The sequence below is a fragment of the Bombina bombina genome, chromosome 1, assembly GCF_027579735.1.
Source record: "Bombina bombina isolate aBomBom1 chromosome 1, aBomBom1.pri, whole genome shotgun sequence".
In the NCBI taxonomy this organism is placed as follows: Eukaryota; Metazoa; Chordata; class Amphibia; order Anura; family Bombinatoridae; genus Bombina; species Bombina bombina.
The window spans coordinates 642959007-643103185 of NC_069499.1; the positions used below are offsets into that span (position 1 = coordinate 642959007).

A 144179-nucleotide genomic window follows, 5' to 3' on the forward strand; every position below is an offset into this window, starting at 1 on the left:
GGGGGGGTATTGTATGTTTTTTTTACAGGCAAAAGAGCTGAATTCTTTGGGGCATGCCCCGCAAAGGGCTCTTTTCAGGGCTGGTAAGGTAAAAGAGCTTTTCTATTTTAATTTTAGAATAGGGTAGGGCATTTTTTAATTTTGGGGGTCTTTGTTATTTTATTAGGGGGCTTAGAGTAGGTGTAATTAGTTTAAAATTGTAATATTTTTCTAATGTTTGTAAATATTTTTTTATTTTTTGTAACTTAGTTCTTTTTTATTTTTTGTACTTTAGTTAGTTTATTTCATTGTATTTATTTGTAGGTATTGTATTTAATTTATTTATTGATAGTGTAGTGTTAGGTTTAATTGTAGATAATTGTAGGTAGTTTATTTAATTTATTTATTGATAGTGTAGTGTTAGGTTTAATTGTAACTTAGGTTAGGATTTATTTTACAGGTAATTTTGTAATTATTTTAACTAGCTTTAAATAGGAATAATTTATTTAATAAGAGTTAATTTATTTCGTTAGATTTAAATTATATTTATTTTAGGGGGGTGTTAGGGTTAGGGTTAGAATTAGCTTTAGGGGTTAAAAAATTTATTAGAGTAGCGGTGAGGTCTGGTCGGCAGATTAGGGGTTAATGCTTGAAGTTAGGTGGCGGCGATGTTAGGGAGGGAAGATTAGGGGTTAATACTATTTATTATAGGGTTATTGAGGCGGGAGTGAGGCGGATTAGGGGTTAATACATTTATTATAGTAGCGGTGAGGTCCGGTCGGCAGATTAGGGGCTAATAAGTGTAGGTAGGTGGAGGCGACATTGGGGCCGGCAGATTAGGGGTTAATAAATATTATGTAGGTGTCGGCGGTATTAGGGGCAGCAGATTAGGGGTACATAGGGATAACGTAGGTGGCAGCGGTGTGCGGTCGGCAGATTAGGGGTTAAAATTTTTTAATAGAGTGGGGGCAATGTGGGGGGACCTCGGTTTAGGGGTACATAGGTAGTTTATGGGTGTTAGTGTACTTTAGAGCACAGTAGTTAAGAGCTTTATGAACCAGCGTTAGCCCAGAAAGCTCTTAACTCCTGACTTTTTTCTGCGGCTGGAGTTTTGTCGTTAGATTTCTAACGCTCACTTCAGCCACGACTCAAAATACCAGCGTTAGGAAGATCCCATTGAAAAGATAGGATACGCAATTGACGTAAGGGGATCTGCGGTATGGAAAAGTCGCGGCTGCAAAGTGAGCGTTAGACTCTTTAATGACTGACTCTAAATACCAGCGGGCGGTAAAAACCAGTGTTAGGAGCCTCTAACGCTGGTTTTGACGGCTACCGCCAAACTCTAAATCTAGCCGTTAGTTTGCAGATGTGACTTCTAAGTCTAAACTTTTGTCTTTACCTTACAAGAGTAAGATTTTATTTGGTCCTGGTCTGACTGAGATTATTTCCGAAATTATGGGTGGAAAGGGATCTTTCTTACCGCAGGACAAGAAGAATAGACCTAAGGGTCACCAGAGTTCTAATTTTCGTTCCATTCATATCTTCAAAGGACAGAGGTCTTCTCCCTCGTCTTCCAAGCCAGAGCAATCCAAAACCTCATGGAGGTCCAGTCAACCTTGGAACAAGGGAAATCAAACCAAGAAACCTTCTACTGAGTCCAAATCGGCATGAAGGAGCAGCCCCCATTTCTGTTTTGGATCAAGTGGGGGGCAGGCTGTTTCTTTTTCGACAGGCTTTAATCTGCGATGTTCCGGATCCTTGGGCCTTGGAGATAGTATCTCAGGGATACAGAAAAATCTTTAATTTTGTCCCCCCCAGGGGCAGATATCTGCTGTCAAGATTATCTGCAAATCATGTAAAAAGAGAGGGCCTTCTTAAACTGCATAAGGGACCTATCTTCCCTGGGAGTGATTGCTCCAGTTCTTGTAGAGGAACGGGGTCAAGGATTCTATTCAAATCTGTTTGTAGTTCCAAAAAAGAGGGAACTTTTCAGCCAATTCTAGACCTCAAGTGTCTCAACAAATTTCTCAAGGTTCCATCCTTCAAGATGGAAACTATTTGTTCCATCCTTCCTTTGGTTCGGGAAGGTCAATTCATGACTATCATAGACCTGAAGGATGCGTATCTACATATTCCCATTCACAGGGAACATCACCTATTACTTCAGTTTACATTTCTAGACAAACATTTCCAGTTTGTGGCTCTTCCTTTTGGCCTTTCCATGGCCCCTCAAATCTTTACGAAGGTCCTGGGGCCCTGCTGGCGGTGGTCAGATCTCAAGGTGAACGCAAAGCTTCCAAAGTACGGTTCAAGGTCAAGAGATCCTCAAGCCATTCTGATAGATGCTCTGGCAGTGCCTTGGAACCTCAGTCTAGCGTACCTCTTCCCACCGTTTGCTCTCCTTCCTCGAGTCATTGCTCGCATCAAATAGGAGAGGGCGTCGGTAATTCTATTAGCTCCTGCCTGGCCTCGCAAGATCTGGTTTGTGGAACTGGTGAAGGAGAGACCTTCTACTTCAGGGTCCTTTCCTACACCCAAATCTAGCTTCTCTGAAGCTGACTTCCTGGAGATTGAACGCCTAGTCTTGGCTAGGCATGGGTTTTCTGAGAAAGTCATTGATACTAGGCTTCAAGCTTGTATTAGTTACTTTAATTCCTGAGATATCTGTACATTCCCTAATTTTAAGTGCTAGGGGTTCTATGCATAAGGCGAACAACAGTGGGGAGAGGGGGCATCCTTGTCTTGTTCCATTTCGGATTGGTATTGATTTAGAGTTATATCCTGCTAGTCTAATATATGCTTCAGGAGTTGAGTACAGTAATGATATAGCGTTTAAGAATTCTCCTCGTATTCCTACTTTAGTCAATAAGGCGGTCATGTAGCTCCAGTTTACTCTATCGAATGCCTTCTCTGCATCCAACGAAAGGAGCAGAGAAGGCACTCCATGTACTGCAGCATAATTTATTAAATTGATGACTTTACGGGTATTGTCTGGCGCTTCCCTGGATTTAATGAAACCGACTTGATCTGAATGTATCAATTTAGTTAGGGGATCGTTTAGTCTATTTGCCAGGATTTTCTTGAACAGTTGTATGTCTTGGTTTATAAGGGAGATGGGCCTATAATTTTGGCATAACTGCTTATTTTTCCCCGGTTTAGGGATAACTGATATTCTGGCCAGGAGCATTTCTTTTGGGATTTCACTTCCTTTCATTATAGAATTAAAGATAGTGACTAATTGTGGGGTTGTTTAGCATTGTAACGTCAGATTGAGACAATTGAGGCATTGTACTGTCTGCTAGGAACTTATTTAGTGTTTCAGCCGCTTCTTGATTCACTTTGGGAGTCGGGAGATTATAGAGTGCATTATAATAGTCAGCAAAGGAGTTTGCAATTTCTAGGGGGTCATTTGTTACCTTTCCTGTCGGTGTATGTATCTGTGGTACCGCTGTAGCTCTAATGATTTCCTTTAATTTGTTTGCTAACATTCTATCCGGTTTGTTGGAGTGGATAAAATAGTGTATATCTAGTAGTTTTATGTATTTGTTAGCTTCATCTGAGAGGAGATTGTCTAGTTCTTTGTTTTTCTCTTTCAGTTGTTTGTTATTAGCATTGCTTGGGTGTGCTATCACTTCCCTTTTCAGGTTTGAAATGTCTGTTCTCAGTTTTCCTATATGTGATTGGTGGAGTCTATGCTGCCTTGCTGATTCAGTCATCAGGTAACCTCTAACGAAAGCCTTGAGTGCTCCCCATTGGTGTAATGGGTTAAGTGTAGATCCATTATTTGCTGCTATAAAGTGGGTAAGTTCATCTAATAATTTTTGTTTAACAAGTGGGTCCCCAATTATTTTAGGGTTAAATGCCCATGCTTTGGTTCTATTATGATTTGTTATCCCCTGTAGTGTGATCTCAACTATAGAGTGATCTGACCATGTGCAATTATGTATTTTCACCTGCATGAGTAATGGAACCAGAATCTGGCTCAATAAAATGTAGTCGATTCTCGAATGAGAGTCGTGAACTGGTGAGTAATATGTGTACTCTCTCACACCTTTGTTTAAGGTCCTCCACCCATCAATAAAATTGTGATCAAGCAGGAAATCACCCAGGATTTTATGTTTAGGTTCTCTTTTCTGTTGCGTACGGGTTATATGTTGGGATCTGTCTATTAGATTATCTAATGTGAGATTAAAATCTCCTCCCACAATTATTTTATATTTATTCCACATGGTTAGTAGTTTGCTAACTTTAGTTAGGAATTGAGCTTGGTGGTCGTTTGGGGCATAGATACAGGGAGTGCAGAATTATTAGGCAAGTTGTATTTTTGAGGATTAATTTTATTATTGAACAACAACCATGTTCTCAATTAACCCAAAAAACTCATTAATATCAAAGCTGAATAGTTTTGGAAGTAGTTTTTAGTTTGTTTTTAGTTATAGCTATTTTAGGGGGATATCTGTGTGTGCAGGTGACTATTACTGTGCATAATTATTAGGCAACTTAACAAAAAAACAAATATATACCCATTTCAATTATTTATTTTTACCAGTGAAACCAATATAACATCTCAACATTCACAAATATACATTTCTGACATTCAAAAACAAAACAAAAACAAATCAGTGACCAATATAGCCACCTTTCTTTGCAAGGACACTCAAAAGCCTGCCATCCATGGATTCTGTCAGTGTTTTGATCTGTTCACCATCAACATTGCGTGCAGCAGCAACCACAGCCTCCCAGACACTGTTCAGAGAGGTGTACTGTTTTCCCTCCTTGTAAATCTCACATTTGATGATGGACCACAGGTTCTCAATGGGGTTCAGATCAGGTGAACAAGGAGGCCATGTCATCAGATTTTCTTCTTTTATACCCTTTCTTGCCAGCCACGCTGTGGAGTACTTGGACGCGTGTGATGGAGCATTGTCCTGCATGAAAATCATGTTTTTCTTGAAGGATGCAGACTTCTTCCTGTACCACTGCTTGAAGAAGGTGTCTTCCAGAAACTGGCAGTAGGACTGGGAGTTGAGCTTGACTCCATCCTCAACCCGAAAAGGCCCCACAAGCTCATCTTTGATGATACCAGCCCAAACCAGTACTCCACCTCCACCTTGCTGGCGTCTGAGTCGGACTGGAGCTCTCTGCCCTTTACCAATCCAGCCACGGGCCCATCCATCTGGCCCATCAAGACTCACTCTCATTTCATCAGTCCATAAAACCTTAGAAAAATCAGTCTTGAGATATTTCTTGGCCCAGTCTTGACATTTCAGCTTGTGTGTCTTGTTCAGTGGTGGTTGTCTTTCAGCCTTTCTTACCTTGGCCATGTCTCTGAGTATTGCACACCTTGTGCTTTTGGGCACTCCAGTGATGTTGCAGCTCTGAAATATGGCCAAACTGGTGGCAAGTGGCATCTTGGCAGCTGCACGCTTGACTTTTCTCAGTTCATGGGCAGTTATTTTGCGCCTTGGTTTTTCCACACGCTTCTCGCGACCCTGTTGACTATTTTGAATGAAACGCTTGATTGTTTGATGATCACGCTTCAGAAGCTTTGCAATTTTAAGAGTGCTGCATCCCTCTGCAAGATATCTCACTATTTTTGACTTTTCTGAGCCTGTCAAGTCCTTCTTTTGACCCATTTTGCCAAAGGAAAGGAAGTTGCCTAATAATTATGCACACCTGATATAGGGTGTTGATGTCATTAGACCACACCCCTTCTCATTACAGAGATGCACATCACCTAATATGCTTAATTGGTAGTAGGCTTTCGAGCCTATACAGCTTGGAGTAAGACCACATGCATAAAGAGGATGATGTGGTCAAAATACTCATTTGCCTAATAATTCTGCACTCCCTGTATTGCCTATCATGATAGGGGTATTGTGTATGTATCCCCTAATTATCAGGTATCTTCCCTCTTTGTCGGTTATGATTTCTTCCTCTTTAAAGTTTAAGGAACTGTGTAATAGAATTGACACTCCTCTATGCTTCTTATGTGTAGTTGTATGGTATTGTTGTGAATATGCTTTATCCCAGTATTTGGGTGTGCTTGCTTTTGTGAAATGTGTTTCTTGTAGTAACACTATATGTGCTTGCAGATTTTTATATTCCTGAAGTGCCTTTTTTCGTTTGACGTTAGAGTGCAAACCTCTAACGTTGTGTGTGATTACCGTGATTGGAGCCATATTTGGGTAGGAGTTGTGTATGTGCTGATATGTATATTTCTGTTGGCTCGTCTAATTTTTGTATTCATGCGGAGCACTGCAAATATCAATAGTGGAGATGAAAACTTTTGTTTGATATATCTTATGGGATAGGTTAGAAGTAGAGAATTGCCTATGGTGGTGGGAGCTTGTATTATAGGTTTTCTAGCTTTCCTTGTGAACTTTAGGAGTGATGCTATCTGTGATAAAGTGTGCATTGTAATGTAAAATGAGTCGTCAACTAACATTATAATTATAACAAACATAAACATTTCAAGTCAAATGAGTAGAGCAATTAAACAGTGACATTATTCATTTTCACAATAGTGCAAAAAAAAAATCAACATGTATCTTAATGTTTAGAATATGAGAACCATGCTATAACTGGGGGGGGGGGGCATGGGGAGGGAAGGAAGGGAGGGAAAGATAAGTGGGTAATCTGGTAGGGGGTGGGAGGGTGCTGGGTAAACAAGGATATGGGTGTGGGTTTGAAAGGGATAGGGTATGAATTATGAGTAACGTCTCAACGGTTTAGACAAGAGTGTAATGTCCAGAAATATTATGTAGGGTCAGTAAAATGCTGATTTATCCAACTCACAACCTTACCTTTTTTTTGTTATTGGAATAGGTACTAAAAATTAATATGCATTTTTTAAGTAACCATAATACCTTTACAGAACAGTGGATTGCCTATTCAGGTAGTTAAACAGCGATAGATAACAGGCCTGAAGAGTTTTTTTGTAAGTTCAGGTTTCTTCGTCCTCGGATTCTGAACTCTGATAAGTCCTGCTTGGGGTCTTTGAGTTTTTGAGCCCTTTTCTGGGTTTTTTCTGTTTCCTTGCAGGTGTCCATTCCTTTTGAAAGGATTGTCTCTGAGGTTTAGGTGGCTGATCCTTGCTTTGTATGTCTGTTAGAAGATGTAGAATTTCCTGTCCCTCTTCAACTGTCGTACAGGAGTAGGGGTTGTTTTGATAGGTAAATGATAGTTTGAACGGAAAGTTCCATCTATATCTTATTTGCATGTTATTTAATATGGATAAAATAGGCTTGAGCTCTCGCCTTCTGCGTAGGGTGATCGGAGCTAAATCTGCAAAGATTTGCAAAGAGTGTCCTTCATACGAGAGTGTTTGTGCATTCCTGGCTGCTGTAAGTATTTGATCTTTGATATGGAAGTAATGCATTTTTAAGATAATGTCTCTGGCCATGGAGGGCTGTGGCGGTCTGGAGAGAGCCCTATGCACTCTATCCATGAGTAGCATGGCGGTGTCCATTTCTGGTAAAAGTTGGCGGAATATCTTCGTGACTGTGTCTGGAAGATTAGTGTAGGTTTCTGGGAGGTTTCGGATCCTGAGATTTGACCTTCTCGACCTGTTTTCAAGGTCTTCTATTTGATCTTCCAGCCTTTTGATATGTGATGACTGCTCCTGAATGGCATTGTGTATTTGTGGTATTTCAACAACTACTTCATCAAGTTTCTCCTCCAGCTCCGCTGTACACCCTCCAATTTCTCGTATGTCTTGTCTAAGTTCAGATATGGCCGTTTTCAATTCTTCCTGAAATAGCACCTTTATTTGACTTAGTAACTATTTGCGGGCACTGACGGGGCTGGTTCTGTCATGTCTGATTGTGATGAGGGCGAATTGCTTATTGTTGGTGTTAGAGAATTTCTTTGCTTTAATTGTGCTCGTGATAGACAATCTTTGACCGTTTGTGATTTGTTTTTCATGTTGCAATGGTATGTTTGCGGCTCTGGCTGTTATGTACAGGCAATGCAAAGGTGTCAGCTACTGTATGACGTCCTCTAAAGATGCTTTGTTAGCTTATATTTAGCATGGATGTATTAAGAAATCATTAAGATGTGAGATTATGTTGCATGTAGATCTGTCACTGTGCAGCTGCTTCTTTAGTTAGCCCATACTACTCATATGCAGTGCAAGGTGCTATTTTATGATGCAGTATAATGTTCAGGAGTGAAATCCCAACTCTGTATTGATGTGTATTCTTTAATGTAAAAATAAAACCCTTTCTGTTTTAAATAAAGGGAGATATTTATAATCAAGTGCCCTTTATAAGCTTTCCCAACCTTTGTCCCTTCAGTGTCTCTCTGACTTTCCTGACTAGGGTTGGGGGTCTTGGTACTTCTTAAAAGGACACAGTTGTGGGGTGCAGAGGGGCCAATAAACTTTGCAGAATGTTGCTAAAAATGGTGATTTTCCCACCTCCCTTTCTCCTCAGGGTTAAGCTATTTCCACTTGTAGCATGTAAAAAACCCTTTTATTTTAGGTAGTTTAGTATCTGGGGTATTTTTCTCTATTTTCCCCAAGCTAATGAGGTTATTTTGTGTTGTTTAACTCCTACCTCTGGATCCAGTATAGGCCGCAGCCGGGGACTTTCCTGAATGGGCCCTGGAAGTTTAAACTGGATGGTTTCGTTTTTTGCTGTAAAAGCCCAATTTTGGTCCCAGATCGATTGATTCCTTGTCCTGCTAGAGTGATCTGTTGTTTACCTCAGTTGATATAGGCTGATTTGAGGTTTTAATAAGGTTTTTAGCAGAATTTGTAGAGGAGCTCTGACAAAGTGCAGCTTTCCTGTTTGGCAGTTAGCTCCGCCCCCCGGCTTCAAGCTTGTAAACCTGTTACTTGTAGGATTTGCCATAAGGTACCTGTGGATGGAAGAATTTCTCTTGTGAGGGTTCCTTGCATTCTTTTTTTCTGCAGTATGGCCTGGAGAAGGGTTTGTCAGTCAGTTCTTTGAAGGGTCAGATTTCTGCACTGCCTGTTCTCTTGCACAAACATCTGGCAGATATTCCAGATGTTCAATCTTTTGTTCAGGCTCTGATCAGAATCAGGCCTGTGTTTAAACCTGTTGCTCCTCCTTGGAGCTTGAATCTGGCTCTTAAAGTTTTGCAGCAGGCTCCGTTTGAGCCTATGCATTTGGTTGATATTACGTTGTTCTTACTTGCTATCTCTTCTGCTCGCAGAGTTTCTGAACTTTCGGCTCTGCAGTATGATTCCCCTTATCTTATTTTTCATGCGGATAAGGCGGTCCTTCGTACTAAATTGGGATTTCTTCCTAAGGTGGTATTGGATTGCAACATCAATCAAGAAATTGTTGTTCCTTCTTTTTGTCCGAATCCTTTTTCTTAGAAGGAACATCTGTTACACAATCTGGATGTTGTGCGTGCTCTCAAATTCTATCTACAAGCTACTAAAGATTTTCGGCAGTCGTCTGCCTTGTTTGTTGTTTTCGCTGATAAGCGTAAGGGTCAAAAGGCCACTTCTACTTCTCTTTCTCTCTGGTTGAAAAGTGTTATCCGGTTCGCTTATGAGACAGCTGGACAACATCCTTCTAAGAGAATTACGGCTCATTCCACTAGGGCTTTCTCCTCTTCCTTGGCTTTTAAAAACTAAGTTTCGGTAGAGCAGATCTGCAAGGCGGCCACTTGGTCTTCTTTGCATACTTTTTTACAAATTCTACAAATTTGATACTTTTGCCTAGACTGAGGCTTCTTTTCGGAGAAAGGTTCTTCAAGCGGTGGTGCCTTCGGTTTAGGTCCGCCTGTCTTGTTCTCCCTCCGTTTCCATTAGTGTCCTCTAGCTTGGGTATTGGTTCCCACTAATAATTGGAATTTGTGGACTATCCATGCCATAGGAAAGAAAACAAAATTCATGCTTACCTGATAAATTTCTTTCTTTCCGGGCATGGAGAGTCCACGACCCACCATTAGTACATTTAAGATGGCTAGTTTTGTTCTGAGACCTCAGGCACCTCTATACCTTTTGTGTAATCTTCTTTTTCCATTTTCTTTCGGCTGAATGACTGGGGATTATGGGAAGGGAAGTGATACTTAACAGCTCTGCTGGGATGCTCTTTGCCTCCTCCTGCTGGCCAGGAGTTGAATATCCCACTAGTAATTGGAATTCGTGGACTCTCCATGCCCGGAAAGAGAGAAATTTATCAGGTAAACATAAATTTAGTTTTTTTGGGTGTCTAATTCAGTTAACATGTTTTGCACCAAATTACTAAAAGCATATTTCATTTGTAGATAATTCATTTTAACCATGTATACATGTAATAGTGATGTACAAAGTGTTTTCACTTTTTGTAAATGTTTTAGTAAATGCAGTCTTTGCTTTTCTGAACAGGTTTTTATCAGTATCTGCGGTATATCCAATTATATAGTCTAACATTCAGGCCAAATTCCATACTGAATTTGTATGTATTGTATAGTATATGCAGGGTTATTGTGTGTTGCATATTGGTTTCAGGAGGGAGGTGTCAGTTCAGGACTGGGCATCGGGCACACCATACCAGCTGGAAATCAGTACTTATCTGTTCAGGACGTCCAGGAGAATAGATTTCAGACCACGCAGCTATGATTCCAAAAGCTATTCTATTTATTACAAGTTGTTAGGCACTTTTATAGCCAGAAGTTACAGCATATAGGTTTAACAAGTGACGTATTCATAATTACATCATTTCACATGGTATTTCTATAAGAACAAAGAAACTCATAGAAAATATAATTGGAATAAAAGGAGTGTTAGGGAGTCATTTCTACAGAAATACCTAACTACAGATAAACAGTAACTGGGCCTCCTAGCCCAGCACAAATCACAGCCGTTTGACATCTTGTAGAGATAACAATGCATCCAAGCACATCGTCAGGGTCATTCTCAGGGCTATTATATCTATGCAAGTCTCCCTAACATCAGCATATTTCTTACTACATAATAAACCACTATAATAAAAGATTCATTACCCAAGATGGATGCCTAAGACAAAATGGCGGCGAAGAACAAGATGGAGCTAGTCATGCTAACAATAATTCCTAACATACCACTCTTTTATTCTAACAGAATAACACAAAAAATAGACAGGCGCAGAAAATTAGTAAAGCCTTTAACAACAGTATAAGCTTAATACTATGGTAACAGGACTCTATGTGAGAATAATATACAGCAAAATATTCATATGTAGTGGTATAATTTTATAGGCTAATAGGGCACAATTTGTCACTGCACATAGGTGCGGTCCCTCCAATACTCTCCGTTCACCTCCCAGCATCCCCAAACTACTGGTCTATCTGCACAAAGACCCAACCAGCCCCCCATCTACCCCCAAACAATGCTGCATCTCTTATTTCTCCACCTGCATTGCTAGCAACCCCCAATATTTCCAACAGTTCCTTTCTCCACAGTAAAGCATGACATGTCTCTAGGTGGCCTCTGATCATTTTAAGAACAGCCTTTGTCCTCTTCACCTTCCTCAGACACTTTGCTATAATACAGTTCTCCAACAGTTCATTTGCAGTAGGGGTGCTTATCCAGTGTTCTTACGCAGGGAGATGCTGGAAATCTGATGATTTGTTCATGGGGTAGACAAGGCAGCCAGTGGATCCCCATGGCAAGCAGACACTCAAGTCACAGGGAGTCTATAAAGGAAACAGAAACAGCACAAGATGAGTACACACCACAATACAATCACAATTATGTCCAAATAAAACTTCTTTCATCTTTTTTTGTAAGCATCACAATTCCTTTAGCTTAACTCATCCTATGTAAACATTGTGGATATATAATACAAACTAAATACATTGATACTTTACAGAGAATAATTCACAGCTTCTCTATACAATTTAAATGATACTTCATGAATATTAAGCAAGTGAAAACTGCTAAACTTCATCAAGAGGCTGCATGGCTATACTAAAACTTATGCTAAGGCCTGCCCTGTAGCAAAAATGAAAAATAAAACAATCAATAAAAACTTTTTCTCTCAAATGAATTTCTTTACACGGTTACTTTGAACTACTAAAAGTAAAATAACCTAGTGTTGCTTTATTCTGCACAGCTACTATCTATAATGTTTATAATTCTCCAACTATGATCTTAATAGTCAACAATCTCATCTGATATAAACATTTAATAGTTTACTAATTATTTTATGCAACCTAAATTCTCTCACACTCCTGTATGAGGAAAGAATACAATCATAACATCATTTAAAACTACAAAATCTCTTAAAGGTAAACACTTCTGTATGGTAAGATAAATCCTTTCTTTGACAAACATCTGGAATTACCAAATTCAAATTGCAAGTACCATACTAATTAATAAAAGGGAAACAAAATACATTTGCTTTCATAACATAGCTCCAATAAGAGCCATGGCATGTAGAAAATATACTATCAATATGACTATAATTATGCTACTCCCTAAACAAATTTCTTTCATGTAATTAACAAGAGTCCATGAGCTAGTGACGTATGGGATATACATTCCTACCAGGAGGGGCAAAGTTTCCCAAACCTTAAAATGCCTATAAATACACCCCTCACCACACCCACAAATCAGTTTTACAAACTTTGCCTCCAAGGGAGGTGGTGAAGTAAGTTTGTGCTAGATTCTACGTTGATATGCGCTCCGCAGCAAGTTGGAGCCCGGTTTTCCTCTCAGCGTGCAGTGAATGTCAGAGGGATGTGAGGAGAGTATTGCCTATTGAATGCAGTGATCTCCTTCTACGGGGTCTATTTCATAAGGTTCTCTGTTATCGGTCGTAGAGATTCATCTCTTACCTCCCTTTTCAGATCGACGATATACTCTTATATTTACCATTTCCTCTACTGATTCTCGTTTCAGTACTGGTTTGGCTTTCTACAAACATGTAGATGAGTGTCCTGGGGTAAGTAAGTCTTATTTTCTGTGACACTCTAAGCTATGGTTGGGCACTTTATTTATAAAGTTCTAAATATATGTATTCAAACATTTATTTGCCTTGACTCAGAATGTTCAACTTTCCTTATTTCCAGACAGTCAGTTTCATATTTGGGATTATGCTTTAAATTATCATATTTTTTCTTACCTCAAAAATTTGACTTTTTTCCCTGTGGGCTGTTAGGCTCGCGGGGGCTGAAAATGCTTCATTTTATTGCGTCATTCTTGGCGCGGACTTTTTTGGCGCAAAAATTCGTTTCCGTTTCCGGCGTCATACGTGTCGCCGGAAGTTGCGTCATTTTTGACGTTATTTTGCGCCAAAAATGTCGGCGTTCCGGATGTGGCGTCATTTTTGGCGCCAAAAGCATTTAGGCGCCAAATAATGTGGGCGTCTTATTTGGCGCCAAAAAATATGGGCGTCGCTTTGGTCTCCACATTATTTCAGTCTCATTTTTCATTTGCTTCTGGTTGCTAGAAGCTTGATGTTTGGCATTTTTTCCCATTCCTGAAACTGTCTTATAAGGAATTTGATCTATTTTGCTTTATATGTTGTTTTTTCTCTTACATATTGCAAGATGTCTCACGTTGCATCTGAGCCAGAAGATACTACAGGAAAACCACTGCCTGCTGGATCTACCAAAGCTAAGTGTATCTGCTGTAAACTTTTGGTAGCTATTCCTCCAGCTGTTGTTTGTAATAATTGTCATGACAAACTTGTTAAAGCAGATAATATTTCCTTTAGTGATGTACCATTGCCTGTTGCAGTTCCCTCAACATCTAAGGTGCAGAATGTTCCTGATAACATAAGAGATTTTGTTTCTGAATCCATAAAGAAGGCTTTGTCTGTTATTTCTCCTTCTAGTAAACGTAAAAAGTCTTTTAAATCTTCTCTCTCTACAGATGAATTTTTAAATGAACGCCATCATTCTGATTCTTTGGACTCTTCTGGTTCAGAGGATTCTGTCTCAGAGATTGATGCTGATAAATCTTCATATTTATTTAAGATGGAATTTATTCGCTCTTTACTTAAAGAAGTACTAATTGCTTTAGAAATAGAGGATTCTAGTCCTCTTGATACTAATTCTATACGTTTGGATAAGGTTTTTAAAGCTCCTGCGGTTATTCCAGAAGTCTTTCCTGTTCCTAATGCTATTTCTGCAGTAATTGCTAAGGAATGGGATAAATTGGGTAATTCATTTACTCCTTCTAAACGTTTTAAGCAATTATATCCTGTTCCGCCTGACAGGTTAGAATTTTGGGACAAAATCCCTAAAGTTGATGGGGCTATTTCTACCCTTGCTAAACGTACTACCATTCCTACGTCAGATGGTACCTCGTTTAAGGATCCTTTAGATAGAAAAATTGAATCTTTTCTAAGAAAAGCTTATCTATGTTCAGGTAATCTTCTTAGACCTGCTATATCATTGGCTGATGTTGCTGCAGCTTCAACTTTTTGGTTGGAAACTCTAGCACAACAAGTAACAAATCGTGATTCTCATGATATTATTATTCTTCTCCAGCATGCTAATAATTTCATCTGTGATGCCATTTTTGATATTATTAGAGTTGATGTTAGATTTATGTCTCTGGCTATCTTAGCCAGAAGAGCTTTATGGCTTAAGACTTGGAATGCTGATATGGCTTCTAAATCAACTCTACTTTCCATTTCTTTCCAGGGAAACAAATTATTTGGTTCTCAGTTGGATTCTATTATTTCAACTGTTACTGGTGGGAAAGGAACTTTTTTACCACAGGATAAAAAGTCTAAAGGTAAAAACAGGGCTAACAATTGTTTTCGTTCCTTTCGTTTCAACAAAGAACAAAAGCCTGATCCTTCGTCCTCAGGAGCAGTTTCAGTTTGGAAACCATCTCCAGTCTGGAATAAATCCAAGCCTGCTAGAAAGGCAAAGCCTGCTTCTAAGTTCACATGAAGGTACGGCCCTCATTCCAGTTCAGCTGGTAGGGGGCAGGTTACGTTTTTTCAAAGAAATTTGGATCAATTCTGTTCACAATCTTTGGATTCAGAACATTGTTTCAGAAGGGTACAGAATTGGTTTCAAGATGAGACCTCCTGCAAAGAGATTTTTTCTTTCCCATGTCCCAGTAAATCCAGTGAAAGCTCAAGCATTTCTGAATTGTGTTTCAGATCTAGAGTTGGCTGGAGTAATTATGCCAGTTCCAGTTCCGGAACAGGGGATGGGGTTTTATTCAAATCTCTTCATTGTACCAAAGAAGGAGAATTCCTTCAGACCAGTTCTGGATCTAAAATTATTGAATCGTTATGTAAGGATACCAACGTTCAAGATGGTAACTGTAAGGACTATATTGCCTTTTGTTCAGCAAGGGAATTATATGTCCACAATAGATTTACAGGATGCATATCTGCATATTCCGATTCATCCAGATCATTATCAGTTCCTGAGATTCTCTTTTCTAGACAAGCATTACCAATTTGTGGCTCTACCGTTTGGCCTTGCTACAGCTCCAAGAATTTTCACAAAGATTCTCGGTGCCCTTCTGTCTGTAATCAGAGAACAGGGTATTGTGGTATTTCCTTATTTGGACAATATCTTGGTACTTGCTCCGTCTTTACATTTAGCAGAGTCTCATACGAATCGACTTGTGTTGTTTCTTCAAGATCATGGTTGGAGGATCAATTTACCAAAAAGTTCTTTGATTCCTCAAACAAGGGTAACCTTTCTGGGTTTCCAGATAGATTCAGTGTCCATGACTTTGTCTTTAACAGACAAGAGACGTCTAAAATTGATTACAGCCTGTCGAAACCTTCAGTCTCAATCATTCCCTTCGGTAGCCTTATGCATGGAAATTCTAGGTCTTATGACTGCTGCATCGGACGCGATCCCCTTTGCTCGTTTTCACATGCGACCTCTTCAGCTCTGTATGCTGAACCAATGGTGCAGGGATTACACGAAGATATATCAATTAATATCTTTAAAACCGATTGTTCGGCACTCTCTAACGTGGTGGACAGATCACCATCGTTTAATTCAGGGGGCTTCTTTTGTTCTTCCGACCTGGACTGTAATTTCAACAGATGCAAGTCTCACAGGTTGGGGAGCTGTGTGGGGATCTCTGACGGCACAAGGAGTTTGGGAATCTCAGGAGGTGAGATTACCGATCAATATCTTAGAACTCCGTGCAGTTTTCAGAGCTCTTCAGTTTTGGCCTCTTCTGAAGAGAGAATCGTTCATTTGTTTTCAGACAGACAATGTCACAACTGTGGCATACATCAATCATCAAGGAGGGATTCACAGTCCTCTGGCTATGCAAGAAGTATCTCGAATTTTGGTTTGGGCGGAATCCAGCTCCTGTCTAATCTCTGCGGTTCATATCCCAGGTGTAGACAATTGGGAAGCGGATTATCTCAGTCGCCAAACGTTGCATCCGGGCGAATGGTCTCTTCACCCAGAGGTATTTCTTCAGATTGTTCAATTGTGGGGGCTCCCAGAGATAGATCTGATGGCCTCTCATCTAAACAAGAAACTTCCCAGGTATCTGTCCAGATCCCGGGATCCTCAGGCGGAGGCAGTGGATGCATTACCACTTCCTTGGAAGTATCATCCTGCCTATATCTTTCCGCCTCTAGTTCTTCTTCCAAGAGTAATCTCCAAGATTCTGAGGGAATGCTCGTTTGTTCTGCTAATAGCTCCGGCATGGCCTCACAGGTTTTGGTATGCGGATCTTGTCCGGATGGCATCTTACCAGCCATGGACTCTTCCGTTAAGACCAGACCTTCTGTCACAAGGTCCTTTTTTCCATCCGGATCTGAAATCCTTAAATTTAAAGGTATGGAGATTGAACGCTTGATTCTTGGTCATAGAGGTTTCTCTGACTCCGTGATTAATACTATGTTACAGGCTCGTAAATCTGTATCTCGAGAGATATATTATAGAGTCTGGAAGACTTATATTTCTTGGTGTCTTTCTCATCATTTTTCTTGGCATTCTTTTAGAATACCGAGAATTTTACAGTTTCTTCAGGATGGTTTAGATAAGGGTTTGTCCGCAAGTTCTTTGAAAGGACAAATCTCCGCTCTTTCTGTTCTTTTTCACAGAAAGATTGCTATTCTTCCTGATATTCATTGTTTTGTACAAGCTTTGGTTCGTATAAAACCTGTCATTAAGTCAATTTCTCCTCCTTGGAGTTTGAATTTGGTTCTGGGAGCTCTTCAAGCTCCTCCGTTTGAACCTATGCATTCATTGGACATTAAATTACTTTCTTGGAAAGTTTTGTTCCTTTTGGCCATCTCTTCTGCTAGAAGAGTTTCTGAATTATCTGCTCTTTCGTGTGAGTCTCCTTTTCTGATTTTTCATCAGGATAAGGCGGTGTTGCGAACTTCTTTTGAATTTTTACCTAAAGTTGTGAATTCCAACAACATTAGTAGAGAAATTGTGGTTCCTTCATTATGTCCTAATCCTAAGAATTCTAAGGAGAAATCATTGCATTCTTTGGATGTTGTTAGAGCTTTGAAATATTATGTTGAAGCTACGAAATCTTTCCGTAAGACTTCTAGTCTATTTGTTATCTTTTCCGGTTCTAGGAAAGGCCAGAAAGCTTCTGCCATTTCTTTGGCATCTTGGTTGAAATCTTTAATTCATCTTGTCTATGTTGAGTCGGGTAAAATTCCGCCTCAAAGAATTACAGCTCATTCTACTAGGTCAGTATCTACTTCCTGGGCGTTTAGGAATGAAGCTTCGGTTGACCAGATCTGCAAAGCAGCAACTTGGTCCTCTTTGCATACTTTTACTAAATTCTACCATTTTGATGTATTTTCTTCTTCTGAAGCAGTTTTTGGTAGAAAAGTTCTTCAGGCAGCGGTTTCAGTTTGAATCTTCTGCTTATGTTTTTTGTTAAACTTTATTTTGGGTGTGGATTATTTTCAGCAGGAATTGGCTGTCTTTATTTTATCCCTCCCTCTCTAGTGACTCTTGTGTGGAAAGATCCACATCTTGGGTAGTCATTATCCCATACGTCACTAGCTCATGGACTCTTGTTAATTACATGAAAGAAAACATAATTTATGTAAGAACTTACCTGATAAATTCATTTCTTTCATATTAACAAGAGTCCATGAGGCCCACCCTTTTTTGTGGTGGTTATGATTTTTTTGTATAAAGCACAATTATTCCAATTCCTTATTTTATATGCTTCGCACTTTTTTTCTTATCACCCCACTTCTTGGCTATTCGTTAAACTGATTTGTGGGTGTGGTGAGGGGTGTATTTATAGGCATTTTAAGGTTTGGGAAACTTTGCCCCTCCTGGTAGGAATGTATATCCCATACGTCACTAGCTCATGGACTCTTGTTAATATGAAAGAAATGAATTTATCAGGTAAGTTCTTACATAAATTATGTTATTTCTCTGTCTAATTAATATAAACTTCTAGCTGAGACATGTCCTCATTATGTTCCACAGGGTGGAGGGTCTAAAATATTCTGATATATTTCAGCATTTTCTTTAAATTATAAAAGTGCAAACATATTTTCTATACTCAGTGGACCATTCAATAGGTTACAATACTGCAAAGTTTAGACTTACACTTATCTAAAGGGTTACTTTGTTAAGCACATAAACTACAATGTGCACTAATACCAATAAAGCATATGACCTCTTATACCTAATATGTTCAATAAAAATAAAACAAATACAAGAGAATACAAAACAAGAAATATAAGTACACAAGTTAAAACAATACTCCCCTAATTTAATTAGTTGACCCTGTAACAGCATAACAGGTCCTCCATATCGAGCGGCAAGGCACAGTCCAGAGAAGGATAGTCTTTATGTTCTGACGACACACATCAGAGGAGACAGTCATGGATTACCCAGAGTCCAGTTCTGGGGCTGGTACCAGCATGCAAAGCAAAGAATAGATCCAAAGATAGTTCAGCAACTTTTACTGCAGTATGGTGGTTAAAACAAGCTTGACAAAAGGTATTTTATCTTCATCTTTTCTTTCTTTAAAGGTTTACTTGCATTCCATCTTTAATCTTTTGAAGAGTGCACTTATGGAATTTTATCTGTACAGATTTTACCTAAATATGGAAAAAACTCAAAAATAATTCCGTTATTGTCTTTAATTTCTGGATACAGCTGCATGATCTCATCCTGCAAATACAAATATAGTGTTAAGAACCAAATATAGAAAAATTTAGGGCACAGCTGGTGGTTAGGCAATAACATTGTAAGAGAAGATTCAAAACGTTTTAGGTTCACCTTCTTACCTAAAAACAATCACCCCTATCACATAAAGATACTCATCAATACTTCCCCCTTGTTTGCGTGAAACATCCCATGTGGCACGCAAACACAACATACCAAAAAACTAAAAGACAAATTATGCACTCCACTCATGCATGCAGAATACAATTTTCAATAGCAAGCAAAATCAAATACACCTCCACATGCAATATTCCATTCATACAGCACCTTACCACACGCATTCACGAAAAATAAAAACACAACATTCTCTTAGAAAACACTTAAACCAATTGTCCATTTTACAAAACAAAACATGAACAGCCGACACAAACTTTTAACAACCAGAATTAACCTGAAATTCAACACATATATTTACATTCACTGAAACACAGCACTCGCAAAACACTACAAAATAATTAAAATCCTAAAACAACCATCTATACCCTGGTTCTGCAAATTCTACCATGTACAATTCTATGAGATCACACTAATGATGCAATCACTTCAGAAGATCAATAAACTCCAGTTGCATATTTACAAATAAAATCCCTAACCATAAATTTACAAAAGAACACACAAACTCCTAAGTATCCAATTTTGGGAATAATTAGATAATAATGATACAGCCACTGTTCTATATAGCTCCTTCTCACATGCACCATGCATATCCACTGTTAAAGGGACATTTTAGTATAAATTAAACTTTCATTATTCAGATAGGACTTTTAATTTTAATCAACTTTCCAATTTACTTTTATCATCAAATTTTTTCTTGGTATTCTTAGTTTAAACTAAACATAGGTAGGCTCATATGCTAATTTCTAAGCCGTTGAGGGCTGCCTCTTACCACAGGCTTTTTAAATCTCTTTCCAACACAGAGAGACAAAATACACATGGGCCATATAGATAACACTGTGTTCAGGCACAGGGGGTCATCCAAGATCCAGCACAAAACAATGCTAAATTTAAGACAATAGACCATAAACAGTCACAGTCATGTGACCAGGGAGCTGGAAGAATGCCCCTAGACACAAGGCAACTACAGAGCCAAAAAGCATACCAATACAACTGTGTTGGCCATGCAACACTGGGGAATGGGTAATAAAGGGACTATCCATCCTCAAAACAATAACAATTATATGGTAGACTGTCCCTTTAAGTAAATCAGATGTGGCACAAATAATTTGTGAAAAGCTGCTAGAATCCAGACTATACTTTTACATAACCAAAATTTTAATAACAACACAATTATTTGATTTAACTTTGTTTATAATTTGATATTCACCATTCTGCAGCTCTCTAGCCAAATGTAACAAATGTATATAACAAAAAATAAAATAAGCTTTCTACAAAAAAATAATAATAATAAAATTTCCCCTTTAAATTATTCCCAATGAGCCATTGGCCTTACTTATAATAAAAATGTATACTGACATTCATTAAATAGCCTAAGCAAGCATAACCAGCATAAAAACACACTCACAGTGGGATGCAGGCTAGTTAAAGGGACATTTTACTCAAATTAAAAATTATCTTTAATTGAAACTGCTGACACAGTTAAATATACTAGTGTTGGGCTTACAGTAAACCTCATTGTCTTCTCTGTAAATATTTCCTTAAAATCTCAGATTTTATATCAGTTTGCCTGTATCCCTTTAAATATTAATATTTTTACTCCTCTGTTTGTCTTTTTTTTTTTTTTTTGCTAGTCTCACATATCGTAACACTAAGGCCTAGATTTGGAGTTCGGCGGTAGCCGTCAAAACCAGCGTTAGAGGCTCCTAACGCTGGTTTTGGCCGCCCGCTGGTATTTGGAGTCAGTGATTAAAGGGTCTAACGCTCACTTTTCAGCCGCGACTTTTCCATACCGCAGATCCCCCTACGCCATTTGCGTAGCCTATATTTTCAATGGGATCTTTCTAACGCTGGTATTTAGAGTCGTTTCTGAAGTGAGCGTTAGAGCTCTAACGACAAAACTCCAGCCGCCTGAAAATAGCAGGAGTTAAGAGCTTTCTGGCTAACGCCGGTTTATAAAGCTCTTAACTACTGTACCCTAAAGTACACTAACACCCATAAACTACCTATGTACCCCTAAACCGAGCTCCCCCCACATCGCCGCCACTCGATTAAAATTTTTAACCCCTAATCTGCCGACCGCCACCTACGTTATACTTATGTACCCCTAATCTGCTGCCCCTAACCCCGCCGACCCCTGTATTACATTTATTAACCCCTAACTTGCCCCCCACAACGTCGCCGCCAGCTACTTAAAATAATTAACCCCTAATCTTCCGACCGCAAAGCGCCGCCACCTACGTTATCCCTATGTACCCCTAATCTGCTACCCCTAACACCGCCGACCCCTATATTATATTTATTAACCCCTAATCTGCCCCCCTCAACGTCGCCGACACCTGCCTACACTTATTAACCCCTAATCTGCCGAGCGGACCTGAGCGCTACTATAATAAATGTATTAACCCCTAATCCGCCTCACTAACCCTATCATAAATAGTATTAACCCCTAATCTGCCCTCCCTAACATCGCCGACACCTAACTTCAATTATTAACCCCTAATCTGCCGACCGGAGCTCACCGCTATTCTAATAAATGTATTAACCCCTAAAGCTAAGTCTAACCCTAACACTAACACCCCCCTAAGTTAAATATAATTTTTATCTAACGAAATAAATTAACTCTTATTAAATAACTTATTCCTATTTAAAGCTAAATACTTACCTGTAAAATAAATCCTAATATAGCTACAATATAAATTATAATTATATTATAGCTATTTTAGGATTAATATTTATTTTACAGGCAACTTTGTAATTATTTTAACCAGGTACAATAGCTATTAAATAGTTAAGAACTATTTAATAGTTACCTAGTTAAAATAATAACAAATTTACCTGTAAAATAAATCCTAACCTAAGTTATAATTAAACCTAACACTACCCTATCAATAAAATAATTAAATAAACTACCTACAATTAACCTAACACTACACTATCAATAAATTAATTAAACACAATTCCTACAAATAAATACAATTAAATAAACTAGCTAAAGTACAAAAAATAAAAAAGAACTAAGTTACAGAAAATAAAAAAATATTTACAAACATAAGAAAAATATTACAACAATTTTAAACTAATTACACCTACTCTAAGCCCCCTAATAAAATAACAAAGCCCCCCAAAATAAAAAATTCCCTACCCTATTCTAAATTAAAAAAGTTACAAGCTCTTTTACCTTACCAGCCCTGAACAGGGCCCTTTGCGGGGCATGCCCCAAGAATTTCAGCTCTTTTGCCTGTAAAAAAAAACATACAATACCCCCCCCCCCAACATTACAACCCACCACCCACATACCCCTAATCTAACCCAAACCCCCCTTAAATAAACCTAACACTAAGCCCCTGAAGATCTTCCTACCTTGTCTTCACCATCCAGGTATCACCGATCCGTCCTGGCTCCAAGATCTTCATCCAACCCAAGCGGGGGTTGGCGATCCATAATCCGGTCCAGAAGAGGCTCCAAAGTCTTCCTCCTATCCGGCAAGAAGAGGACATCCGGACCGGCAAACATCTTCTCCAAGCGGCATCTTCGATCTTCTTCCATCCGGAGCGAAGCGGCAGGATCCTGAAGACATCCAGCGCGGAACATCCATCCGGACCGACGACTGAACGACGAATGACTGTTCCTTTAAGGGACGTCATCCAAGATGGCGTCCCTCGAATTCCGATTGGCTGATAGGATTCTATCAGCCAATCGGAATTAAGGTAGGAATTTTCTGATTGGCTGATGGAATCAGCCAATCAGAATCAAGTTCAATCCGATTGGCTGATCCAATCAGCCAATCAGATTGAGCTCGCATTCTATTGGCTGTTCCGATCAGCCAATAGAATGCGAGCTCAATCTGATTGACTAACTTTTTTCATTTAGAATAGGGTAGGGAATTTTTTATTTTGGGGGGCTTTGTTATTTTATTAGGGGGCTTAGAGTAGGTGTAATTAGTTTAAAATTGTTGTAATATTTTTCTTATGTTTGTAAATATTTTTTTTTTTCTGTAACTTAGTTCTTTTTTATTTTTTGTACTTTAGCTAGTTTATTTAATTGTATTTATTTGTAGGAATTGTGTTTAATTAATTTATTGATAGTGTAGTGTTAGGTTAATTGTAGGTAATTGTAGGTAGTTTATTTAATTATTTTATTGATAGGGTAGTGTTAGGTTTAATTATAACTTAGGTTAGGATTTATTTTACAGGTAAATTTGTTATTATTTTAACTAGGTAACTATTAAATAGTTCTTAACTATTTAATAGCTATTGTACCTGGTTAAAATAATTACAAAGTTGCCTGTAAAATAAATATTAATCCTAAAATAGCTATAATATAATTATAATTTATATTGTAGCTATATTAGGGTTTATTTTACAGGTAAGTATTTAGCTTTAAATAGAAATAAGTTATTTAATAAGAGTTAATTTATTTCGTTAGATAAATATTATATTTAACTTTATTATAGTAGCGCTCAGGTCCGCTCGGCAGATTAGGGGTTAATAAGTGTAGGCAGGTGTCGGCGACGTTGTGGGGGGCAGGTTAGGGGTTAATAAATATAATATAGGGGTCGGCGGTGTTAGGGGTAGCAGATTAGGGGTACATAGGGATAACGTAGGTGGCGGCGGTTTACGGAGAGGCAGATTAGGGGTTTAAAAAAATATGCAGGGGTCAGCGATAGCGGGGGCGGCAGATTAGGGGTTAATAAGTGTAAGGTTAGGGGTGTTTAGACTCGGGGTACATGTTAGAGTGTTAGGTGCAGACGTAGGAAGTGTTTCCCCATAGGAAACAATGGGGCTGCGTTAGGAGCTGAACGCTGCTTTTTTGCAGGTGTTAGGTTTTTTTTCAGCTCAAACAGCCCCATTGTTTCCTATGGGGGAATCGTGCACGAGCACGTTTTTGAGGCCGGCCGCGTCCGTAAGCAACTCTGGTATCGAGAGTTGCATTTGCGGTAAAAATGCTCTACGCTCCTTTTTTGGAGCCTAACGCAGCATTTGTTTGAACTCTCGATACCAGAGTTAATTTTATGGTGCGGCCAGAAAAAAGCCCGCGGAGCGTTAACAGCCCTTTTACCGCCGAACTCCAAATCTAGGCCTAAGATTGTAGACAACTTATCAATTCAGTTTGCATTACAGAGAGAATTCAGTTACACTGCAAAAGAAATATCTGCTAACTAAATGGCAGATTTAAAAAAAAATACAAAGAAAGGTCCCAAAAAAAAATATATTTTGCAAACTACTAATACAGTGTTATTGCTGCTCCTGAACTCCTTTCATTTACTTCATATATACACAAACTTGCAAATGCAACTTCTCCTACATTTTAAACTATTCAGCTTGTATCACAAGCCATTGACAATACATTAATAACAAAAAACAATTTTACAGTACACTGTGCCTTTAAGGACTAACCATTTATCATGTAACAAATCCTTTAATTAGTTTCCTTGCTTCCTTGCAAAAACAATATATTTATATGCTGCATCAGGTGGACAGTTTTTTTTTGTATTATTTGCATACAACAAATATCACTTAAAACTAAAACTGCTTATTAATAACACACATATTTAAAACATGCTTATGACTTTAAAGTTGTAACAATAAGACTTCAAAATACCTCATTACAACGTAATTTTTACAGCGATACACACACACACAAGCTCAGATCATCTTGCATACCAGCAATTCACTCCCCCCCTTTTTTTTTTTTCCTCCGGAAAACAAATATTCAAGATAACATACTAAAACACAATAAGATCAACTTTCCACCAAATTTACAATGTATTTGAAAAGTCCCCGAAATCGTAAGGAATGGCCATCTTCCCACGATTTGAGAAATATTTCAAAACAGGATAAAAAACATCCTCCGTTCCTTTTTTTTTAATTTATTTATTTATTTTTTATTTTGTTATTCTGTTGATCTAAGCAACTCTTTGACACATAATACTAGACACATAACACATGACACATCCAAATATACAAAATTTACTTTTCATTACTGCAAACAAAAGAAAGAAAAAAATTATACTTAACGGAGATTCTGTAACAGTTTTTTTTAAATTTCTCTTCACTGACTCTACACAGCTGCTCACTGACAGATTTTTTTATGATCCCCCCTCCCTTTCTAGAGTGGGTTTTTTTCTGCCTGAAATATTTCTGTTTGTTTTTTTTTTTTTTTTTAACAGTTTGTTAACCATTTTGTAGACATTACAAATGCAATAACATTTTCCTCTTCTCTGTGCATTATTAATAATATTTACCCCACGTTTCTTTAACAACACAAAAAGAGCAGCAGTAATAAAATGCAGTCACTTAATATATATTTTAAGCACAAAACAGCACAGCAATTATATAGCAATAAAAAGCAAGCAAGCAAACAAATTAGTATCCAATTTCCAGTGATAGGTAACAAAAATCTACTATAGGAATGTATAGGGACAACTTCAACACAGCAATGCCAATTTGCCCAGGGAACTTAACTTAAAAATCTTTCGTCAAATTGCATGCTAACTTAACTTGCGCGCTTACCAGACAGGACTACAATACCTGTCATAAACTAGCACAGGACTACAATACCTGTCTAGAACTAGCACAGGACTATTAACCTGTCTAGAGGGATTTATCACAAGTGCCGAGACAGGACGCAAACCTTCGCACAAACCCTGCTTCTTTCTTTAATGCAGGAATCCCTTTTTTAACCCTTTATCATATATTCAAAACCAACTAAATTTAGGTTCAGATTCACAGAGGGAAAGCAGAGTAAATAAACACTGATCCACTCCCCAGTGTAAATCCAACTTCTGACACCAGAAACTGTTGCATATTGGTTTCAGGAGGGGGGTGTCAGTTCAGGACTGGGCATCGGGCACACCCTACCAGCTGGAAATCAGTACTTATCTGTTCAGGACGTCCAGGAGAATAGATTTCAGACCACGCAGCTATGATTCCAAAAGCTATTCTATTTATTACAAGTTGTTAGGCACTTTTATAGCCAGAAGTTACAGCATATAGGTATAACAAGTGACGTATTCATAATTACATCATTTCACATGGTATTTCTATAAGAACAAAGAAACTCATAGAAAATATAATTGGAATAAAAGGAGTGTTAGGGAGTCATTTCTACAGAAATACCTAACTACAGATAAACAGTAACTGGGCCTCCTAGCCCAGCACAAATCACAGCCGTTTGACATCTTGTAGAGATAACAATGCATCCAAGCACATCGTCAGGGTCATTCTCAGGGCTATTATATCTATGCAAGTCTCCCTAACATCAGCATATTTCTTACTACATAATAAACCACTATAATAAAAGATTCATTACCCAAAATGGATGCCTAAGACAAAATGGCGACGAAGAACAAGATGGCGCTAGTCATGCTAACAATAATTCCTAACATTGTGTATGCTGATACTTGTTTTATAAACTTGTTATACTTTTTTGCATAAGTTTATATACTTCAGAATTTTTCAGTATGAAGTAAACTGGACTTCCGGATATATTCCTTTGTCTTTCAAGAGATTGGGAGTTTTTTTTTCTCTTAGAGGCAGACGACTCCGAATTGATCAGCAAACCTGAACTCTCTTTGGGAAGATTCCCATGATGCAGGAATTATCTAAGCAAGCGTGGAAGCTGAAGGCTTTAAATTTAAATCCAGCTATGGTTGCTTGTTTTAAAAAAAGGGGACTCCTGTTAAAGTGGCTGCTTTTATCTTTTGTGTCTAGGGCTGAAGGACATGGTATTGGTTGTCCCTGTATTTGTCTCAAAGCTGAACTTAGATCTTAATGCTAAAGAAGAGGGATTTTAAAGGGACAGTCAACCCAAAATTTTGAATAGGTAATTCCTATCAACTTGCTAACGATTATTATTTTGAACTATAGCCCAATTTAGTAGACTAAAGTGTTTCTAAGTATTAGTACTTACTTTTGTCTCGTGTGGCTGTTTAAAATGTCCGTCTGCCCCCTCCCATATTTCGTCACCAGTATCTTCATTGTGCTGCTCTAACAGCTAATTTTCGCCCGTACACACTCCCGTGTCACTCTCGTGTTTTGCGCATTCGCAATGCGCCGATAACGCTGTAGGAAAATGAGAAGGGATTTAGAGTTCCTATTTGAAACCTCTCCCCTACAGCGTTATCGACGCACTGCGCATGTGCAAAACACGGGAGTGACACAGGAGTGTGTACGGGCGAAAATTAGCTGTTGGAGCAGCACAATGAAGATACTGGTGACGAAATATGGGAGGGGGCAGACGGACATTTTAAACAGCCACACGAGACAAAAGTAAGTACTAATACTTAGAAACGCTTTAGGCTACTAAATTGGGCTACAGTTCAAAATAAAAATCGTTAGCAAGTTTATAGGAATTACCTATTTTAAATTTTGGGTTGACTGTCCCTTTAAAGGGACAGTAAACCTCAAAAATAATGTTATATAATTCTGCACATAGTGCAGAATTATATAACATTATATTAGCCTTATCTTTATAAAACCTAATATTCCCTTTGATTTTTTTTTTTAAATGACTGTTTTTCAGACCCGCTCTCTGTGCTCTTCTGAGCATGTCTGTTTTTATAACACAGCGCATCGGGCCAGCTGTCTAGTCACAGCCCGGCCCGACCGCGCCATTATACTTAGTGCAGCTCGCTCCTGCTGTCAGACAGAGCAGGAGCGAGCTGCACTGAGTATAATGGTGCGGTCGGGCCGGGCTGTGACTAGACAGCTGGCCGATATAATGTTATATAATGTGCAGAATTATATAACATTATTTTTGAGGTTTACTGACACTTTTTAAGTTTATTTTAAGGTTAATCCAAGACAAAATTATAAGGATACTTGGTCTCAAATTGGAAGGAATTTGCATAAGGACCTATACCTACACTTCCTTATCCACTAGGATTACCTTTGATTACTATGGTTGGCATTCTTAAATGTGCACTGTTAGTTGTCGTCTTTCTGTTTGGTTTGAACGCAGCTCCTTACTTTTTTGATAAGATACTAGGAGCATTGTTGACAATAATCAGGTTGATATTGTTGTGCAGGCTTCTTATTTATGGTCTTTTAACAATGTCCATATCGAGCTTAAGGGTGTCTTTTCTAAGAGACATTAAAGGGACATGAAACCCACATTTTTTCTTTAATGATTTAGAAAGAGCATGCGATTTTAAACAACTTTCTAATTTACTTCTATTATCCAATTTGTTTTATTCTCCTGATATTCTTTTCTGAAAAGCATATGTAGATAGGCTCAGTAGCTGCTGATTGGTTGTTGCACATAGATGCCTCGTGTGATTGGCTCACCCATATGCATTGCTATTTCTTCAACAAAGGATATTTAAAAAATGAAGCAAAATAAATAATAGAAGTAAATTGGAATGCTGTTTAAAATTGTATTCTCTATCTGAATCATGAAAGAAAAATGTTGGGTTTAGTGTCCCTTTAAGATTCTATCATAATGTGTTAATTGCTGGTGGAATCACGCAGGATAATCTTCAGAAGGTGTGTTTATCCTGAAATCCTGCTTCATTTCCTTCAGTAGTTCACTGCATTTGCACCCTTTTTTTTATCTGTTTAGGCCCAATCAGTGGTAAGGGATTATCTGCAATTGGTTTAGCAGCGCAAGGAGTCTGGTGTCCTCTAGAGGCAAGGTTACCAGTTAATTTTTTAGAACTTTAAGCGGTTCTTCAAGTTTTTTAGTCATGGTCCCTCTTAAAAGAGGATACAAACTGTATATCTTTGTGATTTATGTAGACCTTCTTGGCCTCTGCCCCTGTGTTTTCCGGCCTCCTATCTCCTGGTCTGTTTTTCCACCCGAGTTTCATGTATCTGAACTTGATGGCATGGAAATTGATCACTTAGTTCTTAGACACAGGGGTTTCTCTGATTCTGTGACTGAAACCCTGATTCACGCTCATAAGCCTGTAACTAGGAAAATCTATCACAAAGTCTGGAAGCACTTTTATTTTATGGTGTATAAATCATGGTTTCTCCTGCTATTCTTTCAGAATTCCTAGGATTCTGCAGTTTTTGCAGGACGGTATAGATAAGGTCCTATCTTGCATTTCTGCTCTTTTAGTTTTGTTCCACAGAAAGATTGCTAATCTTCGTGATGTTTATAATTTTGTTCAGGCTCTGGTTCATATTAAACCGGTTTTAAGCCTAAGGGTATTGCAGGCCCATCCTTTTGAACCTATGCATAGACTGGACATTTAACTACTTTCTTGGAAAGTGTTATTTCTTATGGCTATTTCTTCTGCTAGAAGAATTTCTGAGTTATCTGTTCTTTCTTATGAACCTACTTATCTGATGTTTCATCAGGATAAGGCTGTTTTTCTGATGTCTTTTAATTTTTTTGCTTAAGGTGGTTTCTTCGGACAACTGTAATGCTCGTGGGATATTCCACTATCAGACCGAACTCAGCGAATAGTCTTCTTATCCCGGCAAAATGATAGAGAATATCCCAGAGCAGAGAAAGTTTGCAAGATGAGGTAAGTAGCACTCACCACAGGCAGGATAGTCTTCGGCGGCAACAGGCATGGAATCGGAGCAGTCCAAGGGTAAACCACTAGAATGGTCAGGCAGGCAGGGTTTGGCAACAGAGAGGCAATCCAGAACAAAAGGGGTTAATCAAGCAGAGAGGTCAGACAAGCAGAGTTCAGCAGCAGTATATCAATCCAGCAATTTAGGGGTTAACAGGCAGAGTGGTCAGACAAGCAAGGTTCATCAGCAATAAGGTAATCCAGAGAATAACGATCTATCACACCCAGGGGGACACAAAGTAACACCTATACTTGGGCAGTGATAGATCGTTCTGAGTAACTTACATAGACGCAGGATTTGTGTCACAGGAATTTGGACTGGCATCAGAGAGAGAGGCGTGCAGCGATGATGTCAGCGCTGCATGCATCCGGACCCGACACAGCCCCTGACAACGAGCAGGGAAGGAGACTCCGCGCCCCTAGCAACAGCTAGAGCGGCGGGGCGGGACATAGCCCCCCTCTCAAGGGTTCCCTCCGGGAACCAGAGTCGGCTTCAAAGGATGAGCAACATAGAATCTGGAGACCAAAGATGGAGCATGTACGTCACAGGCAAGATAACCCTTTCAATGTACAAGATACTGCAGTTGTCTGTGCCTGTATCTGGAGTCCAGGATCTTAACAACCTCATATTCAGGGTTAGCATGGACCAGGAGCGGAGGAGGAGGAGGAGCTCTGAGTCGGGTATATCTATTCCTGATGTAAGGCTTGAGTATAGAAATGTGGGAGACTGGGTGTATGCGTAGGGTTTTGGGCAAGGTCACTTTGTAGGTAACAGAAGACAGTCTTTTCAGGACTTTGTAAGGACCGATAAACCTAGGCCCTAGTTTGTGACAGGGTTGACGTAGACGAATATGTCGAGTAGAGACCCAAACACGTTCACCTACCGAGATAGCACGTACAGAGGCTCTATGTTGATCAGCAAACTTCTTGTATCTAGAGACAGCTGAACTTAGCTGAGAGCGAATACGTCGCCAATGAGTGGTGAGTTCAGTAACATGTCGGTCTGCAGCAGGAACCCCAGTAGACTGAGCAGAAAGAGGGAAGACACGAGGTTGATACCCTGCTGCAGCTTGAAATGGAGAACATCGTAGAGAAGAGTGACAATGATTGTTTCTTGCAAGCTCGGCTAGGGGCAGCAAGTCAGACCAATTGGCATGGAGAGAATTGAAAGGCTCTAAGGTAGGCCTCGAGATCCTGGTTTACTCTGTCAGTCCATTGGTCTGAGGATGGTAGCCAGAAGACAAGGAAACAGTGGTTCCAATCAACTTGCAAAAGGCTCTCCAAAAGGTAGAGATGAATTTTGGACCTCTGTCGGAATCAATATTTACAGGAATGCCATGAAGTCGTACCACATGCAAGAGAAAAAGAGATGATGATTCCCGGGCCAAAGGCAGTTTCGTTAAGGGTACTAAATGAGCCAGTCTGGGGAATCGATCCACCACAACCCAGATAACTGTATGGTGGTCAGAACGTGGGAGGTCCACAAGGAAGTCCATAGTTATGTGTTTCCATGGTTGTTTGGGAATGGACAATGGTTGGAGCAAGCCAGGAGGCAAGGATCGTGTAGTTTTGTTGGCAGCACAAGTTGTGCAGGCAAATACATAATCCTGAGCGCCAGACTTCATAGTAGGCCACCATACATGTTGGGAAAGACGCTTAAAGGTCCTAGTCAAACCAGGATGTCCTGAGAGTTTACTATCATGAGCCCATGATAGCACAGGGATGGCTAGGTTCAGAGGTACAAAGAGGATATCGGAGGTCACGGGGGCTCCACGTTGCAGTCTTTGCAGGTATTTAGTTGAGCAACCACACAGGAGGGAGGTATGATGTGTTCAATAGGGGCTTCAAAAGAATCACTTGAGTGAGGGAACTGACGGGAAAGGGTATCTGCCTTCTTGTTTTTGGTCCCAGGAAGATAAGAGACCACAAAGTTAAAACAAGAAAAGAACAAGGCCCACCTGGCCTGTCGAGGAGGAGTCAATGAGCAGTCTCTAGGTAAGTCAAATTGTGGTCGGTGAGAATCTGAATGGGATTGGCGGTGCCTTCTAACCAATGATGCCATTCAGTCAAAGCCATCTTAATGGCTAAGAGTTCATGATTACCCACATCGTAATTACTCTCTGCAGGAGTAAAGCGTTTAAAGAAAAAGGCTACAGGGTGTGACTTGGAAGTCAAAGGATCCCTTTGGTTTAGAACTGATCCAGCCCCTATCTTAGAGGCATCAACCTCTAAAGTGAACTGTAGGTCAGGATCAAGATGGCGGAGCACAGGAGCAGAACAGAAAGCCTTTTTCAGACGAGAAAATGCATTTATGGCTTCAGGAGGCCAATGTTTACAGTCTTTGTTCCGTTTTGTCAATTCAGTGAGTGGAGCGACTGTTTGAGAAAAGTTCTTTATAAACTTGCGGCAATAATTGGAGAACCCCAAGAATCTCTGGAATTCCTTTAATGAAGTAGGTTGAGGCCATTCTAAAACTGCAGAGTTTAGCAGGATCCATGGCAAAACCCACCTTTGAGATGACATAACCAAGGAATTGGTCTGAACTTGATCAAACTCACATTTTTCTAGCTTGGCTACCAAAGAATTGTCTCTGAGACGTTGAAGTACCTGTCTCACGTGTTTATGATGCTCCTCCAAAGTGGAAGAGAAAACAAGGATATTATCCAGATAGACGATGACAGTGCGGTTGAGGAGGTCACGGAAGACATCGTTGACAAATGCCTGGAAGACTGCAGGGGCGTTACACAGCCCAAAGGGCATTACAAGTTATTTGTAATGCAGTGATCTTGTGTTGAAGGCGGTCTTCCATTTGTGGCCTGGGAAGATACAAATCAGATTGTATGCCCCACGTAAGTCCAGCTTGGTGAAGAAGCGAGCATCCTGGATTTAGTCATACAGTTCGGTATTCAAAGGATTGGGATAGTGATTCTTGATAGTTATGTTGTTCAAGCCCCTGTAGTCGATGCAGGGTCTGAGCTCACCATCCTTTTTACTGACGAAAAAGAAGCCTGCCCCAGTAGAAGAGGAGGAGGGGTGAATGAAACCTTTAGCTAGGTTCTCTTGGATTTACTCCTCCATGGATTTGGTTTCAGCTTTGGATAGTGGATAAGTCCTCCCTTTAGGAAGTGGGGCCGGCATCAGAGAGAGGAGCGTACGGTGGTGACGTCAGCGCTGCACGCTTCTGGACCCAACACAGCCCCTGACAACGAGCAGAGAGAGAGACTCCGCACCCCTGGCAGCAGCAAGGGCGGTGCGGCGTGACAACAACATTAGCAGAGAGATTGTTATTCCTTCTTTGTGTCCTAATCCTAAGAATGCTTCTGAGAGATCTTTGCATTACTTGGATGTTGTTTGGGCATTTATATATTTAATTGATGCTTCTAAGGATTTTAGACAAACTTCCAGTTTGCTTGTTCTTTTTTCTGATCCTAGGAACTGTCAGAAGGCCTCTGCTATTTCTTTAGCCTCTTAGCTAAAACTTTTGTATTTCAAAGCTTATTTGTAGGTAGGTCAGCCTCTGCCACAGCGGATTACTGCATATTATACTAGGTCAGTTGCAACTTCTCTGGCTTTCAACAATGAGGCTTCAGTTGTTCAAATTTGCAAGGTAGCTACTTGATCTTCTTTGAATACTTTTTTCTAAATTCAACATTTTGATACAGCCTTTGATAGAAAGGTTCTTCAGGCAGTTGTTTATTTGATTTTTTATTTGCCTGTTTGCTTATTTTAGGTGTGTATGTGTGTATATATATATATATATATATATATATATATATTATGTTTATGTTTGGTCCCAAATGAAAGACATAAAGACATCTCCTATCCAGCATCAGGCTGTAACACCACAATTTAATAAATCACCATTGTATAATCCTGTCACATGTCACAATAATGTCACATAGTGAAAGAATAGTTCTTTTAATTAATTTAGAAAAACAGGATGATGTAATGAAAAAAAATTGTCTGATACTATTTATATTCCCTTATCTGCCACAAATTGTTTTGTTTTTTTAAATCACATTATAACAGACTTTTAATAAGTTAATTTTTGAATGAACTTTATAAACATTGTGCAATGTGAGCAACATAATTTCAAATATGTACAAAATATATTTCACCCGAGCATGGAAATGAGATTGTAAATAAACACAACATCTAACAAGGGGGTTATCAGCGGAACATCCTTGTATTTCGAGCATTAGAGCAATAATATACTCTGGATTAGACCCAACACGTGGGGCCTGGTGACATGAAAACCCATTTTTTTTCTTCTTTCATGATTCAGATAAAGCATGCAATTTTAAGCTACTTTCTAATTTACTCCTATTTATACATTTATCTTCGCTCTCTTGGTATCTTTATTTGAAAAAGCACAGTGTAAGCTTTGAAGCTGACCCATTTTTGGTTAGGCACCCTGGGTAGCACTTGCTGATTGGTGGCTACATTAAGCCATGAGTAATGGATGGTGCACTCTCACCAGCTGTATGGAAGAAAACATCATGTATACTTACCTGATAAATTAATTTCTTTCATGGTGATTAGAGTCTACGAGACCCCACCCTTGTGTTTTTTCTTGGGTTAGTTTTTTCCCTCACTGAATGTTACTGCGGCTGCCACTGAATACAGAGACAAAACTCATTATTACCCATGTGCCCTTCATTCCGTTACTGTTCTCCCCTTTCTCTGCTTCAGGGCTCTTTTCCCCATTGGAGAGTTGCAGCTCTTTCTACAACAGTTGGAACGTTTCCAGCATTTAGACCTTTCCTTCTCACCGTGTGCTTTCTGACAGTATTATCTTTCTGCTGCCCAGGTGTTTTCATCTGTTTCTCCGGCCTTCATTTTATCATCCCAATAGCATTTGCTTAAAATAAAATGCTTGCTCTAATATATAATTCAGCTGTGTGGCTCTCCATGCTCCATACCAGGGATGGCCAACTGGCGGCCTATGGGCCACATGCTGCCCTCTACATTTGTTTTTGTGGCCCCTGTGGAAAAGTGGAACTAAAAATGTGCAATTTGGGGACTTGTGGAAAAGGGTCAAACAAGGTGACCAAAATTCAATAAAGCTCAGTGCAGGGAAAAAGTGTATCCTGCAACCTTACCTGAATCTGTGCCTCTAGACGTTTTTATGTTATTTGTATGTTTAATATCCTCACATTTATATGCAGCCCTTAAGGCCTCTAAATGATCTACAGCCCCGGGTGTTAGACAGTTGTCCATCACTGCTCCATACAATGCACTGATTGGCTAAAATGCAAGACTGTCAAAAGAACTGAAATAAGGGGGCAGTTCGCAGAGGCTTAGATACAAGGTAATCAGAGGTAAAAATGTGTTTTATTATAACTGTGTTGGTTGTGCAAAACTGGGGAATAGGTAATTAAAGGGACAGTTTATTAAAACAAATTCTTCCCTTTAATTTGTTCCCAATGATCCACTTTACCTTCTGGAGTGTATTAATTTTTTTACAAGTATTTATATTGGCATTTGAAATGGTTTATTTAGCCTGTAGTATCTCCACCTATTCTAAACGTTTTTGGCCTCGAGGCCAAGCTGTGTAAACACAAACAGTGGAAGAAATTACACTCCCAGTGGGTTATAGAAGAGATAATGTAATAAAATGTTAATTTTCTATTGTTCTCTCCAAGTATTGGTGATTGCTTTACGGACAGATATAAGATAAAGAAGCATTTATATGTACACAATGTGATAAAGTAATGAGATCTGATTATACCTACAAGTTCAGCCCATTTTATTAGGTTGTGGCTTCAAAACACAAAATTAGCTATTTCATATACACAAATAAGCCTTAAAAAGGAAATCTCATACATTTTATATTCTGCAGCTGGTAAAAAAGTAATTGGAAACACATTAAGGGAAAAATTATTTTATAGTATACTGTCCCTTTAAGGGATGATCTATCTTTTAAAACAACAAAAATCCTGGTGTTGGCTGACCCTTTAATGTGTTTGCAGTGATCTATTTTACCTGCTGGAGTATATTAAATGTTTTGCCTGTGAGTTGAGAGATTGGCCATTAACATGAAACTAAACTTTTTTCTTTTGCAAGATGTACCGAGTCCACAGTTTCATCCTTACTTGTGGGATATTATCCTTCGTAACAGGAAGTGGCAAAGAGAGCACCCACAGCAGAGCTGTCTATATAGTTCCCCCCTTAACTCCACCCCCCAGTCATTCTCTTTGCCGGCTCTAAGCGGGAAGGGTAAAGTGAAAGAGGTGATAAAGTATTAGTTTTTATTTGTCTTCAAGCAAGAGTTTGTTATTTTTAAATGGTACCGGTGTGTACTATTTACTCTCAGGCAGGAGATAGATGAAGATTTCTGCCTGGAGGATCATGATCTTAGCATTTGTAACTAAGGTCCACTGCTGTTCCCACAGAAGCTGAGGAGTACAGGAAAACTTCAGTGTGAGGAACGGTTTCTTGCTATACAGCAATGAGGTATGTTCAGTCATTTTTTCTGGAACGACTGTGATAATTCAGAAAGGCTGACAGTATCCCCATTAGGGGAAGGGTAAGCAGTAATCCTAGTTTATAAGGGGTATTACTAGCTTGCATAAAGGGCTAAACTTATGGGCACTCAGTTTGTATGATATATTAGGCAAACGTTTGTGTGTTCTGGGAGTACTGTTTATATTTCCTTTGGGACATCTGTTTTTGACGGTACACTTGGCTTATATGGGGGTTTTATAACCCACATGGCTTAAAAATCGTTTGGTAGATTTGTGTGTAGGCTCCAGCAACATCGAGTGAGAGGGGCGGGGCCTATTTTCACGCCTCAGTTGCGCAGTTGTTTTACATAGACCAGCAGCAAGCTACAGCAGGAGGGTCCTGGTGCACTTTTAAGGGCCTAATTGAAGCTTTATTCCCACATTGTGCTGACAAGGGTTTTACCGGTTTTTGAACACTTATCCATCCAGTTTTCACATTTGAGGGTTAATTGCCTTAATACTTGTAGTGCAATCTTACTAAAGCTTGATGTGTATACTGTAAAAATTTTGGAAAATTTGGGGTAATTTTAAGCAGTTTTGCAGTTTGTGTATGTCTTTTTTTCTCTTCAAGGCACAGTACCGTTTTTGAAAATTGTGTTTTTTTCATTAAATAAAGTGTTTTCCAAGCTTGCTTGTCTCATTACTAGCCTGTTCAACATGTCTGACATTGAGGGAACTCATTGTTCAATTTGTTTAGAAGCCATTGTGGAACCCCCTCTTAGAATGTGTCCCACTTGTACTGATATGTCTATAAACTGCAGACAGCATATTTTGAGTTTGGCAATGGATGATTCTCAGACAGAAGGAAATCAGGTTTTGCCATCTAGTTCTCCCCAAGTGTCACAACCAGTAACGCCCGCACAAGCGACGCCAAGTACCTCTAGTGTGTCTAATTCTTTCACCTTGCAAGATATGGCCTCAGTTATGAATACTACCCTCACAAAGGTTTTATCTAAACTGCCAGGGTTGCAAGGGAAGCGCAGTAGCTCTGGGTTAAGAACAAATGTTGAGCCTTCTGACGCTTTAGTAGCCGTATCCGATATTCCCTCACAATGTTCAGAGGTAGGGATGAGGGATTTGCTATCTGAGGGTGAAATTTCTGATTCAGGAAAAATGTTCCCTCAAACAGATTCAGATATGACGGCATTTAAATTTAAGCTGGAACACCTCCGCTTATTGCTCAGGGAGGTTTTAGCGACTCTGGATGATTGTGACCCTATTGTAGTTCCAGAGAAATGGTGTAAAATGGACAAATATTTAGAGGTTCCTGTTTACACTGATGTTTTTCCGGTCCCTAAGAGGATTTCGGACATTGTTACTAAGGAGTGGGATAGACCAGGTATTCCGTTCGCTCCCCCTCCTGTTTTTAAGAAAATGTTTCCCATATCTGACACCATGCGGGACTCATGGCAGATGGTCCCTAAGGTTGAGGGAGCTATTTCTACTTTTGGATAAGCGTACAACTATACCTATTGAGGACAGTTGTGCTTTCAAAGATCCTATGGATAAAAAATTAGGGTTTTCTTCTCCAGCCTATAGCGTGCATTGTTCCTGTAACCTTTTGGTTTGAGGCTCTGGAAGAGGCTCTTCAGGCGGAGACCCCATTAGATGACATTCTGGATAGAATTAGGGCTCTTAAGCTAGCTAATTCTTTCATTACAGACGCCGCTTTTCATCTGGCTAAATTAGCGGCAAAGAATTGGAACAAGGGTAAACAGACCAAGAAGCCTGCTGCTGCCACCAAGACAGCATGAAGGGGTAGCCCCCGATCCGGGACCGGATCTAGTAGGGGGCAGATTCTCTCTCTTTGCTCAGGCCTGGGCAAGAGACGTTCAGGACTCCTGGGCAGTAGAAATTGTAACCCAGGGATATCTTCTAGATTTCAAGGATTCTCCTCCAAGGGGGAGATTCCATCTTTCTCAATTGTCTGTAAACCCGACAAAAAGAGAGGCGTTCTTACGCTGTGTAGAAGACCTTTTTATCATGGGAGTGATCTGCCCAGTTCCGAAAGTAGAACAGGGGCAGGGGTTCTACTCCAATCTGTTTGTGGTTCCCAAAAAAAGAGGGAACTTTCAGACCAATTCTAGATCTCAAGATCCTAAACCAATTCCTAAGAGTCCCATCTTTCAAGATGGAGACCATTCGGACTATTTTACCAATGATCCAGGAGGGTCAATATATGACCACCGTGGACTTAAAGGATGCGTATCTACACATTCCTATCCACAAAGATCATCACCAATTTCTCAGGTTTGCCTTTCTGGACAAGCATTACCAGTTTGTGGCTCTTCCCTTCGGGTTGGCCACGGCGCCACAAATCTTCACAAAGGTGCTAGGGTCCCTTTTGGCGGTCCTAAGGCCGCGGGGGAAAGCAGTGGCGCCTTATCTAGACGACATTCTAATTCAAGCGTCGACTTTCCAACTAGCCAAGTCTCACACGGACTTAGTGTTGGCCTTTCTAAGATCTCACGGGTGGAAGGTGAACGTAAAAAAAGAGTTCTCTTTCCCCTCTCACAAGAGTTTCATTTCTAGGGACTCTGATAGACTCGGTGGACATGAAAATATTTCTGACGGAGCTCCGGAAATCAAAGATTTTGTCCACCTGCCGAGCTCTTCATTCCATTCCTCGGCTATCAGTGGCTCAGTGTATGGAGGTAATCGGACTAATGGTAGCGGCAATGGACATAGTTCCGTTTGCTCGCTTGCATCTCAGACCACTGCAACTATGCATGCTCAATCAGTGGAATGGGGATTATGCAGATTTATCTCCTCAGATAAATCTGGATCAAGAGACCAGAGACTCTCTTGTTTGGTGGTTGTCACAGGATCATCTATCCCAGGGAATGTGTTTCCGCAGGCCAGCGTGGGTTATAGTGACGACAGACGCCAGTCTACTGGGCTGGGGTGCAGTCTGGAATTCCCTGAAAGCACAGGGTTTGTGGACTCAGGAGGAGGCCCTCCTACCGATAAATATTCGGGAATTAAGAGCGATATTCAATTCTCTTCAGGTGGCTCAGCTGGCTTCGGCCAGATTCATCAGATTTCAGTCGGACAACATCACGACTGTGGCTTATATCAATCATCAGGGGGGAACAAAGAGTTCCTTAGCGATGATAGAAGTTTCAAGAATAATCCGATGGGCAGAGGCTCACACTTGCCATCTGTCAGCGATCTATATCCCAGGAGTAGAGAACTGGGAGGCAGATTTTCTAAGTCGTTAGACTTTTCATCCGGGGGAGTGGGAACTCCATCCGGAGGTGTTTGCTTAACTGGTTCAGCTATGGGGCACACCAGAATTGGATCTGATGGCGTCTCGTCAGAACGCCAAACTTCCTCGTTACGGATCCAGGTCAAGGGATCCTCAGGCAGTACTGATAGATGCTCTAGCAGTACCCTGGAAGTTCAACCTGGCTTATGTGTTTCCACCTTTCCCTCTCCATCCACGTCTGATTTCCAGAATCAAACAGGAGAGAGCTTCAGTGATTTTGATAGCGCCTGCGTGTCCACGCAGGACTTGGTATGCAGACCTGGTGGACATGTCATCTCTGCCACCATGGACTCTGCCACTGAGACAGGACCTTTTGATTCAAGGTCCATTCAAGCATCCAAATCTAATTTCTCTGCAACTGACTGCTTGGAGATTGAACGCTTGATTCTATCAAAGCGGGGTTTCTCTTAGTCGGTCATAGATACCTTGATTCAGGCTCGAAAGCCTGTTACCAGGAAAATCTATCATAAGATATGGCATAAATATCTTTTTTGGTGAGAATCCAAAGGCTACTCCTGGAGTAAAATCAGGATTCCTAGGATTTTGTCTTTTCTCCAAGAGGGATTGGAGAAAGGACTGTCAGCTAGTTCCCTAAAAGGACAGATATCTGCTCTGTCTATTCTGTTGCACAAGCGTCTGGCAGATGTCCCAGACGTTCTGACCTTTTGTCAGGCTTTAGCTAGAATTAAGCCTGTGTTTAAACCCGTTGCTCTGCCATGGAGTCTAAATTTAGTTCTTAAAGTTCTTCAGGGGGTTCCGTTTGAACCCATGCATTCCATATATATTAAGCTTCTATCTTGGAAAGTTTTGTTCCTAGTTGCTATCTCTTCAACTCAAAGAGTTTCTGAACTATCTGCATTACAATGTGACTCTCCTTATCTTGTTTTCCATACTGATAAGGTGGTTTTGCGTACCAAGCCTGGGTTCCTACCTAAGGTTGTTACTAACAGGAATATCAATCAGGAAATTGTTGTTCCTTCTCCTTGTCCTAATCCTTCTTCTAAGAAGGAACGTCTGTTGCACAACTTGGACGTGGTTCGTGCTTTGAAATTTTATTTGCAGGCAACCAAAGATTTTCGTCAAACATCTTCTTTGTTTGTTGTCTATTCTGGAAAGCGTAGGGGTCAAATGCTACGGCTACCTCTCTTTCCTTTTGGCTGAAAAGCATCATTCGTTTGGCTTATGAGACTGCTGGACAGCAGCCTCCTGAAAGGATTACACGTCATTCTACTAGAGCGGTAGCTTCCACATGGGCTTTTAAAAATTATGCTTCTGTTGAACAGATTTGTAAGGCTGCGACTTGGTCTTTGCTCCATACCTTTTCAAAATTTTACAAATTTGATACTTTTGCTTCTTCGGAGGCTATTTTTGGGAGAAAGGTTTTGCAAGCAGTCGTGCCTTCCATTTAGGTTCCTGTCTTGTCCCTCCCTTCATCCGTGTCTTGCAAAAGAAAACAAAATTTATGCTTACCTGATAAATTTCTTTCTTTTGCAATGTACCGAGTCCACGGCCCGCCCTGTCTATTCAAGACAGATAGTATTTTTTATTAAAAACTTCAGTCACCTTTGCACCTTATAGTTTCTCCTTTTTCTTCCTTGGCCTTCGGTCGAATGACTGGGGGGTGGAGTTAAGGGGGGAGCTATATAGACCGCTCTGCTGTGGGTGCTCTCTTTGCCACTTCCTGTTAGGAAGGATAATATCCCACAAGTAAGGATGAAACCGTGGACTCGGTACATCGCAAAAGAAAGAAATTTATCAGGTAAGCATAAATTTTGTTTTCTTTCATGATTTATACAGAGCATGCAATAAAAAAAAAAAAAGATTTCAATGTATCAAATTTCCTTTGTTCTCATTGTTAAAGGGACATTATACACTCATTTTTTCTTTCCATAAATGTTTTGTAGATGATCTATATATATATATAGCCCATAAAGGTTTTTTTTTTGTTTTTTTTTAATGTATATTTCTCTTGTAAGGTGTATCCAGTCCACGGATCATCCATTACTTGTGGGATATTCTCATTCCCAGCAGGAAGTTGCAAGAGGACACCCACAGCAGAGCTGTAATATAGCTCCTCCCCTAACTGTCATAGCCAGTCATTCTCTTGCAACTCTCAACAAGCAAGGACGTTGTAGGAGAGAGTGGTTAAAAATAGCTAGTTTATTTTCTTCAATCAAAAGTTTGTTATTTTTAAATAGTACCGGAGTTGTGCTAGTTTATCTCAGGCAGTAAATAGAAGAAGAATCTGCCTGAGGTTTCTATGATCTTAGCAGGTTGTAACTAAGATCCATTGCTATTCTCACATATGTCTGAGGGGATTACACAGATGAGGTAACTTCAGCGAGAGAATGGCGTGCAGTTTATTCTGCTATCAGGTATGTGCAGTTATATTTTTTTCTAGAGATGGAAAACACTAGAAAATGCTGCTGATACCGGATTAATGTAAGTTAAGCCTGAATACAGTGATTTAATAACGACTGGTATCATGCTTACTCCCAGGGGTAATACCCTTATGATATTTACAATATAAAACGTTTGCTGGCATGTTTAATCGTTTTTATATATGCTTTGGTGATAAAACTTTATTGGGGCCTAGTTTTTTCCACATGGCTGGCTTAAATTTTGACTAGAAACAATTTCCACTGTTGTAGTATAAAAGTTACAGTTGGTGCAGTTAAAATTACAAACTGTGACATCCAGCTTCCCTCAAAGGCCCTCTGAATGCTATAGGACATCTCTAAAGGGCCCAAAGGCTTTCCAAAGTCATTTATTGGGGAAGGTAGGGCCACAGCTTGCTGTGGCAGTTGGTTGTGACTGTTAAAAAACGTCTATTTCGTTTTTTTGATCCGTTTTTTGAACTAAGGGGTTAATCATCCATTTGCAAGTGGGTGCAATGCTCTGTTAGCCTATTATACACACTGTAAAAATTTCGTTTGATTTACTGCATTTTTTCACTGTTTTTCAAATTCTGACAAAATTTGTTTCTCTTAAAGGCACAGTACCGTTTTTTATATTTGCTTGTTAACTTGATTTAAAGTGTTTTCCAAGCTTGCTAGTCTCATTGCTATTCTGTATAAACATGTCTGACATAGAAGAAACTCCTTGTTTATTATGTTTAAAAGCCATGGTGGAACCCCCTCTTAGAATGTGTACCAAATGTACTGATTTCATTTTATGCAATAAAGATCATTTTCTGTCTTTAAAAAATGTATCACCAGAGGAATCTGACGAGGGGGAAGTTATGCCGACTAACTTTCCCCACGTGTCAGACCCTTTGACTCCTGCTTAAGGGACTCACGCTCAAATGGCGCCAAGTACATCTAGGGCGCCCATAGCGTTTACTTTACAAGACATGGCGGCAGTCATGGATAATACACTGTCAGCGGTATTAGCCAGACTACCTGAACTTAGAGGTAAGCGAGATAGCTCTGGGGTGAGACAAAATGCAGAGCATACTGACGCTTTAAGAACCATGTCTGATACTGCCTCACAATATGCAGAAGCTGAGGAAAGAGAGCTTCATTCAGTGGGTGATGTTAATGACTCAGGAAAGATACCTGATTCTAATATTTCTACATTTAAATTTAAGCTTGAACACCTCCGCGTGTTGCTTAGGGAGGTTTTAGCTGCTCTGAATGACTGTGATACCATTGCAGTGCCAGAGAAATTGTGTAGACTGGATAAATACTTTGCAGTGCCGGTGTGTACTGATGTTTTTCCAAATACCTAAAAGGTTTACAGAAATTATTAATAAGGAATGGGATAGACCAGGTGTGCCGTTCTCTTCCCCTCCTATTTTTAGAAAAATGTTTCCAATAGACGCCACCACATGGGACTTATGGCAGACAGTCCCTAAGGTGGAGGGAGCAGTTTCTACTCTAGTAAAGCGTACTACTATTCCTGTCGAGGACAGTTGTGCTTTTTTTTTTTAGATCCAATGGATAAAAAATTAGAGGTTACCTTAAGAAAATATTTATTCAACAAGGTTTTATCCTACAGCCCCTTGCATGCATTGCCACTGTCACTGCTGCTGCGGCGTACTGGTTTGAGTCTCTGGAAGAGGCTTTACAGGTAGCGACTCCATTGGATGACATACTTGGCAAACTTAGAGCACTTAAGCTAGCCAATTCTTTTATTCTGATGCCATTGTTCATTTGACTAAACTAACGGCTAAGAATTCTGGTTTTGCTATACAGGCGCGCAGAGCGCTATGGCTTAGATCATGGTCAGCTGACGTGACTTCAAAATCTAAGCTACTTAACATTCCCTTCAAGGGGCAGACCCTATTCGGGCCTGGTTGAAGGAGATTATTGCTGATATCACTGGAGGAAAAGGTCATGCCCTTTCTCAGGACAGGTCCAAATCTAGGGCCAAACAGTCTAATTTTCGTGCCTTTCAAAACTTCAAGGCAGGTGCGGCATCAACTTCCTCTAATAATAAACAAGAGGGAACTTTTGCTCAATCCAAGACGGTCTGGAGACCAAACCTGACATGGAAAAAAGGTAAGCAGGTAAAAAAGCCTGCTGCTGCCTCTAAGACAGCATGAAGGAACGGCCCCCTATCCGGGAACGGATCTAGTAGGGGGCAGACTTTCACTCTTTGCCCAGGCGTGGGCAAGAGATGTTCAGGATCCCTGGGCGTTGGAAATTATATCCCAGGGATATCTTCTGGACTTCAAAGCTTCCCCCCCAAAAGGGAGATTTCACCTTTCACAATTATCTGCACACCAGATAAAGAGAGAGGCATTCTTACACTGTGTACCAGTCCTCCTAGTTATGGGAGTGATCCATCCAGTTCCAAAGGAGGAACAGGGACAGGGTTTTACTCAAATCTGTTTGTTGTTCCCAAAAAAGAGGGAACCTTCAGACCAATTTTGGATCTAAAGATCTTAAACAAATTCCTCAAAGTTCCGTCGTTCAAGATGGAAACTATTCGTACCATCCTACCACTGATCCAGGAGGGTCAATATATGACTACAGTGGATCTAAAGGATGCTTATCTTCACATTCAGATACACAAAGATCATCATCGGTTTCTCAGGTTTGCCTTTTAAGACAGGCATTACCAGTTGTAGCTCTTCCCTTGGGATTAGCTAGAGCCCCAAGAATCTTTACAAAGGTTCTAGGGTCACTTATGGCGGTCCTAAGGCCGCGGGGCATAGCAGTAGCCCCTTATTTAGAAGACATCCTGATACAGGCGTCAAACTTCCAAATTGCCAAGTCTCATACGGACGTAGTACTGGAATTTCTGTGGTCGCATGGGTGGAAAGTGAACGAGGAAAAGGGTTCTCTATCCCCACTCACAAGAGTTTCCTTTCTAGGGACTCTGATAGATTCTGTAGAAATGAAAATTCACCTGACGGAGTCCAGGTTATCAAAGCTTCTAAATTCCTGCCGGGTTCTTCATTCCATTCCGCGCCCTTCGGTGGTTCAGTGTATGGAAGTAATCGGCTTAATGGTAGCGGCAATGGACATAGTGCCGTTTGCATGCTTACATCTCAGACCACTGCAACTATGCATGCTCAGTCAGTGGAGCGGGGATTACACAGATTTGTCCCCTCAACTGAATCTGGACCAAGAGACCAGGGATTCTCTTCTCTGGTGGCTATCTCGGGTCCATCTGTCCAAAGGTATGACCTTTCGCAGGCCAGATTGGACAATTGTTACGACAGATGCCAGCCTTCTAGGTTGGGGTGCAGTCTGGAACTCCCTGAAGGCTCAGGGATCATGGACTCAGGAGGAGTCTCTCCTTCCATTAAATATTCTGGAACTAAGAGCGATATTCAAGGCTCTTCAGGCTTGGCCTCAGTTAGCAACTCTGAGGTATATCAGATTTCAGTCGGACAACATCACGACTGTAGCTTACATCAACCATCAAGGGGGAACGAGAAGTTCCCTAGAGATGTTAGAAGTTTAAAAAATAATTCGCTGGGCAGAGATTCACTCTTGCCACCTATCAGCTATCCATATCCCTGGTGTAGAGCACTGGGAGGCGGATTTTCGAAGTCGTCAGACTCTTCATCCGGGAGAGTGGGAACTCCATCCGGAGGCATTTGCACAACTGATTCATCGTTGGGGCAAACCAGAACTGGATCTCATGGCGTCTCGCCAGAACGCCAAGCTTCCGTGTTACGGATCCAGGTCCAGGGATCCCAAGGCGACACTGATAGATGCTCTAGCAGCGCCCTGGTCTTTCAACCTGGCTTATGTGTTTCCACCGTTTCCTCTGCTCCCTCGACTGATTGCCAAGATCAAGCAGGAGAGAGCATCAGTGATTCTGATAGCACCTGCGTGGCCACGCAGGACCTGGTATGCAGATCTAGTGGACATGTCATCCTTTCCACCATGGTCTCTGCCTCTGAAACAGGACCTTCTACTTCAGGGTCCTTTCAACCATCCAAATCTAATTTCTCTGAGGCTGACTGCCTGGAGATTGAACGCTTGATTTTATCAAAGCGTGGCTTCTCCGAGTCAGTTATTGATACCTTAAGACAGGCACGAAAGCCTGTCACCAGGAAAATTTACCATAAGGTATGGTGTAGATATCTTTATTGGTGTGAATCCAAGGGTTACTCATGGAGTAAGGTCAGGATTGATAGGATATTATCTTTTCTCCAAGAAGGTTTGGAAAAAGGATTGTCAGCTAGTTAAGCGTCTGGCAGATGTTCCAGACGTTCAGGCATTTTGTCAGGCTTTAGTTAGAATCAAGCCTGTGTTTAAACCTGTTGCTCCACCATGGAGCTTAAACTTGGTTCTTAAGGTTCTTCAAGGATTTCCGTTTGAACCTCTTCATTCCATAGATATCAAGCTTTTATCTTGGAAAGTTCTTTTTTTGGTAGCTATTTCCTCGGCTCGTAGAGTCTCTGAGCTATCTGCCTTACAATGTGATTCTCCTTATCTGATTTTTCATACGGATAAGGTAGTCCTGCGTACCAAACCTGGGTTCTTACCTAAGGTGGTATCTAACAAGAATATCAATCAAGAGATTGTTGTTCCATCCTTGTGTTACACAATTTGGACGTGGTCCGTGCTTTAAAGTTTTACTTACAAGCTACTAAAGATTTTCGTCAAACATCTGCTTTGTTTGTTGTCTACTCTGGACAGAGGAGAGGTCAAAAGGCTTCGGCAACCTCTTTTTCTTTTTGACTAAGAAGCTTAATCCGCTTAGCCTATGAGACTGCTGGACAGCAACCTCCTGAAAGGATTACAGCTCATTCCACTAGAGCTGTGGCTTCCACTTGGTCCTTTAAAAATTAGGCTTCTTTTGATCAGATTTGCAAGGCGACGACTTGGTCTCCGCTTCATATTTTTTCAAAATTTTACAAATTTGATACTTTTGCTTCTTCGGAGGCTATGTTTGGGGGAGAGGTTTTACGGGCAGTGGTTCCTTCCATTTAAGTTCCTGCCTTGTCCCTCCCTTCATCCGTGTACTTTAGCTTTGGTATTGGTATCCCACAAGTAATGGATGATCCGTGGACTGGATACACCTTACAAGAGAAAACACAATTTATGCTTACCTGATAAATTTATTTCTCTTGTGGTGTATCCAGTCCACGGCCCGCCCTGTCATTTTAAGGCAGGTAATTTTTAAATTTAAACTACAGTAACCACTGCACCCTATGGTTCCTCCTTTCTCGGCTTGTTTTCGGTCGAATGACTGGCTATGACAGTTAGGGGAGGAGCTATATTACAGCTCTGCTGTGGGTGTCCTCTTGCAACTTCCTGCTGGGAATGAGAATATCCCACAAGTAATGGATGATCCGTGGACTGGATACACCACAAGAGAAATAAATTTATCAGGTAAGCATAAATTGTGTTTTTTGCTTATCTTTAAATAACATTGCCCTGATTTTCAGACTCCTAACCAAGCCCCAAAGTTTTATGAGAATACCGTCAGCTACCTATTCCAGCTTGCTCCTGTTTGTGTAAAGGGTCTTTTCATATGCAAAAGAAGGGGGAGGGGGGAAGGGTCTTATTTGCCACTTGCAGTGGGCTTTCCAACTACCTTTTCAACAGAGCTAAACTGAGAGCTTCTAAGTACGTTTTTAAACAGTTTTATTCTGGATTTTTATATCAGTATCTGTGCATCTTATTCTTAGTAGTGTCTATTACATGCAGTTATATGAAAATGAGTGTATACTGTCCCTTTAAAGAAATATCTAGAAAGGGAGCGTGCACATTTATTGTGCAGTACATAACAGGAAACACTTCTTCCACCTACTGTTCTTGCAAATGTAAAACACAGTTATATATTGCTCCTGTCATGTGCACGCTTCTACACCTTCCTGCCTACTTTTCAGCAAAGGATACCAAGAGAAGAAAGTAAATTTGATAATAGAAGTAAACTAGGAAGTTTTTTTTTTTATTTGACAATCTATCTGAAATAATTTTTTTGGTGGTTTATGTCCCTTTATAAGGATGTTGCTACAGCTGCTTGTAATTCAATTAACTATTATTAGCCACTTGCCAAAGTGCATTATCTCTTTAACCCTTTCATTACAAAATATAACAGTGTAACAGTTGCTCTTTCAAATGCAGAACAGAATGTTTTACCCTTAAAGTACTCCTACTAATTTCAGAAAAGGAGTTCACAACAGTACTTGCAGATATCCCTTTAATAATCATTTTATAGCCACCATATGAATGATCATTTGAATTGTTACATAAATAGCTAACACATTTTCCTTTACCTTTTCAGGATTATTCGCGTTGTACAGCGGCCTGGTGCCCACAGTGATCAGAGCATTTCCATCCAATGCAGCCCTTTTTTTGGCTTATGAAATGACCAAGAGGTCCCTCACTGAATGTTACTGCGGCTGCCACTGAATACAGAGACAAAACTCATTATTACCCATGTGCCCTTCATTCCGTTACTGTTCTCCCCTTTCTCTGCTTCAGGGCTCTTTTCCCCATTGGAGAGTTGCAGCTCTTTCTACAAAAGTTGGAACGTTTCCAGCATTTAGACCTTTCCTTCTCACCGTGTGCTTTCTGCCAGTATTATCTTTCTTCTGCCCAGGTGTTTTCATCTGTTTCTCCGGCCTTCATTTTATCATCCCAATAGCATTTGCTTAAAATAAAATGCTCGCTCTAATATATAGTTCAGCTGTGTGGCTCTCCATGCTCCATACCAGGGATGGCCAACTGGCGGCCTATGGGCCACATGCTGCCCTCTACATTCGTTTTTGTGGCCCCTGGGGAAAAGTGGAACTAAAAATGTGTGATTTGGGGACTTGTGGAAAAGGGTCAAACAAGGTGACCAAAATTCAATAAAGCTCAGTGCAGGGAAAAAGTGTATCCTGCAACCTTATCTGAATCTGTGCCTCTAGACGTTTTTATGTTATTTGTATGTTTAATATCCTCACATTTATATGCAGCCCTTAAGGCCTCTAAATGATCTACAGCCCCGGGTGTTATTCAGTTGTCCATCACTGTTCCATACAATGAAAATAACCAAAACACTATCAGTTAAAAAAATTATTGAAAGAGTATAACATTAACATTTCTATAAGTTAAATACATAGAATGAGGGACTGTCAACATTCTGTTTACCGATACAATCGTTTATTTGACAACAATATTTGCCAGGTCTTCACAGAAACCTACAATTCCTGCTAAAACGTACAGATGCTGTGAAGAGTTAAAGGGACATGAAACCCAATATTCATATCGATAATAATTTTATTTCTTTTATCAATTTTACTTTATTCTCTTGATATCCTTTATTGAAGAAGCTGCATTGCATTACTGGGAGCTAGCTGAATACATCAGTAAGCCAATTATAAGAGGTATATTTGTGCATCCACCAATCAGCAGCTAGCTCCCAGCTTCTTAACATTCCTAGCTATGCTTTTCAACAATGGATACCAAAGAATGAAGCAAATTTGATCATAAAAGTAAATTGGAAAGTTGTTTAAAACTGTATAATCTATCTAAATCATGAATGAAAAATGTTTGGTTTCATGTCCCTTTAACTCTCTACAGCATCTGTAAGTTTTAGCAGGAATTGTGGGTTTCTGTGAAGACCTGGCAATTATTGTTGTCAAATAAACAAACGTATTGGTAAACAGAATGTTGCCAGTCCCTCATTCTATGTATTTAACTTATAGAAATGTTCATGTTATATTCTTTCAATCCATTTTTTTAACTGATAGTGTTTTGGTTTAGTTTGGTTTACTATAAAAATAGGGATCAAAGGAGATCTGTAAAGGTTGATCTCAAAGGACGTTTTTGTTTTCTTTTTTCAATCTTATGTACAATGTATGTTCTAGACTTGCCTGAGAGAGATCTCAACAGTTTTAACTGTGAATCTGTTTTGCCACTTGCTCACTTTTATTACAGTGAAAATGTTTTCATTGCTAGAGATTATATAGGGACAGCGCACTGTAAAACGTTCTCCCTGTTTATGTGTTCCTAATAATCCCTTTCATCTGCTGGGGTGTATTAAATCATTTACAAATAGCTTCTTTATCTTTATTTTGCCTTTTAAAATAGCTGTTTTTGCTTGCTGAAACTACCACCCTTACTGAAAAATGTAATACTGTAGTATTGACTATAGAAAGCTATGTAAATAAGAAGCAACATAAGAAAGCAATCTCCCAGGGAGAGAGAGACAAGACCATTTGAACGGGTGTGTCTGCAGTATCATTGAAAATAATAAACTTTTATAAGCTGCTTGCCTAAGTGCATCTCCTTCCCTCTAAAACAGTTTTATCTAGTCTTGTCCTATTTAAAGATACAGTAAACATTATATAAATGTTTGGTGCAATACTACCCTGAGGGGCAGTAATATGTAATGCTTCATTAAAAAAGTATTGAAATTAGTGGTATTTTTTAGAAAAATACTTCCAAATGTTATCTCTAACTGGCCACAGTTTTTGTTTTTTTCTGAAGGTCACAGCTCGCCTGCGTCCTCACCATTTCCCTCTACTGTCTCGGCGATGTAAACAGTGAATCACAATTAATATGTGGCATAAGATCTCAACATTAAAGGGACACTGAACCCAATTTTTTTCTTTCATGATTCAGATAGAGCATGTCATTTTAAGCAACTTTCTAATTTACTCCTATTATCATTTTTTCTTCATTCTCTTGCTATTTTTATTTTTAAAAAGGCATCTAAGCTTTTTGTTGGTTCAAAATCCTGGACAGCAGTTTTTATTGGTCGATGAATTTATCCACCAATCAGGACAATCCAGGTTGTTCACCAAAAATGGGCCGGTATCTAAACTTACATTCTTGCTTTTCAAATAAATATACCAAGAGAATGGAGAAAATTTGGGTTCAGTGTCCTTTTAAGCACCCTAAAGGTGATATAGATGACTAAGCACATAAAGAGGAAGACATTTAGTAAGAAAAAGACAAATAGAAGAGAGAGAAAGATTGGAGGAAATAAATCCTACTGCTGCAGTATTCCAGAAGCTCTCTGGCACCTAACAGCCTCTGATTGAAGTTGGGGGGGGAAGAGTAGTGAGGGAAGGAAACATACGTCCAGACAAAACAGAGGGGCCCCCAATCCTAATCTCTCTCCTCTGTATATCAACATATTAATCCAAAGATTGTTCTTCATCCATGCATCCCATGGCTCCCACACCAAACCGTGAAGCTCTAATTGATCCTCTTCTGTAATCGCACATAAAAGTCTAACCCGCCTCCAAAAAATTACCCCGACGCATCAAAACCCCTATATTCGCCATCCCCCCACATTGCAACTACTAATAAATGTATTAACCCCTAATCCGCCATCCCCCCACAAAGCAAAAGTACCAAATGAACCTGTTAACCCCTAAACCACCAACGCAAAGTATCAATCTAATCACTAAGCCCCCTAACCTAACACCCCCTAAATTAACCCTTAATTAACTACAATTACATAAAATAAAAAGACTACCTTTACAAATTAATTAAAATTACCAAAAATAAAAAATCCTATCTTTACATAAAAAAACAACCTAAGATTAAATTAAAATAAAAAAATCTAATATTACAAAAAATAAAAAAAATCTAAGATTACAGAAAAAAATAAACGAAATTATCCAAAATAAAAAAATGAAACCTAATCTAATACCCCTATAAAAAAACACCCCAAATAACCCCCCTAAACTAACACTAAACTACCAATTGCCCTTAAAAGAGCCTTTTGTAGGGCATTGCCCTAAGTTTAACAGCTCTTTTTCATTAAAAAATACAAATGAACCCCTAACCGTAAAACCCCCCGACTCACCCAAGCCCCCAAAATAAAAAAGACCTAACTCTAAAAAAAATTGTACCCATTGTCCCTAAAGTGGCATTTGTATTGGCAAAATAAAAAAACAAACCTAACACCAACTCCGACATAGGTACTCACCATTCCTGAAGTCCGGCAGTGAAGGTCTTCTTCCAGGCGGCTCCATCTTCATCCTGCGCGGGACTATCTTCTTTCTTCATCCCTGTGGCACGGAGCAGGATCGGCGGCCGCGCAGACATCCAAAATAGAGGCTCCTCTTCATGAGATTGTCCACCGCACACTGAAGATTGAATGCAAGGTATCCGTTTTATATTGGGGTACCTTGCATTCCTATTGGTTGAAAATTTCAAATCGGCCAATAGGATGAGAGCTGCTTAAATCCTATTGGCTGATTTGAACAGCCAATAGGATTTAAGTAGCTCTCATCCTATTGGCTGATTTTAAATTTTCAGCCAATAGGAATATAAGGTACCTATTGGCTGAAAATTTTCAAATCAGCCAATAGGTTGAGAGCTGCTTAAATCCTATTGACTGATTTGAACAGCCAAAACTGATACCTTGCATTCAATCTTCAGTGTGCGGCAGACGATCGCATGAAGAGGAGCCTCTGCGCTGGATGTCTGCGCCTCCTTCACTCTGCACCACCGGGATGAAGAAAGAAAATGGACCCGCGCTGGATGAAGATGGAGCCGCCTGGAAGAAGACCTTCACCGCCGGACTTCAGGAATGATGAGTACCTATGTCGGGGTTAGTGTTAGTTTTTTTTGGGGGTGTTTTTTCTTTTTTAGATTAGTTTTTTTTTTTTTAATGGGCACTAAAGAGCTGATTGCCCTTTTAAGGGCAATGCCCACACAAATGGGAGGGTGGGGGGTTTTACTGTTAGGGGTTAATTTGTATTTTTTTATGTTAAAGAGCTGTTAAACTAAGGGCAGTGCCCTACAAAATGATCTTTTAAGGGCTATTGGAAGTTTAGTGTTAGATTAGGGGGTGTTTTTATTTTGGGCTGGCTTTTTTGTTTTTATAGGGGTATTAGATTAGGTTTAAAATTTTTTATTTTGGATAATTTGGTTAATTTTTTTCGGTAATCTTAGATTTTTTGATTTTTTGTAATATTAGATTATTTATTTTAATTTAATCTTAGGTTGTTTTTTTAATGTAAACTTAGGTTGTTTTTTTTTCATGTAAAGATAGGATTTTTTATTTTTGGTAATTTTTAATAATTTTTAAAGGTAGTCTTTTTTATTTTATGTAATTGTAGTAAATTGGGGTTAATTAAGGGGGTGTTAGGTTAGGGGGCTTAGTGATTAGATTGATACTTTGAGTTGTTGGGGGTTGGCAGTTTAGGGGTTAATCGGTTAATTAGGTAGTTTGGGTTGTGGGGGAATGGCGGTTTAGAGGTTAATAGGTTATTTATGTAGTTTGGGGGAATGGCGTTTTAGAGGTTAATAGGTTATTTATGTAGTTTGTGTTGTGGGGGGGTTGGCAGATTAGGGGTTAATAGTTTTAATAGGTAGTTTGCACTGTGGGGGTTGGCGGATTAGGGGTTAATAGTGTAATTAGATACTTTGCGCTGTGGGTGGGTGACAGGTTAGGGGTTAATAACTTTATTAGATACTTTGCGATGTGGGGGTTGGCGGATTAGGGGTTAATACATTTATTAGTTATTGCGTTGGGTGGATGGCGGTTGAGAGGTACATATTGTGCATGCGTTAGGTGTTTGTTAAGACTTCCAGGGAGTTACAGTGCTTATATACTCAGTGCAAGGCTTGCTGCGCCTGCCTATGTGTGGCAAGGTGAAAATAGAGTACAATTTCTTCATTTTCGCCACGTAAATCCTTGCGCTGAATATGTGATACCAACTTGCGACGCCGGTTCTATGTTAGTTTATGGGAGTAAAAGCAGCGGACGACGGGTAAAAAATATGCGCCACATTTGTATGTGGCGCCGTATATGTGATCTCTAGATACGCAAAAAAATTGGTGACACCGGCTTTTGCTGGCGACACCGCATATGTTATCGGACCACTTTAGAGCAACTTTTTGCCTTATTTTTCTTTTTTTAAGCCTTAACCACTTAATAAACTATGGCATTTCTTGGCCTTTCACATGTTTTTATAATATTTTCATGGATACTTAGTTTACATTTTCATTTTGAGAAACACAATTGCATTAAAGTTAAATAAAAAATTAAAACTATTGCTCAAATCACACTTCTAAGCTATAAAACATGCACAGATGAATAATTATCAGTATGTCTGGATATGTTTGGATACGATTGCATTCAGATAGAGAATACAATTTTAAAAATATATATATCCTTTTTTTTTTTACCTAGGTAGGCAATGTGCATGTGTCTGGCAAACTACAGTATATGGTAGCAGTTTTGCAAAAATGCTTTTGAGCACTAGGTGGCAGTAGTGTTTGCACAATGCATAATATTGTCAAAAGCATTCTAGAAAGACTGCGGCCATATTTTGCTCCAGACACATGCTCGCTCCTGAGCCTACCTTCCTGCTTTTTAACAAAGGCTATCAAGAAAATAAAGCAAATTAGATAAAAGAAGTTAATAGGAAAGTTGTTTAAAAAATGTATAGTCTATCTGAATTATAAAAGAAACATTTTGGGTTTCATGTCTCTTTAGGGTTAAACTCAAAATAGAATTCCCTATAAAAGTTTGATTATGCATAGATAAAGATATAAAATATAAAAACTTGACATTGCACATATTGTTTTTTTGTCCCGCTTTTTCTGGAATTGAATTCTGTTTTTAAAGGGACAGTCTACACCAGAATTTGTATTATTTAAAAACATAGATAATCCCTTTATTACATATTCCCCAGTTTTGCATATCCAACATAGTTATATTAAATTAATTGTTTTACCTCTGGGATTACCTTGTATCTAAGCCTCTGCAGACTGCCCTCTTATCTCAGTGCTTTTGACAGACTTGCATTTTAGCCAATCAGTGCAGACTTCTAAATAGCTCCACGGGAGTGAGCACAATGTTATCTTTATGACACACATGAACTAGTACTGTCTAACTGTGAAAAACTTTCAAAATGCTCTGAGCTAGGAGGCAGTTTTCAACGGTTTAGAAATCAGTTCGAGCCTAGCTAGGTTTAGCTTTTCAAAAATATCCCCAAGGGAACAAAGCAAATTTGATGATAAAAGTAAATTGGAAAGTTGTTTAAAATTGCATGTCCTGTCTGAATCATAAAAGTTTAATATTGACTAGACTGTCCCTTTAAACTTTAGAAACACGCTTTTTTTTTTTATTCTTATCTATTTGTTAGGGTAAACAGACTGCCGATCCTTCTCCTGCTTCTCCGACTATATTATGCAGATCGATGACGAATCCAGCTTCCTCCAATCGTTACGTGCCCTCTTTGGTGTCCAGCTCGTGGGGCACGCAACCATTGGAGGAAGCCAGATTCGTCATTGACATGCAAAATACAGTCGGAGAAACGGGTGGAGGATCATGGTCTGTTTACCGTAACAAAAAGGTAAGTATTTAAAAAATTCTTTAAACTTTGCAATCACTTTAATATCACTTTAAGAGGTTAAAGGGGTGTGCCCCTAGAATGTAAAACAATGCAAATTTGTTTAACAAAGTTACAGTTTTACCCCTTCACAACGTTAGGATGTTCCATGCCGTCCTAACAGCGCTGGGCTTTTTCACCGTTACGACAGCATGGAACGTCTTACCTTGTATGGCATCCTGCTGCTCCTCCCTTTAACGTAGCAGCGTAGGCACTCCCCCATGATCCGATCCCTGCCTTGAAATCATGCGACATAGACGATTGTGTGATTTCATTTTCACTAATAGTGTTTACATTGGAACGTCCCGGCACAAAGGGGTTAAATACTTTTAAAGCAGATGTTTGGCATTGCACTGATTCATTTCTGTTGCATAAATAAACAGGATTATGTTAATGTCCTTTTAACTGATTAAAACAGCTGCCCTTCTAATGGAATAGAGTGTACAGACAAAATGATAAGTTTTTGTTTGCCAAAAAGAGTACTGGGGTAGCATTCTTAACTCCTGGGTATTATATTTATTTATAGGTTTACCCTGTGATGATATGAAACACACGTTTTTTTCCCTTTTATCTTTCAGACAGAGCATACAATTTTAAACAACTTTTCAAGTTATTTCTGTTTTTAAATATGTTCTTCATTTTTTGTTATCCTTTGTTGAAAAACATACCTAGGTAAGCTCAGGAACAGCAATGCACTACTGGGAGCTAGCTGAACACATCAGGTGATCCAATGACAAGAGGCACTAATACAGCTACTAATCAGCAGCTAGCCCGCAGTAGTGCAAGGATGCTACTGAACCTTCCAATATATGCTTTTCAACAAAGGATACCAAGAGAATTAAGCAAATTAGATAATAGAAGTAAAATAAAAAGTTGTTTACAATTGCTTGCTCTGTATGAATCATGAAATGTTAATTTTGACCTTACTGTCCCTTTAAGAAGACTTTAAAGGATGGAATAAGAAAATATTACAAATAGGGATGGTATTTGTGGGTGGAAAGGTCACTTGCATCACATAGCACTCAAATAATTTATTTAATATCATTTATAGCATTAACTTTATTTCATTAATATCTTAAAATAATAATGTGCTTATTGTTCAAAGCTTGTGAAGAATGTTAGCTATATCTATTGATTTATTAAAGTCTGTAATGTTACTTGATGTGAATAAGCAGTAGGTCTTCTTCCATACATTGTCAGATATCATTCTTGTCATATTATATCAATTGTGAAATGCCTACAGCTCTGCTTCCTGATCTAGAATGTCCCCTGTCTTTCTGTTTCTTCTGCTTATCTCACAGCTTCTCATAGTGTTCCAGTTATATATTTATTTATTTTTGTCACCAGACAGTGTTCTTTAACGCTCTATATTGAGTGTGGGCATTTGTGTTCTCTTTAGAATACCAGTATGTTTTTTATTCATCTTTGTTCTGTTTATTTTTATTTCACCGTCCCTTACTTCTTTCACCTCACCACTGATTTCTTGCATTTTATATGCTCTTCTCTTTGTTTCCTTTTTTTAAAATGAATCCTTATGTCTACTGTTTCCTCTTCTCTGTAACCCAAACCCTGTGCTGAGTATCTCACTGTTCCCTTTCAGATCATCTGACCCAAACCCAGATTTTTTGTTTAGTTCTTCTCTAATATTTTTCACCATATTTCCCCTCTGTTGGCTTTTCCTCAGTTTCTTGCCTGCCACCTGTCACAGCTGTTCAATTTCTCTTCCAATTTTGGTGATGGGCCGACACTCTTCAAATCTAAATATAGAGTCATGTGTAGGGCCTACAGTCTGCAGTTCTCTCACATCTCTGCTCTCTCTGTGGCTTCGCTCTCTGCAATTTTATCAGGTACCAATCGTTCTCTAAATTTGCAATTAGATTCTAGTGGTGTTTTTCATATTTCTATAGTGTTCGTCTTGTCTTATCTTTCATTTATCAATATTTTTATATCTTCTTGGCTCTGTAACTTTCAGTTTACCTTTAGCCCCTATTTGTGAATTGCTCTAAACTAAATACGATTTTGCAACCATGTATTATACTGGTGTTTTATATACTGTTATACAGTAGCCATGTAATATCCCCAAATATACATCTCTTGCCCTTTGGTAAATGTTTTATGCCTTTAGAGTTGGGGTCTTATTAGTGTTGAGACATTTCTCTGAAATTATACGGACCATGATAATTATCATTCATTTGCATTAATAATTATAAAGCATAGCTGAGAACTACAATTTCTAGGATTGATTTTAATGATCATTTCTGTATAATTAGATTCCAACACAGTTGGAAGCAACTTCACAATAACAGGATATTTATTTCTAAATGTTTTATTTATTATCTACTTTAAAAACACAGGCTGGGTGGCAACCCTAGGTCTTATTATCAAAGATAGACTGCAAATTAAAGGGACAGTGTACTTTAAATGTTCTCCCCTTTCATTTGTTCCAAATGATCCACTTTACCTGCTGTAGTGTTTTAAAATAAATATCTAATTTACCTTTATTTTGTCATTTGAAATAGTTGCTGTTGAAACTGCCACCTATACTACAAATATGAATACTAGAGTAATGTGCAACCAAGATCCATCAGAAGAACTCACACTTCTAGTGTGGGCAGGAGAGATAGTTATTAAAATGATCATTTTCAGTTGTTATTTCAGACAGAGATTAGATAAGGAACCCTTTGCATTTATAAGACAATTAGAGCTGTTCTACCTGCAAGCACAGCCCATTTGAAAGAGCAAAACAGCTATTTCATATCCAAAAAGAAAACCCTAAGTGAGCAATTCACATTCATTTTATACTCTGCAACTGATGATTAAAGGGACACATTATACACTAGATTTTTCTTCGCATAAATGTTTTGTAGATCCATTTATATTACCCATCATGGTTTGTTTTTGTAAAAATGTATAGTTTTGCTTATTTTTAAATAACATTGTGCTGATTTTCAGACTCCTAACCAAGCCCCAAAGTTTTAGATGTATACTAATGTATACAGACTTCAGACTGCTTCTGTTTGTATAATGGGTCTTTTCATATGCGGGGGAGGTTCTGCTATCAGCCCCTTTCAGTGGGTGTCCCAGGCTTATCTCATTAACAGTGTTAAATTGGGAGATTCTAAGTAAGTTTTTAAAAGGTTTTACACTGGATTTTTATATTGGTATCTTTGCATATTATTCTTTATAGTAGTGTCAATTACATGTAGTTAAAGGGACAGTCAAGTCCAAAAAAAAACTTTCATGATTTAAATAGGGCCTGTAATTTTAAACAACTTTCCAGTGTACTTTTATCACCAATTTTGCTTTGTTCTCTTGGTATTCTTAGTTGAAAGCTAAACCTAGGAGGTTCCTATGCTAATTTCTTAGACCTTGAAGGCCGCCTCTAATCTAAATTAATTTTGACAGTTTTTCACCACTAGAGGCTGTTAGTTCATGTGTTTAATATAGATAACATTATTGAGCTCATTCACGTGAATTTACCGAGGAGTGAGCACTGATTGGCTAAAATCGAAGTCTGTCAAAAGAACTGAAATAAGGGGCCAGTCTGGAGAGGTTTATATTCAAGGTAATTACAAAGTAATTACATGTATTATTATAACTGTTGGTTATGCAAAACTGGGGAATGGGTAATTAGTGGATTATCTATCTTTTAAAACAACAACAATTCTGGTGTTGACTGTCCCTTTATTTTTTTTTATTTTTTTTTATTTTTTTTATTGGTTTTTCACATAGCAGACAAAATAAACATATCAATATAGCATGTACAATTATATTCATTGCAATGTCTTATCGTTAAAATTGAAGTGTTGAAAGGATAGAGTATAGTCGTATCTTAAATTGCACCATTAATGACCAACAATCTTTACATTTTCAAAAAATACACTATATAGCTGATCTAATCTCAGCCACCTAATAGCTTGTTTTTACATAAACAAAACACCAGAAAAAATGCGTACCAAACGTTACATATTACTTGATCTTAGAACAGAAGAAAAATAATCAGCAAAGGTTACAAATAGATACTTTTTTGACATACTTTCTGTCCTATTGCTTGCCTCAGTACTCTTTTATATATTTACCCTACTTGGTTTACCTTCTACCTATATATATGCATCAGAATTTATAATGTATCCCCTATCAGCCCTTTAGAGTGCTTACATTATCAATACAACTTATAGAGCTGATCTAGCCTCAGAAACTTGACATCTTTTGCCCCTTAAGGAACATGGAAAATACATAGATAGTATTCCAATTTACCTGCTCTAAAACATAGAGAAAATGAATCATCAGAAGCAATAACTGCCTATCTACGAGAGTTTGAATTCATGTTGTATTCCTTGTCAGCTTTCTTAAGATACCAAAACCTTGCTATCTCTCTAAGAGGATTGGAGTACCAGGGGGGCAGGAGGGAACGAGAGAAAAAAACAAAAACCCAAACTATAGGGTCTATTTCTATGAAGACCATGCTCTCTGGGATTTTCCCCATTCTATCTGTTGTTTCAGCCTTTAAATGAAAATTGGTGTATACTGCCCCTTTAAGGGGAAACCAATTTTACAATACAGAACCCTTGTAAAAAACTGTTCAGCAAGACAATTTTCTTCCAATCTGGTTGTCATTCTATTGAGCTGATTACTGAGTCCGATTGTCAGATTATTCACGGGAATGGCAAAATGTGTCTAATGTATTTAGGAAACAGTTTTTGTTTGGTTGATAGCACATTCTCTTCTCATGTCTGTTCTTTTTCCCTTCAGTTGTTTGTCCCTTGCTGGCCAGATGAGTTCACAAGGAATTGTGGGGAGCGGCAGTCAGGCCACCCCTGATATGCTGTGTTATAACAAAGGATGTGGCCAAAGATTCAACCCAGCAAACAACTCTGCGGGTTAGTGACAAACAGAGCAGGGCACATGTATGAGGAAGGGTCACAGTGTGTTTACTACTTGTGTTTTCTTTTCTAGACTCATGTTTCTTTCACCCTGGCTACCCTATATTTCATGATGCTTTAAAGGTAACTTCTTCCTCAGTGCTAATTCTGTCTTTTCTCTCTTTGTGGTTTCCTTACAAACTCTAGTGTTTTCTTTTTGTATTTGCCCTCTAGGTCTTCTCTTCTGTTCCCACTCATTTTTCTTCAGTGTGTTTTCTTTCTGTACAATTTGCCTTTTGGTCTCACTCCCCCTCACTGTCCCTGAGACTCATCTCCTCTTCACTTATCTTTCATTCCTCACCCTTCACATATTCTTGTTCATGTTCTTCCAACTCTGTTCCCCCCTCTCACACATTGTTTTGTTTTTTCCTAGGGCTGGTCTTGTTGCAGAAAGCGTACCACTGATTTCTCAGAGTTTCTTGCAATAAAGGTATAGTTTAGCTTTTCAGAACTTTTAGTCTCCACCTACTTAATACCTGCTATTTGTGAAAGGAGTATGAACGTTATACATTACCTAGATTTCTTCTGTTATGTGTGATCAGTCCACGGGTCATCATTACTTCTGGGATATAACTCCTCCCCAACAGGAAATGCAAGAGGATTCACCCAGCAGAGTTGCATATAGCTCCTCCCCTCTACGTCAGTCCCAGTCATTCTCTTGCACCCAACGACTAGATAGGATGTGTGAGAGGACTATGGTGATTATACTTAGTTTTATGACTTCAATCAAAAGTTTGTTATTTTACAATAGCACCGGAGCGTGTTATTACTTCTCTGGCAGAGTTTGAGGAAGAATCTGTCAGAGTTTTTTACTATGATTTTAACCGGAGTAGTTAAGATCATATTGCTGTTCTCGGCCATCTGAGGGAGGTAAAGGCTTCAGATCAGGGGACAGCGGGCAGATGAATCTGCATTGAGGTATGTAGCAGTTTTTATTTTCTGAATGGAATTGATGAGAAAATCCTGCCATACCGTTAAAATGACATGTATGTATACACTTCAGTATTCTGGGGATGGTATTTCACCGGAACTACTCTGTTAAAGGTCACTAATCCTTTTAATAACTATTTATCATGTTAAACGTTTTTGCTGGAATGTAGAATCGTTTACATTGCTGAGGTACTGTGTGAATAAATATTTGGGCATTATTTTCCACTTGGCAGTTTTTTTGCTTTAATTGTGACAGTTTCGTTTCTCTTCACTGCTGTGTGGGAGAGGGAGGGGCCGTTTTTGGCGCTCTTTGCTACGCATCAAAAAATTCCAGTCAGTTACTTTTATATTTCCTGCATGATCCGGTTCATCTCTGATAGATCTCAGGGGTCTTCAAACTTTTTTGAAGGGAGGTAAAATCTCTCAGCAGAGCTGTGAGAATTCTTATAGTGACTGTGAATAAAAACGTTGCTTTGTATTTTTTATGTCAAATTTAATTATTGTCATTTTACTAATGGGAACAAACCTTTGCTAAAAGTTGTGTTGTTTTAAAGTTTGATGCTATAACTGTTTTTCAGTTCATTACTTCAACTGTCATTTAATCGTTAGTACCTCTTTGAGGCACAGTACGTTTTTTGCTAAAAAAGATTATAACCAAGTTGTAAGTTTTTTGCTAGTGTGTTAAACATGTCTGACTCAGAGGAAGATATCTGTGTCATTTGTTCCAATGCCAAGGTGGAGCCCAATAGAAATTTATGTACTAACTGTATTGATGCTACTTTAAATAAAAGTCAATCTGTACAATGTGAACAAATTTCACCAAACTGCGAGGGGAGAGTTATGCCGACTAACTCGCCTCACGCGGCAGTACCTGCATCTCCCGCCCGGGAGGTGCGTGATATTTTGGCGCCTAGTACATCTGGGCGGCCATTACAGATAACATTACAAGATATGGCTACTGTTATGACTGAAGTTTTGTCTAAATTACCAGAACTAAGAGGCAAGCGTGATCACTCTGGGGTGAGAACAGAGTGCGCTGACAATGCTAGGGCCATGTCTGATACTGCGTCACAGCTCGCAGAGCATGAGGACGGAGAGCTTCATTCTGTGGGTGACGGTTCTGATCCAAACAGATTGGACTCAGATATTTCAAATTTTAAATTTAAATTGGAGAACCTCCGTGTATTACTAGGGGAGGTCTTAGCAGCTCTCAACGATTGTAACACCGTTGCAATACCAGAGAAACTGTGTAGGTTGGATAAATACTTTGCGGTACCGGCGAGTACTGACGTTTTGCCTATACCTAAGAGACTAACTGAAATTGTTACTAAGGAGTGGGATAGACCCGGTGTGCCATTCTCACCCCCTCCAATATTTAGAAAGATGTTTCCAATAGACGCCACCACTCGGGACTTATGGCAAACGGTCCCCAAGGTGGAGGGAGCAGTTTGTACTTTAGCTAAGCGTACCACTATCCCGGTGGAGGATAGCTGTGCTTTCTCAGATCCAATGGATAAAAAATTAGAGGGTTACCTTAAGAAAATGTTTGTTCAACAAGGTTTTATATTACAACCCCTTGCATGTATCGCGCCGATTACGGCTGCGGCAGCATTTTGGATTGAGTCGCTTGAAGAGAACCTTAGTTCATCTACGCTAGACGACATTACGGACAGGCTTAGAGTCCTTAAACTAGCTAATTCCTTCATTTCGGAGGCCGTAGTACATTTAACCAAACTTACGGCTAAGAACTCAGGATTCGCCATACAGGCACGTAGGGCGCTGTGGCTAAAATCCTGGTCAGCTGATGTTACTTCTAAGTCCAAATTACTTAATATACCTTTCAAGGGGCAGTCCTTATTTGGGCCCGGTTTGAAAGAAATTATCGCTGACATTACAGGAGGTAAGGGCCACGCCTTACCTCAAGACAAAGCCAAAGCTAAGGCTAGACAGTCTAATTTTCGTCCCTTTCGGAACTTCAAAACAGGAGCAGCATCAACCTCCACTGCACCAAAACAGGAAGGAGCTGTTGCTCGTTACAGGCAAGGCTGGAAGCCTAACCAGTCCTGGAACAAGAGCAAGCAGGCCAGGAAACCTGCTGCTGCCCCAAAGACAGCATGAACCGAGAGCCCCCGATCCGGGACCGGATCTAGTGGGGGGCAGACTCTCTCTCTTCGCCCAGGCCTGGGCAAGAGATGTTCAGGATCCCTGGGCACTAGAGATCATATCTCAGGGATACCTTCTAGACTTCAAATTATCTCCCCCAAGAGGGAGATTTCATCTGTCAAGGTTGTCAACAAACCAGATAAAGAAAGAAGCGTTTCTACGCTGCGTACAAGATCTGTTAATAATGGGAGTGATCCATCCGGTTCCGCGGTCGGAACAAGGACAAGGGTTCTACTCAAACCTGTTTGTGGTTCCCAAAAAAGAGGGAACTTTCAGGCCAATCTTAGATTTAAAGATTCTAAACAAATTCCTAAGAGTTCCATCGTTCAAAATGGAAACTATTCGGACAATCTTACCCATGATCCAAGAGGGTCAGTACATGACCACTGTGGATTTAAAGGATGCTTACCTTCACATACCGATCCACAAAGATCATCACCGGTATCTAAGGTTTGCCTTCTTAGACAGGCACTACCAGTTTGTAGCTCTTCCATTCGGATTGGCTACGGCTCCAAGAATCTTCACAAAGGTTCTGGGTGCCCTTCTGGCGGTACTAAGACCGCGAGGGATTTCGGTAGCTCCGTACCTAGACGACATTCTAATACAAGCTTCAAGCTTTCAAACTGCCAAGTCTCATACAGAGTTAGTTCTGGCATTTCTAAGGTCGCATGGATGGAAAGTGAACGAAAAGAAGAGTTCTCTTTTTCCTCTCACAAGAGTTCCATTCTTGGGGACTCTTATAGATTCTGTAGAAATGAAGATTTACCTGACAGAGGACAGGTTAACAAAGCTTCAAAATGCATGCCGTGTCCTTCATTCCATTCAACACCCGTCAGTAGCTCAATGCATGGAGGTGATCGGCTTAATGGTAGCGGCAATGGACATAGTACCTTTTGCACGCCTACACCTCAGACCTCTGCAATTATGCATGCTAAGTCAGTGGAATGGGGATTACTCAGATTTGTCCCCTACTCTGAATCTGAATCAAGAGACCAGAAATTCTCTTCTATGGTGGCTTCATCGGCCACACCTGTCCAGGGGGATGCCATTCAGCAGGCCAGACTGGACAATTGTAACAACAGACGCCAGCCTACTAGGTTGGGGCGCTGTCTGGAATTCTCTGAAGGCTCAGGGACTATGGAATCAGGAGGAGAGTCTCCTTCCAATAAACATTCTGGAATTGAGAGCAGTTCTCAATGCCCTTCTGGCTTGGCCCCAATTAACAACTCGGGGGTTCATCAGGTTTCAGTCGGACAACATCACGACTGTAGCTTACATCAACCATCAGGGAGGGACAAGAAGCTCCCTAGCAATGGTGGAAGTATCAAAGATAATTCGCTGGGCAGAGTCTCACTCTTGCCACCTGTCAGCAATCCACATCCCGGGAGTGGAGAACTGGGAGGCGGATTTCTTGAGTCGCCAGACTTTTCATCCGGGGGAGTGGGAACTTCATCCGGAGGTCTTTGCCCAAATACTTCGACGTTGGGGCAAACCAGAGATAGATCTCATGGCGTCTCGCCAGAACGCCAAACTTCCTCGCTACGGGTCCAGATCCAGGGATCCGGGAGCGGTTCTGATAGATGCTTTGACAGCACCTTGGAACTTCGGGATGGCTTATGTGTTTCCACCCTTCCCGCTGCTTCCTCGATTGATTGCCAAAATCAAACAGGAAAGAGCATCAGTGATTCTAATAGCGCCTGCATGGCCACGCAGGACTTGGTATGCAGATCTAGTGGACATGTCATCCTGTCCGCCTTGGTCTCTACCTCTAAGACAGGACCTTCTGATACAGGGTCCATTCAAACATCAAAATCTAACTTCTCTGAAGCTGACTGCTTGGAAATTGAACGTTTGATTTTATCAAAACGTGGTTTTTCTGAGTCGGTTATTGATACCCTGATACAGGCTAGGAAGCCTGTTACCAGAAAGATTTACCATAAAATATGGCGTAAATACCTATACTGGTGCGAATCCAAACATTACTCCTGGAGTAAGGTTAGGATCCCTAGGATATTGTCTTTTCTACAAGAAGGGTTAGAAAAGGGTTTATCAGCTAGTTCATTAAAGGGACAGATTTCAGCTCTGTCCATCTTGTTACACAGGCGTCTGTCAGAAAATCCAGACGTCCAGGCTTTTTGTCAGGCTTTAGCTAGGATCAAGCCTGTGTTTAAAGCTGTTGCTCCGCCATGGAGTTTAAACTTAGTTCTTAACGTTTTACAGGGTGTTCCGTTTGAACCCCTTCATTCCATTGATATAAAATTGTTATCTTGGAAAGTTCTGTTTTTAATGGCTATTTCCTCGGCTCGAAGAGTCTCTGAGTTATCAGCCTTACATTGTGATTCTCCTTATCTGATTTTTCACTCAGACAAGGTAGTTCTGCGTACTAAACCTGGGTTCTTACCTAAGGTAGTCACTAACAGGAATATCAATCAAGAGATTGTTGTTCCATCCTTGTGTCCAAATCCTTCTTCAAAGAAGGAACGTCTTCTACACAATCTGGATGTAGTTCGTGCCCTCAAGTTCTACTTGCAGGCAACTAAAGATTTTCGCCAAACTTCTTCCCTGTTTGTCGTTTATTCTGGACAGAGGAGAGGTCAAAGAGCTTCTGCTATCTCTCTCTCTTTTTGGCTTCGTAGCATAATACGTTTAGCTTATGAGACTGCTGGTCAGCAGCCTCCTGAAAGAATTACAGCTCACTCCACTAGAGCTGTGGCTTCCACTTGGGCCTTTAAGAATGAGGCCTCTGTTGAACAGATTTGCAAGGCTGCAACTTGGTCTTCGCTTCATACTTTTTCCAAATTTTACAAATTTGACACTTTTGCTTCTTCGGAGGTTATTTTTGGGAGAAAGGTTCTTCAGGCAGTGGTTCCTTCTATATAATGAGCCTGCCTATCCCTCCCGTCATCCGTGTACTTTTGCTTTGGTATTGGTATCCCAGAAGTAATGATGACCCGTGGACTGATCACACATAACAGAAGAAAACATAATTTATGCTTACCTGATAAATTCCTTTCTTCTGTTGTGTGATCAGTCCACGGCCCGCCCTGTTTTTAAGGCAGGTAAATATCTTTTAAATTATACTCCAGTCACCACTTCACCCTTGGTTACTCCTTTCTCGTTGATTCTTGGTCGAATGACTGGGACTGACGTAGAGGGGAGGAGCTATATGCAACTCTGCTGGGTGAATCCTCTTGCATTTCCTGTTGGGGAGGAGTTATATCCCAGAAGTAATGATGACCCGTGGACTGATCACACAACAGAAGAAAGGAATTTATCAGGTAAGCATAAATTATGTTTTTCCTTCAAGTACATACTGCAAAAATAGGATTGCAAGGTTCCTTAATTTAATTATTTAGCCTGGCCTCCTTCCTTCTATTTTTTTAAGGGACATTATACTTTCACGATTCAAATAGAGCATATCGATTTAAACAACTTCCCAATTTTACTTCTATTATCAAGTTTTCTTTGTTTTCTTGTTATCCTTTGTTGAAAAGCAAGAAAGTAAGATCAGGAGCTTGCACGTCTGCAGAATTGTATTTGCAGCAGTTTTGCAACAATGTTATACATTAGCAAGAGCACTAGATGGCGGCGGTATTTCCTTTCATGTAGTGCTTCAAATATAGGGATGTTATGTATCCATATTTCTCTTTAACAAAGAATAACATGAGAAAGAAGCAAATTTCATAATAAAAGTAAGTTGGAAACTTTTTTTTTTGTTTAAATTATTTTTATACGTTGAACAAAAATACAAAAGGATATACACAGAAGTACATATATGTAAAACATTTCCAGATGTAGTTTAACATAGGTCATAAACTTTCAACCATATAAAGATTTTTGGATAAAAGAAAGAGGAAGGGATAGTAAGGGGAAAAATGTCCAGAGTTACGTATACCAATTTGCACTTTCTGTACCTCTTAATTCTATCCATCACATTAGTCATTTAAGTAATTTTCTGTTAGTGTGTGTGGTTTATCTGTTATGTAGCTATAGTAATTGGAGCTAGGTATTTCTCTTGTAAGGTGTATCCAGTCCACGGATCATCCATTACTTGTGGGATATTCTCATTCCCAACAGGAAGTTGCAAGAGGACACCCACAGCAGAGCTGTAATATAGCTCCTCCCCTAACTGTCATAGCCAGTCATTCTCTTGCAACTCTCAACAAGCAAGGACATTGTAGGAGAGAGTGGTTAAATATAGCTAGTTTATTTTCTTCAATCAAAAGTTTGTTATTTTTAAATAGTACCGGAGTTGTGCTATTTTATCTCAGGCAGTAAATAGAAGAAGAATCTGCCTAAGGTTTCTATGATCTTAGCAGGTTGTAACTAAGATCCATTGCTATTCTCACATATGTCCTAGGGGATTACACAGATGAGGTAACTTCAGCGAGAGAATGGCGTACAGTTTATTCTGCTATCAGGTATGTGCAGTTATAATTTTTTCTAGAGATGGAAAACACTAGAAAATGCTGCTGATACCGGATTAATGTAAGTTAAGCCTGAATACAGTGATTTAATAACGACTGGTATCATGCTTACTCCCAGGGGTAATACCCTTATGATATTTACAATATAATTCCGACTAACTTTCCCCACGTGTCAGACCCTTTGACTCCCGCTTAAGGGACTCACGCTCAAATGGCGCCAAGTACATCTAGGGCGCCCATAGCGTTTACTTTACAAGACATGGCGGCAGTCATGGATAATACACTGTCAGCGGTATTAGCCAGACTACCTGAACTTAGAGGTAAGCGAGATAGCTCTGGGGTGAGACAAAATGCAGAGCATACTGACGCTTTAAGAACCATGTCTGATACTGCCTCACAATATGCAGAAGCTGAGGAAAGAGAGCTTCAGTCAGTGGGTGATGTTAATGACTCAGGAAAGATACCTGATTCTAATATTTCTACATTTAAATTTAAGCTTGAACACCTCCACGTGTTGCTTAGGGAGGTTTTAGCTGCTCTGAATGACTGTGATACCATTGCAGTGCCAGAGAAATTGTGTAGACTGGATAAATACTTTGCAGTGCCGGTGTGTACTGATGTTTTTCCAAATACCTAAAAGGTTTACAGAAATTATTAATAAGGAATGGGATAGACCAGGTGTGCCGTTCTCTTCCCCTCCTATTTTTAGAAAAATGTTTCCAATAGACGCCACCACATGGGACTTATGGCAGACAGTCCCTATGGTGGAGGGAGCAGTTTCTACTCTAGTAAAGCGTACTACTATCCCTGTCGAGGACAGTTGTGCTTTTTTTTTTAGATCCAATGGATAAAAAATTAGAGGTTACCTTAAGAAAATATTTATTCAACAAGGTTTTATCCTACAGCCCCTTGCATGCATTGCCCCTGTCACTGCTGCTGCGGCGTACTGGTTTGAGTCTCTGGAAGAGGCTTTACAGGTAGCGACTCCATTGGATGACATACTTGGCAAACTTAGAGCACTTAAGCTAGCCAATTCTTTTATTCTGATGCCATTGTTCATTTGACTAAACTAATGGCTAAGAATTCTGGTTTTGCTATACAGGCGCGCAGAGCGCTATGGCTTAGATCATGGTCAGCTGACGTGACTTCAAAATCTAAGCTACTTAGCATTCCCTTCAAGGGGCAGACCCTATTCGGGCCTGGTTGAAGGAGATTATTGCTGATATCACTGGAGGAAAAGGTCATGCCCTTCCTCAGGACAGGTCCAAATCTAGGGCCAAACAGTCTAATTTTCGTGCCTTTCAAAACTTCAAGGCAGGTGCGGCATCAACTTCCTCTAATAATAAACAAGAGGGAACTTTTGCTCAATCCAAGACGGAGACCAAACCTGACATGGAGAAAAGGTAAGCAGGTAAAAAAGCCTGCTGCTGCCTCTAAGACAGCATGAAGGAACGGCCCCCTATCCGGGAACGGATCTAGTAGGGGGCAGACTTTCACTCTTTGCCCAGGCGTGGGCAAGATATGTTCAGGATCCCTGGGCGTTGGAAATTATATCCCAGGGATATCTTCTGGACTTCAAAGCTTCCCCCCCAAAAGGGAGATTTCACCTTTCACAATTATCTGCACACCAGATAAAGAGAGAGGCATTCTTACACTGTGTACGAGTCCTCCTAGTTATGGGAGTGATCCATCCAGTTCCAAAGGAGGAACAGGGACAGGGTTTTTACTCAAATCTGTTTGTGGTTCCCAAAAAAGATGGAACCTTCAGACCAATTTTGGATCTAAAGATCTTAAACAAATTCCTCAAAGTTCCGTCGTTCAAGATGGAAACTATTCGTACCATCCTACCACTGATCCAGGAGGGTCAATATATGACTACAGTGGATCTAAAGGATGCTTATCTTCACATTCCGATACACAAAGATCATCATCGGTTTCTCAGGTTTGCCTTTTAAGACAGGCATTACCAGTTGTAGCTCTTCCCTTGGGATTAGCTACAGCCCCAAGAATCTTTACAAAGGTTCTAGGGTCACTTATGGCGGTCCTAAGGCCGGGGGGCATAGCAGTAGCCCCTTATTTAGACGACATCCTGATACAGGCGTCAAACTTCCAAATTTCCAAGTCTCATACGGACGTAGTAATGGCATTTCTGTGGTCGCATGGGTGGAAAGTGAACGAGGAAAAGAGTTCTCTATCCCCACTCACAAGAGTTTCCTTTCTAGGGACTCTGATAGATTCTGTAGAAATGAAAATTCACCTGACGGAGTCCAGGTTATCAAAGCTTCTAAATTCCTGCCAGGTTCTTCATTCCATTCCGCGCCCTTCGGTGGTTCAGTGTATGGAAGTAATCGGCTTAATGGTAGCGGCAATGGACATAGTGTTGTTTGCACGCTTACATCTCAGACCGCTGCAACTATGCATCCTCAGTCAGTGGAGCGGGGATTACACAGATTTGTCCCCTCAACTGAATCTGGACCAAGAGACCAGGGATTCTCTTCTCTGGTGGCTATCTCGGGTCCATCTGTCCAAAGGTATTACCTTTCGCAGGCCAGATTGGACAATTGTTACGACAGATGCCAGCCTTCTAGGTTGGGGTGCAGTCTGGAACTCCCTGAAGGCTCAGGGATCGTGGACTCAGGAGGAGTCTCTCCTTCCATTAAATATTCTGGAACTAAGAGCGATATTCAAGGCTCTTCAGGCTTGGCCTCAGTTAGCAACTCTGAGGTACATCAGATTTCAGTCGGACAACATCACAACTGTAGCTTACATCACCTATCAGCTATCCATATCCCAGGTGTAGAGCACTGGGAGGCGGATTTTCTAAGTCGTCAGACTTTTCATCCGGGAGAGTGGGAACTCCATCCGGAGGCATTTGCACAACTGATTCATCGTTGGGGCAAACCAGAACTGGATCTCATGGCGTCTCGCCAGAACGCCAAGCTTCCGTGTTACGGATCCAGGTCCAGGGATCCCAAGGCGACACTGATAGATGCTCTAGCAGCGCCCTGGTCTTTCAACCTGGCTTATGTGTTTCCACCGTTTCCTCTGCTCCCTCGACTGATTGCCAAGATCAAGCAGGAGAGAGCATCAGTGATTCTGATAGCACCTGCGCTGCCACGCAGGACATGGTATGCAGATCTAGTGGACATGTCATCCTTTCCACCATGGTCTCTGCCTCTGAAACAGGACCTTCTACTTCAGGGTCCTTTCAACCATCCAAATCTAATTTCTCTGAGGCTGACTGCCTGGAGATTGAACGCTTGATTTTATCAAAGCGTGGCTTCTCCGAGTCAGTTATTGATACCTTAAGACAGGCACGAAAGCCTGTCACCAGGAAAATTTACCATAAGGTATGGCGTAGATATCTTTATTGGTGTGAATCCAAGGGTTACTCATGGAGTAAGGTCAGGATTGCTAGGATATTATCTTTTCTCCAAGAAGGTTTGGAAAAAGGATTGTCAGCTAGTTAAGCGTCTGGCAGATGTTCCAGACGTTCAGGCATTTTGTCAGGCTTTAGTTAGAATCAAGCCTGTGTTTAAACCTGTTGCTCCACCATGGAGCTTAAACTTGGTTCTTAAGGTTCTTCAAGGAGTTCCGTTTGAACCTCTTCATTCCATAGATATCAAGCTTTTATCTTGGAAAGTTCTTTTTTTGGTAGCTATTTCCTCGGCTCGTAGAGTCTCTGAGCTATCTGCCTTACAATGTGATTCTCCTTATCTGATTTTTCATACGGATAAGGTAGTCCTGCGTACCAAACCTGGGTGGTATCTAACAAGAATATCAATCAAGAGATTGTTGTTCCATCCTTGTGTTACACAATTTGGACGTGGTCCGTGCTTTAAAGTTTTACTTACAAGCTACTAAAGATTTTCGTCAAACACCTGCTTTGTTTGTTGTCTACTCTGGACAGAGGAGAGGTCAAAAGGCTTCGGCAACCTCTTTTTCTTTTCTGTCATTTTAAGGCATGTAATTTTTAAATTTAAACTACAGTAACCACTGCACCCTATGGTTCCTCCTTTCTCGGCTTGTTTTCGGTCGAATGACTGGCTATGACAGTTAGGGGAGGAGCTATATTACAGCTCTGCTGTGGGTGTCCTCTTGCAACTTCCTGTTGGGAATGAGAATATTCCACAAGTAATGGATGATCCGTGGACTGGATACACCACAAGAGAAATAAATTTATCAGGTAAGCATAAATTGTGTTTTTATCTAGTGTCTAATGTGTTTGTGGTCTTTGGTCCCAAATGAAAATAATGTCTAAGATATAGTCCTGTTTTCCTATGAAACAATAATGCATCTTTTCTAGAGAGAGGATATTATTTACTTCAGAGATCCACTGGTGGAGGGTTGGTGAGAGTAGTTGTTTCCAGAGCCTAGGGATTAATCTTTTAGCACTAATTATCATCAGATAGAACAATTTCAATCTGTACATACACCTTATGTTTGGAGGTTTGTTAAGGAGTATAATATTGTGAGTGAGAGAAATATTAGTGTCTAAGATTTGATTAAGATATATTTATATCTGGTCCCAATAGGTCCTAATTTCTGGGCAGAACCACCATATATGGGAATGGGTGCCCACTTCTCCACACCTTCTCCAACATCTGGATAAGGCTTCCAGAAATATTTCCCGTATTCTTTGAGGTGTAATATACCAAGAAGATAACATTTTAAAGTTTAATTCATTGTGTGGAGAGGTGGGTATGGGTCGCTTTAAATCTACGTTTCCAGTGTATGTCTACTATTTGGCATTGAAGTTCAGCTTCCCATTGAGACAATATTTTATTAGGGAAGGAGCCTCTGAGTAGCTTGTATGTGGTGGAAAGATGAGATTTGTGGATTTTGGTATAAATACAAATCTTTTCAAATGGGGTAAGGGATTAAAATATGCTTTGTTTACAGGGGCCTGTGGTTATTGCATGACGGATTTGGAGGTATGCAAACCATTTGTCAAACGGGGGTCCTAAATCATTATTTAATGTTACTCGGTCTTTGATATGTATTGTGTCAGACAGAAAGAAGATAGGAAGATTCTTATGTTCTATTTTTTCATTATTGTGTGAGAAAGGGCAATGACTGAAAAAAGCTGATTGTTTAACAGAGGGGTTAGAGGAGAAACTAGAGTAGAAAGTTCGTTATTTGATTTTGTTTTATCCCAGACATCTAGGGTAGCTTTAATGAACTTATTATTGGCGATGTTTTCTGGTCTGGCAGGTTTAGGTAACCAATAGATATCTCTCATGTTGTATATATTAGATAGGTTAACCTATATATGGACCCACAGTTTGAAGGACAGGCGTGATTTCATGCTATAATGCGTGTTAGGTGTGTTGCTCTGTAATAGTTTAATAATTTGGGGATGTTAAGACCTCCATCTTTCTTACCTAAATATAAGGTTTGTCTAGATACTCTAGGTTTCTTATAGGACCATATGAAGTTCTCCAGCATTTTTTGTTGGGTAGAGAGATATCGATCGGGTATTATTATCGGGTAATGTTTGAAATATGTATAAATACTTGGGAATGATCATCATTTTAACCGTGTTTATGCTTCTTATCCAAGATAAATGACCCTGATTGTGCCAATTTTCTAATATTCTGAAAGAGGTAGTCTGGAGATTGATATAATTAGTCTGAAACAAATCCTGTGGATCACATGGGTTAGTCAACCCCAAGCAGGGTGGATAAAAATCAATAATTTTTATCAAAAAAATCAGATTTTTTTTGTTTAAATCGGATTTGGGACAAGCACTGTCTCCAGCTCATTTTTTGGCAAATATTGTCAATATCCAGTATCAGGGTCAAAACTTAAGTGCTGAGGAAGAGGAGTTAGCTATGACATGGGTATCCAGCAATTATCCATCTGTACTGCCAACTATAATAAACTTCAAAGCTAAGGGGGAACCATTCAAGAAATATATGTTTGCTGAAGATATTTTAAAGAAAGTCACACCAGTGAACTGGTGGAAGTCACTTAAGCACTTGGATTTAGAGACTGTTCAAGTAATGATTTCACTTTTAACAGCAGCAGCTTCCTCTGCAGGCATTGAAAGAATATTCTCTTCCTTTGGACTCATTCATTCTAAATTGAGAAATCGTTTGGGACCTGATAAAGCAGGAAAGCTTGTTTTTCTTTTCCAGATTATGAACAAAGAAGAAGCTGAAGATGACGAGTGAGCTACAGAGGACAGTATTTAAGTTTTTCATGTGTAGGCTGGGCTGCCAGTCTAAGGCCTAGATTTAGAGTTGGGCGGTAGCCGTCAAAACCAGCGTTAGAGGCTCCTAACGCTGGTTTTGGGCTACCGTCGGTATTTAGAGTCAGTCATTAAAGGGTCTAGCGCTCACTTTCCAGCCGCGACTTTTCCATACCGCAGATCCCCTTACGTCATTTGCGTATCCTATCTTTTCAATGGGATCTTTCTAATCCGGTATTTAGAGTCGTGTCTGAAGTGAGCGTTAGAAATCTAACGACAAAACTCCAGCCGCAGAAAAAAGTCAGTAGTTAAGAGCTTTCTGGGCTAACGCCGGTTTATAAAGCTCTTAACTACTGTGCTCTAAAGTACACTAACACCCATAAACTACCTATGTACCCCTAAACCGAGGTCCCCCCACATCGCCGCCACTCGATTACATTTTTTTAACCCCTAATCTGCTGACCGCCACCTACGTTATACTTATGTACCCCTAATCTGCTGCCCCTAACACCGCCAACCCCTATATTATATTTATTAACCCCTAACCTGCCCCCCACAACGTCGCCGCCAGCTACCTACAATAATTAACCCCTAATCTGCCGACCGCAAAGCGCCGCCACTTACGTTATCCTTATGTACCCCTAATCTGCTGCCCCTAACACCGCCGACCCCTATATTATATTTATTAACCCCTAATCTGCCCCCCTCAACGTCGCCTCCACCTGCCTACACTTATTAACCTCTAATTTGCCGAGCGGACCACACCGCTACTATAATAAAGTTATTAACCCCTAATCCGCCTCACTCCCGCCTCAATAACCCTATAATAAATAGTATTAACCCCTAATCTGCCCTCCCTAACATCGCCGACACCTAACTTCAATTATTAACCCCTAATCTGCCGACCGAATCTCGCCGCTACTGTAATAAATGGATCTACCCCTAAAGCTAAGTCTAACCCTAACACCCCCCTAAATTAAATATAATTTAAATCTAACAAAATAAATGAACTCTTATTAAATAAATTATTCCTATTTAAAGCTAAATACTTACCTGTAAAATAAACCCTAATATAGCTACAATATAAATTATAATTATATTATATCTATTTTAGGATTAATATTTATTTTACAGGCAACTTTGTATTTATTTAACCAGGTACAATAGCTATTAAATAGTTAAGAACTATTTAATAGCTAAAATAGTTAAAATAATTACAAAATTACCTGTAAAATATATCCTAACCTAAGTTACAATTAAACCTAACACTACACTATCAATAAATTAATTAAATAAAATACCTACAATTATCTACAATTAAACCTAGCACTACACTATCAATAAATTAATTAAATACAATAACTACAAATAAATACAATTAAATAAACTAACTAAAAAACTAACTAAAAATAAAAAAGAACTAAGTTACAAAAAATAAAAAAATATTTACAAACATTAGAAAAATATTACAACAATTTTAAACTAATTACACCTACTCTAAGCCCCCTAATAAAAAAACAAAGACCCCCCCCCAGAATAAAAAAATGCCCTACCCTATTCTAAAATTAAAATAGAAAAGCTCTTTTACCTTACCAGCCCTTAAAAGGGCCCTTTGCGGGGCATGCCCCAAAGAATTCAGCTCTTTTGCCTGTAAAAAAAAACATACAATACCCCCCCCCAACATTACAACCCACCACCCACATACCCCTAATCTAACCCAAACCCCCCTTAAATAAACCTAACACTAAGCCCCTGAAGATCTTCCTACCTTATCTTCACCATACCAGGTATCACTGATTGTTCCAGGCTCCAAAATCTTCATCCAAGCCCAAGCGGGGGCTGGCGATCCATAATCCAGCGGCTGAAGAGGTCCAGAAGAGGCTCTGAAGTCTTCATCCTATCCGGGAAGAAGAGGCGATCCGGACCGGCAACCATCTTGATCCAAGCGGCATCTTCTATCTTCATCCGATGACGACCGGCTCCATCTTGAAGACCTCCACCGTGGACCCATCTTCCGACGACTTCCCGACGAATGACGGTTCCTTTAAGGGACGTCATCCAAGATGGCGTCCCTCGAATTCCGATTGGCTGATAGGATTCTATCAGCCAATCGGAATTAAGGTAGGAAAATTCTGATTGGCTGATGGAATCAGCCAATCAGAATCAAGTTCAATCCGATTGGCTGATTCAATCAGCCAATCAGATTGAGCTCGCATTCTATTGGCTGATCGGAACAGCCAATAGAATGCGAGCTCAATCTGATTGGCTGATTGGATCAGCCAATCGGATTGAACTTGATTCTGATTGGCTGATTCCATCAGCCAATCAGAATTTTCCTACCTTAATTCCGATTGGCTGATAGAATCCTATCAGCCAATCGGAATTCGAGGGACGCCATCTTGGATGACGTCATTTAAAGGAACCGTCATTCAGCGAGTAGGCGTCGGTTGAAGAGGTTGGCTCCGCGTCGGTTGGAAAGAAGATGGCTCTGCTCCAGAAGAAAGAAGATTGCAGATGCGGCTTGATAGAAGACTTCATCCCGATGATGGACTTCCGACTTCAGCCCGATGATGGAGTTCTTCAGCCGCCGCTTGGATCCAGACTTCAGCCCGCGGATGGACGTCACTCTTCAGCCCCCCGCTTGGGCTTGGATCAACACTTCCGAGGCTTGGATCAAGACTTCCGAGGACGGATCGGTGAACCTGGTATGGTGAAGATAAGGTAGGAAGATCTTCAGGGGCTTAGTGTTAGGTTTATTTAAGGGGGGTTTGGGTTAGATTAGGGGTATGTGGGTGGTGGGTTGTAATGTTGGGGGGGGTATTGTATGTGTTTTTTTTACAGGCAAAAGAGCTGAATTCTTTGGGGCATGCCCCGCAAAGGGCCCTGTTCAGGGCTGGTAAGGTAAAAGAGCTTTGAACTTTTTTAATTTAGAATAGGGTAGGGCATTTTGTTATTTTGGGGGGCTTTGTTATTTTATTAGGGGGCTTAGAGTAGGTGTAATTAGTTTAAAATTGTTGTAATATTTTTCTAATGTTTGTAAATATTTTTTTATTTTTTGTTTTTAGTTTTTAGTTCTTAACTATTTAATAGCTATTGTACCTGGTTAAAATAAATACAAAGTTACCTGTAAAATAAATATAAATCCTAAAATAGCTATAATATAATTATAATTTATATTGTAGCTATATTAGGGTTTATTTTACAGGTAAGTATTTAGCTTTAAATAGGAATAATTTATTTAATAAGAGTTAATTTATTTAGTTAGATTTAAATTATATTTAACTTAGGGGGTGTTAGGTTAGGGTTAGAATTAGCTTTAGGGGTTAATACATTTATTAGAATAGCGGTGAGCTCCAGTCGGCAGATTAGGGGTTAATGTTTGAAGTTAGGTGTCGGCGATGTTAGGGAGGGCAGATTAGGGGTTAATACTATTTATTATAGGGTTATTGAGACGGGAGTGAGGAGGATTAGGGGTTAATAACTTTATTATAATAGCGGCGCGGTCCGGTCGGCAGATTAGGGGTTAATAAGTGTAGGCAGGTGGAGGCGACGTTGTGGGGGGCAGATTAGGGGTTAATTAACATAATATAGGGGTCGGCGGTGTTAGGGGCAGAAGATTAGGGGTACATAGGGATAATGTAAGTAGCGGCGGTTTACGGAGCGGCAGATTAGGGGTTAAAAAAAATATGCAGGTGTCAGCGATAGCGGGGGCGGCAGATTAGGGGTTAATAAGTATAAGGTTAGGGGTGTTTAGACTCGGGGTACATGTTAGAGTGTTAGGTGCAGACGTAAGAAGTGTTTCCCCATAGAAAACAATGGGGCTGCGTTAGGAGCTGAACGCGGCTTTTTTGCAGGTGTTTGGTTTTTTTTCAGCTCAAACTGCCCCATTGTTTTCTATGGGGGAATCGTGCACGAGCACGTTTTTTAAGCTGGCTGCGTCCGTAAGCACCGCTGGTATCGAGAGTTGCAGTGGCGTTAAACTATGCTCTACGCTCCCTTTTTGGAGCCTAACGCACTGAAAACCCAGCCATTCTGTGAACTCTAAATACCAGCGGTATTTAAAAGGTGCGGCCAGAAAAAAGCATGCGTAGCTAACGCACCCCTTTGGCCGCAGAACTCTAAATCTAGGCGTAAGTTTCTTAAAATATATATATTTTGTTTAGCCAAATTAGTTAACAAACATGGATGTTTGTTTAAGCAAATAACATATGCTGTAATGTTATTGTTTCAGTTGAATAAATCTATTTAAATTGTTATTATTAAGGTAATGATTATTTTTCTCCTTCCTAAGTACAACAGAAAAGTTGTCCAAATATGAATTATAATGATTAACCTATTAAACTGGGGATAAAAAACTAATATGAAAAGTTGTTATTCTAAAAATCTTCATCTACTTACATATTAGTTATACCAGCAAGAATTAGTCTTTATGTAGAAAACTATGATTTAAATCAAGCCTTACTGACTAGTGATTTAAATCGTGAATTAAATCAGTTTGATTTAAATCAAATCCACCCTGACCCCAAGTATCTGAGTTTAGTTACAATCGGGAAGTTAGTGTTCTGTCTTATGTAATGTAGGTCGTTCTCTATTATATTTATAGGCATGAGTCCAGATTTTGTCATATGTATTGAAAAGTAAGAGACCTGTTTATATTCTTTTAGAGTGTGACTTAATGCTGGTAATGAGGATAATGGGGCTTATAGAGTAAAGACAGTATCATCAGCAAAAAGGAGACATTTTTGAGTGATATTTCAGTAATCAATACCTATCATGTTTGGATGGTTCCTAATCTGAATTGACAATGTTTCCACTGTCAGGGCAAAAAGCAAAGGGGATAACGGGCAGCCTTGCCAGGTGCCGTTGGATATTAGGAAGGGATTAGAAATTGTGTTATGAATTTTAATGTTGGCATAGGAATTATTGCATAATGCTTGCATTCTAGATATAAAAGCGTTAGAAAAACTTTGAACGTTGACAGGGTCGACGACATAAAATTCCAGTCAACCCTATCAAAGGCCTTCTCCGCATCTGTGGAGAGGAGGAGCAAGGGGTGTTGGTGGTCTGTGACAGTTTGGAGAGTATGTAGTAACCTAATGATAATATATTTGGCCTCTTGTCCTTTGACGAACCCCACCTGGTCCGGTTGTATCAATTTTGGTAATATTATATTAAGACGGGATGCAATAATTTTAGCGTAAATATCAATATCTATATTTATCAAGGATATTAGTCTAGAATTAATAACTTGATATATGGGTTTGTCAGGTTTTGGAATTACTGTGATTAACGCTTCTAGGAGCGGTTTGGAGAATTTATTACCTTGGTCAATGGATTGGAATAGGGTAAGTAGGTGTGGGTTCAGTTGGGTATAGAGCAATTGGTAAAATTTTGCTGTAAGTCCATCTAGGCCTGGTAATTTACCCACAAGTAGGGATTGTATGGTCTTAACTATTTCTTGTATTGTCATTGGTGCATCAATAGCCTGTTTATCCTCCTCCAGAAGTGTACAAACTTCTAATTTGTCTAGGTATTCTTCTATTAGATTAATTTTATTGGTATAATTTTTCTGATTAATATTATACAATGAAGTGTAAAAGGAAGTGAAGCTATTTGTTATCTCTTCAGTTGATGTAAGAGATTTGCCTGTAGGGTGCTTAATCGAACAAATAAAGTTTTTTTTTTTAGTGATCTGGCAAGTAATCTACCTGCCTTGTTGTTTTCTATTTAGAATTTGTTTTTTTGTGACAAGTGCTCTCATATGTGCTTTTTCAGTTAAAAATGTATTTAGATTGTCTCTATCGGTGGTCAGATTTGCAAGTTACTGGGGTGATTGTGGGTCTAGTTTGTGTATGAGTTCTATAGAGGAAAGAGTGTTGGTTAAGGCTGTAAGTTGGGAGGTCTGCTGTTTGCGCAGACTGGTTGTGAATTGTATCAATATTCCTCACATAAAGCATTTATATGTCTCCCAGTAATTTGTGGGAGATGTATCTATGGGGTTGTTAATTTGGAAATATTTTTCTGTGTTCTTTATTATTTTATCTAACACATTCTGATCTGTCAAAATTGATTTGTTGAGTCTCCAATTTGTCTTTTTGATGGGTTTGGAGGACCACATAAATGTTGTTGTAACCATACTATGATCGGACCACGGGGTGCGTGATATTTTAGAGTGTTTGAGATTTGTCATTAATGTCTGGTCACATAGTATGTAGTCTAGTCTAGAGTCGGTTTGCTGGGGATGAGAAAAAAATGTAAAATCCTTTTTGGAGGTGTGGACAATTCTCCATGTGTCATAGAGAGTTAATGCTTGTAGGAGTGAGCAATTATTTTTTATTTGGGAGGTGTGTATATATATGATTTTCTTTTTAAAGACACAATGAGTCCATGGATCATCATCCTTACTTGTGGGATATCACCTCCTGGTCAGTAGGAGGAGGCAAAGAGCACCACAGCAGAGCTGTTAAATAGCTCCTCCATTCCCTCCCACTCCAGTCATTCTCTTTGCCTACGTTAGTGATAGGAAGAGGTAAAGTGAGGTGTTAGTTTTAGATTCTTCAATCAAGAGTTTGTTATTTTAAAGTAGTGCCAGAGAGTGCTACTTTGTCCTGGGGTGTAGCATGGTTCCATTTCAGTCTCTACAGTAGAGCTTTGGTGGCTTTAGAGCAATGGAAACTTGTGGGACACAATTCTCACTGCGCCTCCCATATTTGTGCTGCCCTATATACTTCCTTCTGAGGTACTTACTGACTCAGCATTTGCTTCCTTCTCAGGCCAATGTGAGGGAGAGGACCTCTCAAGCTTGGGAACTGCCTTCCTGCCAGGCAGTGGTTAAGGTAAGTGCTGCCTTTCTGGTACCTAAGGAGACTCAGTACATTTATTTAAAAATAGTACTATGGAACATAAGGGGTTAATGGTAGAAGCCTTTTTATGTTGGGACTCTTTTTAAACTTTCAAGCGAAACTTTTGGGTAGTGACATATAGCAGGCACTGGGGCTGGAGATATGTTGTTTTTATTCTTTGTGGAGGACTCCGGTGGTTTCACTTTGTTTTTCCCGGAGGGGAGACATTGGCCTTTAGGTACGCCCACGATGGGCGGGACTTCCTGTATTTGCGCGCCTTTTCAGTAACGCGCTGTTTTCCTGTCAGACATTTAGCTGAGCAAGTTTGTTATCTGTTCTAGAGCAGCATGCAGTGTAAGATGATGCGCTTCTAGTACAGGTATGTTGAGACTGGTCTGGAATTTGCGGGTAGTGTGACTGAACGGATCATCAAAAGCAGGGGATCCGGTGTCATTTAGCACGGTAGGAGCACAGCAGGCTGCTGAGGTGCAGAGGTTCATTTAATAAGTCAATTTTGTAACCGCTGTTCTTAAGGAAAGAATCTGACACTTTGCAGAAAAATAGTGAAACCGTTTATAATTAAAGGGACAGTAACGTTTTTTTATAGTTCTCTTTTGTTAATATTTAGCATTTTTTTCTGTTGATTATTTGATAAATTGGGTTGAAAGGTGGACCAAGAGGGTGTGCAATATGTTGCATGTGCTTTGTGTCTGGATGCAAATGTGGAACAACCAATGCCCTTCTGTCCTACATGTATTGAAAGGACTGTAAGTTTTAGGGATAAACTTTTTACTGAGCCAATCTCCTCTCAGGCAGATGTTGTCCAAGAGTCTTCTGATGAGGGTCAATTTATGCCGCAACTTTCTCCCCAAGCGTCCCAAAAATTAACGCCCCCACCAGCAGTGCCCTGCGCTTCAGCTGTAGTCCCTTCTGGGATTTCATTACAGGACATAGCGTCTCTCATGTCTTCCACTATCTCTGATGCCTTGTCTGCCTTTCCCATCTTTCAGGGCAATCCCAAAAGGAAGACCATTCCTGCAGTCAGCGAGGTCTCTGATGCAGTCGTGGCTATTTCGGAAGTCTCTTCTCACCAATCGGAAGAGGAAGTTAACGTTCTAGCATCTGAAGGTGAAGTTTCAGATTCAGAGGATATTTTACCTTTGACAGATTTGGAGGTGGTATCCTTTAGATTTAAATTAGAACACCTTCGTCTCTTACTTAGGGAGGTTTTAATTACCCTAGATGATAGTGACTCCACAGTGGTGGTCCCCCCCAAAGTCTAGTAAACTAGACAGATATTTTGAAGTTCCGTCCTTTACGGATGTCTTTCCAGTTCCCAAGAAAGCCTCTGAAATCATTGCTAAGGAATGGGAGAGACCGGGTATCCCTTTCTCTCCCTCTCCTATCTTCAAGAAGATCTTTCCAATAGCTGATTCCATTAGAGAGGCTTGGCAGACTGTTCCTAAGGTGGAAGGAGCTGTTTCAACCTTGGTTAAGAGAACTACTATTCCTATAGAAGATAGTTGTGCCTTTAAGGATCGATGGATAAGAAGTTGGAGGAATTACTCAAGAAGATTTATGTATACCAGGGTATGCAGTGGCAACCGGCTGTGTGCACTCTATCTGAGGCCCTCAGGAGAGAAACTCCCTTGGATGAGATCCAAGACAGGATAAAAGCTCTTAAGCTAGCTAATGCATTTATTTTGGACGCTTCCCTTCAAGTTATTAAACTGGGAGCGAAAGTTTCTCTATTTTACCTCACAGGGCCTTATGGCTAAAGCCGTGGTCTGTGGATTTTTCATCTAAGTCTAAGCTCTTAGCTATTCCTTACAAGGGGAAAATCTTGTTTGGTCCGGAGTTGAAAGAGATTATTTCTGATATCACAGGAGGTAAGGGTCATCTTCTCACTCAAGATAAGAGAAATAGACAAAAGGGACGACAGAGTAATTTTCGTTCCTTTCGAAATGTCAAAGGAAATTCTTTTTCTTTCTCCTCTAAACCAGAACAATCTAAGCCTACTTGGAGACCCAACCAGTCTTGGAACAAGGGTAAACAATCCAAGAAGCCTGCTGTTGAATCCAAAACAGCATGAAGGACATGCCCCCAATCCGAGACCGGATCTAGTAGGGGGCAGACTTTCCTTCTTCGTTCAGGCTGGGATTCGGGACGTTCAGGATTCCTGGGCAATAGAAATAGTGTCTCGGATACAAACTGGAGTTCAAAAGTTTTCCTCCCCGAGGAAGATTTCTTCTTTCAAGATTATCTGCAAACCAGATAAAGAAAGAGGCGTTCTTACATTGTGTAAGAGACCTCTCCTCCCTAGGAGTAATTATTCCCATTCCAGTACAGGAACAGGGGCAGGGTTTTTATTCAAATCTGTTTGTGGTTCCCAAAAAGGAGGGAACCTTCAGACCTATCTTAGACCTCAAGAGTCTAAACAAGTTTCTCAGAGTTCCATCATTCAAGATGGAGACTATTCGTACCATTCTTCCATTGATCCAGGAGGGTCAATTTATGATGACAGTGGATTTAAAGGATGCATATCTACATGTTCCTATCCACAGAGATCATCACAGGTTCCTGAGGTTTGCCTTTCTGGACAAACATTTTCAGTTTGTGGCTCTTCCTTTTGGTCTGGCCACGGCACCCAGAATTTTCACAAAGGTTCTGGGGTCTCTGCTGGCAGTTCTAAGACCGCGGGGCATTGCGGTGGCATCTTATCTGGATGATATTCTAATCCAGCCGCCATCTTGTCAACAAGCAAGATCTCATCCCGACATTGTGCTATCCTTCCTAAGAACTCACGGGTGGAAGGTAAATTTGGAAAAGAGTTCCTTAATTCCGAAGACAAGGGTGACCTTCTTGGGAACTCTAATCGATTCTATATCCATGAGAATTTTTCTGACAGAGGTCAGGAAATCAAAGATTCTGGATACCTGTCGAGCCCTTCAGTCCACTCCTCGGCCGTCAGTGGCTCAGTGCATGGAGGTAATCGGACTGATGGTGGTGGCAATGGACATCATCCCGTTTGCTCGGTTCCACCTCAGGCTTCTGTAGTTAGACATGCTCAGGCAGTGGAATGGAGATTATGCAGATTTGTCTCCTCGAATAAGCCTGGAACAGGAGACGAGGGACTCTCTTCAATGGTGGTTGTCTCCGGATCATCTATCACAGGGAACCTGCTTTCGCAGACCATCCTGCGTGATTGTGACAACAGACGCCAGCCTTCTAGGGTTCCCTAAAGGCTCAGGGAGTATGGACTCAGACAGAGTCTGTTCTTCCTATAAACATCCTGGAACTAAGAGCGATCTTCAATGCTCTTCTGGCCTGGCCTCAGTTGGCTTTGGCCCAGTTCATTAGATTCCAGTCGGACAACATAACGACAGTGGCTTACATCAATCATCAGGGAGGAACGAGGAGTTCCTTAGCGATGACCGAGGTAACCAAGATAATCCGATGGGCGGAGGCCCATTCTTGCCATCTGTCAGAGATCCACATCCCAGGGGTGGACAACTAAGAGGCGGACTTTCTGAGCAGCCAGACTTTTCATCCGGGAGAGTGGTAACTCCATCCGGAAGTGTTCTCCCACCTGATTCTCAAATGGGGACGGCCGGAGTTAGATCTCATGGCATCTCGTCAAAATGCCAAGGTCCCGAGATACTTGTCCAGGTCCAGGGATCCCCAGGCGGAAATGATAGATGCTCTGGTAGTTCCTTGGTCCTTCAGCCTCGCATACCTGTTTCCCCCGTTTGTGCTTCTGCCTCGGGTCATTGCTCGAATCAAACAGGAGAGGGCATCAGTGATCTTCATTGCTCCTGCTTGGCCTTGCAGGATTTGGTGTTCCGATCTGGACATGTCATCTCTGCCACCTTGGAGACTTCCATTGAGGAAGGACCTTCTCATTCAAGGACCTTTCCTTCACCCAAATCTAGTTTCTCTGAAGCTTACTGCTTGGAGATTGAACGCTTAATCCTATCCAAGCGGGGTTTTTCGGATTCGGTCATAGAGACCTTGATTCAAGCGCGTAAGCCTGTAACTAGAAAGATTTACCATAAGATATGGTGTAAATATCTCTATTGGTGTGAATCCAAGGGCTACTCATGGAGTAGAGTTAGGATTCCCAGAATTTTGTCTTTTCTCCAAGAAGTTTTGGAGAAGCGTTTATCGACAAGTTCCCTAAAGGGTCTGATCTCTGCCTTATCTATTTTATTACACAAACATCTGGCAGATGTCCCAGATATACAATATTTTTGTCAGGCCTTGGTTAGGATCAGGCCTGTGTTCAAACCAGTTACTCCTCCATGGAGTCTAAATTTAGTTCTTAGAGTTCTTCAAGGGGCTCAGTTTGAGCCTATGCATTCCTTAGATATTAAGTTGTTATCTTGGAAAGTTTTATTTCCTGTTGCTATTTCTTCAGCTCGAAGAGTGTCTGAGCTATCGGCATTGCAATACAATTCGCCTTACCTTATTTTCCATTCAAATAAGGTAGTTTTACGTACTAAACTTGGGTTTCTTCCTAAGGTTGTTTCAGACAGGAACATTAATCAGGAGATTGTTGTTCCTTCCTTGTGTCCTAATCCTCCTTCTCAGAAGGAACGTCTTCTGCACAATTTGGACATAGTCCGTGCTTTAAAATTTTACTTACAAGCGACTAAGGACTTTCATCAGTCTTCTTCTCTGTTTGTAATTTTCTCTGGAAAACGTAAGGGTCAAAACACTATGGCTACCTCTTTCTTTTTGGCTGAGGAGTATTATCCATTTTGCATATGAGACTGCTGGACAGCAACCTCCTGAGAGGGTTACGGCTCATTCCACTAGGGCTGTTGCTTCCTCATGGGCATTCAAAAATGAAGCTTTGCAAGGCTGCAACTTGGCCCTCTCTTCATACTTTTTCAAAATTCTATAAATTTGACACTTTTGCCTCAGCTGAGGCCGCTTTTGGGAGAAAGGTTCTTCAAGCAGTGGTGCCTTCCATTTAGGTTCCCTGTCTTGTCCCTCCCTTATCATCCGTGTACTCTAGCTTTGGTATTGTATCCCACAAGTAAGGATGATGATCCGTGGACTCATTGTGTCTTTAAAAAGAAAAGAAAATGTATGCTTACTTGATAAATTTGTTTATTTTTAGACACGATGAGTCCACGGCACGCCCTGTTCTTTTAGACAGGTTTTTTTTTTTGTTATAAACTTCAGACACCTCTGCACCTTGGCTTTTCCTTTCTCTTCCTAACTTCGGTCATATGACTGGAGTGGGAGGGAAGGGAGGAACTATTTAACAGCTCTGCTGTGGTGCTCTTCGCCTCCTCCTGCTGACCAGGAGGTGATATCCCACAAGTAAGGATGATGATCCGTGGACTCATCGTGTCTAAAAAGAAACAAATTTATCAGGTAAGCATAAATTTTCTTTTCCTGTGGAGGTTTCTAGTGCTGAATGCATTGTGAAATTAAAGTCTCCCCCCAGGATGATCGGACCCTTGGACATGTCCAGGAGCCCATTTGTCACTGAACGGAAATAGGTAGTAGTTGGTTTGTTCGGTGCATATGTATTGGCTATCGTGATGGGGTTGCCACAATAAAGGCCTACTAGAATCAAAATTCTGCCTTCCTTATTATTATATTTCTGCAGTAACTCAAAGTGAGTGTTTCGTTTGAAAGAGATGCAAACCCTGTTTTTTCATCTGGATGGCGTATCATTGTGTCAGTTAGTGGGGAGAAAAAAAGCAAAAAAAAAAGCAAGCTTGTGGTTAGGTGTGTTGATAGGGAATAGTATTCTGGAGTTTTAGGATAATGAAATCAAGGAGGAGGAATATATATAGAACACTTATTATGATTATGAAAGTTTTTACTCTTGTCTATCTTTTCTCTTATGTTTATATAAGGGGCTAATGGACAAACTGGTCCTAGTGTATTTAAGTTTTATGTGATGTCAGCTACAATACTAACATAATTGAACAAAAGTAAATAACAACAGTGTAAAATAAATCTTATAACATACAGTACTTTTTTTTTTATGCACAAAGCCTAAACATAAGACTAACACTCTCTATAAAAGTCCTGTTGTCATTTAAACCTAGCAAAAAAAAAAAGAAGAAAAAGAAAGGGGAAAAAAAAAAACACCCCGGTCCTCTCCTCTCTCACCTCCAGTATACCTTCAGCTTTTAAATTCCTGTAATCAATTTTTATGTATAAATTCTTCCCAATGAAAACGGATCAACTGAGAAACATGCTCTCTGTTAGATCTTAAAAAGGCGTAGTTCATTAACTCTTGAGAATATCATTTCTTTATCAGGAACGCATGTTTTTTTTCCAAATTCTAGCTATTATGGATTTGATACAATTTAGTACATACATTATAAGCTTGGCTCTGATTTTACAAATACCTTTAATGGGTTTCTTTAATAAAGCCGTATATATATCCAGTTGGAGAGCTTCCTTCCCACTTATCTGTTGGATACATCTACTGATTTCTCCCCATGAATTTTTAACCATGGGGCAATCCCACCATATATGTTTCATATTACCTATCATTCCACATCCTCTCCAGCATTGGTTGGAAGCATTTGGATATATACTATGTAATCTAGCTGGAGTCAGATACCATCTAGTAAGAATTTTATAGTTTAATTCTTGAATATTGGAAGAGGAAGAAGATCTAGCTGTATTTGAGAATATATGTAGCCATTCTGAATCCTCTAATTGCACCCCTGTCTCATTTTCCCATTTTTGTATATATATATATGTTTTTATAGTCTTCTGGTGTAGTAAGAAGCTTATAACTAGATGAAATAGTAATTTTCATAGGGGTCTCAGTATAACATACTTTTTCAAAAATGGTTAATTGCCGGGTTAATTTAACTTTTTCTGGATGATGCTCCAAAAAATTATGCAATTGTAAATATTTTAACCAATTAGAATAAGTTCCTTCAGCAAGACTCAACAGGTCCTGTTGTGGTTTAAGCCTGCCATTTTCTATAAAATGAGTTAGTGATATAGTTTGATATAATTTTTGTTGGTTATAGCGACTGGGAATAAGACCCCCTTGAAATTCAGCATTAATAGTAATCGGAAGTAATGGAGAGGGAATGGTTGAAATGTTAGGGAACTCTAATATAGTTGTATCCCACTTTTTAAGAGTATGGTGAATCATCGGAAAATGTTTAATACTTGAGGGACTTCCTTCTATTGGTGTCCATGTAACTTTATTTATTGATTGTTGTGTCACTAGGTTGGTTTCTAAAGATATCCATGCTTTATTATCATAATTAATATGCCAGTCTAATATCCTTTGTAATGTTATTGCTCTGTGATAGTTCTTAATATTTGGAACTCCTAAACCTCCTTTTTTCCTTGGCATGTATAGAATAGAAGCTTTAATTCTAGGTTTAGTTTGATTCCAGATAAATGAGTTAATTATTTTCTGGAGGTTAGTGCAATAAGTATAAGAAATATTAATAGGTATTGTCTGGAATATATATAATATGCGTGGAAGAATATTCATTTTTACAGTGTGTATTCGGCCCATCCAAGATAAGGTTTTCGATTTCCAAGCTTTGAGATCTGATTGAAGATTAGTGAATAATTTAGAGTAATTATCAGAGAAAAGTTTATATCATCTGCCGCTAGTTGTACCCCAAGATATTTTAAAGAAGTTTCTTTCCAGGTATATGGGCTGTGTAATTTACATTCTTGGTAATCCCTAGATGGTAGCGAAATCTTGATTGCTTCCAATTTATTCTTATTAATAAGAAAATTTGAGTATTTCCCAAATTCCTGAAAAGTAGGTTCTAAGTTTTGAATAGACCTGGCTGGATCCGTTATTGTTAACAAAACGTCATCAGCATACAATTAAATCTTATATACTTGTTTCCCTATTTTTAATCCTTTAATATTTATGTTAGAACGGACCAAATAGCAAGGGGGACAGGGGGCAACCCTGTCTTGTGCCATTGGAAATTTTGAACGGATCTGAGAACACTCCATTAACTTTCACTTTGGCAGAAGGCGTTGTATAATTTTTTCCCCCAAACTGAATTTTTTAAGTGTTAATTGTAAAAAAGACCAGTCAAGCCGGTCAAACACCTTTTCAGCATCTAATGAAAATTTTACTAGGGTTTTTTTATATAGTTTAGCGTATTTTATTATATGTAGTACCTTGATGGTATTATCTCTAGCTTCTCTTCTTGGTACAAATCCTACTTGATCGATGTTTATAATACCAGGTAATATTTTATTTATTCTATTAGATATAAGTTTAGCATATATTTTCACATCATTATTCAGAAGCGATATTGGTCTAAAGTGTGCTGGTACCATACAGTACTTTTTTAACCTTGAAATAAAAGATGTGTGAGTTTGATATCATTTGCTTATGCAAAAGTAAGACGTTTTCCCTATCAGGGAAAATAAAGAACAACAAAAGAAAGGTAAAACGAGAACATTAGAACATAAATTCAAGCAGAGATCCGTATTGATTCCTCTACTTGTTCAACGTTAAATATCAAAATCTAAAGTCAACTGTTTTACTGATAACTGCGATCAAGTCAAGGAGCAATTGTTTGCTGTCACGCTAACAAAATGTTCAACATTATTCATTTTATAAAAGAAAAAATAAACTTCACCTAAATGTTGCTTAACTCTTAAACAAGTTATAACTGAATTGCAGGAAGGAAAGTAAGGGCTATCTCAACCCTTAGTCCAAGCCTAAGATAAACCATAGAGGGTTTGACTCTCAGCACCTAAAAAAACCTCATGTTTGTTAGGTTTGCCGTCTTTTATGTTGTTTAGGCAGCTAATCTACTCCTGCTCGCCTTTGCAGATTTGGAGCGATTCGTTATGCAGTATGCTTGGGAATTTGTACAGAGGGTTTACTCTCAGGTAGTGGGATGTTCATTGTCTTGCAAAATTGAGGAATTTCCTATATGGAGTCATAGGCTATCCTTTTTCCAAGTTTTATTGCTATGATTGATGTCAGGAATCCCCAACGGTAAATAATTTTTAGTGAGCGAAGATGGGATGTTAAGGCCGAGAAGTCTCTTCCCTGCTGTAGTGTTCTTGCTGATAAGTACTGGAAGATCTGTATGCGGGAGCCTTGAAATGAGACGGATTATTGCTTTCTGGCAAATGTTTAGATCAGTTCTGTATGCTGGAATTGTTGAAAGCGATCAATTATGTCTCTTGTAGGTTGGCTATGTGCCGGTTTAGGACATAATGATTGATGGGCTCTGTCTAAAGTCATTTCAGGGATATAAGTGTCGTTGTCTTTAGCTAGTTCAGAGAATAGTTCCAAAAGGTATGCTTGAATAGTAGGAGGTAGAACTGACTCAGGTATACCTCTGAATCTGAGATTACTGCATCTTGACCTATTCTGTAGGTCTTCTAAGTCGGATATATGTTGTTGTTATTGGTTTGTTTTAGACTATAAGTCTGCAATGTCCTGGGACATAATCCCTTCATGCTCTTCTAATGACTCAACCCTGCTCCCTAGATCAATGATATCTTTTTTTTAGATCAGCACATTCCTCCTTCATACATGTTTTGACTTGATCTATAAGTATCTCCATTACTTGATATGTAATAGGTTGGTCGTTTATATGTGCCTGAGATAATTACAAAGTGCTTTGGGAAATTGTCTCTTGGTCACATGTTGTGTCTTCTTCTGGTGGGCAGATTATACTAAGGTCTTTTTTGTTTTTATTCTTTTCTGAATGTTTAAAAAATGTGAAACTTGCCCACTAGTTGTTTGTTTTGAGGGCCTATAATTTTTGGTTGATTTTTTTTTTTTAGACATTGTAGAGTAGATTGCCTCTATTGTAGTATAAGCTATATGGTATAGAAGATATCTGACTGCAGCGTATGATAAAAGAAACTTTTGTTTAGGATTTAAGTCTTACTTTGTTGGTGCAGGTTACAGGCGTCTAGTTCACATTGCGTTATATATATCAGCCTTTGTGTGGTAGGCAATGTGTGGGGTAATCCAAAAGAGTCAGAGGCCTAAATGCGTTATCTGTGTACCTATTATCTTTTTAGGCATTTATTATATACAGCGACCGCTGTTACATAGTTCTGTAGTTCGTTGCTGTGGACTATGGACAATTTGCTGTTTATTTCTGCTCTACAATTGCTATCGCAGCAACCAGTATTGGTCTCTCCTTTAAATCAGAATATATAGCTAATATCTCCGACTGCCGTATAGGCCTCAGGTCTTTAGTTGCGCGTAGTTGCGATCTGCGCTCCTATAACATTTCAGGCATATACTACCAGTGGCGGTTGCCGTTACACTGCTCTGCAAGTTTTTGCTGTGATCTGAGGACCCTTCACTGCTAACCGCTTGTTACTGGACTTGCAGCAGTAGCAGGTATTGGCCTCTTTGTCGGGAGCAAGTAGTAGCGTGTATAGGGATTCTCGTCTGCTGCCGTATAGGCCTCAAACCCCCTGTTAGGCGTAGATGCGTTCCGGATGAGGAAAAACCTCTTAACGCTAGTCTTTGAGGTTTTTAGTCACTGTTAGGCGGTGTTAGTGGTGGTTTAGACAAAACAATATTGGATGCGCCTGTTACGCAGAATAATAAGCGTATAATCTTGTGTTATATAGTGCAATCTGTGCAATATAAAAAAAAGTGCGGATAAAAGTGCAAAAAAGATAGAACAATATCGATATAAAACATTCAAATACACATTATTTGTGCTCAAAGTGTCCATGGAAATGTCCCAAAATGTAAAAACATAAAAGTCCTCCAAAAGACCAAAGGCTGCAAACTTCTTCCAAAACTTGATGGCGATGCAAGTAGTTTGAATCTGAAAAGGAGTAGAGCAGAAGAAGTTGCCACAATAGTGCACAATCAGTGGTACTTGGTCTGCAAACACGCAGTAATAGTTATACTTACAAAGTATAAAGCACTTGAGAAGTGCCACAAACGCCTGCTGGACCTTTAGTAGCTGTCCAGAAAGCTATCCCCTCAGCAACACATTCACGCCAGCCATTGGACTTCACCGGTTCAGACAGGCTTCTATCAACGCCATCTCGATGTTAGTGCTTACACAGTTGCGAGTAATATCGAACTAGTGAAATGTGGAAGTCAGGGGTAAAATATTGCTAATAAAATTCTTGATCCAAAAGTCTAAAACAAATATAGACTTTATTAAGTTTGTATATTGTCACACAACGCGTTTCTTGGTCGTATTGATCGTTTCATCAGGTGTATACAACATTCACAGAATCACGACTTATGAACCCTATTCAGAGTCTAATGCTGTTCAATGCGCTTGCGTGTCGGTTTACCTGCATACAACGAGATGTCATCACTCACAGTGCTCGATATTGGTTGGAGTGTTAACGACCAATGCCATTAAAGAATCGAACACCTGTCCAATTTAGAAAAAATGTACAACTTCATGATGACAAAGTGTAGCGTTACTAAGGGAAATATAATTTATATTGCCAATTCATAGAGTTAAAATTAATCAACTCATATATGGAAGTGAACCACCGCAAGAAACTTGTAGAACATAACTTTATAAAAAAACAATTCATATAACGTGTCCACACTGTTCATCTATACATATGTGATTTAAATAGAATATATATGGACTCTGAAAAGAGACTACAAAATTCAAAAAACACAGGCGCTAAAACAGCTTAAAATAGACAATGAAAACGTGATTTTTAAACCATATAGTGCAATATATATATGCTTGCAAATAACAGCACCCAGTGCGGACTGAAACAACAAAAGATGTGTGAACAACAAAAGTGTATAAAATATATGTTTAATTACATAAGTGAAATGGAAATATTAAAATATTGAAATATTTGTACATATAAAAGCGCTGATCAGGCGCAATGTTGAAGTGTAGCATACATTTTAACAATAATGTGATACAAAAAAAAATGATAATAGAACAACGTGAGAGGTTTAGTATTTTCCAGTATGCGATTCGATGCGATGATTTTTCCAAATAGCCCAGATTTTGAAGAAAGATTTATGTCTTCAATGGGAGCTGGAACGAGATGAGGAAGACCAATAAACGACAGAAAAGGCAACAAAATAAGGTTTTCACTTTTACTTACACCGGAGGTCGGTGGTTGAATCCTGAAAGTTCCTTTTCGTGGCGTGAGACTCCAAACCGCAGCGGGCAGCAAAAGTTAATCCAGCAGAATATGCAAACACCTTTGCACAGGTGGCATCTTGGAATAGAAAAAGTCAAAAAGAAATGGAGAGGAGGAAATATAAACAATGATCTCTTAAAAAGAGAAAGTAAATGGATTTTTGATTTAAAAACGTTAAATCCACTAGGTCTGAATGTCGATTTTGACATTGGCTGTTTCCTAAAAGATTGACCTCCTATTCTATATAATTAGCTTATACACATAGTTTCTATTTTTTAATTTCAAATAATCAATGTATCTTTCCAATGTTATCTGCTGTTCCTCCTCAAAATACACTTTTCTGATTGTCACCAATATATGCATTTTTATATGTATTTTTTTTATATTTTTTTATATATTTTTTATATATATTTCTTATATAAATATTTTTTTCTATATATCTTTTATATTCCCTAAATTAATTTTATATACATTTGAATTTGACTATCTGAATAAATTATATCGGAATTTTTATAAGCGGTTTTTTATATTTTCTATATATGCTCATAATGACCTCTGTGCGGAATGGATACAACTAAAGTTGTGCATTATAAATAGAGGCATATATGCACATATGTAATTTGTTTTCTGACATAATACTAGTTGTTCTTTGATACAATATATGTTGAAGGTTTGGGTGAACTGTGATACATATAACATTGTGGCTGACAAATTATCTTGGAATACATACGCCCACTGATGCAATTGAGCCAATAGCCTGATTTCATCGGCTATATATGACACACTTATCTATCTGTTGGGAGCTTGAAAAAGACCCGGTTTACGGGTTGAAACGCGTTGCTCTTTTGTGCTCTTTTTTTGTCTCTCTCCGGCCTCCGTAGGTGCATCTTTTCCAGCCACCTGTGCAAAGGTGTTTGCATATTCTGCTGGATTAACTTTTGCTGCCCGCTGCGGTTTGGAGTCTCACGCCACGAAAAGGAACTTTCAGGATTCAACCACCGACCTCCGGTGTAAGTAAAAGTGAAAACCTTATTTTGTTGCCTTTTCTGTCGTTTATTGGTCTTCCTCATCTCGTTCCAGCTCCCATTGAAGACATAAATCTTTCTTCAAAATCTGGGCTATTTGGAAAAATCATCGCATCGAATCGCATACTGGAAAATACTAAACCTCTCACGTTGTTCTATTATCATTTTTTTTTGTATCACATTATTGTTAAAATGTATGCTACACTTCAACATTGCGCCTGATCAGCGCTTTTATATGTACAAATATTTCAATATTTTAATATTTCCATTTCACTTATGTAATTAAACATATATTTTATACACTTTTGTTGTTCACACATCTTTTGTTGTTTCAGTCCGCACTGGGTGTTGTTATTTGCAAGCATATATATATTGCACTATATGGTTTAAAAATCACGTTTTCATTGTCTATTTTAAGCTGTTTTAGCGCCTGTGTTTTTTGAATTTTGTGGTCTCTTTTCAGAGTCCATATATATTCTATTTAAATCACTTTAGCAATTGAGGTTGGGAGTTTCCTCTTTATTATCACAGGTTTAATAGTTTCCTTTTTGCGCAGTTAACCCTTTCGTTTTTTTGTCATCTATACATATACCATTGCAGACATGGTAATATAATTAAAACAAAGGATGTTGTCCTATGAACAATATCCGCATAAAAAAAGGACTATCATCGAATAATTATAAAAAATATAAAAAAATATATATATATATTAAAATATATATTAAAAATGCTCATAAATGTGTTCGATTGAATCCCGCAACCTCAATATCAACTGGGGTCAGTAAAATTATTGATATATACAACCTCACGTTCGCATGAGCTCACCTGCATAACTTAAATGAGGTTACTCCTAATACTAAGTTCTAATTCGAGAGCTAACAACCAATGATATTGTGGAAAAACAATTGACCTTACTATTAGGCCATGTCAATGCCAAATTTCAACGTAATAAACACAAGTAGCGATATAACTTATATAACATTACTGGGGGGAATACAGTTTGTATTGCCAGTTCATGGATTTGAGGCTATCGGTTTATATATGAAAAAATGGGCCCCCACAAATGAGTTTTAATTTATATGGCTAGTTAGGAGAGTTGGAGCTAAACAACTTATATCTGCAAGTAAACTCCCGCAAGTAGCAGGTATATACCTCATATTATCTAAAAATTTGATATATAAAGGATCCGCACTGATCACCTAAAAATGAGAATAGAACATGAATAATGTCCGCATATTACACTAATATTATTTGTGGGTGTGATCATAAATGCATCAGATTCCAGCATGCAACATCAAAATATACATATAAAACAATGTCTATTGATTTCATATATATCTGCAACAACGGTAATCACCTATAAGAGCATAAGGACATTTATATGTAGAAACTGTATCTTATATGGTGTTAACGTTCTATATATATTTATATATATATATATATATATATATATATATATATAGATAGATAGATAGATAGATATAGATATATAATCCATGAAAAAATCCATAAGATAACCAAAACCATTAATAGTAGATACAAAAGAGTTAATATATATGGATGGTTGGAAAATGTGCTAGAATTAATAATGCTTGATATATTGAAAAATATATATAACAAGAGGTATGTAATAATATTAAAAGAAAACCCCCCAATATGATTGTTATTGATATACTATATTAATAGGATAAAGTAGTCTATGAGACCCCTGTGTGGTAAACCTAGTTGAACGCTGCCATGTCGATGTGTTCATTTAAGCCAAAGGGATTGATAGTTTTCATTTTCCATATCCAAAAAAGTTTTCCTTTATCTCAAATTAACAAATCTATTCCTACCCCATTTGGGAGTTATAAGTTCTGTCAGAAAGATCCTAAATACATCAGATTGACCACCATGGCAGCGAGCTCCATGTCTGGGTACACTATGATTAACTAAAGTTTTCTTGAGGTTTCTAAGGTGTTCACCCCATCTTTTTTTCAGGGGTCTGGAGGTCCTCCCTATATATTTTATACCACACTTGCATTCCAGCAAATAGACTACGAATGCAGAATCGCATGTAAAATGAGACAATCTCAAATTTGTTAAATTTGTGTTTGTAGACCAAGTACCACTGATTGTGCACTATTGTGGCGCCTTCTTCTGCTCTACTCCTTTTTAGTGGTGGTTTAAGCTGCATCTAAGCAGAATCAGCTTACATTTGGCCAGTTTGTATGAGGAACCTCAGTGTGTTGTGGCCATCTCAGTCGACTGCGCTCCGTCCCCACGACCGCTATCTTCGCCCCCACTAGTTGGAAACTTTTTAAATATTGCATGCACTGTCTGAATAATGAAAGAAAAATCTTGGGTTTCATCTCCCTTTAAGACTAAAGAGAGACAATCTAGCCAATAAGAGACTGTATCATCTCAGTCCTCTGTATTATTGCTTATGTGACAAAGTATTTCAAGTGCTCATTAGTAAGATCCAGTGCATGTAGCAGCTGGCATTCATTAGATCTTGCAGATGACTGACTGAAATTATGTACAGAGTGCCCCTGTCTGTCCCCTGGGCAACAATCAACATGAGAACATACGTTTGACAGTCAAAAAGGGTTCTGGTAATATAGCTGCTGACTTGCAGAATTGGGCTAGATTACAAGTGGTGCGGGTTGTGCTAACCAAAAGCTGTACCCCAGGCCACACACTTCACCACGTCATGTGCATGATGTTTCACAACTGAATAGTGATAGTTTTTCATTGGATGCCAGTAACACACAAAGAAATGATTTTACCTTTGACAGCCAGTAGCACATACACAGCAGTGATTTGACCCCATTGACTACCAGTAGCAATTTTCTTATTCAACAGCTTTGACCTTTTAAAAAACTATTATGGCCCATTTGAGCAGCACATCTTAAACCCAAATTAACTGCAGTGATTAAATTAAATGAATTGTTTGTATATAAAAAATGTTAATTGCACTGATATAAAAAATGTTAAATACACTGATATGAAAGGGGCATTCCAGCATCTGGATGTTATATGTATGTATGTATGTATGTATGTATGTATGTATGTGTGTATGTATATATATATACTATATATATATATATATATATATATGTTGCCCTCATTGTAACAAATTTCTTTGCCCCAATTTTCTCTACCCCTCCTTAGGGCTGTACAAAAGGTCTACACAGTAATGAGAAACCAGCAGAACCTTTTAGACCTGAAATATGTGGAACCAAAAAGAACACAGACTCAAAGCATTGTCAAGAAATGATTGTGCAAGGTCCAAAATCAGCAGAGAAGATGCAGAAGGAGAGGCCCAGGTAAGACTGTGGGTCTTTAATTTAATTAAAGAAAAAACATCACTATCTAAAATAAAAATCCTAAAATTGATTCATAATTTATTATGTACTATACTAAACTGTAGAAATGCCCCAATCAATTTTTCTTTGAATTAATTCCACAAGGGGGGAGCTCAGGGATCTGCTAAATATTATATAAGTACCTTTTGTGTGAGCCTTTATTAAAGTTAGGCCTCTGAGATTAATCAAGCACTGGCTATTCAATTAAATTTGAATTTAAGTATTATGTTTGTCAGTGGGTCAATTGTTTCCATCTAAAGGGGAGGAGAGTTCATGGCTTCATTCATTACTTTTGGGAATTAAGAACCTGGCCACCAGGAGAAGGCAAAGACACGTCAGCCAAAGGCTTAAATACCTCCCCCACTCCCCTCATCCCCCAGTAGAGAAGTGCAGAAGATTCGGAGTAGTCTCTTATGGAGGGTAGTACTCTTCGTAATGGGACTGAAGTTTTAAGTAGCCCTATCAGCCTCTCAGTGAGAGCCTGGGTGAAAGTTAGAGTCCGGAGATGCAGGGAGAGTCTTATTAACAGCTCCACAAGCAATCAGCGTTGACGAGTTTCGCTGTCTGCTTTCTGCACTCAAATCCATGTCTGGAGCGATGCTTCTGCCTGTCACACTTGAAGGGCCGTGTTCCTGTTCCACGGCATAGATTCTGGTAAGATCGTTTAATTTTTTATACATAATGATAACACAGAAGACAAGGTCACAGTGTGGCGCCTTTTATCTTATGGAATCAAGGGTTAATATTCCTGGTAAGGGGATTATTAAACTGGGGGGGTTTATACATGATATTGTTTATTGTGTTATTGCTGTGTTATGTACAAGATGAGGCCCTGGCAATGGTGGAACTTTCAGGTTGACTTCCGGGAGTATTTGCACGGCTGTTTTTGGTGTGTTTTCTCCTTAGTGCAGGGGCGGTACTGCAAGGCATTCCATGTGACCGGGTATGGCGGTCTCTACTTCCTCTGTTGATCAGCGATGCAGGAGATGAAGCGGTTTCTGTAGTCCGGGTCATAGGAGGTGGTGAATGCCCCAGCCATTTGCAGGTATAAAGGTAGCAAAAAGATGAGGCAGCAGTCGGTTCCTTGTATGCGTAAAAAACTATTCTTTATTCTTCTTGTTTAAAACGTTACATCACATCACAGCAAACAGGTAAAAGGAATGCAGGTGGTTGACTAGTTTCGGCAGTGCCGTAATCATAGGTTTATGATTTTTACTTTAACCCTATTCCGCATCAGTGGATGCCTTGGAGGATTGAGGTTGTTGAAGCTTCTTTGGGGAGTGTGTATATTATGCCTATATGCCTGTTTTTCACAGAACATTGCCTTAAAGTGACATTTTAAACCGGAGTTCAGATATCCAGTGTGTTTGTTTCGCCTGGGATAATTTTCTATTGTTGTTAGAGGTATAAAGGTGCCTGTTTATTAAGTTAATCTAGTCCATAATAAAAGCGCAAGCTATGGAGGACTCTGATGCGTTAGAGGGTACTCCCTCTTTAACAAAGTCTCATTCCTGTGTTTATTGTGAGGAGGTTCTTGTAGATCAGCCTGCTCAACTATGTTCCACATTCCTCAATAAAGTTGTAACATCTAAAAATAAAGGGATGTCTAGTACTACTGAGCCGTCCACCTCTGAGGGTTCCCCGTCCCGTGAGGTGCGTTTCCTGCTTTCATCTCTGAGTGCATATGCAGTGCCCAGGGTCCAACCATTACTCCTACGGGAGAGATTTGTTGGCCGTCACATTTTGTGGATCAACTGCAAACGGCAGTATCAAAAGTGATCCATGCCTTACCACGTTCTGCTAAGCGCAAGCGTAGGGCGTATCATGGCGGCCTGGCCCAGGGGTTGTCTACGCCTAAATATCAGAGGCATTATACGATGACGAGGCCCACTCCGACTCTTCGGAGGATGCTCCTTCTGGGTCGGAGTCCGTGTCATCTCATCCTCCGGCTGCGGAGGAGCCTGACTTTAGGTTTAGGATAGAGAATTTGCGCTTTTTGCTGAAGCAATTGCTTGCTACTCTGGAGGTTCCGGAACCAAAGCTTCCAGAGGAACCTTCGATTCTTAAGCTTGATAAGGTAAGAAACTGTTCCCCGTCCCGAACTCTCAGCTTGAGCTGTGGCGGACTGTCCCTAAGGTGGATGGTGCTATTTCCATGCTCACGAAGTTCGTTGTTTTAAGAGCACACAGGGTTTGTTTTTCAACCGACAGCGGCTGTAGTCGCGGTTGCCGGAGCTGCGACATATTGGTGTGAATCCCTGTGTGATATAGTCGAGAGGGAGACTTCCATCGACGAGATACAGGATAAGATTAAGGCATTAAAGGGTTGTCAATTCTTTCATTTGTGATGCCAATATGCAAATTATTCGCCTGAACGCAAAGGTTTCAGGATTCTCCGTTTTAGCTCGCAGGGCTCTGTGGCTAAAGTCTTGGTCTGCGGACATGACCTCTAATCTCTGCCTTTTCAAGGAAAGATTCTGTTCGGTCCATGATTGGATTCGATCATATCCACAGTTACGGGAGGCAAGGGAGCTTTCCTTCCCAGGATAAGAAGGCTAAGCCTAAAGGATCTACTTTTCGCCCCTTTCGTGCAGACAAGGCCCAGCTCCAGCAGCCCGCTGCGAAAGCTGATCAGTCCAAGGGAACTTGGAAGTCTGCTCAGTCTTGGAGCAAATCCAAGCAGAACAAGAAGCCTGCCGAGACAAAATCGGCATTAAGGGGGGCCCCGACCAGTCTCCGGACCAATTAGAGGGCAGATTGTCTCTCTTCTCTGAAGCCTGGTTGCAGGATGTTCAGAACCCTTGGGTTCTTGAGGTTGTCGCCCAGGGTTACAGGATAGGATTAAGGTCCCATCCGCCCAGAGGAGATTCATCGTGTCAAACCTGTCTTCAAGACCAGAAAAGAGAGAGGCCTTTCTAAAATGTGTGAGGGATCTTTCCTCTCTATGTGTTATCTTCCCAGTACCCCAAGCAGAAAGGGGTCTAGGGTACTATTTAAATCTTTTTTTGGTTCCAAAGAAGGAGGGCACGTTCCGCCCGATTCTGGACCTAAAGTGTTTAAACAAGTTTCTAGCTGTTCCAAATGGAAATAATCAGATCTATTCTGCCCCTAGTTTAAGAGGGGCAGTTCATGACGACAATAGACTTAAAGGATGCTTACCTCCATGTTCCAATTCACAGGGACCACTTCAAGTTCTTAAGATTTGCGTTTCTGGACCAACACTTCCAGTTTGTGGCTCTTCCCTTTGATCTGCCGATTGCCCCGAGAGTCTTTACAAAGGTTCTGGGGGCACTACTTGTTGTGGACAGATCCAGGGGCATTGCTGTGGCACCCTATTTGGACAACCTAGTCCAGGTGCTGTCGTTCAGCCTCGCAGAGGATCATTTGAGGGCTCTTCTTTTCTTATTCCAATCTCAGGGTTGGAAGATCAACTCAAGAAAGAGTTCCCTGGTTCCCAGCAACAGGGTGGAGTTCCTGGGCACGATAATAGACTCTATGTCCATGAAAATATTTCTCACAGATCAACGACGCAGGAATATTGCATCCACCTGTCTTGCCCTTCAGTCCTCCTCAAGCCCTTCGGTGGCTCAGTGTATGGAGATGATCGGGCTCATGGTCTCCAGCATAGACGTCATCCCTTTCACCAGGTTCCATCTCAGACCTCTTCAATTGTGCATGTTGAGACAATGGAACAGCGATCATTCAGATCTATCACAGCGAATATCCATTGATGCTCGGACCAGGGACTCCCTCTCTTGGTGGATCCATCAGGAGCATCTGTCCCTGGGGACATCCTTCTTGAGACCGTCCTGGGATATTGTGACCATGGATGCGAGTCTCGCAGAATGGGAAGCTGTTTGGGTTGCTAGGATGGCACAAGGAAAATGGACCCGGGAGTAGTCTCTCCTTCCGATAAATATTCTGGAATTTCGTGCAATTTACAATGCTCTGAGGGTGTGACCTCCTCTGGGGTCGTTCAGCTTCATCAGATTCCAGACCGACAACATTACCACGGTGGCTTACACCAACCCTCAGGGGGGTATGAGGAGCTCCCTAGCAATGTGGGAGGTGTCTCGGATTTTGGAGTGGGTGGAGTCCCACAGCTGCTCGCTTTCAGCGATCCACATTCCAGGTGTGGACAACTGGGAAGCGGACTTTCTCAGCAGGCAATCCTTCCATCCGGGGAATGGTCTCTTCACCCCAAAGTGCGGAGAATTGTCTCAGATGGGGAACGCTGGAGATAGATCTCATGGCATCCAGACTCAATTGCAAGCTACCCTGATATGGGTCGAGGTCGAGGGATGCCCAGGCAGAGCTCATAGATGCCTTAGTGGTGCCTTGGGGATTCAGCCTAGCTTACATTTTTCCACCGTTACCACTTCTACCTCGTGTAGTGGCATTCATAAAACAGGAGCGAGCTTCGGCCATCCTGATTGCTTCATCATGGCTGTGAAGGACGTGGTTTGCGGATCTGGTGGGGATGTCATCCTCTCCGCCATGGAGGTTACCCTGTCGCAGGGATCTGCTGGAACTTTTACTTTCAACATCAAAATCTTGTTTCTCTGAGGCTGACTGTGTGGAAATTGAACGCTTGGTGTTAGCCAAGAGAGGTTTTTCTGAAAGTGTGATTGACACTCTAGTTCAGGCAAGGAAGCCAGTCGTCGCATCTACCATAAGGTGTGGAGAACTTACTTGTTCTAGTGTGAGAAGCATGGATATCCTTGGCACAAGGTGAAGGTATCCAGGATTCTGTCCTTTCTCCAGGAGGGTTTGGAGAAGGGTCTTGCCACTAGTTCCTTAAAGGGACAGATTTCAGCATTATTAGTCTTTTTTGCACTGGAGATTCGCTGAGCTTCCTGATATTCAATCTTTTGTTCAGGCTCTGTCTAGAATCAGACCTGTCTTTAGGCAGTCTGCTCCCCCATGGAGCTTAAACTTGGTCCTTAAGGTATTGCAGAGGTTTCTGTTTGAGCCTATGCATTCCATTGATATTAAGATTCTGTCATGTAAGGTTCTTTTCCTGTTGGCTATTGCATCGGCACACAGAGTATCTGAGCTCGCTGCCTTGCAATTCGAGCCTCCTTACCTGGTTTTTCATGCGGATAAGGCTGTCCTTCGCATCGGTTTGGGGTTTCTTCCCAAGTTGGTGTCTAACCGTAACATCAATCAGGAAATAATTGTTCCTTCTTTGTGTCCTAACCATTCTTCTTCTAAGGAGAGGTTACTTCCTAATCTGGATGTGGTTTGTGCCTTAAAGTTCTATCTTCAGGCTACAAAGGATATTAGACAGTCTACATCTCTTTTTGTGGTGTATTCCGGGAAGTGCATGGGGCAGAGGGCCTTTTCTACTTCTTTGTCTTTTTGGTTGAGGAGCTTGATTCGCTTGGCCTATGAGACAGCGGGACATAAGCCTCCTCAGAGGATCACGGCTTATTCAACTAGAGCTGTGGCTTTGTCTTGGGCCTTCAAGAATAAGGCCTCTATGGAGCAGATTTGTAAGGCGGCTACCTGGTCCTCCTTACACATCTTTACAAAGTTTTACAAATTTGACGTTTTTGCTTTTGGGAGAAAGGTTTTACAGGCTGAGTTGCCCTCAGATTAGGGTCCGCCTTTTACCCTCTCGGTTTCATTCAGTGTCCTCTAAGCTTGGGTATATGTTTCCCAAAAGTAATGAATGAAGCCGTGGACTCTCCTCCCCTTTAGATGGAAAACATAAATTATGCTTACCTGATGATAATTTTATTTCCATCGTGGGGAGGAGATTCCACGACTCCTGCCTGTAACTCCGGTGTGCGGACCTAAATTTTATTTTTATTCTTCTGGCACTATTTATACCCTGATATTTCTCCTACTGTTCCTTGTTCCCTCGGCAGAATGAATGGGGGATGAAGGGAGTGGGGGAGGTATTTAAGTCTTTGGCTGGGGTGTCTTTGCCTCCTCCTGGTGGCCAGGTTCTTAATTCCCAAAAGTAATGAATGAAGCCATTGACTCTCCTCCCCAGAATGGAAATAAAATTATGAGGTAAGTATAATTTATGTTTTTAATTATTTTGTCATTATTACCATACAAAAATCATATCTGGATATTTTTATTTTGTAGATATCCATAAGCACATTGTGCCACTTTTCTACTTAGCAGGAGATGTGCCATGCTAACAGTATTATACATATGCTACATGTGTTACACTTTTATATTTAGTGCACAGGAGCCAATGATGCCTTTTGTACTCAAGGTGTCCCGGACACTTGAACAGGAGCTGGAAAAACTAAGGCTGGGACCAAAAAATGAGAGTGGACAAAAGGGTGAGTGTGTAGTGCAGTAAATGGATTAGAGTTTTGAAAGTGCACGTGAGGTGCTCAGCTTGATCTTTCCTTTTGCAGCTGAGACTGAAACCATGACAATTGGGACAAGGTGTAAACATTCAGGGTGTAAGGAGGTGAGTGCCTTGACTTCTATGTTAATATATTTGTGTATTGCACGGTACAAAAGGGATTACAAAAAAAATAAAGATGAAATGTTTGAACTTAGGATAGACATTAGTAAATATATTGATAGAGGAGTGGTAGGTTAGTGCACATTTAAAACACTGGTACACAAATACTTATGTACAAACATTACACATGTAAACAAACACTATTGTCTATATTTGCATTTGCAGACATTGTTTGAATAGGGTTGGACAAGGACAATTTAGTCAGTCATGAACTAACTGAATACTAGTATAAAATGAATAGAAGAAAGCACCTTTACCAACACTCACTTTATGCAAATGAATATCCCAGTTACACTTTATAACATCCTAAAAAATCTATGGGATGCAGTGGCAGTTCTAGAACTTAAAGGGACATGAAACCCAAATTTATTTCATGATTCAGATACAGCATGCAATTTTAAACAACTGTCTTGGCCCTCCCTAGTAATGCTTACCAGTGAGAAGCCCTCTCCCAAAGGGGCATAGACAGAAAATACCATTCCCCTGATTACCTTCAAGGTGGACAGAACTAGGAGACCCTCTTCAATCCTGGGCAGTGCGTGGCTGCCGGAACTTACCTGGGGACTGGTTGTTATTTCCCCTGCAGCGGATGGATCCTGGCTGGTGGGAGCGGCTGTATAGGTCTTCCTTAAAGAGGCCTTTGATGGGAGCAGCCATGTTCCGTGACATCACCGGAAATGACGTCACAGAGGTTCCACCTGAGGATTCTCCGAAGCGTGTGCGCACTTCAAAATGATCTCGGCGTGGGCTTGGCAGTATCAGTTTGCCTTCCTTGATGTGCAAGTTTTTCCTGAAGCGTTGCTGAACGATACAGGTTCCCTACCTTTCCACCATAAGTCCCTAAGTTGTGCTGTTATGTCAGAGCACTTTTTTATACAACTTTGTGAATTTGGGCTTCTTTATTTTCTAAATATTTTTTGTCTTCTGTTTTTTGCTACTGTTTGCAAAATGTTATTTTAAAACCATTTTTTCTTATGGGGGCTTTTATTTTATTTTTTTAGCCCTGAGCTTGAGCACGAGCCTAAGCCTGTCTGTGCATTATGTGAAAAACCCTGTTGGCAGAAAGAAATTATGTAAAGATTGCCTTTTTCAACTTTTTAGTGGAAGTGCTAATACATTTTCTGGTGAGCATGGTTCTGAGGGTGTTCAACTTTTTGACACTGATTCTGAGAGCAAGGCTTCTTCAGTTCATTCAAATGATCCTTCTATGTTTGATACTGCTACATGTGAATTTATTAAATGCATCAAAGAGACTTTAGGTGTTGAAGATGAACAACCTTCTGTATCTTCAGACTGGTTTAAATCTAAAGCAGATTCTTTGGAGACCTTTCCAATAACTTAATCTATAAAGAAGATTTATTTGGAGGAATTTTTAAAGAATGAAAAACAGCTTAATGTTTCAGAGAAATTATTAAAACATTTTCCTTTGCCAAAACCACTTCACTTTCTACTACACCTAAAATTGATGCAGCAATTTTAGGATTAACTAAGAAAATGTTATTTCCTATAGATGTCGCTGGTGCTTTTAGAGATCTAATAGAAAGAAAAATGGAGCATAGTCTTAAAAAGCTTTATTTACAACAAGGAGCTGTTTTACATCCTCTTTTGGCTTTATTTTCTGTCTTTAAAGCTACAGATACCTGGTCTACTAATTTCATGCAAAGTATTTCTGCCTCTCAAGATGTGCAATCATTTATGCCTTTTATTTCAGATTTAAAGAAAGCTTTTGCCTTTTCATTATCTGCTGCTTCTGAGATGCTACATTTGACGGCCAGATCCATGAATACAGCTAACATGGTAAGAAGGGCACTTTGGCTACGTCACTGGGAGGCCGATCCCAGTTCCAAGTTTAATTTACTGTGCCTACCATTTAAAGGTAACGTGTTATTTGGTAAATAGCTTGATACCTTGATCTCAAAGCGTTCAGGGGGGAAACGTTGATTTCTTCCCCAGGCACCAAGATTTAACAAGTCTTTTTCATATAGACAGAAAAATCAATATCAAAATTTGAAAACTTCTTTCAGTAGGGAGTCCTTTCTTAATCCAGACTGGAAAACACAGGTACACGCAAGAGGTAGTGGTCGTACCAGGGAGACAAATTTTCATCAGAACAGTTAACAATTAAGGTACTCCTGTCCAGATGCCTTTGGGAGGAAGGCTTTCCAGATTCTGAGACATCTGGACAAAGGTAATTTCAGACAAATGGGTATTACAGATCCTTAAGAGTGGATATACTCTGGAGTTCAAGAAGAAGCCTCCAATTCCTTGCTTTGTAACATTACCACTCCCAGAGAACGAAATTAAACATCAGGTAAGTCTGCAGTTTCTTCAGAAACTTTTGGAACAGGAGGTGATTCAGGAGGTTTGGCCATGCCAACGATTTCAAGGTTTCTATTCTCCTCTAGTTCTAGTAAAGAATAAGAACAATTCCTAGAGACCAGTTCTGGATCTCAGGCATTTAAATTCCTTTCTGGAGGTCAAAAAACTCAAAATGGAATTACTTATAACAGTGATAAACACAGTGCTTCCAGGGGCATATCTATTATCAGTAGATCTGAAGGATGTGTGTTTCCACATTCCTATCACAGAAGTTCACAGTCAATTTCTAAGGTTTGCCATAGGAAGAAGACAATACCAGTTCACTGCCCTTACATTTGGCATATCCACAGCACCTCGAGTATTTAAAAAGACCCTAGTTCCTCTAATTGCAGAGCTAAGAGTCAGGGGTCTATTTGTGATACATTATCTGGACGACTTTCTCTTGATCTCCAACACCATTCAACAGGCAGAGTGTCACAAAGAACAGCTAATTCATACCGTACAGGAGTTTGAATGGTTGATAAATCTACAAATGAGTCAGCTTCAGCCAACTCAGTCCATAATTTTTTCTAGGGGCACAGTTCGATACAAAGAATGCACTAGTCTCTGTGTCCCCACAAAGAAGGAAAAATTTGATAGCTTACTTCAAGAAGCTTTTAAAAATCATCTCACTTAACAGCTTGAATATGGATGCAACTATTGGGTCACCTGTCTTCCCTCATCCATCTGGTGAAATGGGCAAGATAGAGGATGCTTTTCAGATCCAGTTTAGAAGATTTTACTTAAGACACTTGGGACTCAATCAGCAGATTCATTTTCCAGTGGACTTAAGAAGATGTCTACATTGGTGGTTTCAGAAAGAAAACCTTTCCAGAGGCTTTCCTCTGGTGGAACCAGATTGGATAATTATACAGACAGATTCCAGCAAGTTCGACTGGGGAGCCATGTGCCAGGAAAGATATGCACAGGGATTATGGCAAAGAAGTCTTCAGTCCCTTCCTGCAAACATTACTTCATTTTCGGAAACAACTCCAGGGAAATTCAGTAAAAGTTCTAACAGACAACAGGACAACAAGGTACTACATTCTCTTTCAGGGAGGAACAAGGAGTTTACAGGCTTTCAAGGAAGTATCGCCCATTTTCATTTGGGCACAGAAGAATCTGAAGGGGATATCTGCCTCTCACCTTCCTGGTCTGCAGAATGTTCAGGCAGATTATCTAAGATGAGTTCCTCTGTCTCAAACAAAATGGTAGTTACATCCAACATCTCAACGCTTAAACCTGACGGTATGGTTGCTGAGATCACAAGATATAGACAACTTAATATGTCAGATTCAGTTATTCAAATTTTACTCCAGGCTAGAAAGAAGGTTACTTCCTCAGCTTATTACAGAGTATGGAATACATTTTCAGCATGGATGATTCAGCATAATGCTTCTACTGCCAATATTAAGTTACATAATTTATTGGATTTTCTACAAGAAGGTTTCTTGAGAGGTCTTTGGGCTAGGACATTAAAGGTTCAAGTGTCTGCTATCTCAGCCATTTCTGGCATCAAGTGGGCACAGAAACCATTGGTTCATCAATTCTTTCAGGCCTTGGCTCATATTCAGCCTTCTACAAAATCAATCGTTCCAACATGGGACCTTCTTTTGGTCTTGGAAGCTTTAATGGAAATACCCTTTTGAACCCATTAGAGAGATCTCTCTCTGGTTTCTCACATATTTTTGATTGAAGTTACATCTGCAAGAAGAGTCTCTGAATTACAAACTTTATCTGTTAAAGAACCTTTTCTGGCTTTTAATAAAGACAAAGTTGTTTTGCGCACAGTTCCTGAGTTTTTACCAAAGGTAGTCTCTGATTTTCATAAATCACAGGACATTGTGTTACCATCTTTTTGTCCAGAGATTCAAGATTCTCCAGGAAAGCCATTATACTGACTTGATGTGGTACGTTGCCTTCACACATGCCTATAAACAAAAAAATCAACTAGTTCCAGTTGGGCTTAAGGCACATTCTACACGGGCAGTGTCAACATCATGGGCTTTGCAAGCAGATGCTTCACTATGGAAGATATGTCAAGCGGCAGTCTGGAGTTCTGCACATATATTTGTTTCACATTACATGTTGGATGTGCGACAGTCTTCTACAGTAAAATGTGGACAAAAAGTCTTATCCGTGGTTTCCTAATAAACTTCTTATGCTGCATTTTCTCTTTGTTTGGCTTATTTTTTTACCCCCCCCCAATGTTTACTTATTTATATTGCTTTATTTTCTTCTCACTGGTAAGCATTACCAGGAAGGGCCAAGATCACTAGAAATTAACAAACAAATATAAGCAGAGGCGTAACTAGAAACCACAGGGCCCAGGTGCAAGAATCTAAAAAGAGCCCCCCCCAAAAAAAGTGAATTTGATACATATCTTTTTCTTTTTTTTTTAACATTTAACGCAGAAAAAAATGTGAATCAGATTACATGTCTGCAAAAGGAGGTACCCTGTGCCCATAGTCTGAGAGATGGTCTGACCCCATATTACTGTAGATAGTGACACTGTTTAACCCACCAGTACTGTATATAGTGAGTCAGTGACACAGTCTGTAATCTGCCGGTGAAATGGCTGGCCTTCCTCTACCTGCCCCAGTACTTTATAAAGTGACCACAGTAGTCTGTGAAATAGTACAGCCCCTCCATACTGTATATAGTGGTACTGTATAGTGACACTACTGTTTACCCCCTCCCCACATGCTGTAGTAACAAGGTCTGTAATTTGTTGGTTCCACAAACATACACATACACATACACACACACATACATGCATAAATACACATACATACATACATACACACAAACATACACACACATACACACACACACACATGCGTAAATACACACACAGTCACATACACACACAAACATACACACACACATAAACACCAATGGGTAAAACAGAAACACTAACCCCTGTAGTCAGAGACACTAGTGAAGCATTATGTCACACTCACATGATATCAGTGCAGGCAGTGGCAGGTCAACGATTTTCATTAAAAAAAATATATATATTTTTAGCTGGGCCCACACCCTTGGGGGCCCAGTCGCAATTGTAACCTCTGCACCCCCTGTAGTTTTGTCCCTAAATATAAGCAATTTCTATATCTTGGTTCATATCCCTATGTAATGCTTACCAGGTTTCCCTTCCCTTATTTCCTTTTCCACCTTTTTAGGCTGAACATCTCTAAGAGGATAAGGGGAATGGGTCCAGATTACCTTTATAGGTAATCAGGGGAGTGGTCTTTTCTGTCCACGGCCCTTTGGGAGAGGGTTTCTCACTGGTAAGCATTACCCAGGGATGTGAGCCAAGATATAGAAATTCCTTATATTTGTTTGTTAATTTCTAGTTTTACAATTTATTTTTATTATCTAATTTGTTTTGTTCTCTTTGTGTCCTTTGTTGAAAAGTATAATTAGCTAGGCTCAAAAGCTGCTGATTGGTGGCTGCACATATATGCCTGTTTGTCATTGGGTTTCAGCTAACTCCTGGTAGTGCATTACTGCTTCTTCAACAAAGGATACAAAGAGAATGAAGTAAATTAGAAAACAGATGTAAATTGAAAACTGTGTGATCTGTATGAGTCATGAAAGAAAGATTTTGGGTTTCATATCTCTTTAATTGTTTTTAGGGAGAGCTAACAAAGGTGGTGAACATAATACATGGAGCCCATGGCGTTGTGCGTTTGAAAGTGCATAGCACCACCATAGAGCCACCACTGATGGGATTTTTTATGAGTAATTGTTTCTTAAACGTCAGTTGTGTTAAAAAGTATTTCTGCCAGTTTAAATATTTAAACAGCTGTAACAAAGTACTATATATATATATATATATAACCATATAAATACACAGTATATAGTATATATATATATTGTATAATTTGCACTGATTAGCTGGGTCATCCCCAGGACTGACCTAGCTCATGAATAATACTATGCAACACCAAGAGGTGCACTTATTCAGCTGATGATTTTCTATATAATTATATATAGACATTTACTGCTTTAACCTGTGTTTTTTCTTGTTACTGCAGATTTATAACGGACCAGATAGTGATGCTGGGACCTGCATTTTTCACCCTGGGGTGCCAGTGTTTCATGAAGGGTAAGTAATGAATTGTCCCATCTGATCATTTAGCACTTATTGTCAGTACATACAGGCTTGTTCAGGCTTCATCTTCATTATATAACACTGCTCTTATCCCACACATAGAGACCTCCTAACATCAACTGTCCCATCCTTTGTCTCTCCAGCACAGTTATTTGTTTGCATTAACTCTTATCTTACCAAGACAACTTCTTTATGACTCATTGTCTCTGTGCTTGTCTCTGTGCAGTATGAAATTCTGGTCCTGCTGTTGTATTAAAACTAGTGACTTTAATGAATTTTTGGATCAGCGCGGCTGCAGCACTGGGAAACATCTGTGGGTGCAAATAGCTGGGAAGCAGGTAAGGACAAGGAAAATAGCAAATGTAAAAATGATTCATTGTGGAAAGCAATAAGGACACAGCAAAGTATTTCAATACATAGTTCAAAATCTCCCACCTCAGTGTTGTTCCTGAATATGATTCCAGTCATGTCTTATGCAGAACCAGCTTGGAAACACATCTAGTGAGCAAGCTATATGTTTCACCTCTATGCAGGGGTTAAACACGTGGTTTCCATGTGACATTTGTGTAATAATGAAAAGTTCTAGCAAATTAGTGCACCTTATTATTACACTGACAAGACTCTATTCTAAGGATACTCGTATGCATATTATATTCCAGCATTCTTCAGTTCCCTTACAATATTTGTCCCTATCATCTATTTCATGAATTAACCACTGTTCCAGTAAGGAAGTAGTTATACAATTGCCCCTGGACCTTCTAGTCTCCAGCTTACATGCTCATGCGCCGAATGCCAATGATGATGTCATGTGTGACATCACAAGTACTGCGAGCATACAAGACTACCAGATACATGTGAATTTAGCTTACCTATGTATGCCTTGGGAGCTGTGCTGTGTGCATGCATAAAATGATCACAGGACATGCAATAACTCTTTTAGAAGTATTTTTGCATATTAAAGTATATTGTCAATAAGATTCTAGTTAAAGGGCAGTAAACACCTTGTTATTACAATACATTTATGTTGTTTTGATAAAGAATAACATATCTGCCAAGTTTTTTAAAACAAATTAACAAAGTTTTTACTGTAATTTTCTTTCATGTAATTAGCAAGAGTCCATGAGCTAGTGACGTATGGGATATACATTCCTACCAGGAGGGGCAAAGTTTCCCAAACCTCAAAATGCCTATAAATACACCCCTCACCACACCCACAAATCAGTTTTACAAACTTTGCCTCGGTGGTGAAGTAAGTTTGTGCTAGATTCTACGTTGATATGCGCTCCGCAACAGGTTGGAGCCCGGTTTTCCTCTCAGCGTGCAGTGAATGTCAGAGGGATGTGAGGAGAGTATTGCCTATTTGAATGCAATGATCTCCTTCTACGGGGTCTATTTCATAGGTTCTCTGTTATCGGTCGTAGAGATTCATCTCTTACCTCCCTTTTCAGATCGACGATATACTCTTATATATATACCATTACCTCTGCTGATTTTTGTTTCAGTACTGGTTTGGCTTTCTACAACATGTAGACGAGTGTCCTGGGGTAAGTAAGTCTTATTTTCTGTGACACTCTAAGCTATGGTTGGGCGCTTTTTTTATAAAGTTCTAAATATATGTATTCAAACATTTATTTGCCTTGACTCAGGATGTTCAACATTCCTTATTTTCAGACAGTCAGTTTCATATTTGGGATAATGCATTTGAATCAATCATTTTTTCTTACCTTAAAAAATTAGACTTTTTCCCTGTGGGCTGAAAATGCTTCATTTTATTGCGTCATTCTTGGCGCAGACGTTTTTGGCGCAAAAAATCTTTTCTGTTTTCGGCGTCATACGTGTCGCCGGAAGTTGCGTCATTTTTTGACGTTCTTTTGCGCCAAAAATGTCGGCGTTCCGGATGTTTCGCTTTTTTTTTGGCGCCAAAAGCATTTAGGCGCCAAATAATGTGGGCGTCTTATTTGGCGCTAAAAAAATATGGGCGTCGCTTTTGTCTCCACATTATTTAAGTCTCATTTTTCATTGCTTCTGGTTGCTAGAAGCTTGTTCTTTGGCATTTTTTCCCATTCCTGAAACTGTCATTTAAGGAATTTGATCAATTTTGCTTTATATGTTGTTTTTTCTCTTACATATTGCAAGATGTCAGAAGATACTTCAGGAAAATCGCTGCCTGGTGCTGGAACTACCAAAGCTAAGTGTATCTGCTGTAAACTTTTGGTAGCTGTTCCTCCAGCTGTTGTTTGTATTAAATGTCATGACAAACTTGTTAATGCAGAAAATATTTCCTTTAGTAAAATACCATTACCTGTTGCAGTTCCATCAACATCTAATGTTCAGAGTGTTCCTGATAACATAAGAGATTTTGTTGCTGAATCTATTAAGAAGGCTATGTCTGTTATTCCTCCTTCTAGTAAACATAAAAAGTGTTTTAAAACTTCTCTTTATCCAGATGAATTTTTAAATGAACATCATCATTCTGATTCTAATGATTCTTCTAGTTCAGAGGATTCTGTTTTAGAGGTTGATGCTGATAAATCTTCATATTTATTTAAAATGGAATTTATTCGTTCTTTACTTAAAGAAGTCCTAATTGCATTAGAAATTGAGGATTCTGGTCCTCTTGATACTAAATCTAAACATTTAGACAAGGTCTTTAAATCTCCTGTAGTTATTCCAGAAGTTTTTCCTGTTCCTGGTGCTATTTCTGAAGTAATTTCCATGGAATGGAATAAATTGGGTAATTCATTTACTCCTTCTAAACGTTTTAAGCAATTATATCCTGTGCCGTCTGACAGATTAGAGTTTTGGGACAAAATCCCTAAAGTTGATGGGGCTATCTCTACCCTTGCTAAACGTACTACTATTCCTACGGCAGATGGTACTTCCTTTAAGGATCCTTTAGATAGGAAAATTGAATCCTTTCTAAGAAAAGCTTATTTGTGTTCAGGTAATCTTCTTAGACCTGCTATATCTTTGGCGGATGTTGCTGCAGCTTCAACTTTTTGGTTGGAAACTTTAGCGCAACAAGTAACAGATCATGATTCTCATAACATTATTATTCTTCTTCGACATGCTAATAATTTTATCTGTGATGCCATTTTTGTTATTATCAGAGTTGATGTCAGGTTTATGTCTCTAGCTATTTTAGCTAGAAGAGCTTTATGGCTTAAAACTTGGAATGCTGATATGTCTTCTAAATCGACTCTACTCTCCCTTTCTTTCCAGGGTAATAAATTATTTGGTTCTCAGTTGGATTCTATTATCTCAACTGTTACTGGTGGGAAAGGAACTTTTTTACCACAGGATAAAAAATCTAAGGGTAAAAACAGGGCTAATAATCGTTTTCGTTCCTTTCGTTTCAACAAAGAACAAAAGCCTGATACTTCATCCTCAGGAGCAGTTTCAGTTTGGAAACCATCTCCAGTCTGGAATAAATCCAAGCTTTCTAGAAAAGCAAAGCCAGCTCCTAAGTCCACATGAAGGTGCGGCCCTCATTCCAGCTCAGCTGGTAGGGGGCAGATTACGTTTTTTCAAAGAAATTTGGATCAATTCTGTTCACAATCTTTGGATTCAGAACATTATTTCAGAAGGGTACAGAATTGGTTTCAAGATAAGACCTCCTGCAAAGAGATTCTTTCTTTCCCGTGTCCCAGTAAACCCAGCGAAAGCTCAAGCATTTCTGAAATGTGTTTCAGATCTAGAGTTGGCTGGAGTAATTATGCCAGTTCCAGTTCTGGAACAGGGGCTGGGGTTTTATTCGAATCTCTTCATTGTACCAAAGAAGGAGAATTCCTTCAGACCAGTTCTGGATCTAAAAATATTGAATCGTTATGTAAGGATACCAACATTCAAAATGGTAACTGTAAGGACTATCCTGCCTTTTGTTCAGCAAGGGCATTATATGTCTACAATAGATTTACAGGATGCATATCTGCATATTCCGATTCATCCAGCTCACTATCAGTTTCTGAGATTCTCTTTCCTAGACAAGCATTACCAGTTTGTGGCTCTGCCGTTTGGCCTAGCAACAGCTCCAAGAATTTTTACAAAGGTTCTCGGTGCCCTTCTATCTGTAATCAGAGAACAGGGTATTGTGGTATTTCCTTATTTGGACGATATCTTGGTACTTGCTCAGTCTTCACATTTAGCAGAATTTCATACGAATCGACTTTTGTTGTTTCTTCAAAATCATGGTTGGAGGATCAATTCACTAAAAAGTTCATTGATTCCTCAGACAAGGGTAACCTTTTTGGGTTTCCAGATAGATTCAGTGTCCATGACTCTGTCTTTGACAGACAAGAGACGTCTAAAATTGATTTCAGCTTGTCAAAACCTTCAGTCACAATCATTCCCTTCGGTAGCCTTATGCATGGAAATTCTAGGTCTTATGACTGCTGCATCGGACGCGATCCCCTTTGCTCGTTTTCACATGCGACCTCTTCAGCTCTGTATGCTGAACCAATGGTGCAGGGATTACACAAAGATATCTCAATTAGTATCTTTAAAACCGATTGTACGACACTGTGGTGGACAGATCACCATCGTTTAGTTCAGGGGGCTTCTTTTGTTCTTCCGACCTGGACTGTAATTTCAACAGATGCAAGTCTTACAGGTTGGGGAGCTGTGTGGGGGTCTCTGACAGCACAAGGGGTTTGGGAATCTCAGGAGGTGAGATTACCGATCAATATTTTGGAACTCCATGCAATTTTCAGAGCTCTTCAGTCTTGGCCTCTTCTGAAGAGAGAATCGTTCATTTGTTTTCAGACAGACAATGTCACAACTGTGGCATACATCAATCATCAAGGAGGGACTCACAGTCCTCTGGCTATGAAAGAAGTATCTCGAATTCTGGTTTGGGCGGAATCCAGCTCCTGTCTAATCTCTGCGGTTCATATTCCAGGAATAGACAATTGGGAAGCGGATTATCTCAGTCGCCAAACGTTGCATCCGGGCGAATGGTCTCTTCGCCCAGAGGTATTTCTTCAGATTGTTCAAATGTGGGAACTTCCAGAAATAGATCTGATGGCTTCTCATCTAAACAAGAAACTTCCCAGGTATCTGTCCAGATCCCGGGAACCTCAGGCGGAGGCAGTGGATGCATTATCACTTCCTTGGAAGTATCATCCTGCCTATATCTTTCCGCCTCTAGTTCTTCTTCCAAGAGTGATCTCCAAGATTCTGAAGGAATGCTCGTTTGTTCTGCTGGTAGCTCCAGCATGGCCTCACAGGTTTTGGTATGCGGATCTTGTCCGGATGGCCTCTTGCCAACCGTGGACTCTTCCGTTAAGACCAGACCTTCTGTCGCAAGGTCCTTTTTTCCATCAGGATCTCAAATCCTTAAATTTAAAGGTATGGAGATTGAACGCTTGATTCTTGGTCAAAGAGGTTTCTCTGACTCTGTGATTAATACTATGTTACAGACTCGTAAATCTGTATCTAGAGAGATATATTATAGAGTCTGGAAGACTTATATTTCTTGGTGTCTTTCTCATCATTTTTCCTGGCATTCTTTTAGAATTCCGAGAATTTTACAGTTTCTTCAGGATGGTTTAGATAAAGGTTTGTCCGCAAGTTCCTTGAAAGGTCAAATCTCTGCTCTTTCTGTTCTTTTTCACAGAAAGATTGCTAATCTTCCTGATATTCATTGTTTTGTACAAGCCTTGGTTCGTATAAAACCTGTCATTAAGTCAATTTCTCCTCCTTGGAGTTTGAATTTGGTTCTGGGGGCTCTTCAAGCTCCTCCGTTTGAACCTATGCATTCATTGGACATTAAATTACTTTCTTGGAAAGTTTTGTTCCTTTTGGCCATCTCTTCTGCCAGAAGAGTCTCTGAATTGTCTGCTCTTTCTTGTGAGTCTCCTTTTCTGATTTTTCATCAGGATAAGGCAGTGTTGTGAACTTCTTTTGAATTTTTACCTAAGGTTGTGAATTCCAACAACATTAGTAGAGAAATTGTAGTTCCTTCATTATGCCCTAATCCTAAGAATTCTAAGGAGAAATCATTGCATTCTTTGGATGTTGTTAGAGCTTTGAAATATTATGTTGAAGCTACTAAGACTTTCCGAAAGACTTCTAGTCTATTTGTCATCTTTTCCGGTTCTAGAAAAGGCCAGAAAGCTTCTGCCATTTCTTTGGCATCTTGGTTGAAATCTTTAATTCATCATGCCTATGCTGAGTCGGGTAAAACTCCGCCTCAGAGGATTACAACTCATTCTACTAGGTCAGTTTCTACTTCCTGGGCGTTTAGGAATGAAGCTTCGGTTGATCAGATTTGCAAAGCAGCAACTTGGTCTTCTTTGCATACTTTTACTAAATTCTACCATTTTGATGTGTTTTCTTCTTCTGAAGCAGTTTTTGGTAGAAAAGTACTTCAGGCAGCTGTTTCAGTTTGAATCTTCTGCTTATGTTTTCATTTAAACTTTATTTTGGGTGTGGATTATTTTCAGCAGGAATTGGCTGTCTTTATTTTATCCCTCCCTCTCTAGTGACTCTTGCGTGGAAAGATCCACATCTTGGGTAGTCATTATCCCATACGTCACTAGCTCATGGACTCTTGCTAATTACATGAAAGAAAACATAATTTATGTAAGAACTTACCTGATAAATTCATTTCTTTCATATTAGCAAGAGTCCATGAGGCCCACCCTTTTTTGTGGTGGTTATGATTTTTTTGTATAAAGCACAATTATTCCAATTCCTTATTTTTTATGCTTTCGCACTTTTTTCTTATCACCCCACTTCTTGGCTATTCGTTAAACTGATTTGTGGGTGTGGTGAGGGGTGTATTTATAGGCATTTTGAGGTTTGGGAAACTTTGCCCCTCCTGGTAGGAATGTATATCCCATACGTCACTAGCTCATGGACTCTTGCTAATATGAAAGAAATGAATTTATCAGGTAAGTTCTTACATAAATTATGTTTTTCTTCTAATAGCCAAACTCCACACACCATTTTCCTTATTTGGAGGAGCCAATCTGGGCTTTAGTCCACAGACAACAAGGCTAGTCCCAGTCATAAAGTTGATATAAAATGCATTGTTTTGCAGTTGTTAGCTGATAAAGCCAATTTGCGACATATATGTAGCAGAGTTCACCTCGATAAGTCAGCAGTGGCATTCCAATTTGAGAATTACAAATTGCTCAATTTTCAGAGCTAAATTATATGAAAAAGGACCAAAATAAATAATGAAAATATATTGCATACACATAACTAAAAAATTTTTTATCAAAATCTCATGGTTTTTACTATCCCTTTAAATCTGAAACACACAACTTTTAAATCTAGTTTATGATCATTTTGTCTTATTTCTATTGAGGATTCATGCAGGGCTTTCTATTGTATTTATAGTAATGTTATAATTCTGATTCATTATACTGGTGACTGTGGTCTTTCTGTCTTTACCAAGATGCTCATATATGATCTTCACTTTCAGGCTGTCTCCTGTCGTTATGATTGGCACCAGACAAGTAGCGTTGTTGTTATTACAATATATGCCAAGACAGCAATACCAGAGAACAGCCAAATTCTGGCCAATCGCACTGGGGTAAGAGAGAGCCAATGACAAAAAGAAAAGAAAACAGTAGCACGCAATAAGTTGATTTTAGGATGGAATAGTCAGTTACATCACACTATGTATTTGTAATTAACTGCAACAATCAGATAAGTGAGTGGACTCTAATGTAATTTTGTAAATATACTGATAAATTGTTAAGGAATATATAAACTGGTGTAGAAAACTACTGAGCAGCCATAGTTTTTGGGAATACTGGTTGGAGGTCACTGTGCAAAATAAAACTGTGGTAATCTTTACTTGTGTCTCCTCAGCTGGACATTCAGATCTCCTTTCAAGGGTCTTGTGAGTTCAAAAAGCAGCTGGAGCTGTGGGGTGTAAGTGTCAGAAAGGAGATAAAAGCACAATTCTACACTCTAAAATTATTGTCTGCAACATTTAACAAATCCACAAATGCAAAGTTCTTCATGTTCCTGTGAAACTCCCTTTAACATACTTTCCAATATGCTCATTCATTTTCCTATGTGTTCTCTCCCATAAATATCTCCACCACGGTTACCAGTTTGTGTTTCTCCCTTCTGTTTGCTGATAAATTATACCCTGTGCTGCTGCCTACGTTTAGGATTCTCCTTTGTGATTATCCAGGTAGTTGATGTGGAAAAAAGTTTTGTGAATTTGCTACCTACAAAGGTGGAGATCACACTAAAGAAGTCAGACCCTGTGACATGGGCACGTCTGGAGCTCAACATCTCCCAGAGCCTTCCTGAGGATGAGCCGCAGAAGACACCAGAGGAGCCGCATTATAGAGAGGAGGAGTCTGATGATGATCTCAGCTGGTCTGAGGATGAGGAGTTCAGTGAATGAGAAGAGCTTCCAAAATACTATCCCATCACACCTGCCTTTAATCTGCTGTTGTTGTTTTCACTCCTCCTCTGTTGCTCCTGTTTTGCCATTTTGCAGTTTATCTTTTCTGGGCGCCCTGCATCTTCACAATCTACATTATCTGTTCACTTTTCCCTTTTCATACAGTTTACAACTCTTTTAACAAATGTTCTACATCATCACTAGTTCCAGCTAAATAGCGTAACTATGTGTAACCCTCACTCTTGCTCATTACTATGTCTGTCCAGGTGTTACTATTCTTTATAGCATTCTGTACCACGTTACTACTAGAAATCATAGATATCTCCTATTGTCAAACCTTTCTGCCTTTCATACTTTTTCTTTTCTACTCTTGAATCCTTTTTCCTCACCTTAATTTCTTGCTACTTTTCTCCCTTGTTCATAACAACCATCTCTTTTTATATTTTCCTTAATCTTGCACCACTCTGTGGCCTGCCGTATCCTCCATCATACCCATGTTTGCGAGCTTCCTCTCCCATATTCTTCCACTTATACATTACTCTCCCACTTTCCAAACTGTACCTTACTGCATTTTTATTCTGTGATTAATTGCACATTAAATATTTGTACTTATTTTGTAGTGACCTTTGTGTTTGTGTTTATTTTTTTGTTTGTTAGAAAGTCTATGATTAGAACACTGTAACTGTACATTGGTAATTTGACAGCCGCACATAAAGGTCAGCTATACCTAACATTAAAGTGCTGAGTTGGTGACCTTACTGTACTCTCACTCTGATGGTCTCTGTACCCCTGACGCGTCAACACCTTGCGTTAAGTGACCCTGCACCCCTAGATTTGCTTCCGCTTATAGACTTCTGCTCTTCTCTTACACTCACATTCTCTGTGCCCTGTGTTGGCAGCACCACAATTAGTTCAGCTGTAATCCCACAGTGACATACCTTGCTACCCTAAGTTGGTAACCCAATATTACATTCATCTTAACCTTCACACTGGTAGTTGGTTGCCCCTGATTTGGCAGCGTGGCATTCAGTTCAGCTACACTCTACACTCCTCTGTACACCTCAAATTACAAATGCTTAATTCAATGAGAACTACACTGAGTTTGCAGTGCCCTAAATTTGTAGTATAATTTAGAATTCAGCTGTACCCCCACATTGGCAGCGACTGCATTAAATAATTAATTCCACATAGAATCCAGCTGTATAATCACACCAAACAGGCTTTGCTTTACCTTGCTTTGAATTCAGCTTTACCATCACTGTCTCTGTACCCTTTAGCTGACAGCACCACATCTGGGGTACCCTTAGACTAAGTGCCCCTAAATTAGCATCCCTACATAATATTCAGCTGTACCCTCATACTGACAGTGGCTCTGTTGGCAGTTCCAAATTGAATTCAGCTGCATCACATTCACAGCCTAAGCATTCCTGGTTTGGCAGCCCCATATTGTTTCAACTGTACTCCAAAAGTGACAGCACTTCTGCTTTCAGTTGGGGTCCCACATGGAATTCAGCATTACTTTCTGACACCCCCTGTGTTGCTGAGTCGGCAGCCCTACATTAAATTTAGCTGTACCCCTACCAATGACAACCTAAGTATGCTTGAGTGGGCAGCCCCATATTAAATCACATATATCCTTACAATAAGAGTCCCTGACAATAATTCATCTGTACAGTCACAATAAGAACATCTGTACTTTTGAGTTGGTACCAGAAGTATCCAAGCACTGACAACCCCTTCACCCTTAAAGAGATAATAAAGTCATTTTTTATCTTTCAGGATTCAGATAGAGCATGCAATTTTAAACAACTTTCCAATTTACTTCTATTTTATCATTTACTTTGCTCATTGGATATTTTTTGTTAAAACACCGGCTCAGAAGTAGCAATACACTACTGGGAGCTAGCTGCTGATTGGGGACGGCAAATATATGACTTTTGTCATTGGGTCACCTGATATTTTAATGATTAAGCAATAATCTAAATCTGAAAGACAAGGGAAATGTTAATAAAAGTACATACTTTATTCGATGAACATTACAACTGAACAGGATCAACAAACACTGATGCAAACACAGACACTATTCTGACGCGTTTCATGCTGACAGAATAAGGTGCTGTGTTCTCCACCTGTATTTAATATAGCAATCAGTAGTTAATTAACCCTTTAACTTGCAAAATATAAAAAAGTATATAGACGTTATACAATTGGTGACAATCAAGTACATTTATCAAAAGCAACAATACAACATGATGTATATATAAACATGATTTCTCCTGTTAAGTGTAGTCAGTCCACGGGTCATCCATTACTTATGGGATTATATCTCCTCCCTAACAGGAAGTGCAAGAGGATCACCCAAGCAGAGCTGCTATATAGCTCCTCCCCTCTACGTCATACCCAGTCATTCTCTTGCACCTAACTAATAGATAGGACGTGTGAGAGGACTGTGGTTGTTAAACTTAGTTTTTATTTCTTCAATCAAAAGTTTGTTATTTTAAACGGCACCGGAGTGTGTTGTTTTTTCTCAGGCAGCATTAGAAGAAGAATCTACCTGAGTTTGTCTATGATCTTAGCGGTCGTAACTAAGATCCACTTGCTGTTCTCGGCCATTCTGAGGAGTGAGGTAACTTCAGAACAGGGGATAGCAGGCAGGGCTCACCTGCAAGGAGGTATGTTGCAGTATATTATTTTCTAAGGAATGGAATTGACTGAGAAAATACTGCTAATACCGATGTAATGTAAGTGCAGCCTTAAATGCAGTAGTAGCAACTGGTATCAGGCTGATATGTATGTATGTATACTCTGAGGTATTTCTGGGGAATGGAATTTCACTAAGAAAATACTGTCTATATTTAAGTAATATTTGAGCCTGCACTGCAGTGAAAGCGACTAGCAGCAGGCTTATTAATAACATTTCATAATTTTCATTTTTAAAACGTTTACTGGCATGTTAATCGTTTTTTCTGAGGTACTTGGTGATAAAACTTTATGGGCATGATTTTTACCACATGGCTGTCGTTTGTTTCTGAATAAAATCAGTTTACTGAGCTTCCCCACGGTTGTAATATGAGTGGGAGGGGCCTATTTTAGCGCTTTATTGCGCAGTAAAAATTTAGTCACAGTCTTCCTATTTCTTCCTCCATGATCCAGGACGTCTCTACAGAGCTCAGGGGTCTCCAAAACTAGTTTTGAGGGAGGTAATCACTCACAGCAGACCTGTGATAGTGTGTTTTGACTGTGATAAAAACGTTAATATTAAATTGTTATCCGTTTTTTGGGTATTAAGGAGTTAATCATCCATTTGCTGGTGGGTTCAATCCTTTGCTAACTTAATACATTTACTGTGAAAAATTGGTTGCTATAACTATTTTGGTTCATTGTTATTTCAACTGTGACAGTTTTTTGTGCTTCTTAAAGGCACAGTAACGTTTTTTTATATTGCTTGTAAATTTATTTAGAAAAGTATTTCCAAGCTTGCTAGTCTCATTGCTAGTTTGTTTAAACATGTCTGACACAGATGAATCTCTTTGTTCATTATGTTTAAAGGCCAATGTGGAGCCCAATAGAAATTTGTGTACTAATTGCATTGATGCTACTTTAAATAAAAGCCAATCTGTACATGTAAAGAAATTATCACCAGACAACGAGGGGGAAGTTATGCCGACTAACTCTCCTCACGTGTCAGTACCTTCGCCTCCCGCTCAGGAGGTGCGTGATATTGTGGCGCCAAGTACATCAGGGCGGCCCATACAAATCACTTTGCAAGACATGGCTAATGTTATGACTGAAGTACTATCTAAATTGCCAGAATTTAGGGGTAAACGCGATCACTCTGGGGTAAGAACAGAGTGCGCTGATAATAATAGAGCCATGTCTGATACTGCGTCACAATTTGCAGAACATGAGGACGGAGAGCTTCATTCTGTGGGTGACGGATCTGATCCAAGTAAACTGGACTCAGACATTTCAAATTTTAAATTTAAGCTTGAGAACCTCAGTGTATTACTAGGGGAGGTATTAGCGGCTCTGAATGATTGTAACACGGTTGCAATTCCAGAGAAAGTATGTAGGCTGGATAAATATTTTGCGGTACCGGCGTGTACTGACGTTTTTCCTATACCTAAAAGGCTTACAGAAATTGTTAACAAGGAGTGGGATAGACCCGGTGTGCCTTTTTCACCCCTCCTATATTTAGAAAAATGTTTCCAATAGACGCCACCACACGGGACTTATGGCAGACGGTCCCTAAGGTGGAGGGAGTAGTTTCTACTCTGGCTAAGCGCACCACTATCCCGGTGGAGGATAGCTGTGCTTTTTCAGATCCAATGGATAAAAAGTTAGAGGGTTACCTTAAGAAAATGTTTGTTCAGCAAGGTTTTATATTACAACCCCTTGCATGCATTGCGCCTGTCACGGCTCCGGCGGCATTTTGGTTTGAGTCTCTGGAAGAGACCCTTGGCACAGCTCCATTGGATGAGATTATAGACAAGCTTAAAGTCCTTAAGCTAGCTAATTCATTTATTTCGGATGCCGTAGTACACTTAACTAAACTTACGGCTAAGAACTCCGGATTTGCCATTCAAGCGCGTAGAGCGCTGTGGCTTAAATCCTGGTCAGCTGATGTGACTTCTAAATCTAAATTGCTTAACATTCCTTTCAAAGGGCAGACATTATTCGGGCCCGGTTTGAAAGAAATTATCGCTGACATTACTGGAGGTGCTCAAGACAGGGCCAAACCAAGGGCTAAACAGTCTAATTTTCGTGCCTTTCGTAACTTCAAGGCAGGAGCAGTATCAACTTCCTCCGCTCCAAGACAGGAAGGAACTGTTGCTCGCTACAGACAGGGCTGGAAACCTAACCAGTCCTGGAACAAGGGCAAGCAGGCCAGAAAACCTGCTGCTGCCCCTAAGACAGCATGAAGTGAGGGCCCCCGATCCGGAAACGGATCTAGTGGGGGGCAGACTTTCTCTCTTCGCCCAGGCTTGGGCAAGAGATGTCCAGGATCCCTGGGCGTTAGAGATCATATCTCAGGGATATCTTCTGGACTTCAAAGCTTCTCCTCCAAAAGGGAGATTTCATCTTTCAAGGTTGTCAGCAAACCAGATAAAGAAAGAGGCGTTTCTGCGCTGTGTACAAGACCTCTTACTAATGGGAGTGATCCACCCAGTTCCGCGGTCGGAACACGGACAAGGGTTTTACTCAAATCTGTTTGTGGTTCCCAAAAAAGAGGGAACCTTCAGACCAATCTTGGACTTAAAGATCCTAAACAAATTCCTAAGAGTTCCATCGTTCAAAATGGAAACTATTCGGACCATCTTACCTATGATCCAAGAGGGTCAGTACATGACCACAGTGGATTTAAAGGATGCCTACCTTCACATACCGATTCACAAGGATCATTACCGGTATCTAAGGTTTGCCTTCCTAAACAGGCATTACCAGTTTGTAGCTCTTCCCTTCGGGTTAGCTACAGCTCCAAGAATCTTTACAAAGGTTCTGGGCTCTCTTCTGGCGGTACTAAGACCGCGAGGAATAGCGGTAGCTCCGTACCTAGACGACATTCTGATACAAGCGTCAAGTTTCCAAACTGCCAAGTCTCATACAGAGTTAGTTCTGGCATTTCTAAGGTCGCATGGGTGGAAGGTGAACGTAGAAAAGAGTTCTCTATTGCCACTCACAAGAGTTCCCTTCTTAGGGACTCTTATAGATTCTGTAGAAATTAAAATTTACCTGACAGAGGACAGGTTATCAAAACTTCTAAATGCTTGCCGTGTCCTTCATTCCATTCAACACCCGTCAGTGGCTCAATGCATGGAGGTAATCGGCTTAATGGTAGCGGCAATGGACATAGTACCTTTTGCACGCCTGCATCTCAGACCGCTGCAATTGTGCATGCTAAGTCAGTGGAATGGGGATTACTCAGATGTGTCCCCTATGCTAAATCTGGATCAAGAGACCAGATATTCTCTTCTATGGTGGCTTTCTCGGCCACATCTGTCCAGGGGGATGCCCTTCAGCAGGCCAGATTGGACGATTGTAACAACAGACGCCAGCCTGCTAGGTTGGGGCGCAGTCTGGAATTCCCTGAAGGCTCAGGGATCATGGACTCAGGAGGAGAGACTCCTTCCAATAAACATTCTGGAATTAAGAGCAGTTTTCAATGCTCTTCTGTTTTGGCCTCAGTTAGCAACTCTGAGGTTCATCAGGTTTCAGTCGGACAACATCACGACTGTGGCTTACATCAACCATCAGGGAGGGACAAGGAGTTCCCTAGCGATGATGGAAGTCTCAAAGATAATTCGCTGGGCAGAGTCTCACTCTTGCCACCTGTCAGCGATCCACATCCCAGGCGTGGAGAACTGGGAGGCGGATTTCCTAAGTCGCCAGACTTTTCATCCGGGGGAGTGGGAACTTCATCCGGAGGTGTTTGCCCAACTGCTTCATCATCGGGGCAAACCAGATCTGGATCTCATGGCGTCTCGCCAGAACGCCAAGCTTCCTTGTTACGGATCCAGGTCCAGGGACCCGGGAGCGGTACTGATAGATGCTCTGACAGCACCTTGGGTCTTCAACATGGCTTATGTGTTTCCACCCTTCCCGATGCTTCCTCGATTGATTGCCAGGATCAAACAGGAGAGAGCATTGATGATTCTAATAGCGCCTGCGTGGCCATGCAGGACCTGGTATGCAGATCTAGTGGACATGTCGTCCTGTCCACCATGGTCTCTGCCTCTGAGACAGGACCTTCTGATTCAGGGTCCTTTCAAACATCCAAATCTAATTTCTCTGAGGCTGACTGCATGGAGATTGAACGCTTGATTCTATCAAAGCGGGGATTCTCGGAGTCAGTGATTGATACCTTAATACAGGCTAGGAAACCTGTTACCAGGAAAATTTACCATAAAATATGGCGTAAATACTTATAGTGGTGCGAATCCAAGAGTTACTCATGGAGTAAGGTTAGGATTCCTAGGATATTATCTTTTCTACAAGAAGGTTTAGAAAAGGGTTTATCTGCTAGTTCGTTAAAGGGACAGATCTCAGCTCTGTCTATCCTTTTACACAAACGTCTGTCAGAAGTTCCAGACGTTCAGGCTTTTTGTCAGGCTTTGGCTAGGATTAAGCCTGTGTTTAAGACTGTTGCTCCGCCGTGGAGCTTAAACTTAGTTCTTAACGTTCTGCAAGGTGTTCCGTTTGAACCCCTTCATTCCATTGATATCAAGCTGTTATCTTGGAAAGTTCTGTTTTTAATGGCTATTTCCTCGGCTCGAAGAGTCTCTGAGTTATCGGCCTTACATTGTGATTCTCCTTATCTTATTTTTCATTCAGACAAGGTGGTTCTGCGTACTAAACCTGGGTTCTTACCTAAGGTAGTCACTAACAAGAATATCAATCAAGAGATTGTTGTTCCATCATTGTGCCCTAACCCTTCTTCAAAGAAGGAACGACTTCTGCACAATCTGGACGTCGTCCGTGCCCTGAAATTTTATTTGCAGGCAACTAAGGATTTTCGTCAAACTTCTTCCCTGTTTGTCGTTTATTCTGGACAGAGGAGAGGTCAAAAAGCTTCGGCTACCTCTCTCTCTTTTTGGCTTCGTAGCATAATACGTTTAGCCTATGAGACTGCTGGACAGCAGCCTCCTGAAAGGATTACAGCTCATTCTACTAGAGCTGTGGCTTCCACTTGGGCCTTTAAGAATGAGGCCTCTGTTGAACAGATTTGCAAGGCTGCAACTTGGTCTTCACTTCACACTTTTTCAAAATTTTACAAATTTGACACTTTTGCTTCTTCGGAGGCTGTTTTTGGGAGAAAGGTTCTACAGGCAGTGGTTCCTTCCGTGTAAAGATCCTGCCTGTCCCTCCCGTCATCCGTGTACTTTTAGCTTTGGTATCCCATAAGTAATGGATGACCCGTGGACTGACTACACTTAACAGGAGAAAACATAATTTATGCTTACCTGATAAATTCCTTTCTCCTGTAGTGTAGTCAGTCCACGGCCCGCCCTGTTTTTTACGGCAGGTCTAAATTTTAAATTAAACTCCAGTCACCACTGCACCCTATAGTTTCTCCTTTCTCGTTTGGTTTCGGTCGAATGATTGGGTATGACGTAGAGGGGAGGAGCTATATAGCAGCTCTGCTTGGGTGATCCTCTTGCACTTCCTGTTAGGGAGGAGATATAATCCCATAAGTAATGGATGACCCGTGGACTGACTACACTACAGGAGAAAGGAATTTATCAGGTAAGCATAAATTATGTTATAATAATAATAAAGGAATGTGATGATATATGCTTAAGATTATATGTAAACTTTAATTGAACTCATGAAACTACAGAATACATTAAATATTCTTAAAGCATTTATACAAAGTTAAAAACTATAGAGAAAACATCTCATAAAATATAAGGGCAGAAGAAAAGGGAAAATGAGGGGAATTTATTGTATACAAATAGCTTGGTTTGCTGAACAACTACTAAAAAGCAAACAATCTCTAAAGCGGTATGTGCAAAGAGTGATGTGTGCATGATGATGTATGTAGTGCCAGTAAAAGTGGTCATTAAGTTCAGTGTATTGTGGTTTACACCGGATATCTGTTAAACATTTTAGTTATTTTGACCCCTCAAAGATTAATTTGGGGTTTACACACTATATAGTGAATTGCATTTTTCCCTCTTCTTTTCCTTCTTTAAAAACAAAACAAAAAATAATAGTGTATTACTGTATAGATATTCATGCTAATTAAAGGAGGCGCTGCTACTATTCGTCACACTTGAAGGGCCGTGTTCCTGTTTCACGGTGTAGATTCCCATAAGATTGTTTCATTTTACTTCATCAGAATGTACTGTAACTTATGTTTTCCCGTAAGTAACTATCTTGTGGGACTTAAGTATATTTATAGGGCCTCAGTGAGGCTCCTTTGTTATCTTGGAATCGAGGGTTAATATCTCCCGAGGGGGATTATTGAACAGGGGGGGGTTTAATCATGTTTGTTATGTGATTCAATCTGCTTATGTGTAGTGTTAACTGGGCTCTTGGCTTAGAACATAAAGGCCTTTAGAAGTGACGTGACCTTATGGTTCGGCACGCTTTTTTTGCACTGTACGGTTCACCTTGACTGGACGTGTTTACGTTCTGGTCTTACATTTCCGCATTCCTTACTGTGTGGCGACTGAAAAATTACAGTCTGCTTGTGTCTGGCTCTAGGAGGTGGTGAGTGCCCCAGCCATTGTGGGTGTCGGTTAAGGTTTTTCTTAGTCTATATTATTATATTCTCTATCTAGTTTTGGAGTATTCTAATGCTGAGACTGTTCAAATTTCATATTCAGATTCTTCACCTTGTGAAGAATGCGAATTGGCCCTGTTGACCCAGGTCAATCAGTAATGTTCGATATGTCGTATTAGAGCGCCCTGTTCCTCGGGCTCGGGGAAACAGGGGTCTGCTGAGACATCCACCTCTGGGGGGTTCTGTCCTCTAAGAGGCGAGTTCCCTACCACTCCCTACTACTACTACACATGCGGGTAACCCAGATTATGTTTATCCCTCCTTACAGGGTGGCTTGTTCCCCCCCGGAGGTTGCAGCTCATTTTTGCTTTCACATATTTTTGGCGATTATGCATCTGTAAAGTTCAGACGTTTATTTGCGTTTGTGATCGTGCCCAATCGTCCTGGGTCTACCGGCCTTGGGTGGGCCTATACAGTTCCCTGCGGGTGTAGCTGTCCCCGAGTGTTGTGCCTTTCGTTACAGAATAGCGCATCTTCACGTTTTACTCAGACACGTTTTTGAGTTATTAGAGGATCCTATCCTTAATGGATACGGGAATCCGCAGTCTTCTACTTCGAATGGCTCACCTTATATACATGAGGGGATGACGTAATTTCCAAATTGTCTGATTATTGAGATCTTTCCCAGTTTTTTGTTGGAAGATCGGGGTTCCGTTTGGCTGGTCCTGCGAGTATGCCTGCTTTTTTCCTGGGTGATAACCTACAGGTTGCCTTATATTTTCGATTATGTGTTTCCTTCGGGAACTTCTGGGATCGATTCTCTCTGGTTGCTTCTTCACAAGTTTGTTAAGGGACACGCTAGTCCTAGGTTTGTCTGTTTTACCTTCCCCTTTGAGGGAGAATTTCGCCAACTTGACAGTTATGACCCCAGCTGCCACTGGTCCTGCTGGGATTCAGATCTTCTGTCCTGTGGCTTATTCAGACACTGTCAAGGTTTTTTCCCTGTTTTGTTTGCCATGTGCTGCTGGCAGCCATTTTACTCACCTCTCTTGCTGACTATGGTGCATTGTGGGGGATGCTGCTCATTTCCTGCACTTCCTTTTATGGCCAGACTGGTGTGCATCATCAGTGTTAGACAGGATGCAGTCTCAGAATTGTGATGTCATCACTTATTATTTAAAGGGCCTCTGTTCAGTATGCTTTGCCTTTGCATTGTCTCAGACCTGTTTGTGAGAGTTCCTGTGTATTACCTGGCTGCCTGACGTCCTTCCTGGTTCCTGATCCCAGGTTTGTTCCTGACTCTGCTGTTTTCCTTGTTCCTGATTCCGGCTCGTCTGATTATTCGCTTTGGCTCCTGACTCGGCTTGTCTGACTACCAGCTCTGGTTTTGACTCCTGGCTTGTTATTTAACTTGTGGACTTTTTATTATTTTTTGCTATTAATAAAGGTGTGATTATTTTTGCACTTCTCGTCTCAGTCTGATTCCTGGCACCCTGACAGACACGTGGCGCCTGTTCTGCCTGGCTGGTCCGGTGGGGCGCTGAGTGCTTAATTATTATTTGTGTGTTTTCTTGTTTTTCTTTACAAGTTCTGGTGACCGGGTCAGTGGAGTTCCATTGCATCACTCCTTCCTCTCTTGGGAGGATTGGGGGCTTAGCGTCTCCTTACCACTGATTTGAGTGGTTTGGCCTTCTGAGGCTCTGGAATTGACTTGTTCCTGCTGTGGTTCTCTTCTTGAGACCTTTCGGACTTCGTCCGTTCCTCGATTCCTTCGGGGGACCTGGTTCCCTTTGGGAGTTGGCTCCTTTGTAGGGACATGGACAGTGTGGTCTCCTTGAGCTCTGTTTAGGGTTTCTTCCCCGGAGCTGGGGGATGCTCTGCATCCTTCTTTCATCTTCTCCTCTGATTTTTTGGGGGTGATGTGGAGACTAGCCTTTGTTCGAGTGACTTTGTCCTCGAGGTATCCCCTTGTTCTTGGTTGTAGTGTGGCTATTGTTCCTAGGGCTCTAGTGACCTTGTTTCAGTCTTTGCTTCCTTAGCTCCTTGGAGCGTTGGACTCTGGCAAGGGGTGGTCTCGTCTTCTGGTCGGGACTTGCAAGTTTTTCTCGTTGTCCATTTTACTTAGGACATTGTATGATATCTCCCGGGGTCTGTTTTTTTTATCAGATGGGAGATTTCAGTTTCTGGGTTCTGGCTTATTTAGGAGCTTGGACCTCTCCTCGCTCTGATTCTTCCGGTGGCTTAGGTTTTTCTCAGCGTTTCCTTTGTGGATCCTGCGAGTTGTACCAGACTGTTAGGATCTAGAGCTGGTCTGGGGTTCCGCAGTTCCAGGAAACTTGGGCGGTGTCCTTTGGTTGGGCTAGTTTAACTGGTTCAGTTGACCAAGTTTTCTGGATGCTGATGCCCCTGGGCTTGCCATTTGCCTTGGTTGGATTCCCTTGGTTGGCTTGCTGAAACAGTGTGATGGCTTTGCTGCTCTGCAAACAAAGGGGTTTTCTGTGTAACCACTGCAGCTATAGCACCTTGATCTTTTTTCTAGCCAGTTCAATTCTTCAGGGGATTCCTTCCAGGTCAGGGCATTGGAGAATTGTTCTCTCAGGTCAGCCTATGGCTGTGTCCTGTGGACAGGTGCTCTGTCCTTCTGGCCCATTTGCCAGCCCCCCTTTGTACGCTCTCAGAGGTATGCTCTCTGGGTTGTTCTGTCCATTTGGAGAGTTGCTGGCTCTGCCTTGAGTCTATGTTGGGCCTTTAGCTTGATCTCTAGGTCTAAGGCCTTGTCAACAGTCTCCATGTAGTATTTCGGGCTGGCACCCGAGCACTATTTTAATGGCTTTTTCATTTTTTCTGCTCGTTGTTGATCCTGGGGTTTTTCTGGTCCCCTGGTTTCAGACCTGCCGATGCTTGGGCTGGCCCGGCTGGAGGTAGGTCCTGAGATTCGTTGTTCTCTTGGATCTTGGGGACGCATTGGTCCTCGTTGAGGTTCTGGGCTCTCCTTTTTATTTTGAGACCTATGTGTAGGTCTGGCGATTTTGGTTGCCTAGTGTGTGCCTTCTGTAGTGGGGGTTTAGAACTCTACATTTTGGTAGCCGCTTCTAGCAAGTATTTCTTCTGTGTCATCCTGAGGATGGCTGCGTGTTCTTGACTCAGGTGTTTACCTTCGTCTGGGTCTTCTACATGTAATTTTTCCTGAATTCCTCAGGGTTCTGATGTTTGGTCTACGTTTTCAGTTGCGCTGGTTGACTTGCTGCCTGGCAAGTGAAGGGTTGCTCTTTGAAACCAGCTACAGCTGTTTGCGCCTTGATCGAGTGCTAGCTAGCTGTTCCAATCCTTACAGGATGTTGGGAGAACTTTTTCTCTGTTCTACTACCGCTTCTAAACCTTGTGGCTTCTATTTGGATTGAGCGTTGCCTCCCCTTGTTGTCAGGTCCCATTTAGGTCTTGCAAGCTTTGTTTGATGGGGGTTTTCTTTTTATGGAGTTTGTGGTAACCTTTCGGTTCCCATATGGTTCTTCCTTGCCTTATTTCTTTGGAAGGTTCCGCGGGGGTTCCCTTTGCTAGTAAAAGGTGTGTGGTGGGGGACGGTGTCTCCCGGAGGACTGTTGGCTCAGTTGTGTCTGAGATTGCGGTCTCTTGCTAGGCTTCCGGGCTGTCTGCTGGTCAGTGTCCTTGAGGCCTTTTCCCTTTTTGTTTTCTCGGCTTCGGAAGAAGCAGGGTTTTTTGTTGGGTAGTGGTTTCAGGCCTGGTGCCCTCGGAATGGGCCGCCTATTGTACCCTCCTGTTTTGGCATTCAGTGTCCTCTATAGCTTGGGTATTGTTTTCTCAAAAGTAATGAATGCAGCTGTGGACTCTTTCCATTTAGGAAGAAAAACATACATTATGCTTACCTGATAATTTTCACCCAGATATTTCTTCTACTAGTCCTTATTCCTCGGCAGAATAACTGGGGGATTAGGGAAGTTGGAGGAGTATTTAAGCCTTTGACTGAGGTGTCTTTGCCTCCTCCTGGTGGCCAGGTTCTTATTTCCTAAAAGTAATGAATGCAGCTGTGGACTCTTTCCATCCGAAGAAAAGAAAAATATCAGGTAAGCATAATTTATGTTTTTTGTTTATTTTCTAGATCAATTAATATATATTTAAAGGGACACTGAACCCAAATGTTTTCTTTTGTGATTCAGATAGAGCATGAAATTTTAAGCAACTTTCTAATTTACTCCTATTATCAAATTTTCTTTATTCTCTTTGAATCTTTATTTGAAATGCAAGAATGTAAGTTTAAATGCCGGCCCATTTTTTGTGAACAACCTAGGTTGTCCTTGCTGATTGGTGGATAAATTCATCCACCAATCAAAAACTGCTGTCCAGAGTTCTGAACCAAGAAAAAAGCTTAGATGCCTTCTTTTTAATATAAAGATAGCAAGAGAATGAAGAAAAATTGATAATAGGAGTAAATTGGAAAGTTGCTTAAAATTGCATGCTCTATCTGAATCACAAAAGAAATATTTTGGGTTCAGTGTCCCTTTAAGTTTAAATAGTTATATCCAAAGTCATCTTAGGGGTGCACATATTTCATGAAAGAAAAACTAATTTCTCAGAATAAAAATGACTTTAATCCCAAGTGCGTGTGTAAAACATAAATAGGAATTGTAAAATTATTATGCAGTCTCTTTTTTTTGACAGGTTTCACCCTTACAGGACACAATGCTTAAAAATGTTCAATCTAAAAGAGAGAATTTTTTTTATTAATTTTCCTTCACTCAATAAAACAATTTATTTCTGTGGTTGTTGTCCCTGTAAGGCAGTGAGCAATATATTCCTAACTTTTAGTTGCAATCAATGTTATTTTAACTTTAACCAGTTTTTACTTAACTTTTTTTGTGCAAAAATATTTTATATTTTTATATTATTATTATTAGTAGTAGTAGTAGTAGTATTATGAAGAAATACTACTACTAATAATGAAAATAAAAATATGATGTATTATATTTTAACTGATGCTCTTTCATATAAATGACAGAAAAAGTTTGAACATAATGTCCCTACCAAGGTTGAGCCTTTGCACTGCTTTGTCGCTTAAATTTGTATACATGAATCACATTACATGCACAAATATCAGATATAATATAAATTAATACAATGTGCCTTTTTTCAACCTAAGATAGATATTTTAAGGTGACTCATTGTGAGAAACAGAGTAGATTTATCAAAAAAGCAGAAATCGGGAGTGTCTCTCACATCTATGGGGAATTCCTACGCATGCAGAGCTGTGTACACATAGCAAGAGCTCTTAAGTACTAAGTAGGAACAGTCCTGATATACCATAAAGAATCCTTGGCTGCACACTGAAAGATTGCAATATAATGGGCTCACCCCAGAGAGAGTATTTATTTAAGGTGCTTGTGGTGGGTGACATCGGGGTTGGCAAGACATCGATTATCCAGCGTTACGTGCACAACATTTACTCACAATGCTACAGAGCCACCATTGGTGTCGATTTTGCACTAAAGGTCTTGAACTGGGAGCCAAAGTGTGTGGTCAGACTTCAGCTGTGGGACATTGCAGGTGAGAGGATTCCAGGGGCTCTGGTATTTACAGTAAGAAAGACTCCTACTTAGTTAATCAATTAAGTAAAGGCAATGAAATGATCCAGAGAGAGTATGTCAGGCTGTGAGCATTTTTCTTATGGTAGGAAAAATTAGAAAATGTTTATAATTTGTTGTTGTTGTGTGGAGCTGGTCATACAAAGTAAAGATTATAAGAGATCTTTGGGACATTTGTATTTTTTTAACCTCAACTAGTGCCCAAAGTGGCTCTCAAATTTGCTGGTACTAGGACTCTGGGCTACCAACATACTACTTTGTTTATTTGGCTGTGATTGTGGTGCTTAATTATTTATTTTTCTCATAAAACCAATGCTGTTTATCAGGAATTAACCTTTATCATGGATTTATAAAAATAAATTACTTTAATGTTTCTTTAATGCATCTAAATAAAAAAAAATGCCATGGACAATAGAGAATCTTTTTTAGAAGATTATCACAAATTTAGACACATAATCTTCAAAAGGTTTTCCACTCTTGTACAATACTGTAAATCAACAACACAAAAAATAATTGGTGCAGATATCACATAGACTTATTAAAAAATGTAAAGGTTATTCATAAAGCAATTACAAATACAAACAGGGCAAACACATAGGACATGTCTGACACATTTCCTGCAACAATTGTGCACTTCTTCAGAGACATTGTCCAAACAGTACAATGTAAAGGCAAAGGTAGTGAGAATGTAACCATAGGGCATATATCTGCAGCTACCAATCAGCAGCTCTGAGCATATCTAGGTATGCTTTAAACAGCAGATACCAAGAGAACAAAACAAATTAGGAAATAGGAGTAAATTAAAACGTTTTTTAAAATTGCATGCTCTCTCTGAATCATGAAAGAAAAAAAAAATGTGTTTTATGTCCCTTTAAGTGCAATCATTCATTTAGGATGACTGTAAGTATAGAACATTTTTATAATTTATCACTGTGCACTGTTCTAAAATTATAACTAATTCCCACAAATACCAATTAAGAAGGAAAACAGAGGAAAACAATTTGGGACATGAAATCCTTCATAGTATTTGAGTGTAAAACTGTTAAATCACTATCAAAAGAGTAGGATTGGAAAGAAAAAAAAACCTATTAACGCATTAAATACTTCCTAGCGAATGCATTTATACTGATAAATGGCTTCTTATATCAGAAGAGTGGGACTGGATGGAATATATATATATATATATATATATATATACACATATTTGTTTATTTCTTCTTTTTTTATATTAGCCATGAACTATGTAATAGGAAATTAACTTGAAACATTATACTATAAATCAACTTTGATTTATTTCTCTCCTCAGGTCAGGAGCGATTTGGTCACATGACAAGGCTGTATTACCGAGAGGCAGTAGGTGCCCTTGTAGTGTGTGATCTTGGCCGTGCTGCCACACTTGAGTCTGTCCGACGCTGGAAGGAAGATTTGGATTCCAAAGTGTATCTGCAGAGTGGTAAACCTATCCCTGTCATGTTGCTCGCAAATAAGTGTGACCAGATGCATATGGGCGTATCCACGCTGGAGATAGAGGAGTTGGTCCGGGAACTGGAATTTACTGACTATCATCTGACCTCTGCCAAGGTAGAGTCACCTAGTAACTTCCTTGGTATCTGCAGCCATTTTTTTTATTAATCATTTTTTTAACTTTTTTTTCATATCTGCTTATATGTTGTTTTGTTCATAGCTCTCTGTAAAGTGCCAAGGCACACAAACACACAATAATATACAAATTAAACTCCTTGATCCATTGCAACCTGGATTTGGCCCCAACACTCCACAGTGACATCAATCGTTAAGGTTACTAATAACCTATTTACAGCAAAATAGAAAGGCCACTTCTCTCTGTTAATCCTTCTTCTCATTCTGTCTTCTGCCTTTGATACTGTTGACCATCCTCTGTTTCTCCAAACCCTCCAATCCTTCGGCATTTGTGACACAGTCCTCTCATGGTTTTTCTTCTACTTGTCTAACCATATCTTTAGTATAGCCTTCTCTGGTGCATCCTCTGCCCCTTTACTAGTGACTGTTGGGGTACCACAAGACTCTGTCCTTAGTCCCCTTCTTTATCAATCTATATGTCATCCTTAGGTTCCTTAATAAAGTCCCATGGGTTTGAAAATAATTTCTATACTGATGACACCCAAATCTATGTGGAAAACTCTTCCTTGCTCAACAAGACTATCCGCTAGTTTTCAAAGTTTCAAGCTCTCCTTAAAGACTCTTTTGTTCAAGGATGCATACATTGTACGCTAACTTTTTCTTACCTCAGTTTCTCTCCTCCTTTTGTCATCCCCTTGAACCCCTTAGCATGAAAGCCTGGAAGCCAAGCTGTTTTGTAGATCACCTTCATGAGAGCTTATTTACTACAGCGCAACTCATGGCAGGGCCCTCTACCCATTTGTCTCCCATAAATGCTACCTTGCATATTATACCTATGTTTACAGCCCTATGGAATCTGTTGGCTCTTTACAAATAACTGATAAAATAATAAAATGGACTCATACAAGACAACATGAATAATGTAAACATGTATACACTAAACCTAAATTACCATCACCAATCTACACCACGCAACATTAGGGGCTAGATTTCAGCTGGAGTGCAAAGCTCCGTGCGCTTGTGTTGGGGCAAAAATTAGCCTTTTTGGGAGCACTTTAAATAAATTTGATATTTTGATATACAAGTTTGAAGTAACCTCAAACCTCTGGTTAAATGACAAAGAGTGTCACAAAACACAACAAAAATACATGGATCAGTACAGTAATACTCATTACCACTGATTATAATTTTTTATTAAAAAATATTGCACAAAAAACTTAGTTATAAGGGGGGAAAGTTACAAGATGTCAGGTGTTAGAAAAAAAAATGGGCTAAATGTGCTTTTACATAGGGACCCATAGGAATACGTTTATTCATATTTGTATGTCTATAAATATATATGTATATAAATGTATACATATATTTATGTATTCATATGTGTATAGATGTATTTTGAAACATATACACATGCAAACACATAAATATATATGTATACATTCATATACATATATATTAATGTGTTGTAGCGATCAGGGTTGCGCGAGCTGTGGCTGTTAGTTTAGCATGAAAACGAGGCTCCATTAAATGGGGAAATGCGATTATGCGCTCTAACTGTAATCTAGTCCTAAGTGTGAACACCACAATGTAACATACCAAATACTTACACACGTATAAGTGTATACAAATACTTTTTTTAAAAATCAATCACTCTCCTATACACACAACACATTATTGAACAAGATGATAGATAGATAGATAGATAGATAGATAAATAGATAGATAGATATTTAGTATGAATGTGTAAAGACCATTTTAACATGTTAATTATCCTCAAGAAATTGATTTCTATTCATGTCAGATAACTCAAATGCTCATGTAGTGGAGTTTTGTCTTCGCTTTCCATATCAGTTCATTTGTACATATTAGACTTAGAACACGCACGCATGCGCACACATGCGCACACACCACAGAAACACACATACACACTTAGTAAATGTATTACTATAGCTTTGAAGGTGCATTTGAAATTATGATAGCAAGTGATACTAGTTAATACCATGTTATTTAAAGCAGTAAAAAAAGCACAAATAAAACAAAAAAAAAGCAATATTTCAGTGCCAAACTGAAACAACGACTTGTAATAGAAGCACACGTGTGCCACTGCCACTCTGCCCTAGCCATCAAATGTATTGTGTTAGAAGTCTTTTGTTAAACAATTTAACTGACAACTTGTAACAGCGGATTGAGCGGGATGAGCGTGTGATCAGCTGCGTGCAATCTGTAATATAGCCCAAAGCCTTAGGGCTATGCTGTAGCTTTAAATGGACTACTTGCTAATTTCCCCCTGCATAGGGAATGTAGCAACTACCACAGTACAGGAGATATTTGTAAATAGCGAGTAGTTGCTGTTTACAGTAGAAAAACGTATAGAGCTTGATGATCTGAGCTCTCCACTGTGGTGAGATTATCTAAACCATCAAAGAATTTTAGAAAGGCAAATTTTAGCTTGAGAACTGTTTACCTGGCAGTGCAGGATTCTGGGTGTGAAGGAGAGACACTTTTGCAATATATTAAAAAAAGCTATTGTGAGATATCTCTCCATGTCGGCACATTTTTGATCATCAGTCTGCAGAAAATTTTAAAAAAATGCACTGCAAAATAATTTCTGAGCTAAAGTTACATTTTTAGATATAGGGATGTTGGAGAAATACATTCAAGTTGCTGAGACTAAAGAATAAACTGCTCTGTATTTCAAGAATTAGAAAATATTTAAATTAATATTTAAAACATTCTGGTTGACAAGAGCCGTAACTGCATGATTAAAAAACAAACAAAAAAACCCTGCATGATTCATTGCAAAATGCTTCTGATATGCAACTACAGTTTCATGCACCCGCCATTTTGTTTTTATTATCCCCTTATATACAGTAGTTTATATAAATCTGTTATTAGCAAACATATGCAGATTTTATTGAATAAAATATTATAAACAACAGGCAAACAAACAAATAAATTAGCTAAAGGTATCAGTATAAAATATTTATAATCCACACACTATACGTATTTACTGCAGATAAGGAAGAGTACAAGGCATGGGCATAATATCATATGCAGTGGCAATTTGCTATTTTTGGTGCCAGATTTATTTGTGTGAATGCGCAGCAAACGAAGATCTATGCAAATACAGATATTTGTGTGGTGCACTTTCACACAAATTAATCCGGTTTTATAATTTTCCTCAACCCCAAAAGAATGCTGGATGTCACTTCCGGTGACGTAGAATCAGCTGTTTGACAGCAAATTCCTTCACTAAGCATGCGCTCCACCACGTCACCTCATTAACCAGCGCATCACCACATTCCAATCGCTGCGGTCCAGCATTCTTATGGGGTCAAGAAAAAGTCTGACCAAAAATTGAATCACTGCGAATGCACTCCACCACAGGAGCTAATCTCTGCAATGGAACTGCTTGCTAACCACACATATACAGGGAGTGCAGAATTATTAGGCAAGTTGTATTTTTGAGGATTAATTTTATTATTGAACAACAACCATGTTCTCAATGAACCCAAAAAAACTCATTAATATCAAAGCTGAATAGTTTTGGAAGTAGTTTTTAGTTTGTTTTTAGTTATAGCTATTTTAGGGGGATATCTGTGTGTGCAGGTGACTATTACTGTGCATAATTATTAGGCAACTTAACAAAAAACAAATATATACCCATTTCAATTATTTATTTTTACCAGTGAAACCAATATAACATCTCAACATTCACAAATATACATTTCTGACATTCAAAAACAAAACAAAAACAAATCAGTGACCAATATAGCCACCTTTCTTTGCAAGGACACTCAAAAGCCTGCCATCCATGGATTCTGTCAGTGTTTTGATCTGTTCACCATCAACATTGCGTGCAGCAGCAACCACAGCCTCCCAGACACTGTTCAGAGAGGTGTACTGTTTTCCCTCCTTGTAAATCTCACATTTGATGATGGACCACAGGTTCTCAATGGGGTTCAGATCAGGTTAACAAGGAGGCCATGTCATTAGATTTTCTTCTTTTATACCCTTTCTTGCCAGCCACGCTGGGGAGTACTTGGACGCGTGTGATGGAGCATTGTCCTGCATGAAAATCATGTTTTTCTTGAAGGATGCAGACTTCTTCCTGTACCACTGCTTGAAGAAGGTGTCTTCCAGAATTCATTGCAAAATGCTTCTGATATGCAACTACAGTTTCATGCACCCGCCATTTTGTTTTTATTATCCCCTTATATACAGTAGTTTATATAAATCTGTTATTAGCAAACATATGCAGATTTTATTGAATAAAATATTATAAACAACAGGCAAACAAACAAATAAATTAGCTAAAGGTATCAGTATAAAATATTTATAATCCACACACTATACGTATTTACTGCAGATAAGGAAGAGTACAAGGCATGGGCATAATATCATATGCAGTGGCAATTTGCTATTTTTGGTGCCAGATTTATTTGTGTGAATGCGCAGCAAACGAAGATCTATGCAAATACAGATATTTGTGTGGTGCACTTTCACACAAATTAATCCGGTTTTATAATTTTCCTCAACCCCAAAAGAATGCTGGATGTCACTTCCGGTGACGTAGAATCAGCTGTTTGACAGCAAATTCCTTCACTAAGCATGCGCTCCACCACGTCACCTCATTAACCAGCGCATCACCACATTCCAATCGCTGCGGTCCAGCATTCTTATGGGGTCAAGAAAAAGTCTGACCAAAAATTGAATCACTGCGAATGCACTCCACCACAGGAGCTAATCTCTGCAATGGAACTGCTTGCTAACCACACATATACAGGGAGTGCAGAATTATTAGGCAAGTTGTATTTTTGAGGATTAATTTTATTATTGAACAACAACCATGTTCTCAATGAACCAAAAAAACTCATTAATATCAAAGCTGAATAGTTTTGGAAGTAGTTTTTAGTTTGTTTTTAGTTATAGCTATTTTAGGGGGATATCTGTGTGTGCAGGTGACTATTACTGTGCATAATTATTAGGCAACTTAACAAAAAACAAATATATACCCATTTCAATTATTTATTTTTACCAGTGAAACCAATATAACATCTCAACATTCACAAATATACATTTCTGACATTCAAAAACAAAACAAAAACAAATCAGTGACAAATAAAGCCACCTTTCTTTGCAAGGACACTCAAAAGCCTGCCATCCATGGATTCTGTCAGTGTTTTGATCTGTTCACCATCAACATTGCGTGCAGCAGCAACCACAGCCTCCCAGACACTGTTCAGAGAGGTGTACTGTTTTCCCTCCTTGTAAATCTCACATTTGATGATGGACCACAGGTTCTCAATGGGGTTCAGATCAGGTTAACAAGGAGGCCATGTCATTAGATTTTCTTCTTTTATACCCTTTCTTGCCAGCCACGCTGGGGAGTACTTGGACGCGTGTGATGGAGCATTGTCCTGCATGAAAATCATGTTTTTCTTGAAGGATGCAGACTTCTTCCTGTACCACTGCTTGAAGAAGGTGTCTTCCAGAAACTGGCAGTAGGACTGGGAGTTGAGCTTGACTCCATCCTCAACCCGAAAAGGCCCCACAAGCTGATCTTTGATGATACCAGACCAAACCAGTACTCCACCTCCACCTTGCTGGCGTCTGAGTCGGACTGGAGCTCTCTGCCCTTTACCAATCCAGCCACGGGCCCATACATCTGGCCCATCAAGACTCACTCTCATTTCATCAGTCCATAAAACCTTAGAAAAATCAGTCTTGAGATATTTCTTGGCCCAGTCTTGACGTTTCAGCTTGTGTGTCTTGTTCAGTGGTGGTCGTCTTTCAGCCTTTCTTACCTTGGCCATGTCTCTGAGTATTGCACACCTTGTGCTTTTGGGCACTCCAGTGATGTTGCAGCTCTGAAATATGGCCAAACTGGTGGCAAGTGGCATCTTGGCAGCTGCACGCTTGACTTTTCTCAGCTCATGGGCAGTTATTTTGCGCCTTGGTTTTTCCACACGCTTCTTGCGACCCTGTTGACTATTTTGAATTAAACGCTTGATTGTTCGATGATCACGCTTCAGAAGCTTTGCAATTTTAAGAGTGCTGCATCCCTCTGCAAGATATCTCACTATTTTTGACTTTTCTGAGCCTGTCAAGTCCTTCTTTTGACCCATTTTGCCAAAGGAAAGGAAGTTGCCTAATAATTATGCACACCTGATATAGGGTGTTGATGTCATTAGACCACACCCCTTCTCATTACAGAGATGCACATCACCTAATATGCTTAATTGGTAGTAGGCTTTCGAGCCTATACAGCTTGGAGTAAGACAACATGCATAAAGAGGATGATGTGATCAAAATACTCATTTGCCTAATAATTCTGCACTCCCTGTATATGGTGCACTGTAATTCCCCCATCTTTTTTTGCCTCTGCCTGGGGGTTTCAAGGGGGATGCCCTACTGATACTCTGGCATCCACCCCAAGTGAACCTTGGGGAATGAGGTTCACAAACCCTTAAACCCCCCAGGCGGAGGCAAAAAAGATAGTGAAGATGGGGGGAATTACAGAGCATCATATATATGTTTGATGCAGTGACTCGATTAAGCGCATGCGCACTGAGGGGATTTGCAGTAATACACCTCCAACAGCTGAGTCCAGCATTCTTATGGGTTGAGGAAAATTTGAGTCAGCCAATAGGATTAGGGCTGCTAAAATCCTATTGGCTATTCAAATCAGTCAATAGGATTTAAGCAGCTCTCATTCTATTGACTAATTCAACATTTTTAAGGGTTTTTTGGGTGTTTTTTTTTTAGTTTAGGGTCTGGGCAGTAAAAGAGCTAAATGCCCTTTTAAGGGCAATGCCCATACAAATGCTCTTTTCAGGTTAGGTTATTTTAGATAGTTTTTTTATTTGGGGAGGGTTGATTGGGTGGTGGGTTTTACTGTTGGGGGGCGTTTGTATTTTTTTTACAGTTAAAAGAGCTGATATCTTTGGGGCAATACCTCACAAAAGGCCATTTTAAGGGCCATTGGTAGTTTATTGTAGGCTAAGGTTTTTTTTTTTATTTTGGGTGGGCTTTTTAATTTTGATAGGGCTATTAGATTAGGTGTAATTCTTTTTTATTTTTGATAATTTGTTTGTTATTTTGTGTAATGTATTTTTTAGGGGGTGTTTTTTGTAGCAAAAGAGCTGTTTAACTTATAGCAATGCCCTACAAAAGGCCCTTTAAAAGGGTCTGTATAGTGTTAGGGGGTGTTTATATTCTTTTTTTGTAGCAAAAGAGCTGTTTAACTTATAGCAATGCCCTACAAAAGGCCCTTTAAAAGGGTCTGTATAGTGTTAGGGGGTGTTTATATTCTTTTTTTGTAGCAAAAGAGCTGTTTAACTTAGGGCAATGCCCTACAAAAGGCCCTTTTTTGTATGTATTTTTTGTAATGGTAGGTTTTAGTGTAAGGCAGGTTAGATTTTATTTCACAGGTAAGTTTGTATTTAATTTAACTAGGTAGTTATTAAATAGTTAATAACTATTTACTAACTAGTCTACCTAGTTAAAATAAATACAAAGTTATATGTGAAATAAAAATTAGTTATATTGTAGCTATCTTAGGTTTTATTTCACATGTAAGTATGTATTTAGTTTTAAATAGGTATTATTTAGTTAATATTTGTTAATTTAATTTAGATCTAATTTAATTATGTTAAAGTTAGGGGGGGTTAGGGTTAGAGGTTAATATAGTTTAATTTAGCTTGTTGCGATGTGGGGGGGGGGCTGGCAGTTTACGGGTTAATAGGTTTATTTAATTAATAATTGTAAATTTAATTTAGCTATATTTTTATTATGTTAAAGTTAGGGGGTGTTAGGGTTAGATTTAAGGTTACGTTAGGGTTAGGTTTAGGGGTTAATATAGTTTAATTTAGCTTGTTGCGATGTGGGGGGTGGCGGTTTAGGGGTTAATAAATGTAGTATAGTGGCTGCGATATCGGGAGCAGCAGATTAGGGGTTAACCATTTTATTTAAGTAGCGGCAATATCGGGAGCAGCAGATTAGGGGTTAATAACTGAAGGCAGGCGTCAGCGATGTTGGGGGCAGCAGATATGGGGTGTTTAGACGTTAGGGTTTATGTTAGGGTGTTTTTATTTCCACATAGGCATCAATGGGGCTGCGTTACGGAGCTTTTGTTTCCGTGATCGCAGGTGTTCATTTTCTTTTTGCCGGCTCTCCCCATTGATGTCTATGGGGAAATCGTGCACGAGCATGTCTCAGCAGCGCTCTGATTGTGTGCGGTATGGAGCTCAATGCAACCATATTGCACGCAAAAGGCGTATGTTTGAAAACTTGTAATGGCAGCGCTATAGGAAATTAAATAACGTAACTTTTGTTGCGTTCGTTAATTTCCCTTTAGCGCTCAAAACTCGTAATCTAGCCGTATGTTATCTATAAGCAACATAGAACATAATAATTAAAAAATTTTAATTTTAAGTATTATAATTTTTTACTTGAAACTGTGAAAAAACAGATGCTAATGAGACGCAGGAGCATTCACGCACTAGAGCGCTTACACACACTTCCATCACCGAAGCCAAATGATATGTTAGCAGAGAAACTGATATACCATAGCAATATATATACTAGCTCTGCTAGCGTGTCAGTCAATGGAAGGAAATGTTAATCAGCATCACTCAGTGGATTACTTCAGCATGGTCACAGTGCTATATTGTTATAGTGTGTTCAGTATAAAAAAAGATTTATGTTAATGTACATTTTGTCTTATAAATGATTAATTCCATATTGCCTCTATACAAATATAAAAAAAATCTATTAAATCCAGGCAATCAGAGATCAAAATTAAAAACAAAGTGAAATAAAAATAGCTTAACTATTATAATATAATAAATTAGACTAGTAAACTAACCGACAATCTAACAATTTATGATCAGTGTAGCTTCGATTATACAAGCATTGGTAAGCTAATATATATATAACAACGATGGGCCATTGTGCACCCGCAAGGAGGGGCTAGATTTGAGTTTGAGTGTCTTGTAGCTTTAACGCTGCAGCCTGAGTTGACAGAAACTGTAAGGATGAGGCTGCAGAATCACTGACATACACACAAGTCAAGTCAAGAGTACTTTATTAGCATGATATTATTACATCATGTGTTGCCAAAGTAATGTGTTACAATAAAACAGATCAATAACAATTGATCACATAGGAGTATAGTGGTGTAAATAAGATGACATTTCATTTGTGGGTTCTGG

General features: G+C 39.8%; 2 protein-coding genes across 2 annotated transcripts in view; both read left to right on the top strand.

The window, feature by feature from the left end:
• Positions 1-57006: 57006 nt before the first annotated feature.
• LOC128645823 (cysteine and histidine-rich domain-containing protein 1) lies at positions 57007-119168 on the top strand. Its single transcript, XM_053699097.1, has 12 exons — positions 57007-57103; positions 60009-60136; positions 60213-60262; positions 60552-60608; positions 97014-97168; positions 103405-103508; positions 103587-103642; positions 110098-110168; positions 110401-110512; positions 117604-117714; positions 117996-118058; positions 118327-119168. The coding sequence occupies exons 2-12, from the start codon at positions 60031-60033 to the stop codon at positions 118543-118545; spliced, it is 1104 nt and encodes a 367-aa protein (XP_053555072.1). The 5' UTR covers positions 57007-57103; positions 60009-60030; the 3' UTR covers positions 118546-119168.
• Positions 119169-133116: 13948 nt separating this feature from the next.
• Positions 133117-144179, top strand: part of LOC128645824 (ras-related protein Rab-38-like) — a 17071-nt gene continuing 6008 nt past the window's right edge. The window contains exons 1-2 of the mRNA XM_053699098.1: positions 133117-133330; positions 134675-134949. Of these exons, the coding sequence (XP_053555073.1) occupies positions 133129-133330; positions 134675-134949 (477 nt within the window). The 5' untranslated portion in view covers positions 133117-133128. The remainder of the gene's footprint in view (positions 133331-134674; positions 134950-144179) is intronic.

Bases quoted from the DNA above. Each gene is read 5' to 3' on its own strand.
- LOC128645823 (XM_053699097.1), top strand. From the start codon at position 60,031: ATGAGTTCACAAGGAATTGTGGGGAGCGGCAGTCAGGCCACCCCTGAT. The intron at 60,137-60,212 runs GTTAGTGACAAA...TTTCTTTTCTAG, and splicing joins CCCAGCAAACAACTCTGCGG to ACTCATGTTTCTTTCACCCT. The intron at 117,715-117,995 runs GTAAGAGAGAGC...GTGTCTCCTCAG, and splicing joins TTCTGGCCAATCGCACTGGG to CTGGACATTCAGATCTCCTT.